Source organism: Phyllobates terribilis, unplaced genomic scaffold, assembly GCF_046119375.1.
Source record: "Phyllobates terribilis strain yellow unplaced genomic scaffold, ASM4611937v1 Scaffold_1__5_contigs__length_1240528914, whole genome shotgun sequence".
NCBI classification, from domain to species: Eukaryota; Metazoa; Chordata; class Amphibia; order Anura; family Dendrobatidae; genus Phyllobates; species Phyllobates terribilis.
This window is the reverse complement of record NW_027362761.1, coordinates 260,984,699-261,128,877: the sequence shown is the minus strand read 5'-3', so window position 1 is coordinate 261,128,877 and position 144,179 is coordinate 260,984,699. Positions and strand designations below refer to the sequence as shown.

The 144,179-nt window shown below is 45.1% G+C and overlaps 2 protein-coding genes across 3 annotated transcripts; both read right to left on the bottom strand.

Moving 5' to 3' along the window:
• Positions 1 to 934: 934 nt before the first annotated feature.
• Positions 935 to 2,847, bottom strand: LOC141259206 (speriolin-like). The gene is made up of 5 exons (XM_073674840.1): positions 2,649 to 2,847; positions 2,389 to 2,430; positions 1,958 to 2,002; positions 1,730 to 1,872; positions 935 to 1,291 (listed from the first exon to the last, which is right to left on the bottom strand). Exons 1-5 carry the CDS (start codon positions 2,845 to 2,847, stop codon positions 935 to 937), a joined length of 786 nt encoding a protein of 261 aa, XP_073530941.1.
• A 65,199-nt stretch (positions 2,848 to 68,046) lies between these two features.
• TBC1D10A (TBC1 domain family member 10A) lies at positions 68,047 to 128,971 on the bottom strand. Of its 2 annotated transcripts, XM_073671476.1 has the most exons (10): positions 128,636 to 128,730; positions 106,438 to 106,490; positions 98,398 to 98,497; positions 95,232 to 95,339; positions 94,575 to 94,681; positions 93,636 to 93,754; positions 93,493 to 93,554; positions 86,259 to 86,448; positions 75,492 to 75,646; positions 68,047 to 69,356 (listed from the first exon to the last, which is right to left on the bottom strand). In XM_073671476.1, exons 2-10 carry the CDS (start codon positions 106,482 to 106,484, stop codon positions 68,850 to 68,852), a joined length of 1,395 nt encoding a protein of 464 aa, XP_073527577.1. In that variant the 5' UTR covers positions 106,485 to 106,490; positions 128,636 to 128,730; the 3' UTR covers positions 68,047 to 68,849. The 2 variants fall into 2 exon arrangements, with proteins under 2 accessions (XP_073527577.1, XP_073527567.1); XM_073671466.1 differs by lacking the exon at positions 106,438 to 106,490 and having other exon boundaries at positions 128,636 to 128,971.
• Between the last annotated feature and the right edge of the window lie 15,208 nt (positions 128,972 to 144,179).

Sequence of the window (144,179 nt, the reverse complement as noted above, 5' to 3'; positions counted from 1 at the left end):
AAAAAAAACTGGGAGAAGAAAGGAGCGCTATCTGAGCGCAGTAAATAACATCACATATAGAAGTTTGATAAGGTAACGGGAGAGGCTCACCTTTGTGGGTTGTGCAGATCCAGGCACAACTCTAGTAGAGATTTAATAAAATGTTTTACAGGGTCTCCACCAATGGTCTGCCACTCATCCGAAAGCCGTGTTTGCACACCTTGTCCTGGCCCGACAGGTTGCCTCCACGTGGGTTTGTGAAAGAGATTACCGGAGGCGCTCCCGTGGATAATGATAGAGACTCCACTGTAAGTTTAGTTGAAACGTTCTAATAGGCTCGCAAGTGACTGCTCAAAAGCGCATAGGTTCAAGATATAAAAATTTATTTGGAATTAAAAACCTCTCAAGAGATGAGTGATTGACATATAATAGCATATAATGGCACTACGCGTTTCTGCTCTCAAGGAGCCTTCATCAGGTGCACATGAAGGCTCCTTGAGAGCAGAAACGTGGTGCCATTATATGCTATTATATGTCAATCACTCATCTCTTGAGAGGTTTTTAATTCCAAATAAATTTTTATATCTTGAACCTATGCGCTTTTGAGCAGTCACCTGCGAACCTATTGGGACATTTCCACTAAACTTACAGTGGAGTCTCTATCATTATCCACGGGAGCGCCTCCGGTAATCTCTTTTATATGCGCATGTGGGCAGAGACTGGCTGGGATAGTACAGCCACTGGCTGATGCATGCTGCGGTTTGGGCAGCAAGTATCAGCTGACAGGTTCCTTTTAAGCACAATATGGCAGCAATCTAAGTAAGATTTCCATGTGCTAGTGGGGCACAAACCTTGAGGGTAATTTTCTATAATTGTCTTTATTAAACAGGATCCATTTGTGATCATTTTATTAATTTACATCAGACACTTTTTTATTCTCAGATGGGAGCATTTATTATTTGTGATTTGGTGATGAATGGCTGCTCCATCTGAAAAGAGATTTTCCATCCTGTCTCGTGAAATATACCAGACACTGGAGGATTATTGTGATGTCCTTCACTTCGTCACATGGCATGCATTCTGCTATCATCTTGTTTAGGTATTGTGGGTCTTTACAGCAGGATAAATCTTCAGGTATTGCATTTCTATCCTTCGTGATCCCATAGGTGTTGATCAAGTGCTCTGCAAAGTGAGGGTGCACTGCAGGATTATAGCCCATCATCTTCAGCTGATCCATGGTGTGGTGGTAGCGCTGGAACAGCTCGGATCTTAAGTTCTCCTCTACTTTTCCGGTTAATGGATTCGTGGTCACCTGTAATCATAAAATGGACATTTAATTTACTGGGGTAATCACAATATGGCTAGTCTTTGGAAACTGTTGGCCAGCATGCTGACAGACATTTGTGTCTAGATAAATGTTTATAATGCAAAGGGATAGCTTGTTTTTCTTCATCAATTTATTGTAAAGTGCTTGATGGAAAGACTACACTTCCAAAAATGCAATCCATCACAAGATCTGTACAGAAACTGAATAAGAAAGGAATGATGGGAGATTTCAGCTCTGTGAGTTGCAAAATTAATACATCTCTAAATTATTGGACAGGCTCTGACTCTGGACCAATACAATCAAATCATGGGATTTCATTGCAAAATTATCTTTTTGTAGAATAATTCTATAACTTGTAAAATGTGCTCCCTTGTGGACTTGGACTTTAAATATCTATTTTAATAATAATTTTAGGTTTCTCACCTGTAAAATCTTCTCTTTTATATCAGCTACTCTGTATCCGTACAGTCGTTGCTGTTCTAGGAAGATGGCACAGAGTATACAGCGGTCCAGCTGAAAGGCGATCTCGCCAACAATACGCTGACATGTCTTAACTTTTTCAGGGTCTGTAAAAGTTCAATAATAATAATTAGGCTTATATCAAATCCCTACATTGGCTTATATTGAGACTAATGGTATAGGATTTGTCACCTGGAAGTGGGAGTGAATTGACCACTTGTTCTTCTTCTTTGGGGTCTAGAAGATATAAATAATAAAATTAGTTGTCTGTAATAAACATAAATGATAAAATCCCCATGATTGTAACCATACACCCGGGATAAGATAAACAGGTAAAAGTCATACTCAGGGCTTGAAGCCTGAGGGTGCCCGACAGGTTTACCTGCCACAAAATTAGACCCCCAAATCATGTATGTTACATTGTAGATAGAAACCCCGTTACAGTTACTTCATGATAAACCCTGAATTATAAGATCTACCTAAAAAAGTCAGGTTCTACCTAAACAATGTAGGGTAATTGTAATAATGATCCTGGCCAGATGCAATTTTCAAAAATTGTATCTTAACTATAGAGTAATATACAAAATATCAGGTATCAAGAAAACAATTTATATATTACTCACATCGATGTTGCAACACGTCTGTTTTTTTCTTGTCTTTCATGCCTAGAATACAAAAAATGGCTTCCTATGACTAATACAAGATAACCTTAGAAATTCACATTTACTGATGAGAATGAATAAAAGGTAAAAGTGTCCACTAATCTAAACCATGCTAGACATTATTGACCAAGATTCCACCAATCACTTTAGGAAACTTCAAACATCCGCCCATTGCAATTTTTGATTTGAGGGAAATCCGCTTTGTGTTATCCCAATCTTACCCTTGTGGTCTTTCTTATGTTTTCCTGGCGGTGTCAGGATTTGAGCTTTTCTCTCATGTTCTTTTAAAGTACAGCGCAGCTCCACGTTTTCCTGCATTAACCCCATCAGTTGTCGCAGTTGAGCATTCTCTGATAATAGACGCCTGCTCTCGGTGTTGAAGGCTTCTTCATCACAAGAACTTATACTAGTATTGTCCATGTTGTAATATGCAGAAGCTCCTGAAGACGTCTTCACAGATTTTCTTCACCAGGCTAATGTATGTGATGGAACACTCGGGAAGCTAATATTTTAAGTTCTGTGATGTCATCAGCCATGTCATTGGAACCTGGTTATGAGCTCATCGTTCATTGCAGCCAATAGGAATTCACAACATTGGAACACTAAGGCTGTGTGCCCACGTAGCATTTTTCAAGCGTATATGCTGCGGAATTTCCGCAGCGTAAACGCTTGAAAAACGCATGTATATCCGCACCCCATGGTCCCCAATGGGATTCCGCAAGTTCTATGCACATGCTGCGGATTTTTCCGCAGCGTTTATGCCGCGTTCAAAAATCCGCAGCATGTCATTTAATTTTGCGTTTCCGCAAGCGGAATTGCCTTTGTCCAATGCATAAAAAACGCAAGGCAATTCCGCATGTGGAAAACGCGTGATAAACGCGCGAAAAATGCGCGATAAACGCGTGCGGAATTCCGCATGCGTTTTTCCGGGAGAGGACTTGCATTTATGCAGCAGAAATTTTCTGCTTCATAAATGCAACGTGGGCACATAGCCTAAGTCTATGACTTGCATTATGTGTGACCACAGGAATAACATCTTAACAGTATTAATTGTAGAAAGTTTAGAATCCAATGCAATTATATATTTTGTTTTGTAACTTCTAATGTTTTTTTTTCTTTTTTTTTTACATCTGCCATATGGTTTTAAAGAAAAGGAACTTTTTATTCAGTGTGCACTGGTATGCTTTATTTTTTGATTTTCACCAAAAGGGTGTTTCTAACCGTAATTCCAGGGATTCCTATGAGCAATACCCCCTTGATTAAGACTATAAAAATTAGCATAATTGACGCGCCCCTGGGCCTGTGTCGCGCTGCGTTGCGCACGCGGGAGCTTACCCGGAGCCGGATCTCTTGAGGGTTGTAGTCTCGTGGCGGTGACCCGGTCCGTGCCCAGGGAGTCAAACTGAGCGGCGATGTAACAGCGGTAGATGTAGGACGACTACGCCACCCGTTGAATGCAGCTATGGAGCTGCCGCTGCAGGACAGTCCGCTGAGGCCGGTGGATGGATGGTGCAGCGTAGATGGTATAACCCCCAACGGGAGGGGTATGGCCTCAGGGCAGCAGATGTGGATGATGGGGGTAGCAGGAACCACTCAGAGACGGTGCGGTGTAATTCAGGGTCTTTACTGGTAACAACGATAGACCCTCCCGGAGTACTTGCTAGTGAACGGGGCCTGGTCAGTCCTTGAGCAGATGGGATCTCCCCTGGCCAGGCGGAGTTGTAGGCCTCCCAAACTGACTGTACTCTTCTGGCTACCTTGCTAGAAGCGGATATAAGTAGCCCACGTCCCTGAGTGTACCGTGTGGTGCTCACCCGTATGGCCGGTGACTCGGGGCCTTCTAATGGCTTCCGCTCCACGATGGCGGTGCTGGTCCCACGCGTGTGACCATGCCTTCGGGTTTCTGGGCCTGAGGACCTGAGATCCCCTGCCGGTCGGCTTCTGCTGCTGAGTAAGAGTTAGTCCCCACAGCCTCGGACGCCGGGTCCGGTAAGAAAGCTTCTCAGTCAGGGCGAGCTCTGCAGCTGCCAGCCCCTGACTCGTAGTAGTATTGCTTCTGCTGTTTCTTGTCTCTACTCTCCTTGACTCCAGGCTCAGGCCCCTGGACAGGGCCTGCCTGTGGAGCAGAGCCCATAGAGCAGCTCTGCTCCCTGTCTTCTCCTCTCAGAACTCCCTACCCTGCCTCAGCCCCAGGTTTATATAGGGGAAGTCCTTCCCCTCCCAAGACTGGGCAGGAGGTGTGGCATGCACAGGATCCCTGACCAAAGGACCTCCCACCTGCTCTCAGACGTAATATCTCTATCACTGTGGCAACCAGACCCCTGGGGTGTCACATTCCCCCCTAGTGAAATTTAGTACTGCGGGACTAAACATATTTTTGTAACATAACAAAGTATAAACAATAACATTACAATAAGGAAACGCATAAAGCTGGTCACGGCGTGTCCGTAACCGGGTGCAGTCTTTGAAGAAAGCAAGGTGTCCATTTCACCAAAACAGGGAGACGTAACCAGGTAGGGGTCTGTCCTACCCCGAGTCCTTAACAGTCTTTTAGTCCATCCTGGGTTACGCTCCACTAACTGTACAAAGGATTCCCGGTAAATCCACCAAGGACTCCTATAAATAACTGGAAACACATAATATTTACAAGATATGGCCGCTCTCAGTCCTCGGCCAGTGGGGATAAGGATTGGCTGCTCACAGTCCTCAGCCTGTGGGGAGATGGGATGGCTGCTCACAGTCCTCAGCCTGGTTAAGGATAGGGGACACACGGGAACAGTTCACACTTGTCCCAACGGGGACCATATTTTAATTAGCAACACAAGTACCCCTACGGGTAACTATGTACAGTTCCACTTTACCGTACTTCAGTAACGGCATCCTCCTGCTCCTTCTTGTGTGTAGGCTTCAGACCCGTCCGGGTCCTCTTGGCTTTCCTCGTATTGGTAGTACTGCAGCTCCTCCTTGGTTAACGTGGAGGGCGTACAGTCCTTTTGCACCTGGGGAGTTCAGGCCTTGCGACCAGGCGTGGAGAGGGTCGCCGTTGATGACGCCCGGGGTCAGAGGGTGCAACTTTGGGCCTGGGCGCGGGCTGGTGGTGGTAGTGCCCAGGGCTGGAGGGCTTGGCCGCAGGGCTTGTTGCGGGGGCTGGAGCAGGTCGGTGTCTGCAGCGCCCGGAATCGGCGGCTCCACCAGGGGGCCCGGGAGCAGGCTGACGCTGGCAGCGTCCGGGACAGGGAGACTCCTCTTACCTGCTCCCGCGACCGCTCCTGCGTCACGCGTCTTCTCCCGGCGCTGGTCGGGGCCGGCGACGACTGGGGCACTGCCGATGCTGGGCAGCTTAGTCTGCTGCCGGTCCGCCATCTTGCTGTCCGTTCCTGGTGTCCTCCTCCCCCCTAGTGGACCGTGGCCTACCTTCCGGAGATCCTCTTCCGTAGGCCGCGGCTCCGCAGTCAATCGTCGGGGTAGAGGACCTGGCGTCGCGCTCCTGTGACGTCGGCGTCTGCTGGGCTCCTTCCAGGACCTTACGCAACGTCCGGACGTGAGGCGGGGCTTCAGTTCTCGCGCGCTTTCGGAGTCCACGCCCCTCTTCTTCCCGCGCGGCGTCCTCAAGATGGTGTCCAATGGCGGGAAAACTCCACGGATGGCGGGAAGAAGGCAGAAGATGGCGCCGGATGGCGGGAAACTTCACCGATGGCGGGAAGAAGGCTGAAGATGGCGCCGGATGGCGGGAATCTTCACCACAGGTAAGTTTGAAAAGTCTCTTTTTCAGGCACGCAGTACCCGGTGGTTGCGGGCACGAAATCCTGCCGACTACGCCAAAGTTGACGCGCCCCTGGGCCTGTGTCGCGCTGCGTTGCGCACGCGGGAGCTTACCCGGAGCCGGATCTCTTGAGGGTTGTAGTCTCGTGGCGGTGACCCGGTCCGTGCCCAGGGAGTCAAACTGAGCGGCGATGTAACAGCGGTAGATGTAGGACGACTACGCCACCCGTTTAATGCAGCTATGGAGCTGCCGCTGCAGGACAGTCCGCTGAGGCCGGTGGATGGATGGTGCAGCGTAGATGGTATAACCCCCAACGGGAGGGGTATGGCCTCAGGGCAGCAGATGTGGATGATGGGGGTAGCAGGAACCACTCAGAGACGGTGCGGTGTAATTCAGGGTCTTTACTGGTAACAACGATAGACCCTCCCGGAGTACTTGCTAGTGAACGGGGCCTGGTCAGTCCTTGAGCAGATGGGATCTCCCCTGGCCAGGCGGAGTTGTAGGCCTCCCAAACTGACTGTACTCTTCTGGCTACCTTGCTAGAAGCGGATATAAGTAGCCCACGTCCCTGAGTGTACCGTGTGGTGCTCACCCGTATGGCCGGTGACTCGGGGCCTTCTAATGGCTTCCGCTCCACGATGGCGGTGCTGGTCCCACGCGTGTGACCGTGCCTTCGGGTTTCTGGGCCTGAGGACCTGAGATCCCCTGCCGGTCGGCTTCTGCTGCTGGGTAAGAGTTAGTCCCCACAGCCTCGGACGCCGGGTCCGGTAAGAAAGCTTCTCAGTCAGGGCGAGCTCTGCAGCTGCCAGCCCCTGACTCGTAGTAGTATTGCTTCTGCTGTTTCTTGTCTCTACTCTCCTTGACTCCAGGCTCAGGCCCCTGGACAGGGCCTGCCTGTGGAGCAGAGCCCATAGAGCAGCTCTGCTCCCTGTCTTCTCCTCTCAGAACTCCCTACCCTGCCTCAGCCCCAGGTTTATATAGGGGAAGTCCTTCCCCTCCCAAGACTGGGCAGGAGGTGTGGCATGCACAGGATCCCTGACCAAAGGACCTCCCACCTGCTCTCAGACGTAATATCTCTATCACTGTGGCAACCAGACCCCTGGGGTGTCACATAATGAACACACCAAATAAAAAGGCCGATATCTCTGGAACCGTATGTCAGATTAAAAAATAAAAATCAACAAAATACTCACGAGAGCAGCAAGCCAGCAGGGGGTTGCAGTCGGGCCGCCTAATGTGGCGGTCCGAGGTGTCTCACCCAGCGGCTGGGTTCTGCCGCCCCCCGAACCAGGATTTGGCCGTTCTCTGACCAGGGTGTCAAGCTGACACCCAGGTCAGAGAAGCTGCAGTGCGCCGGCGCTCAATGATTGCAATTGCATCTCTCAGACCAAGTACAATTGAAGCTCTGACCAGTACGGGTCAGAGCGATGCCAGCAGCGTGACCAGGTCATGTTATCACGCTACTGACGTCACTCACCGGCACCCAGCGCGAAGAGAATCGGTGGTGGTAAGTGCTTCACACTGGAGCTGAAGACACCGAAGATTACAAGGAGGGGGGTAGAGAGATTTACTATGTGTGTGTGTATGTGTATATATTTACTGTGGGGGTATATACTGTGTGCAGGGGCGTACATAGGAATCATGGGGCCCCATAGCAGAAGCTCTAATTGGGCCCCCCCCCCAAAAAAAAATGTAAATAATTGTCGGGGTCACCAAAGATCAGATCTCACAACTTTCCATCCTTTACATAGTAATTTTCCTCCTGCTGACGTCCTAGATCTCTCTTTCATTGCCCCATAAAGTGTGATGCCAATAAAAGGGCCCCCCAAACACAGTATGAAACCCCCATGGTGAATTCCTCCACATGCACAGTATAATGACCCTACTGTACCCCACCTCAACTCCCAGGGTAAAGAATGCTGACCCCAACACAGTATGATCCCCCAACTGTGAGCCGCTAGAGAGGATGGTACAAAATAAGGGACGGCGCTATACATAATAAAAGAGGAAACTATATAACTAAGGATGGCGCTATACATAATAAGTGAGTACACTATATACTAAGGGACTGTGCTATACATAATAAGGCTACATTCCTGCATCTGTGTGCAGTGTCGGTGTGCTGCCCGGTTTTACCGACGCATTGAGCATGTCCTATTCTAATCCTCAAAATCGGATCAGAACAGGACATTCTCTGACCCTCTTAGATCTCATTCTCAGATCCGTGATTTTCATGGATGTGTGAATGGATCTATAAAACTGTACGAGTCCGTGGACCATCCGATAAAAAGATCTGGCAGCACACGGACATTTCACACAAATGTGAGAATGCAGCCTAAGGGATTTTACAGATAACATTATCACTTCAAGTCACACAGTGCAGATACAGAATAATATTTACATCCAGGCACTTACCGCTGACGTTTCATCTGATCAGAGTCGGTTTCTGCTGCTTCTTCTCCATCTGGTCAGACCTTCATGTCGACATCTCCCAGCCACGACTCGTCTTGTCACGATGATCTCCAGCCTAGAAAATAACAAGGTCATATATTGTATGCATACATGTGTCTCCCCCGCTCTGTGTCCTCGAATATAGATATGTAACCCCCCCCATTAATATACTATTAGCCACTTAGTAATCAAAATATAAAGTGATAAGCAGCACTGTGCCCCCCATTAACTATAATCTGCACCGGCCAATAATATAAATTATTCAGTCTCTGTGACTCACCCCAATTAACTGTAAGGCTATGTGCACACGGAAAACATACAAGGCTTCACAGTACAAGCAAAGTGAAACCCCCATAATTGCTCTCTCCCAGCACCCCCATCATTGCTCTCTCCCAGCACCCTCGTCATTGCTCTCTCCCAGCACCCCCGTCATTGCTCTCTCCCACCACCTCCATCATTGCTCTCTCTCAGCACCCCCATCATTACTTTCTCCCAGCACCACCGTCATTGCTCTGTCCCAGCACCCCCGTCATTGCTCTGTCCCAGCACCCTTATCGTTGCTCTCTCTCAGCACCCGCATCATTGCTTTGTCCCAGCACCCCCGTCATTGCTCTGTACCAGCACCCTCATCGTTGCTCTCTTCCAGCACCCCCATCATTGCTCTCTCCCAGCACCCCCATCATTGCTCTCTCAGCACCCGCATCATTGCTCTGTCCCACCACCCCCATCATTACTCTCTCCCAGCCCCCATCATTGCTCTGTCCCAGCACCCCCATCATTGCTCTGTCCCAGCACCTCCATCAATGCTCTCTCCCAGCCCTCCCATCATTGCTCTCTCCCAGCACCCCCATCATTGCGTTCTCCTAGCACCCCCATCATTTCCTCTCAACACCCCATCATTACTCTGTCCCAGCACCTCCATCATTGCTCTCTCCCAGCCCCACATAATTGCTCTCTCCCAGCCCCCCACCATTGCTTTGTCCCAGCACCGCCATCATTGCTCGCTCCCAGCACCCCCATCATTGCTCTCTCCCAGCAACACGTCATTGCTCTCCCCTTCCCCACTATCCCCATCATTGCTCTCCCCAGCCCTATCAGACCCATTATTGCTCTTCCCAGCCCCATCATTCCTCTCCCCAGCCCCATCAGACCCATTATTGCTCTTCCCAGCACCATCAGCCCCATTATTGCACTTCCCAGCCCCATCATTCCTCTCCCCAGCCCCATCAGCCCCATTATTGCTCTCCCCAGCCCCATCATTCCTCTTTCCAGCCCCATCAATTCCATTATTCCTCTCCCCAGCCCCATCAGCCCCATTATTGCTCACCCCAGCCCCACCATCCCATTATTGCTCTCCCCAGCCCCACCATCCCATTATTGCTCTCCCCAGCCCCATCATTTCTCTCCCCAGCCCCATCATTGCTCCCCCTAGCCCCACCATACCATTATTCCTCTCCCCAGCCCCATCAACCCCATCATTCCTCTCCCCAGCCCCATTATTGCTCTTCCCAGCCCCATTAGTCCCATTATTCCTATCCCAAGCCCCATCAGTCCTCTCCCCAGCCCCATTATTGCTCTCCCCAGCCCCATCAACCCCATTATTCCTCTCCCCAGCCCCATCAGCCCTCTCCCCAGCCCCAATATTTCTCTCCCCAGTCCCATCAGCCCCATTATTGCTCTTCCCAGCCCCATCATTCCTCTCCCCAGCCCCACCATCCCACCATTGCTCTCCCCCCACCTCCCCTCCCCAGAATTTCAGTAAAAAAAAAACCAAAAAAAAACAACAACTTACCTCAGCTCGCTCCCCTGCAGCAGCATCCTCCTGGTTTCCGGCAGCTTTCTTCCTGACCCAGGCGCGCGCTGCATGATGACGTCATCAAGCTGCGCGCACCTGGGTCATGGAGGAAGCAGAGGATGAACCCTCCAGCTCCGCTGCTATTCTCCTCCTGACAGCAGCGGAGCTGCAGGGATTGCTCCCTGACCGCCGCGTGCAGGGAGCAGCTGCACCTTGCGGGCCCCTTGGTGCAGCTGCATGGTGGGGACCCGGCGCAGCTGAACCGGCGGCGGTATGTCCACCCCTGGACTGCTATGGGCCCCCCCCGGCTCACGGGCCCCATAGCAGTCGCGTGGTCTGCCGCCATTGGCGGTACACGACACTGACGGAAGGCCAAGTCCATGTTCCAAAGCCTAATGAACAAAATGTACCACTTCCCGAGTGGGTTAAGGGGGTTATTAGCTGCAGTTCAATTGTACCAGATTCCTCCTAGACACTAGGCTTATCTGACCCTGAGATTACTGGAGGGCGAGTTCCTCAATGCATTGATTTTTTTTTTTACATAAAATCAATAGAGGGTATCGTCCAGCACATGGAAACCCTGTATGATGACATCTCCCGTAGACCTCTGCAAGAAGTTTCACATGCAAAGCCAGGAGGGAAAAACCCCATTTGTAGTGGAGCTCCTGAGTTCCTGGGAAAGACTCACCCAAAAGGACAGAAATTAATCTGATGAAGCATCAGAGCCTGATGCTGAGTAGGATTCGTGGTGAGGCACACACCACTCGTCTGGCACTCCTGATTCATGTACCGGCGTACACCTCTGACTCCAGCATGCCCTCTCAAGTCCGCTGTGAACAACTTGATGAATCAGGCTTAATGAATTTGTTGAAACAGCCTTTTAGGTTTTTGGTTGCTTTTATCCTTTTAAAGGGACTCTTATCACCATAGAATAACAGTTCAAATGAAGTACATGCGTTTGGTACATCATGGTGTGGCCAAACATTTAAGCACACCTTCTCACCTGAACATTTTCCTTCTATTTTCAATACCTCCCCCCTTTTTGTTAATTGACAGTTCTGGTTTCATAGAGCCAGAGAGGGGAGGCGATAGATGGAAAACAAGCAGGTGGGAAGGTGCGATGAACTGTTTGGCCAGGCCTCGATGCACCAAACGGCTGTGTGAACATTCTGTAATGACAGAGTCCCTTTAAAGGAGTTCTCAATCCCCACATTTCCCCCAGTAAAATAATATCGGCTATATGTACGATCCCTGCAGCCAATCAACGGTGGCTTCACTTTCCCCTCCTTCAGAGAAATCAGACTTCCGGAGAAAGTGAGACTGCGACTGTGGTCTCACTTCCTCCAGATGTCAATTATGTTGGCAGGAGGGGAGAGTGAAGTCAGCACTGATTAGCCACAGGGATTGCGCAACATAACAATGTTACACAAGCCCCAGGAGAGCCAGTGCTGACACCGCTGGAACAGCACTGAAGGTGAGTATGGCTATGTTAACACATCATGGTTTTTTCAGCGTTCATTTTCTGCAGCAAAACCTGATCTCTTCCTGTCAGGTTGTTCAGGATTTTTGTTGCCGTTTTCTTGCTTTCTTGCTTTTTTTTGCTGCGTTTTTTTCAGCGTTTTTCTCACTGTCCTTTTGTCTCTGTTATGTATGTACAAAAATTCAGTGAAAAAAAAAACAACTCATTCTGGTTTAGGTACAAAAAACACTGAAAAAAACATGATGTGTGAACACATAGCCAAAGTTCAGCTTTGCTTCCACCACAGAAGCATGAACACAGGTCACCAATGCAAGACATACACTGTGTGCAGAATTATTAGGCAAGTTGTATTTTAGAGGATTATTTTATTGATGAACAACTATGTTCTCAATCAACCCAAAAGACTCATAAATATCCAAGCTTAATATTTTTGGAAGTTGGAGTGGTTTTTTTTTAGATTTGGCTATCTTAGGAGGATATCTGTTTGTGCAGGTAACTATTACTGTGCCGAAATATTAGGCAACTTAATAAAAAACAAATATAATCCCATCTCACTTGTTTATTTTCACCAGGTAAACCAATATCAGTGCACAAAATTTAGAAATAAACATTTCTGACATGCAAAAACCAAAACCAAAAAAATTAGTGATCAATATAGCCACCTTTCTTTATGATGACACTCAACAGCCTTCCATCCATAGATTCTGTCAGTTGCTTGATCTGTTTTCCATCAACATTGTGTGCAGCAGCCACCACAGCCTCCCAGACATTGTTCCGAGAGGTGTACTGTTTTCCATCCCTGTAGATCTCACATTTTATGATGGACTACAGGTTCTCTATGGGGTTCAGATCAGGTGAACAAGGGGGCCATGTCATTATTTTTTCTTCTTTTAGACCTTTACTGGCCAGCCATGCTGTGGAGTAGTTGGATGTGTAACGGGTCTGGGAGGCGGAACCTCTGGGCTACTATACAAGGGAGCGGTCCTTGTAAGGGAGCGGTGGCGACCAGGCAGGCAGTCACAGCAGGTGACCGGGACAGTCTCTGGGTGTACGGGCAGGAGGTCACGGCAAGTGATCAGGGCAGTCTCTGGAAGAACGGGCTGGAGGTCACGGCAAGTGACCGGGGCAGTCTCTGGAAGAACGGGCTGGAGGTCACGGCAAGTGACCGGGGCAGTCTCTAGGTAAGGGGTAGGTACGACCTGTGATGGCTGAACCTCCAGGTAGGCTAGCAAGGCAGATGGAGGATGTGTGCTCCCAGGTGAGCAAGCGAGAGTCTCTGGAATAGCAGGTGGTCACAGCACGTGACGGCGGAGCCTCCAGGTAGGCAAGCAGGCAGGTAGCGGAGAAGCGCTCCCAGGTGAGCGGGCAAGAGTCTGGAATAGCTGGTGGTCACAGCACGTGACAGCGGAGCCTCCGGGCAGGCAAGCAGGCAGGTAGCGGAGAAGCGCTCCCAGGTGAGCGGGCAAGCTGGTCCATAGACAGACTGACCGGAGTTGTAAGGCAGACCGTCGGACCTCAGGCAAGCAGGCAGGTAGCTGATGTGCGCTCCCAGGTGAGCGGGCAAGTTGGTCCTTAGACAGACTGACCGGAGTTGTAAGGCAGACCGTCGGACCTCAGGCAGGCAGGCAGGTAACAGGAAATCAGGCAGGATTAGGACAGCAAGCTGGCAGGAATCTGGCAGGTAACTGGCAACGGGACCTGAGGGCTGAAGCAGAGTAGAACGGTGCAACAACATTGCTCGGGCACCTCCATTTTGGAGGAGGTGCCTTATATATGGTAAAGTCCTCCGGCCATTGGCCGGGGACTCCTTAGGACGGCGCGCGCGGCCCCTTTAAGAGGGAGGGAGGGCGCGCGCGCGCGCCCTAAGCACAGTGGCCGGGAAGGAGCGCGCGCTGCCAGCAGAGCGGGAGAGGGACGCCGGGCACGGAGCAGAGCGGTGAGGGGAACAGCGTCCCTGCCTAGCAGAGGGCAGGGACGCCGGCACTACAGTACCCCCCCCTTTAGGCCCCCCCTTTTTTAGGCCAGATAGAAATTTAGCTAGGATGAGAGGGGCATGGATGTTCTCCCGGGGCTCCCACGTTCTCTCCTCAGGACCAAACCCCTTCCAATCTACCAGAAAAAAGGTCTTTCCTCTTACCCTTTTGGTGGCAAGAATGTTCTCTACCTCAAACTCGTCCTCAGCAGAAACCGGAGCAGGAGGCGTACCTGTAGACTTGGAAAAAGAGTTAAGCACCACGGGTTTGAGGAGAGATACATGGAAGGAGTTAGGGATCCGTAAGTTGGCCGGGAGTTTCAATTTATAGGCCACCGGGTTGATCTGACTGATGACCTCCAGAGGACCGATGAACCGAGGCCCTAACTTGCAAGAAGGTATCTTGAGTCGAACATATTTAGATGAGAGCCAGACTTTATCTCCTGGACGAAATTGTGGAGGATCCAGGCGTTTTTTGTCAGCGTGTCTTTTCATACGCTCGGATGACAGAAGGAGTGCGGACCGGGTACTCTCCCATATGGCGGAAAATTTGCTAACGAGAGATTCCGCAGCCGGGTTGTCCACAGAGGTGGAGACAGGAAAAGGAATCCGAGGATGCTGACCAAAGACTACAAAAAACGGGGATTTGGAGGAGGATTCGCTCTCGTGATTATTATAAGAGAACTCGGCCCATGGTAGGAGATCCACCCAGTCAGAATGGTGGGCATTAACGAAGTGCCGGAGGTAACTGGTCAGGTTCTGATTGATCCGCTCCACTTGACCATTGGACTGTGGGTGGTAAGCGGAAGAGAAGTCCAGGGTGACGTCTAGTAGTTTACAAGTGGCTCTCCAGAAACGTGAGGTGAACTGTACCCCACGATCCGACACGATGTGGAGGGGCAGGCCATGAAGACGGAAGATGTGGCGGATAAAGTCTTTAGCCAGCTCGGGTGCAGACGGAAGGCCTGGCAGGGGAATAAAGTGAGCCATCTTGGAAAAGCGGTCAGCGACCACCCAAATGACCGTACAAAAGGGCAGAGACGGGGAGATCAGTTATAAAGTCCATTGCTATATGCTGCCAGGGGGCAGCAGGTACAGGAAGCGGAAGGAGGCGTCCGGCTGGCAGATGTCTCGGGACTTTGTTGCGGGCGCAGGACACACAGGCAGAAACAAAGTCTATTATGTCCTTGTGCAGGGTAGGCCACCAATAGTGCCGGGCAATAAGCTGGAGGGTCTTTTTCTGACCGGCGTGGCCAGCTAGTTTAGACGAATGGCCCCAGTGTAGGATCTTCTCCCGATCAGGTACTGAAACAAACGTCTTACCGGGAGGGAGACGATTTAGACTCACGGGAGCCACCTGCATTACTCTGGCGGGATCGATGATATGTTTAGGTTCTTCCTCGAGATCGGACACCAGAAAGGATCGGGACAAGGCGTCTGCTTTGACGTTTTTGTCAGCCGGGCGAAAATGAAGAACAAAATCAAAGCGAGCAAAAAACAAGGACCACCGGGCTTGGCGCGGGTTAAGTCTCTGGGCATGCTGGAGGTAAGCCAAGTTCTTGTGGTCAGTGTAAATTATTACCGGATGAAGAGCCCCCTCGAGTAGGTAACGCCACTCCTCCAACGCCAGCTTGATGGCCAATAACTCTCGGTCTCCTATGGAATAGTTGCGCTCAGAAGAGGAGAAGAGTTTGGAGAAGAAGCCACAAGTTACCATTCTCCCGGAAGATGATTTTTGAGTAAGTACCGCTCCGGCTCCAGAGGAGGAGGCGTCAACTTCCAGGAAGAACTGCTTGTTGCCGTCCGGGCGATGCAGCACCGGGGCGGAAGAGAAGGCCTGTTTTAGGGAAAGAAAGGCCTCCTCTGCTTCGGGCGGCCACTCTTTGGGATTAGTACCCTTACGGGTGAGCGCGGAAATTGGGGCAGTCCAGGAAGAGAAGTGCGGGATGAAGAGGCGGTAATAGTTGGCGAAGCCCAGGAACCGTTGAATAGCCTTCAACCCCTCTGGTCGGGGCCATTTCTCGATGGCAGACAGTTTCTCAGGATCCATTTGTAGGCCGGTCTGAGAGATAATGTAGCCCAGAAACGGAAGCGAGGTCTGCTCAAAGAGGCACTTCTCATATTTAGCGTAGAGATGGTTCTGCCTGAGCCTGAGCAGGACCTGACGAACATCCCTCCGGTGAGTCTGGAGATCCGGAGAGAAGACCAAGATGTCGTCCAGGTACACCACTACGCAGGAGTAGAGAAGGTCCCGGAAGATGTCATTGACCAACTCTTGAAAGACGGCAGGAGCGTTACAGAGGCCAAAGGGCATTACCAGATATTCATAGTGGCCGTCCCGGGTGTTGAATGCCGTCTTCCATTCATCCCCCTGACGGATACGAACCAGGTTGTACGCCCCACGGAGGTCCAGTTTGGTGAAGATTCTAGCCCCCCTCAGACGATCAAATAACTCCGGAATGAGCGGAAGGGGGTACTTATTCTTCACCGTGATCTGGTTAAGGCCTCTATAGTCTATACAGGGACGGAGAGAGCCGTCCTTCTTTTTGACGAAAAAGAAGCCTGCTCCCGCTGGGGAGGTAGATTTCCGGATGAATCCCCTGGCCAGATTCTCCTCAATATATTCGGACATCGACCGGGTCTCAGCAGCGGATAATGGATAAATACGCCCACGGGGAGGAGAAGTACCAGGTAACAGGTCGATAGGGCAGTCGTATGGTCTATGAGGGGGTAGTGTCTCTGCCTCCTTTTTATTAAAGACATCAGCATAAGACCAATAAGGAATCGGAAGTCCAGGTAGATTAGCTGGGGTAGGAGAAGGACGGACGGGATGAACGGGAACCAGACAGGTCTTATGGCAGCCCTGTCCCCAGCGAAGGACTTCTTCGGTCTGCCAGTCAAGAACGGGTGCATGTTTCTGGAGCCAAGGTAGGCCTAGCAAGAGGGCGTGAGAGAGTCCAGGCAGAACATGGAAGGAGATACTTTCAGAATGCAGCATTCCCACCTGCAGAGTAATGGATTCGGTGATGAGTTGGATGGGGCGTGGTAAGAGCCCCCCATCCACGGCAGCAACAGACAAGGGTACAGCCAGAGGTTTGGTGGGGATGCGGTATTTCTCTACCAGGGACTGTGAAATAAGATTCCCGGCTGCTCCAGAGTCCAGTTGGGCTAGTTCGAAATAACGGTTCTCCCCGTAGACGATTGAAACTGACAACAGCAGGGATGGAGAGGATTTATTCTTGTCTAGGTGGACCTCTCTGAGCGAACCTAGACACAGGCGTTTCCCGACCTCTCCGGGCAGGCACGGATCCGGTGCTCCTTACTGCCACAGTAGAAGCAGGTCCCCTCGGCACGGCGTAAGTCCTGACGGGTCTTGACCATCTTGGTCTGGTCGACCTGCATAGGCTCAGGAGGGTGTACCTGGTTAGAGACAGAAGGAGTGACGGGTTTCTGAAAAGTAGGAGCTAGACGTGGTAACCTCCTCTCACGGGTGACCTCTCTGGCACGCTCCTGGAACCGTAGGTCAATCCGGGTGGCAAGAGTTATTAAGTCATCGAGAGTGGTAGGAATGTCCCGACCGGCAAGTTCATCTTTAATACGGCCGGACAGACCCTCCCAGAAGACGGAAACCAGAGCGTCGTTATCCCAGGCCAGCTCCGAGGCAAGGGTACGGAACCGTATGGCATATTGGCCCACGATGAGACTTTCCTGATGGAGGCGTAGCAACGATGATGCGGATGGGGTCTTCCGTCCGGGTTCGTCGAAGACTTTCCGGAAAGCCGTGAGAAAAGCAGGCAAGTTGGACACCAGGGGGTCTCCTCTCTCCCATAGAGGATTTAGCCAGGCCAGGGCCTCCCCGGTGAGATGGGACATGATGAATGCAATTTTGGCTCAGTCGGAGTTAAACTGGTGGGACAATAGTTCAAAGTGCAGGGTGCACTGATTTATGAAGCCCCGAGCCTGGGCTGAGTCGCCTCCGAAGCGAGGAGGTGCAGAAAGCCGAGGTCCGGGGTAGGATATCATGGTGTTAGTGGACAGCGGAGCTGCCGGATTGCGAGACATGGCACTGGCGGAGGTTGTTGGTGGAACAGTCAGAGTGTCCAGGCGAGTATTGACATTCCGCAGGTGACCCAGGATGGACTCCTGTTGGGACCTTTGACGGGACAGTTCATGACACAGGTCCGAGAGCGAGGGAGCTTGGGTGCCACCGGGTTCCATGGCCCGAGCAAACTGTAACGGGTCTGGGAGGCGGAACCTCTGGGCTACTATACAAGGGAGCGGTCCTTGTAAGGGAGCGGGTGGCGACCAGGCAGGCAGTCACAGCAGGTGACCGGGACAGTCTCTGGGTGTACGGGCAGGAGGTCACGGCAAGTGATCAGGGCAGTCTCTGGAAGAACGGGCTGGAGGTCACGGCAAGTGACCGGGGCAGTCTCTAGGTAAGGGGTAGGTACGACCTGTGATGGCTGAACCTCCAGGTAGGCTAGCAAGGCAGATGGAGGATGTGTGCTCCCAGGTGAGCAAGCGAGAGTCTCTGGAATAGCAGGTGGTCACAGCACGTGACGGCGGAGCCTCCAGGTAGGCAAGCAGGCAGGTAGCGGAGAAGCGCTCCCAGGTGAGCGGGCAAGAGTCTGGAATAGCTGGTGGTCACAGCACGTGACAGCGGAGCCTCCGGGCAGGCAAGCAGGCAGGTAGCGGAGAAGCGCTCCCAGGTGAGCGGGCAAGCTGGTCCATAGACAGACTGACCGGAGTTGTAAGGCAGACCGTCGGACCTCAGGCAAGCAGGCAGGTAGCTGATGTGCGCTCCCAGGTGAGCGGGCAAGTTGGTCCTTAGACAGACTGACCGGAGTTGTAAGGCAGACCGTCGGACCTCAGGCAGGCAGGCAGGTAACAGGAAATCAGGCAGGATTAGGACAGCAAGCTGGCAGGAATCTGGCAGGTAACTGGCAACGGGACCTGAGGGCTGAAGCAGAGTAGAACGGTGCAACAACATTGCTCGGGCACCTCCATTTTGGAGGAGGTGCCTTATATATGGTAAAGTCCTCCGGCCATTGGCCGGGGACTCCTTAGGACGGCGCGCGCGGCCCCTTTAAGAGGGAGGGAGGGCACGCGCGCGCGCCCTAAGCACAGTGGCCGGGAAGGAGCGCGCGCTGCCAGCAGAGCGGGAGAGGGACGCCGGGCACGGAGCAGAGCGGTGAGGGGAACAGCGTCCCTGCCTAGCAGAGGGCAGGGACGCCGGCACTACAGGATGCATGTGATGGAGCATTGTCCTGCATGAAAATCATGTTTTTCTTGACGATACCGACTTTTTCCTGTACCACTGCTTGAAGAAACTGGCAGTAGGTCTGGGAGTTGAGCTTCACTCCATCCTCAACCCGAAAAGGTCCCACAAGTTCATCTTTCATGATACCAGCCCATACCAGTACCCCACCTCCACCTTGCTGGCGTCTGAGTCTTAGTGGAGCTCTCTGCCCTTTACTGATCCAGCCTCTGGCCCATCCATTTGGCCCATCAAGAGTCACTCTCATTTCATAAAACCTTTGAAAAATCAGTCTTAAGATATTTCTTGGCCCATTCTTGACGTTGTATCTTATGTTTCTTGTTCAAAGGTGGTCGTTTTCAAGCCTTCCTTACCTTGGCCATGTCCCTGAGTATCGCACACCTTGTGCTTTTTGATACTCCAGTAACGTTGCAGCTCTGAAATATGGTAAAACTTGTGGCAAATGGCATCTTGGCAGCTTCACGCTTGATTTTCCTCAATTCATGGGCAGTTATTTTGCGCCTTTTTTGGCCAACACGCTTCTTGCGACCCTGTTGGCTATTTGCCATGAAACGCTTGATTGTTTGGTGATCACGCTTCAAAAGTTTGGAAATTTCAAGATTGCTGCATCCCTCTGCAAGACATCTCACAATTTTGGACTTTTCAGAGCCCTTCAAATCTCTCTTCTGACCCATTTTGCCAAAGGAAAGGAAGTTGCCTAATAATTAAGCACACCTTATATAGGGTGTTGATGTCATTAGTCAACACCCCTCCTCATTACAGAGATGCACATCACCAGATTTACTTAATTGGGAGTTGGCTCTCAAGCCTATGCAGCTTGGAGTAGGACAACATGTATAAAAAGTATCATGTGATCAAAATACGCATTTGCCTAATAATTCGGCACACAGTGTATATAAAACCATATTAACCAGAATTTCAAATGTACAGTGGGGGAGGTGAATTGTTCTGGAATAGTTTACCTAAGACACTGGCAGTGCATTGAGTTTGTATGACGCTATTTACTTTTTACACTATGGGGTCTGCCATTGAGTTGCTAAGGGCATTGTTCAGTTTTTACACATGACTAATTTAACCCCTTTACCCCTGAGGGTGGTTTGCACGTTAATGACCGGACCAATTTTTACAATTCTGACCACTGTCACTTTATGAGGTAATTACTCTGGAACGCTTCAACGGATCCCCCTGATTCTGAGACTGTTTTTTTCATGACATATTGTACTTCATGATAGTGGTAAAATTTATTCGATAACGCTTGCGTTTATTTGTGAAAAAAATGGAAATTTGGCAAAAATTTAGCAATTTTCAAAATTTGAATTTTTATGCCCTTAAATCAGAGAAATATGTCACACAAAAGAGTTAATAAATAACATTTCCCACAGGTCTACTTTACATCAGCACAGTTTTGGAACCAACATTTTTTTTTTGATAGGGAGTTATAAGGGTTAAAAGTTGACCAGCGATTTCTAAATTTTCCAGCAAAATTTACAAAACAATTCTTTTAGGGACCACATCACATTTGAAGTGACTTTGAGGGTCCTTTATGACAGAAAATACCCAAAAGTGACACCATTCTAAAAACTGCAACCCTCAAGGTGCTCAAAACCACATTCAAGAAGTTTATTAACCCTTCAGGTGCTTCACAGGAATTTTTGGAATGTTGAATAAAAAAAAAATAACATTTAACTTTTTTTCACAAAAATGTTAATTTAGACCCCAATTTTTTTATTTTTGCAAGGGTAACAGGAAAAAATGGACCCCAAAATTTGTTGAGCAATGTCTCCTGAGCACGCCAATACCCCATATGTGGGGGCAAACCACTGTTTGGGCGCATGGCAGGGCTCGGAAGGGAAGGAGCGCTATTTGACTTTTTGATTGTAAAATTTGCTTGAATAATTAGTGGATGCCATGTTGCGTTTGGAGAGCCCCTGATGTGCCTAAACAGTGGAAACCCCGCACAAGTGACACCATTTTGGAAACTAGACCCCTAAGGGGACTTATCTAAATATGTGGTGAGCACCTTGAACCCCCAGGTGCTTCACAGAAGTTTAGAACATTGAGCCGTAAAAATAAAATTTTCACATTTTTGCAACAAAAATGTTTTTTTCAGCCTCCGATTTTGCATTTTCATAAGGGTAACAGGAGAAATTGCACCATACAATTTGTTGTGCAATTCCTCCTGAGCATACCGATACCCCATATTGGAAGTGCATTGAGCTGTAGGTTGGATTGCTGCTAAAGGGGAAAAAAAAACTCTTTAAATCTTCTTCCTTAGCGAGTGTGAATGAGCTGAGTGTGACCGGAGCGTAAGTTCAAACGGAAGTAAATGTGTGACTTGTTTTTCAGTGACTTGGCTTCAGGGAGTTTGGAAGGGAGGAATTTGGACTTAATTGCTGTCTGTCAACTCCTATAAATATGACATAAGAACTATGGTATTATAAAACATAGCATTTATTATCAGAATCAAATAAAATCACATAAAATGTCTTTAAAGGGAAGAGAACCACAGAAGAAAAAAAGTCAGACTAGGGGATATAGGCACATAAGCATGATTATTCATTCCAGAAATGCCACTCAAATGTTGACATCTAATGAGTGCTATGCATTAAGATATTACAATACCCAATAAATAAATCATTTCATAAATAAATAAATTAATGAATAGTAAGATATGTGTAGAGTACATATAAAGTGCTTAGTGCATGATACCCTACCCTGCACTATCCTTAATGTAATCAATACTATGAAATGTGGTATTTGTTAGAACTCTCCTGTTAGGTTTTCTCTATCTTGCTGGTCACGTGACCTTGTTTGCCTATTTAATCCTGCTCCGCCCTCCTGGCCATGCTGGACTTCATTGTAATTTCTACTCTTAAGTTAGCCTGGTGCTTAGCTACCTCATCTCAGTCAGTTTAGCTTGGTCTTCGGACCTTTATGTTCTATGTTGTGTGTTTGTCTTTTACTGCTACAATTTCTGCTAGGAGGTGCCCAACTTTATCCCAGTCCCTAGTTCTTGTAGGGATTCTTCCCTTGCATCTATAGGTCTTCGTACAGACTAGCCGAGGACTTTAGCGGGTCTGATCGCAGGATCAGGTTCCCCGTTACATCGTAGGGATCTAGCTTAGTTCTATTGTAGGGACAGATCTCCTTTCTTTCCTTAGTGCCTGTAGCAGATCATAACAGTAAGTCCAGCCCAAAAATATCTCTAAGGAAAGACTTCCAGTTTCCATCATGGTGTCGGTTCAGGATTTGGCTCAACGCCTGCAGGGACTCTCTCTGGAGGTGGCTGAGCTCCAACAACACGTGAGTAGCTGTTCTGGAGCACATTTTGTGGAGCCTAAGGTACGTTTGCCTGATTTATTCTTTGGTGATCAACTGGAATTTTTTTCCTTTAAAAATGCTTGTTTATTGTATTTTCGTTTGAGACCCAGATCCTCTGGTGATGAATCACAGCGCATAGGGTTCATAATGTCACTTTTGCGCAAAGAACCTCAGGGATGGGCCTTTTCTCTCCAACCTAGTGATCCATGCTTTAGATCAGTGGATAGTTTTTTTTCTGCTTTGGGTTTGTTGTATGATGATCCTGATCGTGTCTCATCAGCTGAGACTGAATTAAGACATTTGAGGCAGGGATCAGGTAATGTGGAAAAATATTGTTCTCACTTCCGTCGGTGGTCTGCCCAGGTGGGGTGGAACGATTCAGCTTTGAAAAGTTTGTTTCTTGCGGGGCTAGGTGAAAGGGTTAAGGATTTGCTGATTGCTTATCCCACACCTGGAAACTTGCAGGAGGCTATGCAATTAGCTATACGGGTGGACAGGAGACTGCGTGCAAGGGTTAATGAAAGTAAATCCTCTGCCATGTCAGCTCCGAGTCTTGAGAGGGTCTGTACTGACATTGGAGAGCCGATGGAGATTGAGGCGATGGCACCCCGCTCTCAGGAAAAAGACCGCAGATCTTCTGAAGGTTATATAGTTTATAAGGCCGAAAAAGACAAGTGTCCATCCAATTCAGCCTATTTCTTGTGCACTGCAGCTATTCCGCAGCGTTGATCCAGGGGAAGGCAACAAAAAACCATGCGGTATAGGCCAATTTACATCATTGAGGAAAAATTCACTTCCCGACACCAATCTGGCAGTCAGATTAAATCCCTGGATTAATTAACTAAGCATAAGATGTAATTTTATTGTTCTCAAGAAAGGTGTCCAGGCCTCTCTTGAACTCATTAAGTGAGTTGGACATCACCACTTCCTCTCCCAGAGAGTTCCAGAGTCTCACGGCTCTGACCGTAAAGAATCCCCTTCTATGCTGGTGCAGGAACCTCCTTTCCTCCAGACGCATAGTGTGCCCCCTCGTCTTTGTCACCATCCTTGGTATAAACAGGTCATGGGAGAGATCTCTGTACTGCCCCCTGATGTATTTATACATGTTTATGAGGTCTCCCCTAAGCCTTCTCTTTTCCAACGTAAATAGGCCTAATTTTGATAACCTCTCTGGGTATTCTAGTCCCTCCATTCCCTTTATTACCTTAGTCGCCCTCCTTTGTACCCTCTCTAGCTCCAATATGTCTTTCCTGAGCACCGGAGCCCAGAACTGTGCACAATATTCTAAGTGCGGCCTTACCAGCGCTTTATACAGAGGAAGAACAATGTTCTCATCATATGCCCCTATTCCTCTTCTGATGCATGCCATGTCTCTATTTGCCTTCGCAGCTGCTGCCTGACACTGGGCACTCCAATTTAATTTGCTATTAACCAAGACGCCCAGGTCCTTCTCCATGTCAGATTTCCCCAACGGTTTCCCATTTAATATGTATGGGTGACTGCTGTTTTTCTTTCCCATGTGCATGACCTTACATTTATCGGCATTGAACCCCATTTGCCATTTTTTGGCCCAATTCCCCAATTTATCTAAATCCTCCTGTAGCTGTGCCCTATCCTCATCTGTATTAACTACTTTACAAAGTTTAGTATCATCTGCAAATATTGCTATTTTACTATGCAACCCTTCCACTAGATCATTAATAAATATATTAAACAATATAGGGCCCAAGACAGACCCTTGAGGCACCCCGCTAGTAATCCTGACACACCTTGAGCTTACTCCATTGATAACCACCCTCTGCTTTCTATCACTCAGCCAGCTATTTACCCACTTGCACACATTATCCCCCAGACCAAGCATTCTCATTTTATATACCAACCTTTTGTGTGGCACGGTATCAAACGCTTTGGAGAAGTCAAGGTATACAACATCCACTGACTCTCCCCGGTCCAGCTGTGAGCTCACCTCCTCGTAGAAGGCGATCAGGTTTGTTTGGCAGGAGCGATCCCTCATGAATCCATGTTGATATGGAGTTAGACAGTTATTATCATTAAGATATTCTACAATGGCATCTCTAAGAAATCCTTCAAACAATTTACCCACAACAGACGTTAAGCTGACTGGTCTATAGTTCCCAGGGTCACTTTTAGACCCCTTTTTGAATATTGGTACCACATTTGCTTGGCGCCAGTCTAGTGGGACAGTCCCTGTCCATAAAGAGTGCTTGAATATAAGATACAGCGGCCTGTCTATCACATTACTTAATTCTTTTAGTACCCGGGGGTGTATGTCATCTGGGCCTGGTGACTTGTCTATTTTGATATTATTTAGGCGTTTCTGAACTTCCTCCTGGGTTAGGTGGGTGATATTTAGCGGAGGGTTTACTTTATCACTCTGCATTTCCTCCGATAAATTGTTTTCTTTTGTGAAAACAGTGGAGAAGAAGCTATTGAGTAGGTTTGCTTTACCCTCATCGCCCTCTATGATTTTACCCAGGTTATTTTTCAATGGGCCAACTCCATCAGTTTTAATCCTTTTACCGTTTATATAGTTAAAGAACAGTATGGGATTCGTTTTACTTTCCTTGGCAATTAGTCTCTCGGTCTCCTCTTTTGCTATTCTTATTTGTTTCTTACAGATTTTGTTTTTTTCCCTATAAGATATTAGCGCATCCTTGCTGCCTTCTTGTTTAAGTTTACCGAAAGCCCTTTTTTTGTTTTTCATTGCCCTCTTGACTTCCTTATTTAGCCACATTGGCTTCCTCCTATTCCTAGCCCTTTTATTCCCATAAGGTATGTACCTTCTACAGTGACTATGTAGGACTGTTTTGAAAATTTCCCATTTTCTATCCGTGCTCCTATTACTAAAGATACTATCCCAGTCTATAAGGTGAAGGGCATCTCTTAGCTGATCAAACTTTGCCCTCCTGAAGTTCAGTGTTTTTGTGACTCCCTTGCTGGGCACCCTACTGAAGCACATGTGGAATTGTATAATGTTGTGGTCACTATTTCCCAGGTGCCCCCCGACCTGCACCTCAGTTATTCTGTCTGGCCTGTTAGTTAATATTAAGTCTAAAAGGGCCGTCCCTCTAGTTGGTTCCTGCACAAGTTGTGACAAATAATTGTCTTTGATAATTGACAGAAACCTGTTTCCTTTCTGAGATCTACAGCTTTCGGTTTCCCAGTCCATATCGGGGTAGTTGAAGTCCCCCATAATAATCACCTCGTAATTTTTTGCTACTTCGTCTATTTGTCTCATAAATAGACTTTCCGTGGCTTCTGCTATATTTGGTGGTTTATAACAGACTCCTATGATAATTTTATTATTGTTTTTTGCCCCATGTATCTCCACCCATAAGGACTCGACCTCCTCATTTCCCTCCCATACATCCTCCCGTATTGTAGGCTTTAGACACGTCTTTACATATAGACAGACTCCACCCCCTTTCCGACTTCTTCGATCCCTTCTAAACAGACTGTAACCCTGTAAGTTAACCGCCCAGTCATAGCTTTCATCTAACCATGTCTCGGTTATTCCCACTATGTCATAGTTACCTGTAGATATTTCTGCTTCCAGTTCATCCATCTTGTTTGTCAGGCTCCTGGCATTTGCTAGCACGCAGTTTACACGATTTTGTTTTGTTCCAATCTTCTCCCTGTGGATTGTATTAGAAATTTTCTTACCTCCCTTCCATGTATCTTGTCTTGGACCTTCTTTGTCGCACTTCATATCTTTCATTAGTATGTTCTCTGGTTGCATGTTCGTGTCCGGCGTTTTTCTTCCCATCCCCTCTTCTTCTAGTTTAACGCCCTCCTGATGAGTGTTGCGAGTCTCCTGGCGAATGTGTATTTCCCGGGTTTGTTGAGGTGTACTCCGTCTCTGGCAAGGAGTCCGTCATAGAGGTAATTCACACCGTGGTCCAGGAATCCAAATCCTTGTTGTCTGCACCATCGTCTCAGCCAGTTGTTCACATCAAGGATCCTGTTCCATCTCCTGACGCCATGCCCGTCTACTGGAAGGATAGAAGAAAAAACTACCTGCGCATCCAGTTCTTTTACTTTCTTCCCCAATGCTTCAAAGTCCTCGCAGATTGTCGGTAGGTCCTTCTTTGCCGTGTCATTGGTGCCAACATGTATCAGAAGAAATGGGTGGACATCCTTGGAACTGATGAGCTTCGGTATCCTATCGGTAACATCCTTGATCTTCGCCCCTGGGAGGCAGCATACTTCTCTTGCGGTTATGTCCGGTCTGCAGATAGCTGCTTCTGTTCCTCTCAGTAGTGAGTCTCCCACCACCACCACTCTTCTTCTCTTCTTGGCTGTCCTTTTTCTTGTCGCTTCTGGGTGTTCCTGGGTGCTCTTTTCTTTTTTGCTTGCTGGTAGTTCCTCATCCTTAGGTGTGCCATCTTCGTCCTCCACAAGTCCTTGGAATCTGTTTCTCAGTTGTGTGGTTGGTGGTGTCTCCATGGTCTTCTTGTTTCTTTTGGTCACTTGCCTCCACTTGTCTGCCTCTGGAGGTTCTCTGACGCTTCCTTCACTTTCCGTGACCAGTAGTGACGCTTCTGTTCTTTCCAGGAAGTCTTCATTTTCCTTGATGAGTTTTAATGTCGCAATTCTTTCTTCCAGTCCCCGCACCTTTTCTTCTAAAAGAGCCAGTAGTCTACACTTCTGGCAGGTGAAGTTGGTTTCAGCTTCTGGTCGATCTGTGAACATGTAGCACATGTTGCAGCTCACCATGTAGGTTGTCACATCTGCCATGCTGCTCCTTGTCCCTGCTGACTTGATGTCTGTCTTCTTTCTTGTGATACCCTAGGATAAACAAATTAAACAAATTTTGGTGATGCTTTCCAAGCAGCTGGTCCCGGCTGTACCCAACGATCTTCTAGCTGAAGGAGACTCTTCGCTTTTCCCAGAAGGCACCTGGAATATGCAAATTGTCCTCTTCAAGCTTCAATCCCTGGTTTGTGCTTTTATTGCGGGAAATCTGACCATTTTATTAAGAACTGTGTGCTTCGTATGAACAAAGAAAAAAAAAAGGTCAGTTACGCCCGTATTGCCTGTTTAAATTCTAAGGGGGTATTCCTATCTGCCACTACTGCTGCTCAGGAAGAATTAATTGAATTTCGGATATTTGTGGATTGTGGTTCTACTCTGAATGTGATTGATGGGGGATTCTTGGAAAAACTTAAATTAAAACCCAAACCTTTGTCATCCCCTATTTCTGTGGTTTCTGTCGATGGCTCCCCCTTGAAGAGTGTTACTCACAAGGTCTGTGAATTTTCCCTCACCATTAATGGTATTCACCAAGAAAATTTGGATTTGGTGGTATTAAATAATTTGCCTTCTTCAGTAATTTTGGGGTTACCCTGGTTAAAATTGCACAATCCTGTACTGGATTGGTCTACTAATGAAATTAAGTCCTGGAGCCCTAAGTGTTATGACAAGTGTTGTAATGGACGTATTGCTGCTGTGGATAAAGGGGAATTACCTGTACCTATTCAGGATTTTTGGAAAGTTTTTTCTGAGGAGGAGTCACAAATATTGCCTCCCCATAGAGACTATGATTGTACCATTGAATTTGTCTCTGGAGCGACTCTTCCTAAAAGTCGTTTATTTAATCTTACTAATCCTGAGAGAAAGGCTTTGGAGGAATACATACAGACGAGCTTGGCCGCCGGTCACATTAGGCCTTCCAAGTCTCCTGTGGCTGTTGGATTTTTTTTTGTTAAAAAAAAGGACGCCGGTTTACGTCCTTGTCTGGATTTTCGTGAGATTAATAAAATTACTGTACGCAATCCTTACCCACTGCCATTGATTCCTGATTTGTTTAACCAGTTAGTGGGGGCCAAGTGGTTCTCTAAAGTTGATCTCCGGGGGGCATACAATTTGTTGCGCATGAAGGAGGGTGATGAATGGAAGACTGCTTTTAACACTCCTGTGGGTCATTTTGAAAACCTGGTTATACCTTTTGGTCTTACCAATGCTCCAGCATTTTTTCAGAATCTTATTAATGACATCCTTAGACCTTTGATGGGCAAAAAAGTGGTTGTGTATTTGGATGACATTTTGATTTATTCGCCGGATCTGGAGTCTCATTGGCGGAGCGTACGTGAGGTATTACAGTTATTAATTGACAATTCGCTTTTTGCTAAGCTGGAGAAATGTGAGTTTGCTGTACAGAGAATTAGTTTTTTGGGCTACATTATCTCCAGCGAGGGCTTTGAGATGGACCCTGTGAAGGTTCAGGCGGTTCAGGAATGGCCTAGGCCTATTGGTTTGAAATCGATACAGAGGTTTTTGGGTTTCGCCAATTATTACAGAAAATTCATTAAAAATGTTTCTATTATTGTCAAACCACTGACCGATCTCACCAGGAAAGGTGCTAATGCGGTTCAGTGGACTACTGAGGCCATTGAAGCTTTTGTGTTTCTAAAGGAGAGGTTCAGCTCTGCTCCCATCCTTATGCAGCCTGATGTGACTAAGCCGTTTTTGGTTGAGGTTGATGCTTCTTCGGTGGGGGTCGGTGCGGTGTTGTCTCAGAAAAACAAGGATGGAGTACATCCCTGTGCTTTTTTTTCAAAACAATTTTCTGAGACTGAACTTAATTATGATATTGGTAATCGGGAATTGCTGGCTATTAAACTCGCAACACTGGCGTCATTTCTTGGAAGGTGCTGAATTTCCCATTCAGGTTTTCACTGATCATAAAAATCTGATCTATCTTGATGCTGCCAAGCGCTTGAACGCCCGTCAGGCTAGGTGGGCACTTTTTTTTCTCGCGGTTTAATTTTTCCGTTACTTACATCCCGGGTACCAAGAATGTTAAAGCTGATGCTTTGTCTCGCTGCTTTTCTCCCATGGTCGGTGCTGAGGAGGAGGGGAGCATTTTACAAGAAGGTGTTGTGATTGCTGCATTGGACTCCGTTTTGGAAGATGAGATTCTTAAAGCACAGGAGAATGCCCCATCTAACACTCCCCATGGGAGGTTGTTTGTGCCTAGGACCTTTAGGAGAGATTTGTTTGTTGAGTGTCATGAGTCTCGGTTGGCAGGTCATCCAGGAATTTCTGAGACCAAGAGACTTGTGGGTCGCAGTTTTTGGTGGCCTGGATGGCAGAAGGAAGTCATTAAGTGGGTGCGTCAATATACGGTGTGTGCTAGATCTAAGTCTTCACATACTCCTGCAGCGGGGTTGCTTTGCCCTCTGGAGGTTCCTAGTGCACCTTGGACACATCTGGCTATGGACTTTATTACTGACCTTCCCCCCTCTGAGGGTTTCACAGTCATCTGGGTGGTTGTGGACCGTTTTAGCAAGATGTGTCACTTGGTTCCTTTCATCAAACTGCCCTGCGCTAAGACACTCGCTACGGCCTTTGTCAAGGAAATTGTCAGACTACATGGCGTTCCTACTGACATTGTTTCGGATAGGGGACCTCAGTTCGTGGCTCATTTTTGGAGTGCTTTTTGTGACAGGTTGGGAGTTCATTTGTCATTTTCATCCGGATGTCATCCTGAGTCTAATGGCCAGACAGAAAGGAAGAATCAGGATGTTGAGCAGCTCTTGCGTTGTTTTGTGGCAGACAATCAGAAGGGGTGGTCTGAGTTTCTGCCACTGGCTGAGTTTGCTCTTAACAACCATACATCCTCTTCTGCTGGTTGTTCGCCTTTTTTTTGTTGTTCTGGGAGACATCCGTCTTTTGGGTCATTCTCCAAATTGGTATCGGCTGTGCCTGAGGAGGAGAGTTTTTCCGGTGACTTGGAGAGAGTTTGGACGGATGTGCGTGGTAATCTTCAGGAGGCTAACAAAAAATCTAAGAGGTACTTTGATAGGAAACGGCAAGAGGTTTTGTTTGCTATTGGTGACATGGTTTGGTTGTCCTCTAAGAATCTGCGGTTGAGGATTCCTTCTAAAAAATTGGGTCCCAAGTTTGTAGGGCCCTTTAAGGTGCTTCAGGTAGTTAACCAATCTGCTGTTAGGTTGGAGGTTCCTACCTCCTGGAAGATTAATCCGGTGTTTCATGTTTCTCTGTTGAAAAGAGCTTATGTGTCGGATGGAGACGTCTCTGCCACTGTTCCTCCGGTGGTGGAGGACGGGGAATACGAAATTTCCCGCATCCTAAATTCTAGACGGTATAGAGGGAGTTTGCAGTATCTCGTCGCTTGGAAAGGTTTCGGACCCGAGGATAACTCATGGGTGAGGGCGGATGATGTTTCTGCTTCCAGACTTGTCAGAGCGTTTCACAAGAGGTTTCCTGATAAGCCTGGACCTAGGGGATCCGGAGGATCCTCATAGAAGAGGGGGTACTGTTAGAACTCTCCTGTTAGGTTTTTTCTATCTTGCTGGTCACGTGACCTTGTTTGCCTATTTAATCCTGCTCCGCCCTACTGGCCTTGCTGGACTTCATTGTAATTTCTACTCTTAAATTAGCCTGGTGCTTAGTTACCTCATCTCAGTCAGTTTAGCTTGGTCTTCGGACCTTTATGTTCTATGTTGTGTGTTTGTCTTTTACGGCTACAATTTCTGCTAGGAGGTGCCCAACTTTATCCCAGTCCCTAGTTCTTGTAGGGATCCCTCCCTTGCATCTATAGGTCTTTGTACAGACTAGCCGAGGACTTTAGCGGGTCTGATCGCAAGATCAGGTTCCCCGTTACATCGTAGGGATCTAGCTTAGTTCTATTGTAGGGACAGATCTCCTTTCTTTCCTTAGTGCCTGTAGCAGATCATAACAGTATTGTGGACACCAACAGTGATGTCACTGATACTCAGACCAAATTAAATGCTAGAAGTCATGACAGCAGATAGAAAGGTGGCAAAAAATTGTACAATGATAATAGAGATTACTAACCCCTGGGTACTGACCGGATCCAACGCGCGTTTCGCCACTGGCTTTGGCATATCCTCGTCAAAGCCAGTGGCGAAAAGCGCGTTGGATCTAGTCTAACTTTTTTTCTTCTGTGGTTCTCTTCCCTTTAACCTCTTTACCCCCGAGGGTGGTTTGCACTTTAATGACCAGGCCAATTTTTACAATTCTGACCACCGTCAATTTATGAGGTAATTACTCTGGAACGCTTCAACGGATCCCCCTGATTCTGAGAATGTTTTTTCGTGACATATTGTACTTCATGATTGTGGTAAAATTTCTTCGATATCACTTGCGTTTATTTGTGAAAAAATCGGAAATTTGGCGAAAATGTTGAAAATTTTGCAATTTTCTAAATTTTAATTTTTATGCCCTTAAATCAGAGAGATATGTTACACAAAATAGTTAACAGATAACATTTCCCACGTGTCTACTTTACATCAGCACAATTTTGGAACCAAATTTTTTTTTAGAAGGGAGTAGTGTTGAGCGAGCACTAAAATGCTCGGGTGCTCGAAGCTCGGGCCGAGCTCACTGTGATACTCGGGTGCTCGACCCGAGCAACGAGCCCAATGTTAGTCTATGGGAGACCTGAACATTTTTGCGGCGGCTCCCCTGGCAGTCTGTAGAAAGCTTAAAAAGTGCCAAAAACGATAGTGACAGTGCTCAAATGACATGGGGACAGCATGGGGATCGCCCCTGGAAGCATTTCTGACCCCCAGGTCACTGCTGTCAACAATGTGGTCAGAGGTATTAAGCCACTTTCACAGGCTCACAATAAAACGTTAAAAAACGAAAGTGAAAGTGCTTTCCTGTGAAATATGTTAACCCCTTAACGACCATGGGTCTTTCTGTTTTTGTGTTTTCCTTTTTTGCTCCCCTTCTCCCCAGAGCCAGAACTTTTTTAATTTTCGTTCAATATGGCCATGTGAGGGCTTATTTTTTGCGGGACGAGTTGTACTTTTAAACACCATCACTGGTTTTACCATATCGTGTGCTGGAAAATGGGAAAAAAATTCCAAGTGCAGTGAAACTGCAAAAAAAATGCAATTCCACAGTTGTTTTTTGGGTCCTTTTTTTACCACGTTCACAGATTGCTAAAACTGACCTGCCATCATTATTTTCCAGGTCGTTACGAGTTCATAGACACCAAGCATGTATAGGTTCTTTTTCATTTAAGTGGTGAAAAAAAAATCCAAAGCTTGCTAAAAAAAAACAAAAAAAATGACGCCATTTTCCGAGACCCTTAGCTTCTCCATTTTCGGGATCTGGGGCCCTTCTTTTATATTGATAGATCGGGCGATTCTGAATGCGGCAATACCAAATATGTGTATGTGTTTTTTTTTTATATATATATATATTTTATTTTGAATGGGGCGAAAGGGGGGTGACTTAAACTTTTATATATATATATATATTTTTTTTTTTTTTAACTTTTTTTTACACTTTCTGCTTGCTTTTATAGTCTCCAGAGGAGACTAGAAGCAGCAGTTGTCTGATTGCTTCTACTGCATACAAGCGATGAGCAGATCTCTTGTATGCAGGAGAAATGCTCACTTGCTATGAGCGCTGACCACTAGGTGGCGCTCATAGCAATTGAGACATGACAACCACAGGCGTCTGCTGCAGACCCTGAGTTGTCATGCCCACCCATTGGTGACCCGCGATCACGTGACGGGGTCACTGATGGGCGGGGCTTAGGACTCCCGGAAGCGCGAGTTAAATGCCACTGTCAGAGATTTAACATGTTAACAGCCGCGGGTGGATTGCGATTCCAATAATCAGCTGACATGTGCTCGCTTCAGTGCGGGCTCACCGCCGGAGCCCCCGCTGAACCGGCCTTCCCGACCTGGTGCGTACTATTACTGACCAGGTCGGAAAGGGGTTAAGGAACATCCTTTCCAGGGTAAAGACTTGTGTATAAGGTAAAATAAATAACCAAAAACAAAAATACTCCTCCACACCTTGGGCTATGTTCACAAGTAGCATTTTTTATGCGTTTTTGCATGTTTGTATTGCTTTCAACCGTGACAAATGCATTCACCGGGAAATGTCATTTTAACATTTTACAACCTTATCTGGCCATGTGCTGTGTGACACATGCATACAGTGCTAAAAAGACATGGGAACAGCATGGGGAAGACCCCTGGAAGCATCTCTGACACCCAGGTCACTGCCTAAAAGTGTGCCCATCAGAAGTGATCCTTGCCGCATCAGAAGATGCAGACTTGCAACTATCCCCGTGCAAGTCCTTGTCCCAGGGCAGTGTTCAATTGTACCTCCCCCATAACTTGCAATACAAGCGCAAGTATGCAGCCTGCCACCCACCCACCCCCAGGCTGCAATACCATACTGCTAGCTTGCTTGCACTTGAAATTGGGCCTTTTAGGCATGTGGAGGTGGAATCTGGCCACCACGTCATGGCTGCGTTGGTAGCCTGGTATTCATACTCAGTCCCCAGCTGCCCGGCGGCCGGGTGTCCACGCTTGGTCCCCAGCCGCCAGGGGGCGGCCGGGTGTCCATACTCAGTCCCCAGCCGCCCCGCGGCCGGGAGCCCACACACAGTCCCCAGACGCGTGGGGGTGGCCGGGTGTCCATAAACGGTGCAAAGCCGCCCCTATTTGTCCCAGTGCGCCTTATACACAAGCGCGCATACCAAAACATTACCTGTGCCCTCCCCAGTGCATTTAGTGGGAAGGACAGCCTAACCACAAACACGTGGACAAGTGAATGTGGCCAGGAATGGTCCATCTCACTGACGCCTTCACACTGGGTTAATATTGTGGAAGCCGGGACACAGTTGTACACTGGGATGCAACACGTCCTCCAGACATAGAGGATTGCGGGTCCTGGGTCAATCAGGCTTCAACACAAACTTCAGAAGGTAGACAGCAGCAGTGGTCGGCCTCCTACACAACGAGTAAATTATTCATGATCATGAGGCCATCCACCTCCTTAGCTTTCTGTTCCTTGGAATGCAAGCGCATGTATGTAGTAGCAGCTAGGCCTGAGGTGGTCAGCGTTTTGGCGCATATTCTACCTCCTTCGAGGATTGCTGGATGTTTTCCTGCTACTATCCCAGTTCTATGACTCCCGTTAAAACAAAGCTTCAGGTGATGAATGATGGATGAGGTGGTGGCAAAGGAGAAAGAGCAGGAGGAACAGGGACCATTCACATCAATATCAGGCCAGCCAACCACACATGTCTTGTAGGATATGTTTCTGTACCAAAAGGAGCGGTTCAGCTACACAGTTATAAGGCATACACTGAATGCAGTGCCTACCAAAAATTTCGAGGCACTCCAATGCCCCTTGGAAGTGACATGGAGGTCAGAGGGCCTTAACTAAACCGTTTTTTCCATTTATAGCAACTGGGTCTCCTGTACACTGTTGGCCTAAGCAGGGAATGGAAGGCTTTCCAAAAATTATTAGGCACTGCAATGCCCCTTGAAACAGACGTGGATTACAGCGTATTAAAAACCTTCTACCCATTATTGGGGAGTGGGTCTCCCTTAGTGTTCGCCTATGCATTGAAAATCAAAAGATGACAAAAATTAGGAGGAAATGCAATGCCCGTTGCAAGAGTCGTGGAGGTTAGAGGTAATTAAAAACAACATGTCAATGCCCCTTGGAAGAGCTGTGGAGTTCAGAGTGGTTTAACAAGACGGTTTTAATGCCCCTTAGAAGAGACGTGGAGTTCAGAGTGGTTTAACAAGACAGTTTTAATGCCCCTTGGAAGAGATGTGGAGGTCACAGTAGCTTAACGAGATGGTTTTAATGCCTCTTGGAAGAGACGTGGAGTTCAGAGTGGTTTAACAAGACAGTTTTAATGCCCCTTGGAAGAGTGGTGGAGGTTACAGTGGAATAAAAAGACAATATCAATGCCCCGTGGAAGAGACGTGGAGGTCACAGTAGCTTAACAAGACGGTTTTAATGCCCCTTGGAAGAGTGGTGGAGGTCGCAGTGGAATAAAAGACAATATCAATGCCCCTTGGAAGAGTGGTGGAGGTTACAGTGGAATAAAAAGACAATATGAACGCCCTGTGGAAGAGACGTGGAGGTCACAGTAGCTTAACAAGACGCTTTTAATGCCCCTTGGAAGAGTGGTGGAGGTCGCAGTAGAATAAAAAGACAATATTAACGACCCTTGGAAGAGACGTGGAGGTCACAGTAGCTTAACAAGACGATTTTAATGCCCCTTACAAGAGCCATGCAGTACAGCATATTAAAAACATTATTCCCATTATTGGGGAGTGGGTCTCCCATAGTCTTTGCCTATGCCTTCCAAGCAAAAGCTGCCAAAAATTAGGAAGGGGGAACTTGCAATGTCCCTTACAAGAGCCATGCAGTACAGCATATTAAAAACATTATTCCCATTATTGGGGAGTGGGTCTCCCATAGTCTTTGCCTATGCCTTCCAAGCTAAAGCTGCCAAAAATTAGGACAGAGGAACTTGCAATGCTGGCAACATGGACCACGGTCACCCTGGTGGTATAGTGGTCGTGGAGGCTGAGGATAAGGAGAAGAGCAAAAAACAGCTGAAATGAGGAAGCATATACCCATGTGTGGGTGTGAAGCGATGCATGGGAATACACCTCCCAAAATAACACAGTGGATTTGACTTTATGTTACTCTGTTGTCATTTGGTGGTGATGAGAAGTCTGGCCCAATCCAGCCCTTGTTCATTTTGATAAGGGTCAGCTTGTCAGCATTGTCAGTTGACAGGCGAGTGCGCTTATCAGTTATAATTCCCCCAGCGGCACTAAAAACACGCTCTGATAACACGCTAGCGGCAGGGCAGGCCAGGACCTCCAAGGCATACAGAGTGAGTTCATTCCAAGTGTCCAGCTTGGATACCCAATAATTAAAAGGCACAGAGGAATCACGGAGGACGCTGGTACTCCCTCACCATCTTTTGAAACTTTCCACTCCTTGTGAGAGTACCCTGCGCCTCAGGGCCTGTAAGCTTGGCAGGTCTCAGAAAACTGTCCTAGAACATTGACAGTGTTCCCCTGCCTCTGCTGGATTGGAGTTGCGTCTCTCTCGCCTGTATGCCTTAGTTGGGCAGCGAACTGTGACCTCTGCCGCTACCGTGTTCAGATGGGAATTTTTTTAATAGTTCTGCAGCAAGGGCCTTCTGGTACTGCCCCATTTTTGTAGACCTCTCCAACTCAGGAATAAGAGAGTGAAAGTTCTCCTTGTAGAGGGGGTCTAAAAGTGTCATCAACCAGTAATGACTGTCACCCAACATTTTGACAATGCGAGGGTCACGGTTAAGGCAGCGTAACATAAAGTCAGCCATGGGTGCCAGACTGGCAAAACTTCCGTGTCCTCACCAAGATGACGACTGATAGTGTTGAGCGATCACTAAAATGCTCGGGTGCTCGAAGCTCGGGCCGAGCTTACCGTGATACTCGGGTGCTCGACCCGAGCAACGAGCCCAATGTTAGCCTATGAGAGACCCGAGCATTTTTGCGGCAGCACCCCCGGCAGTCTGTAGAAAGCCTAAAAAGTGCCCAAAACGATAGTGACTGTGCTCAAAAGACATGGGGGCAGCATGGGGATCGCCCCTGGAAGCATTTCTGACCTCCAGGTCACTGCTGTCAACAACGTGGTCAGAGGTATTAAGCCACTTTTGCGGGCTCACAATAAAACGTTCAAAAACGAAACTGAAACGGTTTTCCTGTGAAATATGTTAAGGAATTTCCTTTCCAGGGTAAAAACTTGTGTATAAGGTAAAATAAATAACCAAAAACAAAAATACTCCTCCACACCTTGGGCTATGTTCACAAGTAGCATTTTTCATGCGTTTTTGCACTTTTGTATTGCTTTCAACCGTGACAAATGCGTTCACCGGGAAATGTCATTTTAACATTTTACAACCTTATCTGGCCATGTGCTGTGTGACACATGCATACAGTGCTGAAAAGACAAGGGATCAGCATGGGGAAGACCCCTGGAAGCATCTCTGACCCCCAGGTCACTGTCTAAAAGTGTGCCCATCAGAAGTGATCCTTGCCGCATCAGAAGATGCAGACTTGCAACTATCCCCGTGCAAGTCCTTGTCCCAGGGCAGTGTTCAATTGTACCTCCTCCATTCCTTGCAATGCAAGAGAAAATATGCAGCCAACCACCCACCCACCCACAGGCTGCAATACCATACTGCTAGTTTTCACTTGAAATGTGTGAAGCGAGGAGGCCGAAGCTGGCCACTACCTCATGGCCGCTTCGGCAGCGAGGTATCCATACTCTGTCCCCAGCCGCCCGGCGGCCGGGTGTCCACGCTCGGTCCCCAGCCGCCAGGTGGCGGCCAGGTGTCCATACTCGGTCCCCAGCATCCCTGATTTCTCCTGTCACCTTCCCCCACACTTTTCTTAGCCTGGCCTGCTTTAGGGCAGCATTGGACGAGCCCACCAGAGAACCAGACTCCTCCGGTGGGCCCTGGCTTCTCCATCAGGGGAGTTGAGAGTGCCTAGGTGAGGAGCATGATGATGATGATAGAAGTTAGCATCTGCTTTGTTTTCTTGGAATGCAAGCGCATGTATGTAGTAGCGGCTAGGCCTGAGGTGGTCCGCGTTTTGGCGCATATCCTACCTCCTCCGAGGATTGCTGGATGTTTTCCTGCTACTATCCCAGTTCTATGACTCCCGTTAAAACAAAGCTTCAGGTGATAAATGATGGATGAGGTGGTGGCAAAGGAGAAAGAGCAGGAGGAACAGGGACCATTCACATCAATATCAGGCCAGTCAACCAGATATGTCTTGTAGGATATGTTTCTGTAACAAAAGGAGCGGTTCGGCTACACAGTTATAGGGCATACAGTGAGTGCAATGCCTACCAAAAATTTCGAGCCACTCCAATGCCCCTTGGAAATGACATGGAGGTCAGAGGGCGTTAATTAAACCTTTTTTTCGATTTATAGCAACTGGGTCTCCCGTGCACTGTTGGCCTAAGCAGTGAATGGAAGGCTTTCCAAAAATTATGAGGAACTGCAATGCCCCTTACAAGAGCCATGTGTGGCACCCCAGGGGTCTGGTCAACACAGTAATAGAGATATTACGTCGGAGAGCAAGTGGGAGGTTTCCTGGTCAGGATCCCTTAAACATGCAACATCCTCCTGCCCCAGTCCTGGGAGGGGAGAATTCTGCCCTTATAAACTGGATCTGGGGCGGGGTTGAGTGAGTCAGAGAACAGTCAGAGTCAGAGTGAGAGCAAGGGAAAGTAACAGCAAGGAGCTCTGTAGGAGCTAGGAGCTAAAGACCAGGGGCTGGAAGCTGAGCAGAGCTCGTCCTGGCAGAAGACAATAGGAACCGGACACAGGAGTCCGAAGCTGTGAGGACTTATATATCCAGCAGCAGAAACCAGCCGGCAGGGGATTTCAGGTCCTCTGACCATAGAAGCCCGGAGGCTCATTCACAAGCAAGGGACCAGCACCGCCGTCGTGGAGCGGAGGCTAACAGAAGGCCCCAAGTCACCAGCCATACGGGTGAGCACTACACGGTACACTCAGGGACGTGGGCTACTTCTACCCGCTTACAGCAAGGTAGCCAGGAAGAGTGCAGACAGACGGGGAGGCCTACAACTCCACCTGGCCAGGGGAACTCCTGCTTGCTCACAGACTGACCAGGCCTCTTATGCTAGCCAGTACTCCCGGGAGGGTCTACCTTATAATCATCAGTAAAGACCCTGAACTGCACTGCAAAGACTCTGAGTCATTCCTGCTGCGCTCGTGCACCATCACCCCCATCATCCACACTCACGGCCCTGAGGCTATACTCCTCCCGAGGGGAGTTATCCCATTCTATGCTGCGCACACAACACCAGCCTCAGCGGTCTGCCTCGCAGCGGTGGTACTCCCTGACTGCAATCCACGGGTGGCGCAGTCGGACAATTAACCTCAAAACTTAAGAAAGATTGCCACTGGTTTGACCAGCCTGAGCCACGGGACCGGGTCACCGCCACGGAGACTACAGACCCCAGAGACCCGGCACCGGGTATCCCACACATGTGTACACACGGCCCAGGGGGCGCGTCACATGCAGTACAGCATATTACAAACATAAGTCCCATTATTGGGGAGTGGGTGTCCCATAGTATTTGCTTATGCCTTGCAAGCAAAAGCTGCCAAAAATTAGGACGGAGCAACTTGCAATGCCCCTTAAAAGAGCCATGCAGTACAGCATATTACAAACATAAGTCCCATTATTGGGGAGTGGGTCTCCCATAGTATTTGCTTATGCTTTCCCAGCAAAAGCTGCCAAAAATTAGGACGGAGCAACTTGCAATGCCCCTTACAAGAGCCATGCAGTACAGCATATTACAAACATAAGTCCCATTATTGGGGAGTGGGTCTCCCATAGTATTTGCTTATGCTTTCCCAGCAAAAGCTGCCAAAAATTAGGACAGAGGAACTTGCAATGCTGGCACCCTGGTGGTATAGTGGTGGTGGAGGCTGAGGATAAGGAAAAGAAGATTAAACAGCCGAAACGAGGAAGCGTATACCCATGTGTGGGTGTGAAGCGGTGCATGTGAATACACCTCCCGAAATAACACAGTGGATTTGACTTTATGTTACTCTGCTGTCATTTGGTGGTGATGAGAAGTCTGGCCCAATCCAGCCCTTGTTCATTTTGATAAGGGTCAGCTTGTCAGCATTGTCAGTTGACAGGCGAGTGCGCTTATCAGTTATAATTACCCCAGCGGCACTAAAAATACGCTCCGATAACACGCTAGCAGCAGGGCAGGCCAGGACCTCCGAGGCGTACAGAGCGAGTTCATTCCAAGTGTCCAGCTTGGATACCCAATAATTAAAAGGCACAGAGGAATCACGGAGGACGCTGGTACGATCGGCAAGGTACTCCCTCACCATCTTTTGAAACTTTCCACTCCTTGTGAGAGTACCCCACGCCTCAGGGCCTGTAAGCTGGGTGGGTGTCAGAAAACTGTCCCAGAACGTTGACAGTGTTCCCCTGCCTCTGCTGGATTGGAGTTGCATCTCTCTCGCCTGTACGCCTTGGTTGGGCAACGAACTGTGACCTCTGCCGCTAGCGTGTTCAGATGGGAATTTTTATAAGAGTTCTGCAGCAAGGGCCTTCTGGTATTGCCCCATTTTTGTAGACCTCTCCACCTCAGGAATAAGAGAGTGAAAGTTCTCCTTGTAGCGGGGATCTACAAGTGTCACCAACCAGTAATGACTGTCACCCAACATTTTGACAATGCGAGGGTCACGGTTAAGGCAGCGTAACATAAAGTCAGCCATGCGTGCCAGACTGGTAACGGGCAAGATTTCCGTGTCCTCACCAAGATGACGACTGACCATGCTCTCCTCCTCCTCCTCTTCCTCCTTCCCCCTGTCCTCAGGCCACCCACGCTGAGCCGACGGTATGACACTTGTACAGGTACTACCGTCTACAACGCATGATAGCAGCTCCTGTTCTTCCTCCTCCTCCTCTCCCTCATTGTCCCCCAATGCACGTTGGGATGAGATGAGGCTGGGCTGTGTGTAATCGCCCGCTACGGCTTCTTGATCCATCTCATCATACTCTGGCTGCAATGCCTCCTCTTTAATTCTCTGCAGAGAGCGTTGCAAAAGACAGACAAGTGGGATGCTGACACTAATGATGGCGTCATCACCACTCACCATCTTGGTGGCCTCCTCAAAGTTTGTCAGGATGGTACATATGTCAGACATCCAGGTCCACTCCTGAGGTCTTATGTGTGGAGTCTGACCTGAATATCGACGGCCTTGTTGCAGCTGGTACTCCACAACTGCTCTCTTCTGCTCACAAATCCTTTGCAACATGTGGAGGGTAGAGTTCCAACGTGTGGGGACATCACACACCAGTCGGTGTGCCGGAAGCTGCAAACGCTGCTGCAACACAGCAAGGGCGGCGGAAGCTGTAGCCGACTTGCGAAAATGAGCTGACAGGCGGCGTACTTTCACGAGCAGATCTGGCAACTCGGGGTACGATTTAAGAAACCGCTGAACCACGAGGTTAAGCACATGAGCCAGGCATGGTACATGTGTGATCTCACCTCGCCTCAGAGCCGCCACCAGGTTACGGCCATTGTCACACACGACCATGCCGGGATGTAGGTTCAGCGGTCTCAGCAACAGATCTGCCTGCTCTTTCACAGCTGTCCACAACTCACAAGCAGTGTGAGGTTTATCACCTAAGCTTATGAGTTTCAGCACAGCCTGTTGCCGCTTGGCGGAGGCAGTACTGCAATGCTTCCAGCTTGTAACTGATGTGGTGATATCTGAGATGGAGGCTGAACATGAGGAGGAGGAGGAGAAGGAGGATGCGCAGGAGCTGTACACTGTAGATGCAACTCTGACTGACATAGGGCCCGCAATCCTCGGTGTGGGGAGGATGTGTTCCGTCCCAAGGTCCGACTGGGTCCCGGCTTCCACTATGTTTACCCAGTGTGCCGTCAGAGAGATGTACCGTCCCTGGCCACAAGCACTTGTCCACGTGTCCGTTGTCAGGTGGACTCTCCCAGTAACTGCGTTGTTGAGGGCACGGCAGATGCTTTTTGACACGTGCTTGTGTAGTGCGGGGATGGCACACCGGGCAAAATAGTGTCGGCTGGGGACCGAGTACCGAGGGACGGCCACCGCCATAAGATTGCGGAAGGATTCCGTCTCCACTAGCCTAAAAGGCAGCATTTCCAATGCAAGCAGTCGTGAAATGTGCGAATTTAGGACTGTGGCCTGTGGGGCGTTAGCTGCGAATTTCCGCTTTCGTTCAAAGGTCTGGGATATGGACAATTGAACGCTGCGGTGGGACGTGGACGTGGACGTTGATGCTGTTTCTTGAGAAACTGCCATAACAAGTGAAGACTGAGAGGAGGGGGCATCTTTACATGCAGTATGGACAGGGGATTGCCTTGCACACACAACAGGGGGTTCTATTGCACGCACAACAGTGGAAGAAGCAGTGGTGACACCCGCTGACACTGGTCGTGGACCCTGGGTTTCGCCCCACAAAGTCGGGTGCTTTGCTGCCATGTGCCTGATCATGCTGGTGGTGGTCAGGCTGGTAGTTTTGTCACCCCTGCTGATGCTGGCATGGCAGGTGGAACATATGGCCTTTTTGGGGTTATCAGCAGAGTCTTTAAAAAAATTCCAGACTCTGGAAGACCTACCGCTTGTACTGGCAACGTCCCTCGTGTTGGTGTTACGGGGAACGGTTGCCTGCCTTCTGTCTGCGGCCACCACACTGCTTCTTCCTGCCTGTTGGGGTACTCTGCATCCCTCCCCCTGTGTGCTGCTGGCCTCACTCTGCATGTCCTCCTTCCACGTTGGGTCAGTTACTAAATCATCCACCACCTCCTCCTCTTCCACTTGCGCACCACGATCCTCCTCCTCACTTCCTGGCAATTGTGTCTCGTCATCGTCCATCTCTTGTGACAGATTGCCAACGTCGACTTCTTGTGGTCGTGGCTGTTCAAATATTTGGGCATCGCAACATGGGATCTCCTCTTCCACCACTTCAAGCGTATCAGGCGGGGGGCCCAAATATGGAAATGGACCAGTGAACAGCTCTTCAGAGTGTCCAAGTGTGGGATCACTTGCTGTCTGACGACACTCGGCATGGTGGGAGGAAGGAGCATCAGGGTGAGGAGGAGTATGCGGTCGAGACTCACGACTACTAAGAGTTGACCGTGTGGAAGACAGACCGGAGGTGGTGGTGCCCAGGTAACTGGAAGTATTGTCTGCTATCCAATTAATAACCTGTTCACACTGATCAGTTCTCAATACTGGTGTTGTTCTGTGCTTCCCTAGTAATTCGGTCAAGAAGTGGGAGCGAGAAGATGTGGCTGTTGGTTGTGGCACATTTTCACCTTGGCCACGGCCCCGTCCTCTGCATGAACCATCACCAGAACGTCCACTTCCACGTCCCTTGCCACGCGCCTTGCCCATTGTAAATGAAGTAAAATAGCTTACACTTGCACTATCAATGGAAAAAGGGTAATAAAGAGTAGATTAGAACCGTGGAAGAGGAAAACCACAGTTATTGTTTACTGGGGTATACCACACGTTTTTAAATAGAGATATTTGCGGCTGAACATTGAGCGACACACTCAAACTGCTTTTTTTTTAGATACCAAAGGCCCAAAACTAGATAGTACAGCGATTTGACCCGTGGAACTGCGAAACCACACTGGGATGTCGGGCCTACACAAGACTATTTTCAACAGATATATTTTTGTGTCACAACAGTCAGGAGACACTACTGTTTTTCTTTACGGAAAAAAACTACCAAAACCTGAATAATAGAGATTTTTTACCGTGGGATGGCAAAACCACAGTTATTGTTTACTGGGGTATACCACACTTTTTTAAATAGAGATATTTGCGGCTGAACAGTGAGCGACACACTCAAACTGCTTTTTTTTTAGATACCAAAGGCCCAGAACTGGATAGTACAGCGATTTGACCCGTGGAACTGCGAAACCACACTGGGATGTCGGGCCTACACAAGACTATTTTCAACAGATATATTTTTGTGTCACAACAGTCAGGAGACACTACTGTTTTTCTTTAAGGAAAAAACTACCAAAACCTGAATAATAGAGATTTTTTAACGTGGGATGGCAAAACCACAGTTATTGTTTACTGGGGTATACCACACTTTTTTAAATAGAGATATTTGCGGCTGAACAGTGAGCGACACACTCAAACTGTTCTTTTTAGATACAAATGGCCCAAAAGTGGATAATACAGAGGTTTGAACCGTGAAACTGCAAAGCCACACTTGTATTTCTCGGGCCTACACCAGACTATTTTCAACAGATATATTTGTGTCTGAACAATCAGGAGACACTATTTATTTTTTACGGCAAAAAATGCCAAAAGCAGGATAATAGAGATGTTTTACCGTGGAACAGCAAAACCACAGTTATAATTTACTGGTGTATACCAGACTTTTTTAATATATATATATTTGCGGCTGAACAGTGAGCGACACACTCAAACTGATTTTTTTAGATACAAATGGCCCAAAAGTGGATAATATAGAGGTTTGAACCGTGGAACTGCAAAACCACACTTGTATTTCTCGGGCCTACACCAGACTATTTTCAACAGATATATTTGTGTCTGAACAATCAGGAGACACTATTTATTTTTTACGGCAAAAAATGCCAAAAGCAGGATAATAGAGATTTTTTACCGTGGAACAGCAAAACCACAGTTATAATTTACTGGTGTATACCAGGCTTTTTAAAATATATATATATTTGCAGCTGAACAGTGAGCGACACACTCAAACTGTTTTTTTTTTAGATACAAATGGCCCAAAAGTGGATAATACAGAGGTTTGAACCGTGAAACTGCAAAGCCACACTTGTATTTCTCGGGCCTACACCAGACTATTTCCAACAGATATATTTGTGTCTGAACAATCAGGAGACACTATTTATTTTTTACGGCAAAAAATGCCAAAAGCAGGATAATAGAGATGTTTTACCGTGGATCAGCAAAACCACAGTTATAATTTACTGGTGTATACCAGACTTTTTTGAATATATATATATTTGCGGCTGAACAGTGAGCGACACACTAAAACTGTTTTTTTTTAGATACAAATGGCCCAAAAGTGGATCATACAGAGGTTTGAACCGTGGAACTGCAAAACCACACTTGTATTTCTCGGGCCTACACCAGACTATTTTCAACAGATATATTTGTGTCTGAACAATCAGGAGACACTATTTATTTTTTACGGCAAAAAATGCCAAAAGCAGGATAATAGATATGTTTTACCGTGGAACAGCAAAACCACAGTTATAATTTACTGGTGTATACCAGACTTTTTTGAATATATATATATTTGCGGCTGAACAGTGAGCGACACACTCAAACTGTTTTTTTTAGATACAAATGGCCCAAAAGTGGATAATACAGAGGTTTGAACCGTGGAACTGCAAAACCACACTTGTATTTCTCGGGCCTACACCAGACTATTTTCAACAGATATATTTGTGTCTGAACAATCAGGAGACACTATTTATTTTTTACGGCAAAAAATGCCAAAAGCAGGATAATAGAGATTTTTTACTGTGGAACAGCAAAACCACAGTTATAATTTACTGGTGTATACCAGGCTTTTTAAAATATATATATATTTGCGGCTGAACAGTGAGCGACACACTCAAACTGTTTTTTTTAGATACAAATGGCCCAAAAGTGGATAATACAGAGGTTTGTACCGTGGAACTGCAAAACCACACTTGTATTTCTCGGGCCTACACCAGACTATTTTCAACAGATATATTTGTGTCTGAAAAATCAGGGAGACACTATTATTTTTTTTTTTTTACAGCAAAAAATGCAAAAAGCAGGATAATAGAGATTTTTTACCGTGGAACAGCAAAAGCACACTTCTGTCTCTCTGGCCTACACCATACTATTTTCAACAGATATATTTGTGTCTGAAAAATCAGGGAGACACTATTATTATTTTTATACAGCAAAAAATGCCAAAAACAGGATAATAGAGAGGTTTTACCGTGGAACATCAAAACCACAGTAATAATTTACTGGTGTATACCAGACTTTTTTAAATATATATATTTGCAGCTGAACAGTGAGCGACACACTCAAACTGTTTTTTTTAGATACAAATGGCCCATAGAACTGCAAAACCACACTTCTATTTCTCTGGCCTACACCAGACTATTTTCAACAGATATATTTGTGTCTGAAAAATCAGAGGCACACTTTTTTTTTTTGGGGGGGGGGGACACCAAAAGGTTAATAAGATGGGTATTTGTACATTGTGAAGGAGGGAAAAAAAAGAGGATTTAGATAAAAAAAAAGGATTTTTCCTGGCCCCCGGGACCTGGAGCTAAGTCCAGCAATTTCAGCAACAGGAGCAGCACACAGGACTGTAATGCAGCGTTTGCTGGTATAACCACTGCGTCTCCTATACAGCCTGCCTGCCTGCCTGATATACCTGGGATGGATATTAGTCCTGAGAAGGACTGTTTGTTTGATCTGGCAGCCTTTACAGACCCTACACTAACTATTTTGCAGGATATATCTCTCCCTAAATCAGCAGCGCTGTCCCTACACTGTCTGATCCGGAGCGACTGTGTCCAAGATGGCGGCGCCCGGTTTTAAATACTCGAGGTGACGCTGTGCGGCCAGCCAATCACTGTAATGCCCACAAACAACATGGCTGCGGCATTACAGTGACTGGCTGGCAATCCCTGCATGTTCATTGGCTCTGTAAAGAGCGCCAAACATGCAGGGCGGAGACCGAGCTCCCGCCCGAGTAACCCGGAAATGCTCGGTGCTCGCCGAACATCCCGAGTAGCGAGATGCTCGGGCGAGTACCGAGCAGTGTCAAGCATGTTCGCTCAACACTAGTAGGGAGCTATAAGGGTTAAAAGTTGACCAGCGATTTCTCATTTTTACAACAAAATTGACAAAACCATTTTTTTAGGGACCACATCACATTTGAAGTGACTTTGAAGAGCCTTTATGACAGAAAATACCCAAAAGTGACACCATTCTAAAACCTGCACCCCTCAAGGTGCTCAAAACCACATTCAAGAAGTTTATTAACCCTTCAGGTTCTTCACAGGAATTTTTGAAATGTGGAAGAAAAAAATTAACATTTAACTTTTTTCACAAAAATGTTACTTTAGACCCAAACTTTTTTATTTTCGCAGGGGTAACAGGAAAAAATGGACCCCACAATTTGTTGAGCAATTTCTCCTGAGTAAGCCGATACCCCATATGTGCGGGAAAACCACTGTTTGGGCGCACGGCAGGGTTCGGAAGGGAAGGAGCGCTATTTGACTTTTTGAATGTAAAATTTGCTTGAATAATTATCAGACGCCATTTTGCGTTTGGAGAGCCCCTGATGTGCCTAAACAGTGGAAAACCCCCACAAATGACCCAATTTTGAAAACTAGACCCCTTAGGGAACTTATCTAGATGTGTGGTGAGCACCCTGAACCCCCAGGTGCTTCACAGAAGTTTATAACATTGAGCTGTAAAAATAAAATTTTCACATTTTTCCCACAAAAATGTTTTTCAGCCCCCAATTTTGCATTTTCATAAGGGTAACAGGAGAAATTGCACCATGCAGTTTGTTGTGCAATTTCTCCTGAGTAAGCCGATACCCCATATGTGCGGGAAAACCACTGTTTGGGCACATGGCAGGGTTCGGAAGGGAAGGAGCGCTATTTGACTTTTTGAATGTAAAATTTGATTGAGTAATTAGTGGATGCCATGTTGCGTTTGGAGAGCCCCTGATGTGCCTAAACAGTGGAAACCCCCCACAAGTGACCCCATTTTGGAAACTAGACCCCTTAGGGAACTTATCTAGATGTGTGGTGAGCACCCTGAACCCCCAAGTGCTTCACAGAAGTTTATAACATTGAGCCATAAAAATACCATTTTTACATTTTTCCCACAAAAATGTTTTTCAGCCCCCAATTTTGCATTTTCATAAGGGTAACAGGAGAAATTGCACCATGCAGTTTGTTGTGCAATTTCTCCTGAGTAGGCAGATACCCCATATGTGGGGGAAAACTACTGCTTGGGCATACGGCAGGGTTCGGAAGGGAAGGAGCACCATTTGACTTTTTGAATGTAAAATTTGCTTGAATAATTAGCGGATGCGCCCCTGATGTGCCTAAACAGTAGAAACCCCCCACAAGTGACACCATTTTGGAAACTAGACCCCTCAGGGAACTTATCTAGATGTGTGGTAAGCACCCTGAACCCCCAAGTGTTTTACAGAAGTTTATAACATGGAGCCGTGAAAATAAAAAAATCTAACTTTTTCCACAAAAATTATCTTTTAGCCCCAATTTTTTTATTTTCACAAGGGTAGGAGGAGAAAATGGACCCCAAAAACTGTTGTGCATTTTTTCCTGAGTACGCCAATACCCCATATGTGGGGAAAATACAGTGTTTGGGCGCACGGCAGAGTTCAGAAGGGAAGGAGCACTGTGTGACTTTTTGAACGCAAAATTGGCTGGAATCAAGAGCGGATGCCATGTTGCCTTTGGAGAGCCCCTGATGTGCCTAAATAGTGGAAACCCCCCACAAGTGACCCCATTTTGGAAACTACACCCCTCAAGGTTTTTATCAAGGGGTATAGTGAACATTTTGAACCCAGAGGTACGACACAGAATTTGATAACATTAGGTCATCATATTGAATAAGTTGTCATTAGTCTTGAGTGCAAGTGCTCGCTATTTGAGTTTGCACTGGGTGCTCAGGTATGCACCAAGTATCACGGTTATTAGACACCCAAAAAAAAACATGCGGGGATCGCTCGTGCATGGCAGGCAATCCCCGCAAGTTTTTTTGGGCTGTATAACAGCTGCAAAACATTTGGGGCGGAGACTCGAGCATGTCACTCGAGCACCCACTATACTCGCTACATACCCGAGCACCCAATGCAAACTCAAGTAGCGAGGACTTGCGCTCAACATTAGTCGCCATATCGTCGTCATTTTTTTTTTTACTTCTGAAAAAATCCCAACCCCAACCCTAACCTTAGCCCAACCCTAACCCTAGCCCAACCGTTGTCCAACTCTAACCCTAGCCTAACCCTAACCTTAGCCTAACCCTAACCCTAGCCTAACCCTTGCACAACCCTAACCCTAGGCCAACCCTAACCCTAGCCCAACCCTAACACTAGCCCAGCTCTAACCCTAGCCCAACCCCAACCCCGACCCTAGCACAACCCTAACCCTAGCACAACCCTAACCCTAGCACAACCCTAACCCTAGCCCAACCCTAGCCCAACCCCAACCCTAACCCTAGCACAACCCTAACCCTAGCACAACCCTAACCCTAAAGTTAATTTTTTACGCTGTTCCTCGTGCGGTATAAGTGATTAGACGTTTTTATTCTTCAGGTCGGTGTGATTACAGCGATGCCAGATTCATATCGGATTTTTATGATTGACAGCTGTCACACACTAAAAGACGCATTTTTTTGCAGACTAGTTTTTACATCGCCATATTTTGAGAGCTATAATTTTTCCATATTTCAGCCGACAGAGTCATGTGGCAGCCTGTTTTTTGCGGGACAAGTTGTCGTTTTTATTGGTACCATTTTCGGGCACGTGACATTTTTTGATCGCTTTCTATTCTGATTTTTAGAAGGCAGAATAAACAAAAAGCAACAATTCAGGAATTGTTTTTTTGAGTTTTTTTTATATCGTTCTGCGTGTGGTAAAATTGATAAGGTAGCTTTATTCTTTGGGGCAGTACGTTTATAGCAGTACTACATTTATATTTTTTTATATATTTTGGCGCTTTTACACAATAAAAACTATTTTATAGAAAAAATAATTGTTTTTGCATCGCTTTGTTTTGAGAGCTATAACTTTTTTATTTTTCGGCCGTTGGAGCTACATGGTGGCTTTTCTTTTGCGGGACAAGATGACGTTTTCAGTGGTACCATTTTTATTTACATTCGTCTTTTTGATCGCGTTTTATTCCATTTTTTGTTAGGCGATATGATGACAAAACATAGTTTTATGTTTCGTTTTTTATTTTTATTTTTTATCGTGTTTACTAAAGGGGTTAACTAGCCGGACAGTTTTATAGGTCAGGTCATTCCGGACGCGTCAATACCAAATATGTGTACTTTTATTGTTTGTTTTTTTTTTTTTTTTTCTTCATAAGATTATTTATTTATGGGTACAATATACTTTTATTTTATTTTATTTTTATTTTTTTATTTTTTTTTTATATTGTTACAATTTTTTTTTTTTACTTTTTTTTTTCACTTTCTACCACTATGGGACTTTCACTTTTTGCAGCCTAATCGGCTGCATGGCATGGAGAGCAGCAGCTCCCTATGCCATGCAGCCTGTCAGCGCTGCACAGGGAGCAGTTGCTTTGGTCGTGCACTGCGCATGACCAAAGCAACTTCCTGCCTCCTAGTGTCCCGGATGTTGTCATGATGACGTCAGGTCACCATGGCAACATCCGGGACCGGACTCAGACGCCGCTGGACGCCGGCAGAGAAGGTAAGTATAGCGCTTACCTCCTCTTGTCACCGGAATGCTGCGATCGATTTCGATCGCAGCATTTCGGGGGTTAATGTGCCGGGAGCGGTGCGGGACCGCTCCCTGCACATAGCACCGTGTGTCAGCTGTGACAACCAGCTGACACCCGGCGGCGATCTCGCCCGCACCGCTTGTGTGCGGGCGAAATCGCCAGGGTGTATTAATACGTATGAGGCCCATAAGGCCCAGGGCACAGATACGTACTAATACGCCCTGGGTCGGAAAGGGGTTAAAGACATTTTATGTGATTTTATTCGATTCTGATAATAAATGTTATGTTTTATAATACCATAGTTCTTATGTCACATTTATAGGAGTTGACTTAATATGGTGGACATATGAACACTGCAATTTTCTCTCTCTCTCTATTGATATTGGTTTCCTTAATTGCTGTCTGTATTTTAAAGGGTTGATTGTGACTTGTAGGATTGCTGCTTCCAATAGGTGGCGCTGTAGAGTACAAGTCCTCTTTTTCTCTGAAGAGGCAATTTGCATATGTCTGTATTTTATTAATTATTTACATTTCTTTTTACTTAACATTTCTGTCTAGTGCAATCCCCATTAGGAAATGAGCTCCATTATTGACAATGCTATCCAGTGTACATCTTGCCACATGTATGCAATCCTTGAACAGCCGGTCGTGGGTGCATACTGCTGTGCGAGATGTGAGCATGTTGTGCGTTTGGAAGCCCAGGTACTGGATCTAAATGAGCAGCTGGCAACACTGAGATCCATTGACAATATGGAAAGGAGTCTGCTGCTCACTGGGGTAGATGTGGGGGAGGGTGGTAGTAGGGAGCTGCAGGACAGTGAGGCGGCTAGCTGGGTGACAATTAGAAGGGGGGGGCTAGAGGGAAGAGTGCCAGGGAATCTAGTCCTGATCTGGCACACCCCAATAAGTTGGCAGATGAGGGGGGTATCGGTACAAGGGTAGCACTGCTGCAGCAAGGCATGTCCTCTGAAAGCCAGAGGAGTGTCAGCTCCAGTAAGGGGGGAATAGGAGAGCAGGGCAGGCCAGGCTGGTGCTGGTAGTTGGGGACTCAATTATTAGGGGAACAGATAGGGCAATCTGTCACAAAGACAGGGATCGTCGAATGGTGTGCTGCCTACCTGGCACTCAAGTCCGGCACATCGCTGATCAGGTTGACAGATTACTGGGAGGGGCTGGTGAGGACCCAGCGGTCATGGTGCACATTGGCACAAATGACAAAGTTAGAGGTAGGTGGAAGGTCCTTAAAGATGATTTCAGGGAACTAGGCTGCAAGCTTAAAGCAAGGACCTCCAAGGTGGTATTCTCTGAAATACTGCCTGTATCACGTGCTACGCCAGAGAGGCAACGGGAGATTAGGGAGATAAATAAGTGGCTCAGGAATTGGTGTAGGAAGGAGGGGTTTGGGTTCCTGGAGAACTGGACCGACTTCTCAGTTGGCTACAGGTTCTACTCTAGGGATGGGCTGCACCTCAATGGGGAGGGTGCAGCTGTGCTGGGGGAGAAAATGGCTAAAAGGTTGGAGGAGTGTTTAAACTAGGGATTGGGGGGAGGGTATTCATTTTATAAGTGGGGAAGATAGTGCAGAGAGTGACCTGGGCACAAATAAAGAAATTGGGGGTGGGTTTAGAACAGTCAATATAATAAGAAGGAATAGGGGTATAGAGAGATATATAAAATGCATGTACACTAATGCCAGAAGCCTCACCAACAAAATGGAGGAATTAGAATTAATTTTTTTGGAAAATAATTATGACATGTTGGGGATATCTGAGACATGGTTGGCCGAGAGCCATGACTGGGCAGTTATTTTATAGGGCTGTAGTCTGTTCAGAAATGACCGTACAAACAAGCGAGGGGGTGTGTGTTTATATGTAAAATCATCCTTAAAACCTTTCTTGAGTGAGAATATATGTGAATCTAATGAAAATGTAGAGTTCCTGTGGGTGGAGATAAGGGGAGGGGGGAAAAATAATTAATTACTGATAGGGGTTTGTTATAAGTCTCCAAAAATAATGGAAGCAGCGGAGAATATCCTCATAAAGCAAATAGATGAAGCAGCAACTCAAGGAGAAGTCATTATTATGGGGGACTTTAACTACCCTGAAATACATTGGGGAACAGAAACCTGTAGTTCCAGCAAAGGTAATAGGTTTTTGACAGCTACGAGAGACAATTACCTTTCACAACTAGTTCAGGACCCAACAAGAAGGGGGGCACTGCTAGACCTAATATTAACCAACAGGCCAGACCGCATATCAAATATACGAGTTGGGGGTCACTTGGGTAATAGTGATCACAAAATGATAAGTTTTCATGTATCCTTTAATAAGATGTGTAATAGAGGGGTTTCAAGGACACTAAACTTCAGGAAGGCAAATTTCCAACGGTTGAGAGATGATCTTGGTGCAATAAACTGGGACGATATCCTGAGACATAAAACTACACAAAGCAAATGGGAGACATTTATTACCATCCTGATTAGGACCTGTGCACAATATATACCGTATGGGAATAAACATGCTAGAAATAGGAGGAAACCACTATGGCTAAATAGAGCTGTAAGGGGCGCAAGAAGTGACAAAAAGAAAGCATTTAGAGAACTGAAGCAAGTAGGTAGTGATGAGGCATTAAATAAATATAGAAAATTAAATAAATTCTGTAAAAACCAAATCAAGGCGGCAAAGATTGAGACAGAGAGACTCATTTCCAGAGAAAGTAAAAATAATCCAAAAATATTCTTTAACTACATAAATAGTAAGAAACTAAAAAATGATAGTGTTGGCCCCCTTAAAAATAGTCTGTATGAAATGGTGGATGTGGAAAAAGCCAATATGCTAAATGATTTTTTTTCAACAGCATTTATACAAGAAAACCACATGACAGAAAACATGATCAGTGATGACAAAAATTCTCCATTAAATGTCACTTGCTTAACCCAGCCAGAAGTACGGCGGCGTCTAAAAATCACTAAAGTTGACAAATCCCCAGGGCCGGATGGGTACACCCGCGAGTATTGCAGGAATTAAGTAACGTCATAGATAGACCATTATTTTTAATCTTTAAAGATTCCATAATAACAGGGTCTGTACCACAGGACTGGCGTATAGCAAATGTGGTGCCAATATTCAAAAAGGGGACAAAAACTGAACTTGGAAATTATAGTCCAGTAAGCTTAACCTCTACTGTGGGTAAAATCCTGGAGGGTTTCCTAAGAGATGCTATACTAGAGTATCTGAAGAAGAATAACCTCATGACCCAATATCAACATGGGTTTACGAGGGACCGTTCCTGTCAAACTAACCTGATCAGCTTTTATGAAGAGGTAAGTTTCGGACTGGACCAAGGAAAAGCAGTGGATGTTGTGTATATGGACTTTTCAAAAGCTTTTGATACGGTTCCACACAAAAGGTTGATACATAAGATGAGAACAATGGGGATAGGGGGAAATATAAGTAAGTGGGTTAAGAACTGGCTCAGTGATAGGAAACAAAGGGTGGTTATTAATGGAAAACATTCAGACTGGGTCTCAGTTTACAGTGGGGTACCACAGGGGTCAGTATTGGGCCTGCTTCTTTTTAACATATTTATTAATGACCTTGTAGGGGGCATACAGAGTAGTATTTCAATATTTGAAGATGACACTAAACTCTGCAGGGTAATCAATACAGAGGAGGACAATTTTATATTACAGGAGGATTTATGTAAACTAGAAGCTTGGGCTGATAAATGGCAAATGAGCTTTAACGGGGATAAATGTAAGGTAATGCACTTGGGCAAAGGAAATAAAATGTATAATTATATGCTTAATTGTAAAACACTGGGAAAAACTGTAACTGAAAAAGACCTGGGTGTATTGGTGGACGACAAGGTCACTTTTGGTGGCCAGTGTCAGGCAGCTGCTGCAAAGGCAAATAAAATAGTGGGATGCATTAAAAGAGGCATAGATGCCGCATGTTTCACGGTTATTAGACACCTAAAAGAAACAATATGCAGGGATCGCTCGTGCATGGCAGGCAATCCCCGCGAGTTTTTTTTTTTATAACAGCTGCAAAACATATGGGGAGGAGACTCGAGCATGTCACTCCAGCACCCGCGATACTCGGTGCATACCCGAGCACCCGATGCAAACTCAAGTAGCGAGCACATGCGCTCAACATTAGTCGCCATATCGGCGTCATTTTTTTTCTTTACTTTTGAAACAATCCCAACCCTAACCCTAGCACAACCCTCACCCTAGAGTTTATTTTTTTACACCGTTCCTCTTACGGTATAAGTGATTAGACTGCTTTATTCTTTGGGTCGGTGCGATTACAAAGATACCAGATTCATATCGGGTTTTTATTATTGACAGCTGTCACACACTAAAAGACGCTTTTTTTTTTCACAAAGACTAGTTTTTGCATCGCCATATTTTGAGAGCTATAATTTTTCCGTATTTCGGCCGACAGTCATGTGACAGCTTGTTTTTTGCGGGACGAGTTGACGTTTTTATTGGTACCATTTTTGGCCATGCAACAATTTTTGATCGCTTTCTATTCCGATTTTTGGGAGGGAGAATAAACAAAAACCAACAATTCAGGAATTGTTTTTTTGTGTGTTTTTTTTATATTGTTCTGCGTGTGGTAAAATTGATAAGGCAGCTTTATTCTTCGGGTCAGTATGATTACAGCGGTACCACATTTATATAGTTTTTTTATGTTTTGGCGCTTTTACACAATAAAAACTATTTTATAGAAAAAATATTTTTTTTGTATCGCTTTATTCTGAGAGCTATAACTTTTTTATTTTTCAGCCGATGGAGTTGTATGACGGCTTGTTTTTTTACGGGACAAGATGACGATTTCAGCGGTACCATATTTATTTGCATTCGTCTTTTTTATCGCGTTTTATTGCATTTTTTGTTTGGCGGTATGATGATAAAGCATGTTTTTTTGCTTTGTTTTTTTTTTTTTACTGTGTTCACTAAAGAGGTTAACTAGTGGGACAGTTTTATAGGACAGGTCGTTCCGGACGCGGCGATACCATATATGGGTACTTTTATTTATTTATTTTTTTCCACAATAATATTTATTTATGGGTACAATATATTTTTATTTTTTTGGATTTTTTGCTATGGGGGCAGTCTAGAGGGCAGCTAGGACGTGACAGGTTCTTTTTAATTACACTGTACTAATACAAACTACTACATATCAGTGACCAAGACAAGATGGTAAAATCACAAAAATAAATGTGTTTCATATACTGCTGTACTTGCTTATTTTCACTAAAAACGCAGCAAAAACTGATCGCTACGTTCACACTAGGCGTTATTTCAGCGATTTTTCACTACCTATTACTTCCAATGGATAAAAAACGCAGAAAAAACGCTGAAAGAAGTGACATGCTCTATTTTGCAAAAAAACATGCAAGGCACAAAAGCGTACTTAAAAAAAAAACATGATGTGTGAACTAAGAATTCTGGAATCTCATAGACTTTGCTGGTACTGCAAAACGCAGCTGAAAATCTGCATGAAAAACTGCATAAAAAAACATGATGTGTGAACATAGCCTATAGGTGTTATTAGTTTACTGAGGGGGGGACATAGGGATTGAAAAGGGGTTGTCCAATTAGTGGACAACCCCTTTAAGGCCACAGCCCCACAATCAGTATTTGGTCAGTATTTTTTCTCAGGAGTGGGAGCTAAAACCAGGTGAGGAACAATCAGAGAAAAGGTATAATAGAAACAAGTCACCAATTCTGCATTTATCACCCACTCCTGGTTTTGGCTCCCACTCCTGAGAAAAAATACTGACCCAATACTGATAGTGGGGCCGTGGCCTAAGGCTATTTATTGAAGGCATTCATTTTACTCATGTATGTGTTTGTGAGGCTTATACTGTAGGAGGCTGCATACCTCCCAACTTTTGAAGAAGAGAGAGGGACAGATCAAAATTTGGCCACGCCTCTGGCCACACCCCAATCCACGCCCATTTACCATTTTTCTCCCCTGGCAGGAGGAGTTGTCAGGGGGGCACTGGTAATGAGGGGCAATCAGCAGACGGCCCTCATCCCCATTCCTGGTATGCATGGCCCCCTCATCTCCAATCCTGGTTTGCATGGCTCCCTCATCCCCAATCCTGGTTTGCATGACCCCTCATCACCAATTCTGGTATGCATGGCCCCCTCAGATGCAATTCTGGTATGCATGGCCCCCTCAGATGCAATCCTGGTATGCATGGCCCCCTCAGACGCAATCCTGGTATGCATGGCCCCCTCAGACGCAATCCTGGTATGCATGGCCCCCTCAGACCCTATCCTGATATACATGGCCCCCAATCACTGTGTCCTGTCTGCCAGCAGTTAATGTCAGCATCTGAGCAGCGCATGACATCACTGCCATGTGCCCTCAGATGCTGAGGTGAGCTGCAGGGATATTCACTCCTTTCCACGCCGGGACTATGTGCGTGGAGAGGAGTGACTAGTTATTCTCCTTAATAGCGCGCATTGTCAGCTCGGCCGCAGCTCCTGCTGTGGCTCCGAATTCTTGTGTGCCCGCTACTAAAGGGAATGAATATTCACTCCTCTCCATGCCCATGGGAGTGGAGAAGAGTGAATATTCATTCTCTCTAATAGCGGGCACACAGTATCGTGGACCCGAAGCAGGAAGCCGGCGGCTGCGATTGACACTGTGCGCTATTAAAAATAATGAATATTCACTCCTCTCCACTCCCATGGGTGTGGAGAGGAGTGAATATTTATTTTCTTTAGCAGTGGGCACACGTAGTAGCTGCAGCTGCCGGCTACTGCCTGTGCCCACTGCTCCACCGCCGCAACCCGCCCCAACACCCTCCACAGCCGGGAGAACAGCTGAGCCATGACGGGACACGGGACTAAGCCCTCAAAGCGGGACAGTCCCGCAGAAACCGGGACGGTTGGGAGCTATGGGGCTGTGTGCAGGCAAAAACTGTATATGGGGGTGTTAGCATACTTACTTCTGCTCAATATTAAGTGATACAATGTAAAAATTAATATGTTAATATTAATATTGAGCAGAATTAATGTCAGCTAATTGGTTCTGCCCTACACAACAATCACGGTCTCTCATGTGGCAGAGGAAGCCAGCATATGGTATTTTTAATGTATGTTTCTTTCCTGCCTTCGTGTATCTGGACTACAATTGTAATTTGCAGGCTAAGCTCGGTCAACTCTCCAATCCGTCCTTAACGCAGCAGCAAGGATCATATTCCTCGCCAACCGCTACACCGATGCCTCTTCCCTGTGCCAGTCATTGCATAGGTTGCCCATCCAATATAGAGTTCAATTTAAACTTATCACGCTTACCCACAAAGCGCTCCATGCTTTAGTACCCCCCTACATCTCCTCCCTTGTCTCAGTCTACCACCCTACACGTGCCCTCCGTTCTGCCAATGACTTAAAACTAAAATCCTCCATAATCCGAACTTCCCACTCCCGTCTCCAAGATTTCTCGCGTGTTGCGCCAATTCTTTGGAATGCACTACCCAGGACAGTTCGATTAGTTCCCACTACCCAGTTTCAAGCGGACCCTAAAAACCCATTTCTTTAGACTGGCGTATCGCCTCAGCACACTATCTGTCCGTCCCTGTTTTCCCCCATATTAAAATCTTCAATTTCAGGTTCATACCATCCATGTACTTAATAGCCTCGGTCAGGACTGTACACATACTGGCAGGCGACCAGTCCATGCATTATTTATCCTATTTAGTATATCAATGCTGCATTATACAATATATGTACATTCTACCTTTTGTGTCTCCCCCACTTCCTCATAGACTGTAAGCTTGCGAGCAGGGCCCTCACTCCTTCTGATTTGAGAAATGCTTATTCTGTATTGTTTGTATAAGTCCTCCCTAAAATTGTAAAGTGCTGCGGAATATGTTGGCGCTATAAAAATAAAAATTATTATTAGATGATACAGACACAGTACTTGAGTGCAGAGCATAATATTTGGGAGAGCGCTGTGATACTCTGCTGAGCACTGCCTTGCCGAGAGAGACTGATGTGGAATAAATCTATTTATCAAAGCACGAGTATGGTTTCCACCTAGGATCACTCAATTCCTGATCATCAGCCATTTAAACAGACCCCTAATAACCTCATCAACTAATAAATAGTTTATTCATCAGCTGCAATGATCTTTAGGTTTGCACATGATGTGCTACCAAGACAAAATGATATTCTATGCACATGGAACGATTACGATCATATTAACAATCGATATGTGAGCATGGAAGTGCGTCGGCTGAACAAAGTATTAAACTACAACTGATTGACTGTTTATCCACCGCAGTCACCTAGTGTACATGCACCCTTCATTTAGCACTGTGCTTCACTTAAGTTCAGACCAAAATAAGAATTGTTTTAGATATAATTGTGTTTGCTATTAAATGTGCCAGAATTTAGAGTAATTTGTACTATGCACATCAGGCTTTAGTAAAACTGGCCATGGCTTGTTACTGGCCTAAGATTTAGCGAGATTAAGTACAACTTTTTTTTATTTTTTATTTTTTTTAAACTTTCTAGCCACCATGTGACATTATTATGAATTTGTTACAAAGACATTTCATGAAACTAAACAGCCTTAAAAATACTGTACATGATATATTATGCATTCATATATAACGTGGTGCTAATACATGAACTTTAAAGGGGTATTCCCATTTCCAAGATCCTATCCCATTATGTAGTAGGTGTAATAATAATATTAACAAATACTTCCAATTAGAAATGTAGTATAGTTTTTCTGATTTGCGATGTCTCTTTCCTCATGTGCAGGACCTTAGGTATCCATGGTTACGACCACTAGCAACTAGCTAACTAACTGTTACTATATACAGGTGCATCTCACTAAATTAGAATATCTTCAAAAAGTTAAATTTCAGTTCTTCAATACAAAAAGTGAAACTCATATTATAGAGTCATTACAAACAGAGTGATCTATTTCAAGAGTTTATTTCTGTTAATGTTGATGATTATGGCTTACAGCCAATGAAAACACAAAAGTCATTAACTCCGTAAATTAGATTAATTAACAAAAAACACATGCAAAGGCTTCCTACGCGTTTAAAAAGGTCCCTTAGTCTGTTTCAGTAGGCTCCACAATCATGGGGAAGACTGCTGACTTCAATTCAAAGAGAAACTCCGCCACTCCAATGTGGATGCAAAGAATATTTATTTAGATAAACCCCACATAGGAAAAGTAGGCCAACGTTTCGACCTTTATTGTCTTTGTCAGAGCCTTTACTGTAAGGGCGGGGGTGCTTATAGGAAAGTGGTAGCGGTAGATAATGCAGTATCATACAGCCTACTTTTCCGATGTGAGGTTTATCTAAATAAATTTTCTTTGCATCCACATTGGAGCGCCAGAGTTTCTCTTTGAGCTGAATTTAGTATAATTTACTCCAGAGCACCAACCATTAGCAGTGAGCGACCCCTCACTCGACGCTACGAAGACTGCAGACTTGACAGATGTCCAGAAGGCAGTCATTGACACTAAGTAAATGCAAAGTAAATTTTGCATTTCATTTGGAAATCAAGGTACCAGAGTCTGTATTTTACATGTTTCTTTTGGAGTAATGGCTTCTTCCTGGCAGAGTGGCCTTTCAGCCCACGTTGATACAGTACTCGTTTCACTGTGGATATTGACACAATCTTACCAGCTTTCTCATCATCTTCACAAGGTCTTTTGCTTTTGTCCTTGGGTTGATGTGCACATATCGGACCAAAGCACGTTCATCTCTGGCACACAGAACCCGTCTCCTTCCTGAGCGGTATGATGGCTGGACATTCCCATCTTGTTTGTACTAGTGTATAATTGTTTGTATAGATGAACGAGGCACTTTCAGGTATCTTGGAATTGTACCCAAGGATGAGCCAGACTTCTGCAAGTCCACAATTCTGATTATTTAGACTTCCCCATGATGCTACACAAAGTAGTGTGTTTCAGGTGTGCATTAAAATACATATACAGGTGTGTCTTTAATTAACTCAGATGTTGCAAAAAATAAAACTAGCAGAAGCTTCCAAACACATGACATCATCATATGGGCAGTCCAGAATTGTTTAAAGGCATAGTAATCTTAGTGTATCTTTTGACTTTGCAGTAAACGGCTTAAAACGCGCTCTCTCTCTCATTATTCTGGCATTTGGCAAATATTAAAAAATTATGGTAATCCTAATTGACCTAAAACGGGCAAGGTTTATTCTGATTTCATGTCAGATATTGAGAAAAACTGTGTGTCTTTATATAGTGTATGTAAACTTCTGGTTTCAACTGTATTTATTGTTTGAATGTCAAGAGTGCAGTCAAATGGAAAGCCTGCGGTATACCCCCATACATGGGATTGGGGGGGGGGGGGGGTATATGAATGTGTTAAACATATGATCTGGATAAACATACTCTGCCGACTCCATGTACAAGAAGTCTAAGCTGTCAAAGTGTTTAGTTGAAAAAATAAATAAAATGCAGATTGCAATGGTGTTTTCTTATTAAAACATTAAACCAATTAGCTTTTTCAGTCTTTGTACATATCACAACACAGAGCAGAACAATGGATCCATCAGTGGGCTACTTTTGGATGTAGAGGTTATAACCCTCATCTTTCTTACATTGATCTGTCTTCTAAACGGATTTAAGATCACATCAAAGTTCAGAAATAAGATATTTAGTGACAGAATGAGCTCAGTGACGGGTTCACTTATCGGTTACAAAATGAAAGTAAATTAAAATTAATTTAAACAAGCAAGTTCAAGACGGAATTACAAGGTTTAACTAGATAATTGCAGTTAATTACATTTTCTGATATATTACATCCCCAGACGTTATAAGTGTAATCAGTTGTCCACCATAGGTTTATTCCAAAATGTCCTTGCACTGGTTTCTCAATTAGGAAAGGCCCTTGTACACAGAAGTGTCATCAAAACTAGAGTTGATGCAAATCTATTTGTAGGAATCGATCCAATGACCACAGCACTGATTTGTGGCTGTTAGATGGTATGAGAACAAGACTGAATCTGCAGCTCTTTTGATTACCCAGTCTGATGCAGCATCATCGTTGTTTCAGGACGCACCAGAGGTCGCGCCAAGCCGGCTAATCAAAAGAAGAGCCGTTCATGCCAAGAAAGATGTGGTTTTCAGGGCTCTCGTCTACTGGAAATGGGTCTTGCATATTGTTTCTCACGAACCCTGGTTAAAACCCATGGATTTTTAGCAAAACCGTCCTGCCATCGATTGTATGTGGGGCACACCCAAAATATTGCTGACAAATTACGTTGCGGTCAGCTTTAGTTCCTAAAATAGAAGCCTATGACTGCCGTTTACTCTCCGAAGTAAAAAAAAAAAAAAAAAAAAAAAAAAAAACCACCACCACATACCTACTCAGCTGTGTATGTTGAAGTCAGGAGATCTAGCATTCAGCCAACCACTATTAAAGGGTGCATTGGCCCCTTCAGTGATCTTTTTTTTTCCTGCAGCACCCTCATATGTCAAATAAAGCTTTACACAGTGACCATTAAAGTCAGTAATAGCTTAATAGGCAGCCATCATCAAAAAATGTCCTATTGATTAAATCCAGTTGTATTTAAAAAAGTATGTATTTTTTTAAACATTTTTTGGCCTTTTTTTTTTTTACATAGCACAACGCATATTGAAAATAAAAATTTGAAATCTTGCAATTTTCACACAGTGGCCACAATCTTGAGTTGAAGTGTTTAAGGAGCCTGTGCAATGGTTACTTAAAGGGGTTGTACCACAAACAAAAGTATATTTTAATCAACCGATCTTGGAATGAAAATTAAAACACATCCAATTGTGGAGTTTAATATAATGTTCCTGTGCTGAGTTAATCTTATAAATGTGCCCCTGCTGTGTACTGTGTAATGGCTGTGTCTCACCATACAACATCTCCTGGGCAGGGGAGGAAGGAAAAAAGAATATACAGACATTACAGCAGGGATCACAGCTGATTCTGTGTTTAAAAACAGGCAGGGAAATGTTTTACTAACAAAAAGAATCAGCTGGGATCCTGTGCTGTCCTGTCTGTATACTTTTTTGCTTCCTCCCCTGCCCAGGAGCTGTGGTATATCAGACCTGTTCCTGCACGGTCAGACACAGCCATTGCACAGTAGGTACGCATTAATCTAATCCTATCAGCACAGGAACACTTTTTTTTAACCCCTTACTGACGAGGGGCGTAATAATACGCACCTGCGCCCTGGGTCTTATTGACCAGGTACATATTATTACGCCTTGGTGATCGCGCCTGCACAGAAGTTGTGTGGGTATGATTGCCGCCGGGTGTCAGCTGATTTTGACAGCTGACACCCGGTAATATGTGCCAGGAGTGGTCCCGCACCGCTCCCGGCACATAAACCCCCGAAATGCTGCGATCGAAGTCGATCGCAGCATTGTGGGAGCAGGCAAAGGTAAGAGCACCCCTCTTGCCTTGGATCAGAGACCCCGCAGGGTCCCGATCGTTGCCATGGTGATCTGATGTCATCATGACGACATCCGGGTCATCAGGAAGTTACATAGATCGTGCACAGTGCACGATCTAAGTTGTGCCAGTGCAGAGCTGACAGCCTGCATAGCATAAGTATGCTGCTACATCTCTATGCTATACAAGTGATCAGCCTGGAAAAAATGAAAGTCCCATAGTGGGACAAAGTGACAAAGTGTAAGTGTCAGTGGGGGGGAAAAAAAAAAAAGGTAAAAAAAACAACAAAAAACTGTACCCTTAATAATGAAAAAAAAAAAAAAAAAACTGTACCCTTAATAATGAAAAAAAAAACAAACAAAAAAAACCACACCCAATAAAAGTACACATTTTTGGTATCGCCGCATCCGGAACGACCTGACCTATAAAATAGTTAACCCCTTTACTTTTTACTGCCGAACACAAAGTGGAATAAAACGCGATCAAAAAGACGAATGTAAATAAAAATGGTACCGCTGAAAACGTCACCTTGTCTGGAAAAAAAACAAGCTGCCATACAGCTCCATCACCCAAAAATAAAAAAAAAGTTATAGCTCTCAGAATAAAGAGATATAGAAAAAAATATTTTTTTTGCAACATTTTTATTGTTTAAAAGCGCTAAAACATAAAAAAAATATATAAATGTAGTATCGCTGTAATTGTACTGACCCGAAGAATAAAGCTGCCTTATCAATTTTACCACACGCAGAACGGCATAAAAAAATAAATCCTGAATTGTTGGCGTTTTGTTTATTCTGCCTCCCAAAAATCAGATAGAAAGCAATCAAAAAATGTCACATGCTAGAAAATGGTACCAATAAAAACGTCAACTTGTCCCACAAAAAACAAGCCTCACGTGACTGTCGGCCGAAATATGGAAAAATTATTGCAAAAACTAGTCTTTCCAAAAAAAATAAATAAATGCGTTTTTTAGTGTGTGACAGCTGTCAAACATAAAAACCCCATATAAATCTGGTATCGCACCAACCCAAAGAATAAAGTCATCTAATCACTTATACTGCACAAGGAAAGGCGTAAAAAATAAGCGCTAGGATTGGGGGGTTTGGATTTTTTCAAAAGTAAAGAAAAAAAAATGATGACGATATGGCGACTCAAGTAGTGAGCACTTACGCTCAACACTTGTGCTCTGGTATGCACTGAGTATAGCGGGTGCTAGAGTGACATGCTCGAGTCTCTGCCCCATATGTTTCGCGGCTGTTATACAGCCAAAAAAAAAACAGGCGGATTGCCTGCCATGCACGAGCCATCCCTGCATGTTTTTTTTTTTTTTTGGGTGTCTAACCGTGAAACATGCGGGACGGGGACTCGAGCATGTCACTCGAGCACCCGCGATACATGGTGCATACCTGAGTACCTGATGCAAACTCAAGTAGCGAGTACTTGCGCTCAAGACTAATGACAACTTATTCAAGATGATGAGCTAATGTTATCAAATGTTGTGTCGTACCTCTGGGTTCAAAATGTGCACTATACCCCTTGATAAAATCCTTGAGGGGTGTAGTTTACAAAATGGTGTCACTTGTGGGGGGGTTTCCACTGTTTAGGGACATCAGGGGCTCTCCAAACGCGACATGGCATCCGCTAATTATTCAACCAAATTTTACATTCAAAAAGTCTAATGGCGCTCCTTCCCTTCCGAGCCCTGCCGTGCGCCCAAACAGTGGTTTTCCCTCACATATGAGGTATCCACTTACTCAGGAAAAATTGCACAACAAATTTTGGGGTCCATTTTTTCCTGTTACCCTTATGAAAATAAAAAAAATTGGGTCTAAAGTAACATTGTTGTGAAAAAAGTTAAAATGTTGTTTTCTTCCACATTCCAAAAATTCCTGTGAAGCACGTGAGGGGTTAATAAACTTCTTGAATGTGGTTTTGAGCACCTTGAGGGGTGCAGTTTTTAAAATGGTGTCACTTTTGGGTATTTTCTGTCATAAAGGCCACTCAAAGTCACTTCAAATGTGATGTGGTCCCCAAAAAAATGGTTTTGTAAATTTTGTTGGAAAAATGAGAAATTGCTGGTCAACTTTTAACCCTTATAACTTCCTAACAAAAAAAAATTGTGCTAATGTAAAGTAGACATGTGGGAAATGTTATTGATTAACTTTTTTGTGTGACATATCTCTCTGATTTAAGGGCATGAAAATTCAAAGTTTGAAAATTGCTAAATTTTCAAAATTTCCGATTTTTTCACAAAGTAATGCAAGTCATATCAGAGAAATGTTACCACTATCATGAAGTACAATATGTCACGAAAAAACTCAGAATCAGGGGGATCCGTTGAAGCGTTCCAGAGTTATTACCTCATAAAGTGACAGTGGTAAGTGAAAAAATTGGCCCGGTCATTAACGCGCAAAATGAAAGGGGTAAAGGGGTTAAAACACATCCAATTGTGGAAATTATTATTATTACAAGATCTATTGATAAAAAAAAAAAAATGCTATTATTCATGGCATAACCCCTTTAAGGAAAGAGAGCAGTCAGCTGAAAAGATAGGAAGTAAGAGTCTAAAAAAGCCCTAATGGCTAATGTAAAAATTTTAAGATTTGTTTTTTAATAACACATAAAAATAAACAAAAAACAAACATTGGCGACATTTAAAAAAAATAAAAAATAAAAATACATGAAACACTAAAACTGGATTTAAACTGTTACTGAAGAATGTTTCCCTTTAACCTCTTCACACCAGGGCGATTTTCTGTTCTCCTCCCACCCCCTTTTTCCAAGAGCCATAACCTTTGTGTTTTTCCATCAATATGGCCTTATGAAGGCTTGGTTTTTTGCAGGAAGAGTTGTACTTTTTGAATGACACCATATATTCTGCCACAGTGTACTGGAAAATTTGAAAAAATTCCAAGTGTGGTGAAATTGCAAAAAAAAAAGCAATGCCACAATGGTTGTTTTTTTTTTAATTATTTGTATTTGGTTTGAACAGTCATTCTGTGCTGACAGAGTCCCTTTAAGGAAAAATTATCACTTTCTAAAAAAAAAAATAAAAAATTATGTGAGTTCAATACCTAGTAAAAATCCCTGAGCTCCCCTGATTCTGCTGCTCGTTTCCATTTTTTTTTTTGCTGTGCCACTCTTCTGCAGAAATATTTACATTTATTTTCTCTGGAGCGCACACTGTGAAATCTCTGCCTTGTAGTCCAACTGGGAGTTTCTTCAGTCTTCTATGAAGGGGGTATGTTTTCACCCCTCCCAGATGCTGCCAATCACAGCTCATTAGCTGATCTAGCAGTCTAATCAGGAGGGGGTGAAAGTGCACCTTTTAGGTATTTAACTTTTTTTTTTTATTTAACAAGACAGGTCTTCTTTAAGAGATACTCTATGCTGGTTGAGAGATTAAGATCCTTAACAATGAACCCCCCCCCTTCTATAAATTAAAGGGATTGCCAGTTAAAATATGAAAATTTCTTGAATGGTGGGGGTCTGACCGATTAGACCCCCTCTGATCAGCAGAATGGGATAACTACTGCTTCATTCATTCATTCCCTATGGGGCTGCTAAGTATTATGCTTGGCTTTTTCTGGCAGCCCCATAGGATGGAGTGGAGGTTGTGCATGTAAACTGCTCTAAAAGGGGAAAAAAAGTATCACATTCTGCCAATCAGTGGGTACTAGTGATGAGCGAGCATGCTTGGGTGTTTCCCGAGTATCTTCATCGTGCTCGGGTGATATGTTTGCATCTCTCCGTGTGCATGATTTTAGACTGTTTGACAGCTTTAATACAGGTGAGGAATGCCTGTTTCTTAGGCATTCCTCACATGTATTAAAGCTGTCAGTCGCATATCATGCGCACAGCGTGACTCAAACATATCACCCGAGCACGCTGAAGATACTCGGCGAGCACCCGAACATGCTTGCCGAAAGGGTTAACAGAACATACTCGCTCATCATTAGTGGGGACCAATCAATAAGTGATCAACTAGTGTGAGGATAGGTGTTAACCTATTTTCAGTGGACAACCCCCTTTTAGAATTCCCCAAGAGAGTATAATATATAAATATATATATTTTAACGTTAAAGAATTTCATAGCGGAAACAGGAATAACTTCGTCCAAGCTCCGGCTACTGGAGATATGAAAAAAGCGGCTGAGCTATGCAGTTTCCTTTACTCCCATGAATATTAATGGGAATTACAAAAATTGCATAGCCCAGCCAGCTTTACGGTTTCTGTAACTCCTGAAGAACAGGTATTGTGATAATTATTTCAACTTTACCACTTGGGTTACGTGCACACAACATCTTTTCAGGTGGACTGCACCAGAAATCTGTCTGAATAAGTGATTAAAAGATGCTAAAATAAACTAACATATGCACTATAATGCCAAAACGACTTGCCGTTCATATCTTCAGTCTTTTTGAGCTTCGAAAGCCATGAAGCCATTAAAAGAAGTGACCGATTCATTCTTCAGTTGGAAGCCACTCACCAGTTTATATATACAGAAAAGAAAAAAAGGAAGCCGGCGGCAAAGATGCCGCAAAACCGTCCAGAAAGACGCTTCAAGAACAAAACTGCCGGTATGGTAAAGAAAAACTCAGCGGGTGTGCCATTTGCCCATACATGTCAATGTTGCCATAATTATTATATGATGATTGATAACCCCTCTAATACATTAGTATTAAAGCATATCTGAGACTTTTATTTTTTGGTTATGGATTTAAGAATTAACAGGCTGATAATGCCTAGCTGCCTTTTCACCCCGGCGATGACTTCTGCTGGCTCAGAGCAGTCACAAATCACTCCTCTGAAGATGTCACGTCGACAGAGAAGGGTCTTCTCTTCTGCTCTGTTGACGTCATGGTGATAGTCAGCCGGCTTCCTGCTGCCTAACTGCGGGGAGCCAGCTGTCAATCAGCATGACCTCGGCAGTGAGGTCCCATTAATAGAGCAGACCAGAAGAGCTGTTGTGTTGACACGAGGTGAAATGAAGCAGCAGAATCGCAGGCAATTACCTGCCTGTCAGTTCTTTCCCCCATACACAAAAATAATAAGTCCTGCATAACCCCTTTAATGTAATATTCATCTTGTAGTCAGCCTTACATTGCATATGGTAGTTTTATCAATGCAAAGATAGTTGCCTTAGAAAATGAGCAATACGAGTATGGCAAAAAGGAATACAACAATTTTAATGAACTCTAAATATTGGCAAGCATCTTTATTTTTATTTTTTGCAAGAGCTAATACCATAGATAAATAAATATTCCTGCTTGGCTGTGTTTAGTGTAACTATAATACACTGTGGAATACGGGCCCTTCCCTGTAGCATCAGGAGGGTGGTGGAATAGTGTTGGTTGGTCATATATTTTTAGGGTATATACTGCATTCCTAGAAGCTCTTATAAAGACCCAAGATGCAAATTTCCATTTCCTCTTGTTGTACAAGACCTAATAAGACGATGAAGGGACTGAACAGGCACTCTATTGTGTGACGATATAGAGCAAAATTCATTCTTTTTTAATCTGTTTATTGGTACAAAGAGCGTCTGTGGATGGAGGAAGGGGCCTATCTGTTTCATTTCTCTGGTTGGTCCCATGTAGTTTGGAAACAATAAACTCGTTGTGCATAACAGAAGACGTTCCACTTTCAGCAGCAAAACATCTGGAATGGAATAGACAGCAGGGTGCAGAGTCTGCACCCATTTTCCCATCATCAGTCAAAATAGAGAAATGATCCCCTTGCAGCAAATACTGGATGGTATTCCCAGCTAGTCCAGTCTGTTACCAGCATAAAGAACCCAACACCATACATAATGTGTTCCCTGGGAAATGATGACTTTTTGTACTTCCAAAGAATTTAGGACCTGGAGACAATTCCACAATTATTTTTTTACAACTTTTAATGCTGGTTTTAGTATTTTGTCCCGCTTTACTGTCTCTAATGACTAGAATGCTGCTTCTGCAGTGAAGGGTAGAATTTTTAGTGAGCATTTTACACAAGTGGAGATTATAAATAGGTGTCTTCACTCTCCTTGGAGCACAAGCTCTCATTGGACTGGTGCACTTTCAAAGAGTCTTTTTGGGTTACTTTGGCCAACAAAGGTGGTACCGGTTCCTGCCGGTGATCTCTGGTCCCATCACCACCATTCTCCTCTTTCATAGCTCCATTAGATTGGTCACCTTTGCCTTTGCTCTTTTTCTTTTCTAGCTTCTTTTTCTCCTTATCCATCTTTTCCATTTCTTTTAACTCCTTAGCCCTTTGCTTTTCAAGTTCCTTTTCTTCCTGTTTCTGCTCCTTGGTTTTCTTTCCAGAGCTTAAACTGGATGGAAGAATAATGGATGGGGAGTGAACGAGAGGCTTGTGACCAACTGGGTCAGCGTCGCTGATGGCTTTGGCCCCATGCAAACGAGTGGGTGATTTGCACTGCAATTCTCCGTACTCTTCCTTCCACTTCTTCAGCTGAATTAAATGCTCACGTTCCACATCTCGTTCGGTAATTGGCAATTCCACAATCTCAAGAGAAAAAGAAATAAAGGGTTACAAACCATGAACTATAAGCAGACAGTTTGTAGGAGTAGAAATTTCACCTTCTAATCTACAGTTTATTGAAAGTCAAGAGCGTTGTAAGCCAGCACTGATGTAGATAAAATTACGATTTATTTCTAAATTGTTAAAAAAGTATACAAGAGGATAAAATGAAAAACCATTTGCCTACGCGTTTCTAACCCATTATGGGTGAATAACATTTCATACTTACAGATGAGAGAAGAGGTACAAAGGGAGTTCCACGTCTCAGACACAGATGGTGCAACGTCAATTTAAGAAACAGAAAAATGAATGGCACCACTCACCAAGTCCTTTGGCTAAAAAGTCCTTTATTTCATAGTATTCTGGACAATCAGATGCAGCGGTCTGAAGTACAGGGGAGACAGGAGGACGACGGCCGTTTCGCGTCTTACATGTCCCCTCATGTCTCCTCTGCATCTGATTGTCCAGAATACTATGAAATAAAGGACTTTTTAGCCAGAGGACTTGGTGAGTGGTGCCATTCATTTGTCTACTTGTTGCATAGATGCCATACTTTAGCCTTTGCACCACCATTATTGTCCGTCACCCCTGCTGCTGTTCAACAATATAAAGATCACACAGTGGTGCCTGAAGATTTTTTCCATTCTCCTGTTGCAACATCAATTTAACCCCATCAGTAACAAGGCAGGACAATGCGTTTCCTTTTATCATCTTGTATACTTGAACAAATAAAAAATAAATTGTAATTCTATCCCCAGATCAGTGCTGGTTTACAACACTTAACTTTCAGCTTGTAATTTACTGCCTTCACCTGGGAGCTGTCTACTAAACAGCGCACGACTCCATACTCCGGACTGAATGGTGAGCTGATGTCTTTTTACATTTCAATAAACTGTATTTTTATTGCTGAACTAAATAAAAGCAAACATTTTGACTGCAAGTAGGAGTTTACGTCCCCCCATATTACCACTCATTTCAATAACAGAACATATGCTGCCAATGCAGAAGGAAATGCGACCGATTGTGTTAGAGAATTGGTTCACTCCACTTCTTTACTCCTCATTTTGGGAAAGATTCATGTAATACAGGTAAATTAGTGCACTTTCCTCTGTGCGGTAGATTGGGCACGGTCACAGGTGCCCAACATCAGCTTATTCCCTTTGACGTAACAAACATGTAGGCACAGCCCATCATTGAGCCAGCAGACATTGCTGTCACCATGTCACCTAAATCCTGATGGCTGACACTATATCTACATGTTTGGGAGTTTTTCTGAATTTCATAAAGGAATTCCTTAGTCCTTTTCCAACATGTGATGTATATGTAAGTCACACATTTGGTGCTGTTGCATGAGACCAGCTCAAGAGCTGATGAGCTTCCATAACAGCAGCAGCCAGAGCTGGCACCGATCACTGCTGCTTACCCATTTAAATGCCACCATCACTGACAAAAAAAGAGAAAAATACACATTCAAATCATCCACCTCCCCTTCCCTTTCTTTAAAAAGAAACTAATAATCAGGTAGCTAAAACTATCTGGAAATTCATGCTATACTTTTCTGCAGCTAGGTCAATTCATCACATGGCAATGCCCCTTCATGTTCTCTGAAGGCGAACACCATCATAGTTAGGCTATGGCCCCACTATCAGTATTTGGTCAGTATTTTTTCCCAGGAGTGGGAGCCAAAACCAGGAGTGGGTGATAGAAACAAGTCACCAATTCTGAATTTATTATTCCTTTTCTCTGATTGTTCCTCACCTGGTTTTGGCTCCCACTCCTGAGAAAAAATACTGACCGAATATTGATAAAATTTTTATAGTGGGGCCGTATAACGTGCAAAAACTAAGAATCGCCCTGATAGGAAGGGGTTACTCTACAAATCTGCTGACAGTGCTGGATAACAGACCTGAATTTTTTTTTATTTTTTTTTAACTAAAAAAAAAACAAACACCCCACAAACCCTTTCTATAAGGTTTAATAGGCAGAATGAATGAGAAAGGAGTTTTAATATGGCATGCACTGCTACTGCAAGTACTTAATGGGTACTTAATGGGTATTACAGGGTAATAATGAATTCCCTAACAATGAAATGTCCTCAGTTCTCTGTAGAAAGCAAACCACAAGCCCTGGCCTTTACTTGAGTGGCGGCTGGAGCATCCATGCAGGAACCCCCCAGAGATGTCACACTAAACAGCAAAGTGGAGGTTGTGAACCACCACTGCAGAGAGTCATTGGTACTTTGGTAATAGGCCAAAATATCCTGGTCCTTATGAGGCTAAAGCACCACTCCAGCATTTTTTTTTTTATTTTATTTCACCACTAGAGTGGTGCTTAAAATCCAAGTCCCCTACCCCCTGTCTGATACTCACCTTCCGGCATTTTCATCTGTTTTCGCTGCCGCTCCAGTCTGTCTCATGCAGTTTGTGACCTGCCAGCTGCTCTAGTGTTTAGTGACCTCCGACTTGCTCCATGAATCAATGCAAGTCTATGAGAGCCTTGTTCTGACTCAGTCTTGCATTGAGAGCTTGTGATGTAGCTTCTGAGTTCCAGTCACTCAGAAGCTGCACTCACAAGATGGCGCTGCAGGACTGGACCGGCGCCGAAGGATAAGTATATGACTGGGGCAGGGGACATATACTTAAAGCACGACTCCAGTGCTGAAGAAAAAAAAAAAAACAAGACACTGGAGTGGTGTGTTAATCTAATACACACACACACACACACACACACACACAGTAAAATAAACATGTCACCTATTTTCTAAGTAAATATATTTCTAAAAGGTGCTACTGACATGAAATTCTCACCAGACATCCGTAACAACCCATCCAATCCACACAAGCAAAGAAATCAAACCATAGATGTCCATAAGTTAAGTTATGTCTATAAATGACACAGGGAAAAAGTATTGAACACACGAAGGAAGATAGGTACAAAAAGCCATGGAAAGTCATGTCACCAGCTGAAATCCATCAGTAATTAGAAAGCAATCCTGCCACTTACTGAAAAATAATGTCAGCTGGTTCAACTGATGGCATATAAAAAGGAGTCTCATTACCAAGGTGCCATACAAGAAACATCTCATGATGGGTAAAACCAGTGAGTGGTCTCAAGACCTAAGCAACCTTATTGTTGCAAAATATACTAACATTGGTTACAGAAGAATTACTAAATTCCTGAAGGTTCCAGTGAGCACTGTTTGGGCCATAACCCTGAAGTGGAAAGAACATCATTTCATTGTAAACAGGCCACAACCAGGTGCTCCCCGCAAGATTTCAGACAGGGGAGTGAAAAGAATTATCAGAAGGGTTGCCCAAGAGTCAAAGACCACCTGTGGAGAGCTACAGAAAGTCCTGGAATCAGTAGGTACAATTGTTTCAAAGAAAACTAAGTAATGCACTCAACCTCCATGACCAAAATGCATGCTCACCACGTAAGACTCCATAGCTGAACACAAAGCATGTTGAAGCACATTTAGTTTGCTCAACATTTAGATAAGCCTGTGAAATACTGGAAGAATATAGTCTGGTCAGATGAGACCAAAACTGAACTCTTTGGATGCCATAATACACCCCATGTTTGGAGGCCAAAAGGCACAACACATCACTGCCAAAACACCATACCAACAGTGAAGTTTGGAGGTGAGAACATCATGGTGTGGGGCTGTTTTTCAGCATACGGCACTGGCAAGCGTCATAATTGAAGGAAGGATGAATGGACAAATGTACCAAGACATTCTTGACAAATATCGGCTGCCATCTACCAGGATGATGAAGGTGAAACGAGGGTGGACATTTCAGCAAGACAATGATCCCAAACACACAACCAAGGAAACTCAAATGGTTTCAGAGAAAGAAAATAAAGCTGCTAGAATGGCCCAGCCAATCACCTGACCTGAACCCCAACAGAAAATTTAAGGAAGGAACCAAAGCTCAGTTCATAGAATGAGCCCACGGAACAGTCAGGATTTGAAGAGCGTTTGTGCGGAAGAATGGGCCAAAATCACACCTGAGCAATGCATGCGACTAGTTTCTCCATACTGGAGGCGCCTTAAAGCGCTCATCACCAACAAAGGCTTTTGTACAAAGTATGAAATAAATTTCTGTTAAGTGTGTGTGTTATCCATCTCAATCACACTATAAATGTGTGTGTGTGTGTGTGTGTGTGTGTGTGTGTGTGTGTGTGTGTGTGTGTGTGTGTGTGTGTGTGTGTGTATGGATGTATTTGCAAAAACAGCCCCACACCATATATATTTGCAAAATGATGTGCAACGCCAGTCTTGGTTGACCCCAAGGTTTCTAAGAGTGCTTAACAGTTTTAGTGCCATTTAAAGGGAACCTGCCAGCTGATTCATGCTGTCCAAACCACAGACAGCATAAATCAGACAGACTATAAACACAAATCTGTTCAATAACAAAATCGGTCTCCGATTTGCCCGTGGATGGATTCATACACAGCAATTTTTTTTTCCTAAAAACAACGCAGTCAAACGTTACATGAAAGTCCATACATTTTTTAAGAAATGTGCTACAAATAATGCTACTTGAAGTTTTGATTTTTTTTTAACCATTTTCAAAACGTCCGTGGTTTTGAAATTTTGAAAAAGAAATGAAAGTTTGTGGTTCTCCATAATGGCAGCGCGGTTTTTCAGATGAAACACTAAAAAGACCGCAGCGGCAAAGGGCTGCTGTGGTTAAAAGGAGCCTTAATTATTTTAATTGTTTGATTACAATTGATTACTTGCATGTTTTATACAGTTGTGGTTTTCTCCTACAAAAGGTTCATGGTATTAACAAGAAAAAAACAAACACCACACAACACAAACCATAAAAACCTTGTCGTATTCACAGGCAAATCATATGACCTACACTTGGTCAAAACTAGTGATGGGCGAGTGCGCTCCGGAAAAATGCTCGAGTTTGCCATTCACTTCCATTATGCTCGCTACTCGAACACATTCGAGCACCAAGCACTCGAGCATTTCACTGCTTGATCAACACTAGTCACGAGCGGCCGGTATCTGCAGATCTTGAAGGGTGGTGCTGTTAATGTCACATCTACAATATCGTCATACTAAGCAGTGTACTCAAAAAGAAGGGAACGGCGCTGCACATGGTCGGACATTAACAAAATGGAGACTTGAGTATAGAGGAGGGGTCTCAAACACGCAGCCCCTCCGGCTGCTTCATGCGGCCTGCAGACACCATATACCCCGATCGCGGCCCGGACTAGGAGCCGCCGACATCAGCGCTGTAGTGCAGTGTATTACCGCGCAGAGACCGACTCTCTGCACAGCAATACCAATGCCAGCCGCTGGCCTATCAGAGGCCAGAAGCTGACATCTGCGTCTCAGCGCGACGCAGAGGCATATGACGTCACTGACGCATGTCAGCAGCTGGCCTCTGATAGGCCGGCGGCTGGCATTGGTATTGCTGTGCAGAGAGCCGGTCTCGGCGCGGTAATACACTGCACTACAGCGCTGATGTCGGCGGCTCCTAGACTGGGCCGCGATTGTCAAGGGGTCTATGGTGCCTGCATGCTGCATGTGCAGAAGAACACAGAGGGAACGGAGGACAGGTGAGAAGAATCTTCTTTTTTTTTTTCTCTGTTACGTGCACTATGAGCACCTAGATGGGGACCAGGATGGGCACACACATTACTACAAGATGGGGACCAGGATGGGCACACACATTACTACAAGATGGGGACCAGGATGGGCACACATTACTACAAGATGGGGACCAGGATGGGCACACATTACTACAAGATGGGGACCAGGATGGGCACACATTACTACAAGATGGGGACCAGGATGGGCACACATTGCTACAAGATGGGGACCAGGATGGGCACACATTGCTACAAGATGGGGACCAGGATGGGCACACATTGCTACAAGATGGGGACCAGTTCAAAAGGTGTATAGAAAAAAAATGGTATCACTAAATATGTCACTTTGTCCTGCAAAGAATGCGGCCTCCCAAATTCAATTTTTTTCCGTGTGCGGCCCATATGCCCAGCTGAGTTTGAGACCCCTGGTATAGAGTAACAAGAGTGTAAATTTCAATCCACCATTGTTTATATCTACATACATCAATGTCTGGAGTTTTATATGCTCACCTCTGGGATAAGAAAACCTTCTTGCATATATTTTGGATCTATTGCTCTTAGTTTCTCCATGGTTTCATATTGACCTTGACATGACTTGAGCTTTTCAGAGGAACCAAGTGAATACTTCAGTAGAATAAGAGCCACGCGGAATATAATTTTGACACCTGTAACAAAAGGTCTCACTTATTAACAGGCCATTTATATATACTTTATTCTTAGTTTTTGGCAACTTTTTTTTCAATAATCACAATTTGTATTAAGCCCCTGCAGCAACACAGATTGACTCAGGCCCCAACTATTGTAGTGAAGCATCTAATGAGAGTGTGCAAAGGTCATTGTGAAGGAAGGAGGAGCAGGGTCAGCTGTGACATTGCCTATTGTGATTGATGGATCCTGTGTTATCTACTGTGTATAGAGGTGTTACCTGTCATTATCATCCTGCCTCTGCTGATAACAAGCCTGCTGAAAAGGCTCATTGAAAGGACAGGAAGTATGAATCTTAAAGCCCTAATTGCCAGTGTGAAAAATGCAAGATTACACATTTTTTAACCCCTTGCAGAACACTTTTTTGTTGCTTTAGATTTTTCCTCCCATTCTTCCAAGAGCCATAACACTGACCACCACTCCCAATGTCAAAATAGCCGTTTGAGGGTTTGGCATCATTCATTACTACAGCTGCTAACAAAAAAAAAAAAAAAAGTTCTGGAAAACAGGAGAAAAATTCCAACTATGGAAAAAACGCATTCCTTCCATTACTTTGTGGATTTTGTTCAAACAGCTATTGTTCTGCAGTAAAAATGACCTGCTGACATGTTTCTACAGGAGTAGTACAATTACAGTGATAACAGGTTTGAAAAGTTGGGATATCATTTTAGGGTAGATACGAAGTTTGTATCGCTTCTTATTTAATTTTTGACGGCATTATTGCAAACACAAAACAGCAATTCTTAAGTTCAAGTTGTTTTTTTTTCGCTTTAAGGCTTTTACTGTACAGGTTATTTGGATAGATCAGACTTTACGGACTCAGATATCATATAAAGTTATTTTTTTAAATTTTCTTTATTTTTTTGATGGGGCAAAAGAAGTTTTATGCAAACTTTTATATATTGTTTTTTTTTTTTCCTTTTGGGGGATTTGAAACAGAAATTGTCTAATTCCTTGTCATATAAACTGCAATACCACAGTATTGTTGTACACAGTGAAAATCATGGTCTGCTATGTAGACCATCCAAAGGCTAGGCTTGCTTTCACAGGAACACAGTCATGGCATGCACAGGGGCTTTTAAACCATCGGCACTCCGCGATCACATGGCTGGGAGCCGATGGTGCATAGAAGGCCGCGCCACCAGTACTGTCCAATTGAAATGCTACAAGCTGACAGGGCCATGAAATGCGAGCTGCAGGAGTGTTTGTAATGAGACACAACTCTGCTCTCTACTCCCCTCTCCCGCTTGTAGGTGTCGACAGTAAGACCAATGAGGAGAGCAGTGCCGTGTGTCATTACAAGTCTCACATTTCTCTGGGCGAGTGTTTTTATTTTCCCTTGCGCGACACATCCTGCTTATGATGGGTCAATATCATGCAGGGGAAAAAAGTAACTGTCACCAGAGACAAATCTGTTACCACCCCCTTTGTTGAAGCGGAGCGTAAAATCTTTAGTTTACAAGTCAATAACTGAGGTGAGAAATTAAAAAATATGTTTTATTAATCTCTACAGCCACTGATAAATGATGAGGCTAGTTTAACATGTTAAAAACTGGTGAAAGGTGTTCTTTAAAGGGGTATTCCCATCTCAGAGATCCTATCCCAATATGTAGTAGGTGTAATAATAATATTAGAAAATACCTCCAATTAGAAATGTAGTATAGTTCTTCTGATAGCTATGTCACTTACCCCATGTGCAGGGCATTGCAGTAGCTTAGGTATCCATGGTTACAACTAGTGATGAGCAAGTATGTTCAGTTAACCCTTTCGACAAGTATGCTCGGGCGAGTACCGAGTATCTTCAGCGTACTCGGTGATATATGTTTGAATCACTCCCGTGTGCATGATTTGAAACTATTTGACAGCTTTAATACATGTGAGAAATGTTTAAGAAACAGGCATTCCTCACATGTACTAAAGCTGTCAAACAGTCGCAAATCATGCACATGGGAGTGATTCAAACATATCACCGAGTATGCTGAAGATACTCAGTAGTCGCCAAAAGGGTTAACCGATACTCACTCACTCATCACTAGTTCCGACCACTCAGTGACAGTTAGTGGTTGTAACCATAAATACCTGAGCTGCTTCAGTGTCCTGCACATGGGGTAAGCAACACAGCTAATCAGAAGAACTCTGCTACAATTTTAATTGGAGGTATTTGTTAATTATTACACCTACTACATATTGGGATAAGATATTGGAGATGGGATTACCTCTTTAAGAGGTGCGTGGAGCACTGCTGTTGGAGGCAATTGCTGGCTATGTAACACAGCAAGCATCTGCCAGGCATGATACAGGTTCAGTTTCTAAGCTAACATGATACAGTGGAGTCTGACATTTGACATACCAGTATGTTTTGGGAAAGGGTTAATAAACAACATGCTGTGGGAAAAAAAAATGGCAAAAAATAAAAAAAATACACGCAACACAAAAACCTAATTTACACATTGTCACGCTCGGAGGATAGCTTCTCCATAAAGGCTGTGGACACATTTGACAGAGGAAAAAAGTTGTCAGATCTGGGCAGGAACTTTGATGGATTTGTCACATTTTTGCAAAAACACTCAGATATAGAAAGTGGTACAAACGCTCTGCAGCAAAATGGTAGAATTCTGTGCAAACGTGTACACAACCTTCAAATGGCAACTCAGGAGAGCGGGTCTTGAGCCACGTCATGCAGACTTTCTGGCGGATCCCTCCTGGAGCATGCTCCGCAAACCTGCCGCAAAAGAATGAACATCGTGCAAAGCACTGTAAAAACAACATTGCTGTGCACATCATGTTCAGCCTTTTGTCACTTAACTGCTTCATGGTTTTCAAACCCTAGAGCAGTTAAAAAAATACTAACATGTTCATTCTTGCTAGTTCTAGCTTAAATTATAAAGAAAAAAGACACCTGTAGTAGAGCTGCCACAAGAACAGCGGCAAAGCTGTCAGCGAATCACATTCAGGAAAAAGATCACCAATTTAAACTTTTTTCTGAAGCAAGTTCACCTAGCTAAATCTAGTGGTGTGCGCCGGTATCTTAGGGTACGTGCACACGATCAGTAATGGCTGCGGATTGGAAGCAGAACACTAACGTTGCGCGCAATCCGCAGCAGCCAGATGTTGCAGCATAATGGATGGGATTTGTAGGAATCTCATGCCCACTATGCGTCTCCGTGCATCTGCGGATCACCTGCGGACACGGATATGTGGCGCGTCTTCCAGGGCTGTGGAGTCCGAGTCGGTGCCCATTTTGGTGGAGTTGGTAAAAAAGGGCCGACTCCAACTCCTAAAATATATAATTGGGTACAGTAGTTCAATGCAGTTTGTGGGGAATATCTTTTCATAAGAATTTGGGAAAGTTCTGAAATGTCCTATAAATGTCTGTCCTATTCCTGATCTAAGGGTCTAGACTTTTAGCTGAGATGAATCTGTGCTACAGTAAATTTATCACTTAAACATGAGCCATGTATGAGGGAGTCGGTGTCATGGAAATTGAGGAGTCGGATTTGAAGGTTTGGCTTACCGACTCCACAACCCTGGCGTCTTTCCAGACCGCAGCATGTCTATTCCTTTTGCAGAGTCACTAGTCGACCCAAGAGAAATTAGATCAGTGCAATGAATTGAATGTGGTATGCTGCATTCAAAGCGCTGCCAATACCGACCATGTGCACATACCCTTAAAGCCTATTTTACACTCACTCCTGGTTTTGGCTTACAAATACTGAGGTAAAATACTGAATGTGTGAATGTGGCCTAAGGAAGAGAAGGTTTATTTCAGTCTGCTAGGAGCATTACCACTCCTTCATGGTCAACATATAGCTATCATTATGGTCACTACACAGTTTTTCAAACGATTTAAAATCTAGTTTTCTCCTTGAATCTTCTTTGATAATGTGCTAAAAAGACATCCTGCAAACCACCTTAGTTAAAAAATTATCTTGTTTTTCCCCTGGGAAAAAAACCAAGTACATTCATTTAAAGTGAAAGATTCATTAAGAGTGGTGTTGTGCACTTAATGAATCGGGCGGCTGTAGTACGATGCGCCTAACTCATTCAAGAGCCATGCTCCTCTGGCAGAAAATGTCCTCCAGTCAGGGACCGGAGTACATTCTTGAGCAAGTTACACCACTAAAGTGTAGAAAAATCCAGTCCATATTGGCATTGTTGGCCGGGACAGGCAAGAAAACCCACAATATTTAAACACAACTTGTGAGGTGTTTAATGCCAGAATTCTTTCTAATGAACAGCCCACTGGTGCCTCCCTTTTGTCTAACTTGCGGTCCACTGCCTGTTGTCAAGTGTAATCCGTCACTTGCAGAGACAGACAGATTACATGAAGCGGGGGCGGGGAAGGGTCTTTATTTTTCGGCTCTGAGAATGCATACAGGAACAACAGAGGTGCAGGTTTTCAGTTTGGGGCAGGCAAGTCATTGGACAATGGCAGGAGATATAGCACCACCATTTCTCTACAACAGAGGCTGTGAGAACACACATACTTGAGCATGCAGAGCTGGTTAAAGTGAGAAAAACTAAAATAAGTTGTGTGTGTATGAAACGGACTTAAAAAAGGAGTGGTGAACACAGACAACACATGCTGACATACTGTAACCAAAACAGACAGCTCGTCACTGCTCCTGGCAGGACATGTAGAGGCAGGCTGCACCGCGCTCACACCCTGGGATGAGTAACTGCTCCCTGCAGCAGAACCTGCCTGATTAATAAGGGCACAGCACACCTCACACTGAGCTGCCACCTCACTGGGAATGCCCTTTGAAACCCTCCTAAGTAGGTGAGATGAGTTCATGCCCCAATCTTGAGTCATAAGAAGAGGGTTACCATTCATCAAGTACACAACATTGCCATCACACATCATATTATATTGAGCACAGTACATCCAAGACCTGTAATACTGGTTATTAATTAACTGTACAACTTCAACCAAAACCATGTAATTTAAAGGTTTCTTCCACAATGTTTCTTCGCCCGACAGCTTCCTATGGGTTAAAAATAATTAAAAAAACAGCCGTTATTTACCCTCTGCTGCTCCAGTGATACATTTCTGCCAATGCCTTGGTCTTCATTCATAGGCTGCAGTGGTAACACGTCTACAGTGCACATCACTGCTGCAGCCAATCACTGAGCTCACCCAATGTAGAAAGCATGAACCGCCAAGTTCAGTGATTGGCTGCAGCAGTGACGTGCACTATACTCATGACATAACCCCTGCAGCACGTGAAAGACCAGAGCAGCGGCCGAGAGGCATACTTGGAGAAGTGGAGGGCAACTGACGGCTCTTTTTATTATATTAGCCTATTGCTAGCCGGTAGGCTAAAGAAACTTGTCTGGAAAACCTCAATTATAGTTTTTGACCGTAATTCTCACAGCTATGGAGGAATGGAGTCATTTATGTCAATTAGCACACAGACACACAGAGGAAAATGGTTTGCATATTGTTTATCAAATTATTCTTCACCAGGGTGGACGACCAACTCTGCCAGACAATCACTTGTAACGCTGATGATCATTTGTACGTGGCAAACATTCCCCCTGCCCTCAGAGGTCTCCTACTAAGCCTTCTCCAAAAGAAAAAAGTGCCATGGAGTCTTCTCGTTTCTTCTACCACTTTATTTTAGCAATTGGTGGTTTTCACTATAGTCAGATCCCCGCTGATATTGTGGAGTTCTCAATAAGGTCTTATGTCCTCCATGTCTGTAATCCTTTAATCTGAGGTGTATGTCCACTTTAAGGCTAACCGTCAATTAAAGCCCGATGAGTAGGGACGTGGTAAGGCCATCTGTACACACCCTGGATGGTAGCAGAGAGCAGCATTTGGATTATATGAGGCCACACTATCCAGATGCTGTATTACAGATGTGTACAACTCTGATCCATGACACGGCCATGTGTATGAAGTCATTCCCGTCTCCAATATCAGATGCGTTCCACAGCGTTACAATATGACCACCATCAGGGCCAAAATTACCTTCCATCATTGTCCACCATCACAACTATTATCTCCCACAGGGCTTGTTTGCGTTAAGTAATAACAGGCCAGGAACGCAGCCCCCGCTACAATACGTGCTCAGCGATGATCTGTATCACAGCGATGCTCATAAAGTTCAACTATTCTATCTTCTTAATCTCTTACCTTTGATGCCATCATCTCCACCTTATACTATTAGGACCGCTCATAAAAGTACAGCATCATCCCCCTACCCACTTCTGAGTAATGGCAAGCACTGTACCAGAAGCCATCATCCATAATTCTATTCCACACCAACTATCTACCCACACAGCCAATGATCTATCACGTCCCCTTTCCATCGCAGCCACGCACCGGCAATGCGCGCTTCAACCCCTCACCCCTATTGAGGTCAACCGTATACAACACAGCAACAATTCCAGCCAGTATAAGCTGCAGATTAGCACAAACCTTTATTCTCCTTTTCTGTAATCTGGAAGGCAGAATGATTATTACAATTGAGGAAAATCATTCGACATCTGCTGAGTGTAACCACTAGCTTTATTTCACAAAGATGGGACATGGTGTTATCAGATGACTTCCCAGCTATGTTAATGTACACAAGCCACCACCATCACAAAGAGTTAAAAGGTCTTAAGTGTAATGTAACATGAGATCTACATGCAATAGATTATTATATATGATATACAGTACAGACCAAAAGTTTGGACACACCTCATTTAACCCCTTAAGCCCCGAGGGTGGTTTGCACGTTAATGACCAGTCCAATTTTTACAATTCTGACCACTGTCACTTTATGAGGTAATTACTCTGGAACGCTTCAACGGATCCCCCTGATTCGGAGACTGTTTTTTCGTGACATATTGTACTTCATGATTGTGGTAAAATTTCTTCGATATCACTTGCGTTTATTTGTGGAAAAAACGGAAATTTGGCGAAAATTTTGAAAATTTTGCAATTTTCAAACTTTGAATTTTTATGCCCTTAAATCAGAGAGATATGTCACACAAAAGAGTTAATAAATAACATTTCCCGCATGTCTACTTTACATCAGCACAATTTTGGAACCAAAATTTTTTTTTGTTAGGGAGCTATAAGGGTTAAAAGTTGACCAGCAATTTCTCATTTTTACAACAAAATTTACAAAACCATTTTTTTAGGGACCACATCACATTTGAAGTCACTTTGAGAGGTCTTTATGACAGAAAATACCCAAAAGTGACACCATTCTAAAAACTGCACCCCTCAAGGTGCTCAAAACCACATTCAAGAACTTTATTAACCCTTCAGGTGCTTCACAGGAATTTTTTGAATGTGGAAGAAAAAAATGAACATTTAACTTTTTTCACAAAAATGTTACTTTAGACCCAATTTTTTTTATTTTCACAGAGGTAACAAGAAAAAATGGACCCCAAAATTTGTTGTGCAATTTCCCCTGGGCACGCAGATACCCAATATGTGGGGAAAAAACACTGTTTGGGCGCACGGCAGGGCTCGGAAGGGAAGGAGCGCCATTTGACTTTTTGATTGTAAAATTTGCTTGAATAATTAGCGGACGCCATGTTGTGTTTGGAGAGCCCCTGTGTGCCCAAACATTGGAGCTCCCCCACAAGTGACCCCATTTTGGAAACTAGACCCCCCAAGGCACCTATCTAGATGCGTAGTAAGCACTTGGAACCGCCAGGTGCTTCACAAATTGATTCGTAAAAATTAAAAAGTGAAAAAAAAAAAACACTTTTCATTTTTATGAATCAATTTGTGAAGCACCTGGGGGTTCCAAGTGCTCACTATGCATCTAGATAGGTGCCTTGGGGGGGGTCTAGTTTCCAAAATGGGGTCACTTGTGGGAGAGCTCCAATGTTTGGGCACACAGGGGCTCTCCAAATGCAACATGATGTCCGCTAACAATTTGAGCCGACAATTTGTTAGCGGATACCATGTCGCGTTTGGAGAGCCCGTGATGTGCCTAAACAGTGGAGCTCCCCCACAAGTGACCCCATTTTGGAAACTATACCCCTCAAGGATTTTATTAAGGTGTATAGTGAACATTTTGAACCCAGAGGTACGACACAGAATTTGTTTACATTAGGTCATCATATTGAATAAGTTGTCATTAGTCTTGAGCGCAAGTGCTCGCTACTTGAGTTTGCATCGGGTACTCAGGTATCCACCATGTACAGCGTGTGCTCGAGTGACATGCTCGAGTCCCTGCTCCGCATGTTTCACGGTTATTAGACACCCAAAAAAAAACATGCGGGGATCGCTCGTGCATGGCAGGCAATCCCCGTAAAGTTTATTTGGCCGCGAAGCATATGGGGCAGACTGTCGAGCATGTCACTCAAATACCCACGATACTCAATGCATACCAGAGCACCCGATGCAAACTCAAGTAGCGAGCACTTGCTCTCAACACTAGTCGCCATATCGTCATCTTTTTTCTTACTTTTGAAAAAAATCCCAACCCCAGCCCTAACCCTAGCACAACCCTAACCCTAGCACAACCCTAACCCTAGCACAACCCTAACCCTAGCACAACCCTAACCCTAGCACAACCCTAACCCAGCCCTAACCCAAGAGTTTATTTTTGACGCCGTTCCTCGTGCAGTATAAGTGATTAGACGACTTTATTCTTCGGGTCGGTGTGATTACAGCAATACCAGAATCATATGGGGTTTTTATGACTGACAGCTGTCACACACAAAAAGATGCATTTTTTGTAAAATCTAGTTTTTGCATCGCCATATTTTGAGAGCTATAATTTTTCCAGATTTTGGCAGACAGTCATGTGACGGCTCGTTTTTTACGGGATGAGTTGACGTTGTTATTGGTGCCATTTTCAGGCACGTGACATTTTTTGATCGCTTTCTATTCCGATTTTTGGGAGGCAGAATAAACAAAAACCAACAATTCAGGAATTGTTTTTTTTTTTTATTCTGTTCCGCGTGTGGTAAAAGTGATAAGGCAGCTTTATTCTTCGGGTCAGTACGTTTACAGCGGTACCACATTTATATCGTTTTTCTATGTTTTGCACTTTTACATAATAAAAGCAATTTTATAGAAAAAAAATATTTTTTAGCATAGCTTTATTCTGAGAGCTATAACTTTTTTATTTTTCGGCTGATGGAGCTGTATGTCAGCTTGTTTTTTTGCGGGACGAGATGACGTTTTCAGCGGTACCATTTTTATTTATATTCGTCTTTTTGATCGCGTGTTATTCCATTTTTTATTTGGCGGTATGGTGATAAAGCATTGTTTTTTGCTTCGTTTTTTTTTTTTACCGTGTTCACTGAAGGGGTTAACTAGTGGGACAGTTTTATAGGTCAGGTTGTTCCGGACGCGGCGATACCAAATATGTGTACTTTTATTGTTTTTTTTATAATAATATTTATTGATGGGTACATTATATTTTTATTTTTGGTGGATTATTTTATTTTATTTTTTTTTTATATTTTTGCAATTTTTTTTTTTTTTCCACTTACTGACAGTTTTTATATTTTATTACTTTGTCCCACTATGGGACTTTCACTTTTTTTTCTCTGATCGCCTGCATGGCACAGGAATGCAGCACCATCCCTGTGTCATACAGGCTATCAGCGCTGCACAGTGAGAAGATTGTTTGGAGATGCACTGCGCATGTCCAAACAATCTTCCTGCTGTCTGGTGACCCGGATGTTGTCATGATGACATCGGGTCGTCATGGCAACACCCGGGAAGCCTTTGCAGACAGCGCTGGAAGCCGGAAGAGGAGGTGAGTATCTGCGATCACCTCCCCTTGTCCCCGCAATGCTGCGATTGACTTCGATCGCAGCATCGCAGGGGTTAATGTGCTGGGAGCGGTGCAGGACCGCTCCCTGCACATAGTACCGGGTGTCAGCTGTGACAATCAGCTGACACCCGGCGGCGATCGCGCCCGCACAACCTGTGTGCGCGCGCGATCGCGATGACGTACTAATACGGGTCTGGCTCTTAAGTCCCAGGGCACAGACGCGTATTAGTACGTCAGATGTTATTAAGGGGTTAAAGATTTTTCTGTATTTTCATGACTTTGAAAATTGTACATTCTTTGGAAGATCCAATTAATACCTAGCCCTCACATTTTTAAGTGAGCTTTAAAAAAAACAAAAAACAAAACAAAACAAAAACACCTCTTTAGAGAGGATTATCACCTCACTGCACCAATCTAACACCCCCCTCCCCACCGCCTTGATTTTCCTCAGAATCTGATCCCTCCACCTCATCTGTCTCCACATCATCCATGCACCCAATAGCACTTGGTAACTGTACTTATTCAGATACTGGCTGGTGACCGGATCATGCAGCTTTATATCATAACCCCCATTTATTATAGTGATGCCTGAACCATACATGACGAGCACTTTTACCTATTGTGTCCCCTCCCTCCCCCATTTCCATATAGATTGTAAGCAGGACCCTAACTCATCTAACTGGTGAACTGTGTGTACATGTCCCAGCTTAATTGTAAAGTTCTGCGCAGTATGTTGGCGCTATAGAAAAAAAAATCATCATCATTCAATCGGTTATGGACTGGTCAACCAAGGGAAGAACAAACAAATTCTTGGGTAATAAAACCTATTTACCTTCACAAAAGAACATGTCCCACACACGCAAGACCGAGCTCCAGGGAAGAGTCCGTGAGAACGCACACATGAACCATTCAGTCATGTATAAGATCGGGTCAATCTTCTGCTTACTCAGATGCTTGTAGGCCACAGGGGACACCTTCCGGAGCAGTGAGAACAGGATCCGTCCATCCAACTGGATTGCTTCCTGCAAATATTAAATCCAAGATGCTATTTAACAAACCATTTTATTTTCATGCGAACACAGACATTAGATTGGTATACTTGCAGTATTGTTAGGTTATGGGCTAACTCATTCATACTCTGATGGTTTCAAAAGGTGGGGTAAAGTCTGATGGGTTAGGGGAGCGAGTTCTCAGGGCCACATATAAACCCACCTCTTTCGGAAAACCTACAATGACAATAACCATGCTGCCGCCATACTGCCATATCAGCAGTTTCTACTCTCACCTACAGTACTGTCTCCTTCCCACTCCCTGTAGCCCTCGCTGGAAGGGCCTTCTACACAATTATACCAGTCTGTCACTTATCAAGGTGCCAACGAAATCAACTAAACCTGGCAATGTATTATTAATAAAGTTGAGCAAAAAGATTTACAAGATCACCGAACCGGAGCTCTGCAAACATCTACCTTGTACCTCTTATGATTAGTAGATCCTTCTTCATATTGTCCTATAGATTACTCAGCCTAGACAAACATGGACGTGGTGAAACACCTATAGCTTGTAGATATTAAAAGTACATCAGTAACACTTCTGCTAAAAATCATTCTTCTGGGGGGGAACTCCGCACTCAACTCTAGACTGGCACTTATATCCTATTAAGTATCACTTCTCTCAGAAGCCTATATGCCCTCAATAGCGGCTAGCTAAAAGCTCACGTTTTCCACAGGGAGATGGCAGTAAGCTGCTGCCAGACACATAAGATGACTGATACATTACAGTAAAATCGGCTGAACTTAACTTTAAAAGGAACAGGTCATCAAAAAATTACCCATGGTTTAAAATTAGGCTTTTCAATTTTATAGGTTTTTTTGTTTGATTTTTAAATGCTGACTTTTTTGATTTTCCAGATCACCATCTACATTAAAAAAAATATATGGGCGACTAAGCGCAATAATAGCCTCATAATTAAAGTTCTTTTCAGCAGTCGTATGGAGATAAGCAGCAGTAGACTACATCCGATCTTATTCTATTCTATAGATTTTCTTGTCATGCTCTGATCCAGGTAAAAGTCATTGTTAGGGGAAAGGGAGAAGGTGAGAGGTGACATCACCTATTGGGAATGGAAGATACTCTGTTACGTCTTCAGTACAGAACATGAAGTGTTACAGTCTAATATAAGGCTTAGCAGCCACTGTGAAAATTGCAAGATTTCATTTTTTTAACATAGTGATATGAAAAATTTTATCAAAAGTTAAAAATAAAAACATTTAACGAGAAAAAAAATAAAATAAACACTTTCCCTTTAAGAATGGAATCTCGGTTAAGTCAGTTATGAATTGTATTTATATGAGACTGTAGATCAGGGATGTCAAACTCAAACACACAGAGGGCCAAAATGAAAAACTTGGACAAAGTCACGGCCCCACGCAGCCCTCCATACGGAACAATGGGCCCCACACAGAACAATGGGCCCCACACAGAACAATGGGCCCCACACAGAACAATGGGCCCCACACAGAACAATGGGCCCCACACAGAACAATGGGCCCCACACAGAACAATGGGCCCCACACAGAACAATGGGCCCCACACAGAACAATGGGCCCCACACAGAACAATGGGCCCCACACAGAACAATGGGCCCCACACAGAACAATGGGCCCCACACAGAACAATGGGCCCCACACAGAACAATGGGCCCCACACAGAACAATGGGCCCCACACAGAACAATGGGCCCCACACAGAACAATGGGCCCCACACAGAACAATGGGCCCCACACAGAACAATGGGCCCCACACAGAACAATGGGCCCCACACAGAACAATGGGCCCCACACAGAACAATGGGCCCCACACAGAACAATGGGCCCCACACAGAACAATGGGCCCCACACAGAACAATGGGCCCCACACAGAACAATGGGCCCCACACAGAACAATGGGCCCCACACAGAACAATGGGCCCCACACAGAACAATGGGCCCCACACAGAACAATGGGCCCCACACAGAACAATGGGCCCCACACAGAACAATGGGCCCCACACAGAACAATGGGCCCCACACAGAACAATGGGCCCCACACAGAACAATGGGCCCCACACAGAACAATGGGCCCCACACAGAACAATGGGCCCCACACAGAACAATGGGCCCCACACAGAACAATGGGCCCCACACAGAACAATGGGCCCCACACAGAACAATGGGCCCCACACAGAACAATGGGCCCCACACAGAACAATGGGCCCCACACAGAACAATGGGCCCCACACAGAACAATGGGCCCCACACAGAACAATGGGCCCCACACAGAACAATGGGCCCCACACAGAACAATGGGCCCCACACAGAACAATGGGCCCCACACAGAACAATGGGCCCCACACAGAACAATGGGCCCCACACAGAACAATGGGCCCCACACAGAACAATGGGCCCCACACAGAACAATGGGCCCCACACAGAACAATGGGCCCCACACAGAACAATGGGCCCCACACAGAACAATGGGCCCCACACAGAACAATGGGCCCCACACAGAACAATGGGCCCCACACAGAACAATGGGCCCCACACAGAACAATGGGCCCCACACAGAACAATGGGCCCCACACAGAACAATGGGCCCCACACAGAACAATGGGCCCCACACAGAACAATGGGCCCCACACAGAACAATGGGCCCCACACAGAACAATGGGCCCCACACAGAACAATGGGCCCCACACAGAACAATGGGCCCCACACAGAACAATGGGCCCCACACAGAACAATGGGCCCCACACAGAACAATGGGCCCCACACAGAACAATGGGCCCCACACAGAACAATGGGCCCCACACAGAACAATGGGCCCCACACAGAACAATGGGCCCCACACAGAACAATGGGCCCCACACAGAACAATGGGCCCCACACAGAACAATGGGCCCCACACAGAACAATGGGCCCCACACAGAACAATGGGCCCCACACAGAACAATGGGCCCCACACAGAACAATGGGCCCCACACAGAACAATGGGCCCCACACAGAACAATGGGCCCCACACAGAACAATGGGCCCCACACAGAACAATGGGCCCCACACAGAACAATGGGCCCCACACAGAACAATGGGCCCCACACAGAACAATGGGCCCCACACAGAACAATGGGCCCCACACAGAACAATGGGCCCCACACAGAACAATGGGCCCCACACAGAACAATGGGCCCCACACAGAACAATGGGCCCCACACAGAACAATGGGCCCCACACAGAACAATGGGCCCCACACAGAACAATGGGCCCCACACAGAACAATGGGCCCCACACAGAACAATGGGCCCCACACAGAACAATGGGCCCCACACAGAACAATGGGCCCCACACAGAACAATGGGCCCCACACAGAACAATGGGCCCCACACAGAACAATGGGCCCCACACAGAACAATGGGCCCCACACAGAACAATGGGCCCCACACAGAACAATGGGCCCCACACAGAACAATGGGCCCCACACAGAACAATGGGCCCCACACAGAACAATGGGCCCCACACAGAACAATGGGCCCCACACAGAACAATGGGCCCCACACAGAACAATGGGCCCCACACAGAACAATGGGCCCCACACAGAACAATGGGCCCCACACAGAACAATGGGCCCCACACAGAACAATGGGCCCCACACAGAACAATGGGCCCCACACAGAACAATGGGCCCCACACAGAACAATGGGCCCCACACAGAACAATGGGCCCCACACAGAACAATGGGCCCCACACAGAACAATGGGCCCCACACAGAACAATGGGCCCCACACAGAACAATGGGCCCCACACAGAACAATGGGCCCCACACAGCAATGGGCCCCACACAGAACAATGGGCCCCACACAGAACCCCCAGGCCCCACCTACAGAACAATGGGCCCCACACAGCCCCACACAGCCCTCCATACAGAAAATGGGCCACACACCACACAGAACAATGGGCCCCACAACCCTGCCCCTCCACTACAGAACAATGGGCCCCACACAGCCCTCCATACAGAACAATGGGCCCCACACAGCCCTCCATACAGAACAATGGGCCCCACACAGCCCTCCATACAGAACAATGGGCCCCACACAGCCCTCCATACAGAACAATGGGCCCCACACAGCCCTCCATACAGAACAATGGGCCCCACACAGCCCTCCATACAGAACAATGGGCCCCACACAGCCCTCCATACAGAACAATGGGCCCCACACAGCCCTCCATACAGAACAATGGGCCCCACACAGCCCTCCATACAGAACAATGGGCCCCACACAGCCCTCCATACAGAACAATGGGCCCCACACAGCCCTCCATACAGAACAATGGGCCCCACACAGCCCTCCATACAGAACAATGGGCCCCACACAGCCCTCCATACAGAACAATGGGCCCCACACAGCCCTCCATACAGAACAATGGGCCCCACACAGCCCTCCATACAGAACAATGGGCCCCACACAGCCCTCCATACAGAACAATGGGCCCCACACAGCCCTCCATACAGAACAATGGGCCCCACACAGCCCTCCATACAGAACAATGGGCCCCACACAGCCCTCCATACAGAACAATGGGCCCCACACAGCCCTCCATACAGAACAATGGGCCCCACACAGCCCTCCATACAGAACAATGGGCCCCACACAGCCCTCCATACAGAACAATGGGCCCCACACAGCCCTCCATACAGAACAATGGGCCCCACACAGCCCTCCATACGGAACAATGGGCCCCACACAGCCCTCCATACAGAACAATGGGCCCCACACAGCCCTCCATACAGAACAATGGGCCCCACACAGCCCTCCATACAGAACAATGGGCCCCACACAGCCCTCCATACAGAACAATGGGCCCCACACAGCCCTCCATACAGAACAATGGGCCCCACACAGCCCTCCATGCAGAACAATGGGCCCAACATGGGGTTGGTGGTTCTGGTCTTGTAGGCAAAATATAAATCATCCTGCGGGCCAGGTTTAGCCCACGGGCCAGAGTTTGGCACGTATGCTCTAGGTGCTGTATGATCAATAGTACTGTACATTTTAGTGTCCAGGCAATTGAGACTCATGTGGAAGATTGTCAGCTATGTAAAGTAAAACAAATACATTATCAATAGTTTCCTAGTAAATGCTTATTAAAAGATTGAGGAGCGGTTTAATAATAGGCAGGAAGGTCTTGGCAGCCTGTATTCATGATAAATGAAAGTATATTAAATATTAATTCCAATAGTAAACGATTAACCGCAGAATATTTCCATCTCTGCCCAATAAAGCTCAAAATTTGATTTAAGACACTTGAGGGTTAGCTGCATGAATAAGACCAATATTTTAATAAACAAACATTGTGATTTTATGATGAAAAGCTCTGATTATTATATATTAGCTATTAATGGGTTCGCTGCTCAGGAGTGCGTCGCTCCCCTGCCACCTGGCTTGCTGCTTGATAAGACCATTTGGACCACTGGCATAGTTGTGGTGCTGGCCCAAACTGTGCGCTCACCAATGCGGCTATATGGAGGCAGCTTTGTCTCTGCAGAATCATAGAGGAAAGTCAGATGATCGGGAGCTAAAAGTACGCTTGAGCAATCCGGCCAGCTTCCGAGTGGCACTTGCAAGTGCTATTAAAAGGAGCCTGGAAGCACTTGGTTTACTGGTCGTTACCCTAGGTTACCGGCCACCAGTGCAGCTAGATCGCAGCGGCCAGTAACCTAGGCAAAGAGCAATACACAATTCAAAATCCATCTGTTCTTGCCAAAGTTTTTTTTTTTTTTTTTTTTTAGTAACAAGCAAATCCCAAAGTTGCTTGTTTTTAGGATGTGATTAACCCTTTAATACATCATTCTTCTGTGTCAATACTGACACTATCGGGGCTATAGAATTGTTGGGAGTTAGAATAAGAAGGCCCTGTATGTAATCACTTAGTGCTTTCTAAACTAGCATTTACCAAGTACAATTGTTCTACAGGACCAGACTATTCCAGGGCTAATAAATGGAAAATAAGGAAACCACTGAATGTGAGCATGATCCCTGGATTACTGGTCCCCATTCAGAAAACATTTATGGCATATCAAATTATCTATAATAGGAAAGAACCTTCAATAGTTGCGGACATCAAGCCCCAAACCACCCAAGCTTTGTTTTCTCCACCAAGTGGAATGTCTCTGCTGTACCCCTCGCTCATCCCTCTCAGCAGGGACTGACCAGGGAGCGCTTCCCTCATGAATACAGATGACTTATGACTACGCTCGCTCGGCTTCCTGGCCTGCACTGGAATAGAAGTTACTCTGTATGCAGGAAGGAAAGTATGAAGAAGTGACGATTAAACAGCAGAACCTTACGTGAGGTCTGAACCCCTAGCTGCTCTCTGGTTTTGTACCTGGAGTAAAGTATGACAGCATCCCTCCTAGCCTACAGACTGGAGAATAGTAGACTAAAGTGGACTGTATACTGGTGACCATTTATATGTGTAACCTTCTAAGTGTTCTCACTGCCCCTCACACAGGGCAAGATATAAAGTGCATTTATAAAGAGAAGAAAAAACAAAAAAGCTACAGGCTCCCCTCACCTAACCTACAGAAGAAGCTTGAGTCTCTGTGCCAGCCACAGGACTATTCTACACTACCCTCCTTTCTCCAGGCTGATCTCCTACCGTGGGTCTCTCCATGGTTGTGTCTGAAGGACGATTACTGCAGCTTTCAAAATCTTGTCATTTGGTAGGAATGGAGCCAGGACCCAAGGGTGGACACGTGTGTGGTGCAGGTGGCCTACTAGTTGGCCACCACTGTCCTACATTAGCCTCCATAAAGTCAATTTAGATAGAAAGGAAAAAATTGAATAGCTTGTGACCTTCTTCTAGACTTCTTAGATAGATCTGATATACTGAGAAATAGTCGAACCTGATGAAGGCAACAATGTAGGTTGCATCAAACTTGTGAACTCTGAACTACATTTACTTAGGTCAAGAAAAAAAATAAAATCTGTAAAGCGCCTGTGAAACAAACCAGCTCAAAAGTTCCTTCTGTTCTTACCAGTTTCTCACTGTAATAACCCGGCAGGTATTTCTCACAGATCTGCACCAAACACCAGAATGCTTGCTGTAGAGGAAAGGAAATCTGTAAGACTGTGGAATCCAAGGTAATGAATAGCATTGCTGCAGGCCATGTTACTCTACTTGCCTCTGCTGGCATATGCATAAGCAGGACAGCTGCAATAGGGGCCTGGGCTTGACAGTATCCTTCATCTGGCCGGTACAGAGTGTATGCTTTCAGTACCCTAAAAAGATCTTGTTGACTGTGAAGACAAAACTTCATCAGATTACATTGCTCCAGCCCATGTCTATCTGATTTACACTGATAAAATTATTTTTGTTGCCGCATTCTAAATAATATTGACCTCTCAATACAACTAGATCCAATGGGCAGCATAGAAAAAATGTTTTATGCTATATAAAACCAAAAGCTACAACAATAAACCAATATAATAAAATACGTCATAGGAAAGCATTTCCAAGTTCTGTTCTTCTGAGAAGTCAGTGGAACACATATGATCATCTCACTAATAAAGTGATCCTAGACAACGCTTATTTAGGACTGTCAAATGATATTCAGACTTCTTACACTTCTTCTGACAAGACAGAGAAGTATTCTTTAAGTTAAGTGGAGAAGAATCATAGAAATATTAGGAAAAGTTATGAATATGTCTCCCCTCCCCAGGGGAAAAAAAAAATAAAATTGTAAAATATTTCAGTAACCAATTTAACATAAACCGGCTAGTGTCAATGAATGGGTTACATTTTGGAAGTATGCAGGTCTCTACACAGTTGGCAAAGAGGTATTGTAATTATGCAGCACTTAAAGCTCAGTTCTAAAATAAATGTGGCATCAGGCCATTACATGATTTCAGAAGTTTGCTGTCCTCCGGCTCTCAGACCTAAATCAATAACCTGAGCAAAATGTGGTTACATAGCCAGGAAAATCCTGAATAATGCACAACGGACAGCTGCCAATAATACAATATAAGAAGCCACGTTGTTAACTTCAGCATTCCAAATGGCAGTTATCTACAGTAAACATCCGCTTACGAATGGAAACCAGATCCAAGAAGAACTTACCCGTGACCACCTCGAGCAACAAACATTTCATGGAAAGGAAACTGCCTGTGAAGGTCTCTTTCTATGATGTCCAGCCATTTAGGATCACCTGCCATTGAGTCCAGCTCCTGAAAGAACTGGAAAGTTTTAGTGTTGGCTCTAAATGGCTTCATAGAACTCTTAAAAGGGGTTCTCCGAACATGTGATAAAAATGGCCTCCGTTACAGATTTCAAGCTACAACCTGTCCTAGTCACGTGTAATGACAGGTTGCAGTCTGAAACACTGCTTGAGACTTGTCAATAGTTAGAGGAGTAGCATCATGAGCAAATTTACCTGATCTCACAACTCAGCCGTGGACCATGGCTGACAGGGAAGTTGGGGGGGGGGAAGAACAACAACACTCCTCTGTTCTCATTTGTAATCCCACTCTGCCAAGTCAGTCTGACAGCTTTACAGCAGGACAAGGAGACTGGCTAAGCACAGTACAAATCTGAAACAAAGTGGGTGGTGGTGGTGGTGGTGGTGGTGGTGGGGAGGGGGAGCTTGTTGTGCTCAGTCCTCAGTCAGAAGTTGTGTTTTTTCAGTCAAGGATGGGATGCAGCTTGAAATATGTGACAGCAGCCACTCTTATCACATTCTTGAAGAAACGCTTTAATATTATTTCCAGTCAGACTTACAGTAAATTTGTTGGAGTTCTGGTCCATCTTTACCCTGCTTCCTGAAAGGTACTGCCAGGCACGGCCACGAAGCGCAGGTGGTATGCCCTTCTGACATCTCAGCTTTATCTGCCCAAAAAAATAAGAAATTCCAAACTGGCAAAAACTTTAAAGGGAACCTGCCACCCGATTCATGCTGCCCAAAATGTAGGCAACATAAATCAGAGCCTGGCTGCATGACTGCAACCAGGTTATAGTTCTCTCTCCATTTCAGAGAAAAATATAGTTAAAAGATCTATCCAGGGACCATATCTGAAGAGGACTGACCGGCCAGCTCTTCCCAGCGCTGCGGCAGGTGATTTAAAAGGTCTTTCCCTCATGTGTACATAAGAGGAGACTTATCAATCACCTGAAACAACACAGGGAAGAGAGCCAGGGGCAGCACCAGACTCCAGAGAAGAATATACAATCGTGCAGCTAGTCTCTGATGAACGCTGCCTGTGGTTTGGCAGATGACCAGTTCCTTTTAAGAAATTCTAAGCATAGTAAGAAACATTACCCAATGCTTCCATTGACTAGTCATATTACTTACAGGTGCATCTCACTAAATTAGATCATCAAAAAGTTAATTTATTTCAGTTCTTCAATACAAAAAGTGAAACTCATTATATAGAGTCATTACAAACAGAGTGATCTATTTCAAGTTTTTATTTCTGTTAATGTTGATGATTATGGCTTACAGTCAATGAAAACACAAAAGTCATTATCTCAGTAAATTAGAATACTTTATAACAGCTTGAAAAAGGTTTTTTAAAATCCAAAATAATGGCCTACTGAAATGTATGTTCAGTAAATGGCGTGGCATGGAGGCGATCAGCCTGTGGCACTGCTGAGGTGTTATGGAAGCCCAAGTTGCTTTGATAGCAGCCTTCAGCTCATCTGCATTGTTGGGTCTGGTCTCATCTTCCTCTTGACAATTAACCCCATAGATTCTCTATGGGGTTAAAGTAAGCAGAGTTTGCTGGCCAATCAAGTACAGTGATACTGTTGTTTATAAATCAGGTATTGGTACTTTTGGCAGTGTGGACAGATGCCAAGTCCTGCTGGAGAATGAAATTATCTCCAAAAAGCTTGTCGGCAGAGGGAAGAATGAAGTGCTCTAAAATTTCCTGGTAGACGGCTGCACTGATTTTGATCTTGATAAAACAGAGTGGACCTACACCAGCAGATGACATGGCTCCCCAAACCATCACCGATTGTGGAAACTTCACACTAGACCTCAAGCAGCTTGGATTGTGTGCCTCTTCACTCTTCCTCCAGACTCAGACATAGATTTCCAAATGAAAATTGGAACTCTGGGACCTTGTGGAGTGTGTCAATGACTGCCTTCTGGACATCTGTAAAGTCAGCAGTCTTTCCCATGATTGTGGAGCCTACTGAAACAGACTAAGGCAGTGGTTCTCAACTCCAGTCCTCAGGACCCACCAACAGATCATGTTTTCAGGATTTCCTTAGTATTACACAGGTGATGCAATTATCAGCTGTGAAATCCTGAAAACATGACCTGTTGGTGGGTCTTGAGGACTGGAGTTGAGAACCACTGGACTAAGGGATCTTTTTAAACGATTAGGAAGCTTTTGCAGGTGTTTTTTTTTATAAATTATTCTAATTTACTGAGATAATGACTTGTGTTTTTATTGGCTGTAAGCCATAATCATCAACATTAACAGAAATAAACACTTGAAATAGATTACTCTGTTTGTAATGACTATATAATATAGGAGTTCCACTTTTTGTATTGAAGAACTGAAATAAATTAACTTTTTGATGATATTCTAATTTTGTGAGATGCACCTGTAGCTGGGAGCACTGGGGAACGCTGCCTGCCCACCCCACTGTGGACAGGTAATTGAAGCAGATTATCTGATGAAGAGCAGACATGGCGTCTGCAAAAGTTTTAGTAGCTGGCAACACACAGGAGCGCAATATCTCCCTGAATTATGGATATATCCTATTTATGTGTGGCATGTATAGAAGGCTAGTGGATGTTTGGCAAGATGACGTCCATGTAGTTTCTCTAGGATGTTCCTGGGGGAAAATCAATGACCCACAGCAAAAATGAAGGCTAAAACGGAATTAGAATCGAATCTAATCAGCCGTCCCCCTCCTACCTCAGCTGAGGGATGAGTGAGGGGGTCTGGAAAAACCCTGCATAATATCCCATCTACCGAATATCAGAGTTGGAGCCGGAAGAACCACATGTTCGTTCTGTAACACAACTGTTTCTGAGAAGTCTTCCCTGCAAAAAAGTCTTGCAATCCAATTGTGTAAGGTTTGTTTATCTTAAGCACTATATTTCTTGTACATTAAATATAATATTTAATAAGTTTTTAGTCACTGCTCTAATGTACCCACCATCTCTGTGATAAAAGCGGAAAAACACAACATTTACTCTACGTGGGAACATGGCATGTTCCCAATGCTCAACATTCCCAAAGCTTTTATCTTTTACGAACTGTGAATTTCCCCCCATAACCATCTTCTAATATCAGCCATAAAACCAATAAACCTGATCAGAGACAATAATGGCCTCATGAAGGTGATGCCTAGACAAAGTGCTGCACTGTCAGATCCCAAGCAAACTTCTGAGTCACAAGGTGCAAGAATGAACTTGTTCAAAGTCTACAAGAGAACGTCCCATCCCCAACAATAAGTGTCACAGCCCACCACGGTATGTTACTGTGGTCCATACTATGTACCATTGGCTTATGTAGGCTCGGCAGTGGAACTTAATTGCTATGGATTATTAGAATAGTCATTAATAGCCTCCTACATGAGAGAAACCTCAGCGTTTACTAGGCTACATACAGCCTTTGTAGTGCTGCAGTGGATGACCTACTTTATTTTGTTGGTGTATGCCTTGTAAATAGCTGAACCAGTTTGTATACAATGCAGGACTCCTTCTCCTGTGCACGTGCCTCAGATTATACCCGTCCACGTGAAGATGGTTACTGGAGCAGACAGGAAACTTCAGCTAAACAAAAAGATGGCCCAAAACACCCAAGGGTGCTCTGTGCACACCCATCCTAGCTGCACCCAGATGACAGGGTGGCGGTGTTACTGAATGATGACATTAGCAGGGCACACGCACAGCTAAATCATTGCCAGGCACATAATATCAGAATACCTTCTTGTGCCGCTTTGCCATCCATTTGTCCCAATTTGACAGCATGTCCAGCCATTTTGCTTCCCTCTGTCGTAACACGTCAACGGGCAATTCTGCTTCCCTGTGAAGAAAACAGGACAATGCATTAGCCGTGTAACCCACGTGTGGTTGGCATGGTGGGACGTAACATAGTAACAGTTTGTAAGGTTGAAGGAAGACTAAAGCCCCCGTCTCACATAGCGAGATCGCTAGCGTGTCACGGTTTTGGTGACGCAACAGCGACCTCACCAGCGATGTCGCTATGTGTGACACTTTGCAGCGATCAGGCCCCTGCTGTGAGGTCGCTGATCGCTGTGTCCTGGACCATTTTTTGGTCGTTGCCCTCCCGCTGGTCAGCACACATCGCTGTGTGTGACCAGCGGAAGCAGCGATCAGGCTGGTAACCATGATAAACAGCGGGTTACTAGGGGCACACGCACACCTAGTAACCCGTTTATCATGGTTACGAGCCTGCTAAAGTGAGCGGTAACCTCCCGCTCACCGTAGCAGAGTGGTAACCATGATAAACAACGGGTTACTAGGTGCGCGTGTGCCCCTAGTAACCCGATGTTTACCATGGTTACCAGCCTGCTCCTGCTTCAGCAGGCTGGTAACCAGGAGCAGGACATCGTGGAAAGATTCTTTCCACGAGGTCGCTGCTCCCCCTGATCGTTGGTGAGCCTGCCTGTTTGACAGCTCACCAGCGACCACATAGCGACGCAGCAACGATCCCTGACAGGTCGTATCGTTGTCGGGATCGTTGCAGCGTCGCTAAGTGTGACGGGGCCTTAAGTCCATCTAGTTCTGGTAGCTCTACAGCTTACCAGAAAACACAGTAAGAAAGGAGAACTGCTGTCACCATAGATGATTATGCCCCTGATGATGTTAGTTTAGGTTTGGGCCAGGAATTGCAGCCGTTACAAACGGACAGTAATGAACGGCTGTGTGAATGCACACCAACTGCAGCCAACTTTATGGCTGATTACAAGGGCTAAGAAGATTGTGCATTTTGGACAAACCCATTGAGTTAGAAAAGTCCCCTGACGAGGGTGATCATAGGGACACTATTAGCTGTACGTAGTTCTATGCCCTGCAGGGGAAATACCGCATTGAAGTCAATAGAAGGAATTGGGGAGAAGGTTAGAGCTGTTCACGCTGGTAACATGGATGAATCCGTTGTGGTGATTAGAAACCAGTGGGTGCTGTACCTGCTGGTAATTGCAGCTGACAGAGAAAAAAAAATACAAGAGTTTCCGGCGCAACTGACTAAATAAATTTTTTTTACAAGTTTATTGAGCAAGTTAAAAGTCCATTAAAAGTTAAAAACCTCAACACCTGCCACGTTTCCGGTGTACTAAGACGCCCCTAGTCATAGGAATAGAAGTCAATAGGTCGTTAAAGTGCTGGTCCACAGACAAAGATCCTTCCATGACGCTGATACAAAGCAGGTGAACGGAGCTGTACTACGACCCGCTTGGTATCACAACCGTGAGAAACAAGTCTGAACCATTGTGACCCGTTTGTCGCCTTTACTATGTGACCCCATTTACAAGCGGCATAGAGCGATCTTAGGCTACGCAAACCGTGCCACCAGCCAAAGTCACCGATATCCAAAACTAAACAGATACACGGGATTGGTGATAAATGCATAGGTACCACTGGAACCCGCACCGATCCTGAGAACGGGTCATGTGTCCTTAGTTTGAATAAAGCACTACCAGCATGCACACTGCCATACCATCCAAAGTCTATGGGGCTGACCAGGTACAGCACTCACTAGTCAGCCCCGGAGGCTTTGTACTGTGCCAAATGGGAGACACTGGAGCCCTAATTTTGGTAACGTGCGGTGACACGTCTCTATTCCGTCGATAGGTGATACATTTAGATTGTGGGAATATATCTTTAAGCTGATCATAGACAGCTATTATGCCCAAGACCTTCATTTAATTGGACCCTTGAATAATATTTTTCTAAATATAGTGATATGCTTAATTACCGTCGCTTGGGTTGAAATTTGCTCCACTTTTTTTACAGCGTTAATAAATACCTCTAGATAATGGTGCTTATCCTGTATTGTGCTTTTTAGAACAGCATGATGGGGTCATATTTATCATTATGAAAACATACATATGCATATAACATTTCATATACTGTCACGATTTTTAATGAGGCTGTTTTCTTTTGTCCCCAATTTTCTTCCACAGTAATGTACAATGGGAAAAAACATACAAATACTGGCTGATTACAGAGTATAGTATTTCCATGCAAAGTATGTATAGTATATATTAATAAAGGAGAAACAATAGTACGCGTGCCATGGCCACAATATATATGTAGCTATGGAACGTGGCAGTCACAGAAATGTGTAGTTGGCATCATTGGTTGAAATTCACTCAAACATGAATTGAACACAATTAGATCACTGCTCCACTAGAAACAATCATGCAAAATGGCTATTACTCCACTAACTGTATCAAGCTTTCAGCTGGACTTTGGTATAGAGGCACTTGTCATATCAGTCAGCACAATCTTACAGGGCTATTCCTCCCAAGGCATCTCTGGCCACACTGGACATGCTGTGTCTGATCGGTAATGGCCCTGTAGAGACAAAACATGGGTCCCCTGACCCTCAATCATTACAAGGCAGCTGCTGGCGGACGGTAAAGCCTGCGCTACACTGCGACTTTCCGTAGCGCTACGGATTAATTTTAACTATTCAAGTGGCAGCTGCAGTCCACCCAATTGCATACAACTTAATGTATAGCTTTGGACTGCAGCTAAATAGTTAAAATCCATCCAGTAGCGCTACAATGAGTCGCAGGGTAGCCAAGGCCTAAAGCTGGCTATACCAAAGATGGCCGTCAGCTGAAGACTATTGAATATTAAGTTATAGTAATGGAGGAACATTGAAAAATTGCTGTCATTAGATTGATGTTACCCGAATCCCGGACAGAATCAGCAAGGTATGCTGTATGCCGAAACGTTGTGGCGCTTCAGAGAAAATGATATGATAAGCCAATCAGGGAATAGTCTGGTGTGTTCCCTGGTCAACCTCTCATCGCCCCAATCCAGCTGATTGACAGGACTCCCTATGGCTTTTCAAACCATGTGCTCTCTTAAAGGCCGCAATCTCGCAGTTGGGCTCTGTGACGATATAGCCTATAATCTTAATAAGCCAGACGATTAGATTTGTTTATCCAAAAGAAATACACTAATGTTTATGCCGACGTTTAAATGTATATTGTGAAAGGTCATACTATTTGTATAACCCAGAATATTGACTTCTATTCGTTTGGAAACAAAGGTTTACTATGCTGATGACATTGTACTAAAAATCAGCTAGTAGTTTATTTACAAGAGCCCCTGTGATACCAACTATGTAAATTGATTAGCTCAAACAATGAGACCTGAGTAAGCCCTGCACCATTACCTCTTTACTTCTGACTGATGACCTTTGACCTACGGATGTGTACTTAAAATGGGACATGTGTTTCTGTAGCAGTCAGACTTGGGAGAGAGAATCAAAGAGAAGCAAGAGGACACTCAGACTCTCTGAGAACAGTATCTTGGAAGTATGGCTTTACCCAAAGAGAGACACATTTGGATTCTACATGATTCTAGTCTAAGGGTATATAACCCTGACTGGAAAGATACAGATCTGCTCCATTGACCATCAGAGAGACATGGATACATTTGGGGAGACCAGGTTGGAACGATGAAGTCGCCTGGCCCCATGGATATGTTTGATGTTGCCAGGAGGGACCCACCGGTCGCCTGGAACTCCTGGAGACATTCGGAGAAGCCAGATTGGAAGCCGCTGGTCATGTGGCCCCATGGAAACTCTCGGATAGGCCAGGTTGGGACCCTCAGGTCTCCTGGCCTTGTACCTCGATGGACTATCAACTTCCTAAGCTTGCAACTACCTTCTCTCTGTGGGGGTCTGCCAGAAGCGGGGGCACCACTGGTTGAGGTAGTTGGCCCTGGAAGTCCCAAAATCGCAGCTTTTCTATCCTAGGGGGGGCGGAGAAGGAAGGGTGAGACTGTGTAATGTTGTACCATCTTGAGTATTTGCTGAGACTGTTTTATGTGTTTATTGTCCGCTTTCTGGTTCAATAAAGTATTGCCACGCTGTTTTACCCTCACCCTGTGTTGTCTGAGTAATGTTACGCCTACGGAAGACCCCGTGTCTTCACAGGCTTTGATTCATGCTGCCTCTAATTCTTGCAGCACAAATGTAAATGACAAATGGTTTATTTAACGGGTCATTCCTGCTCCACTCCATTCTCCATAGGGAAGCAAGCGAGCCGCTGACCTTACCTCTACTAATATTTGCTGAGACGCAGGTGCGATCGGCTGGGGCGGTGCAGCTGTGCTATTCCCATAAAGCAGGGGTCTCAAACACGCGGCCCGGCCCTGAGGCTGCTTTATGCGGCCCGCAGGCACAGACCCCTTGATGATCCCGACCTGGTCCAGGAGGAGCCGCCGACAGCAGCGCTGAATTGCCACACAGAGACTGTTTCCCAGCACTGCATTTCCAATGTCAGCCGCCGGCCAATCAGAGGCCAGCAGCTGATATCTGCGTGTCGGCGCAGCGAGTATGACGTCATTGCCATATGCAGATGTCAGCTGCTGGCCTCTGATTGGCCGGCGGCTGACATTGGAAATGCAGTGCTGGGAGACGGTCTCTGTGCGGCAATGCAGCGCTGCTGTCGGCGGCTCCTCCTGGACCAGGTCGGGATCGTCAAGGGGTCTGACTCTGTGGTGCCTGCGGGCCACATCTGCAGGAAGGACGCCGAGGGAACGGAGGACAGGTGAGAATCATCTTTTTTTTTTTCTATTTTATGTGTGTGAAGAACAGCACAGGGGGCACATAGCCACAAGAGGGGACCTGGATGGGGCACATAGCCACAAGAGGGGACCTGGATGGGGCACATAGCCACAGGACGGGGACCTGGATGGGGCACATAGCCACAGGACGGGGACCTGGATGGGGCACATAGCCACAGGACGGGGACCTGGATGGGGCACATAGCCACAGGACGGGGACCTGGATGGGGCACATAGCCACAGGACGGGGACCTGGATGGGGCACATAGCCACAGGACGGGGACCTGGATGGGGCACAAAGCCACAGGACGGGGACCTGGATGGGGCACATAGCCACAGGACGGGGACCTGGATGGGGCACATAGCCACAGGACGGGGACCTGGATGGGGCACATAGCCACAGGACGGGGACCTGGATGGGGCACATAGCCACAGGACGGGGACCTGGATGGGGCACATAGCCACAGGACGGGGACCTGGATGGGGCACATAGCCACAGGACGGGGACCTGGATGGGGCACATAGCCACAGGACGGGGACCTGGATGGGGCACATAGCCACAGGACGGGGACCTGGATGGGGCACATAGCCACAGGACGGGGACCTGGATGGGGCACATAGCCACAGGACGGGGACCTGGATGGGGCACATAGCCACAGGACGGGGACCTGGATGGGGCACATAGCCACAGGACGGGGACCTGGATGGGGCACATAGCCACAGGACGGGGACCTGGATGGGGCACATAGCCACAGGACGGGGACCTGGATGGGGCACATAGCCACAGGACGGGGACCTGGATGGGGCACATAGCCACAGGACGGGGACCTGGATGGGGCACATAGCCACAGGACGGGGACCTGGATGGGGCACATAGCCACAGGACGGGGACCTGGATGGGGCACATAGCCACAGGACGGGGACCTGGATGGGGCACATAGCCACAGGACGGGGACCTGGATGGGGCACAGAGCCTCAAGATGTGGACCTGGATGGGGCACATAGCCTCAAGATGGGGACCTGGATGGGGCACAGAGCCACAAGATGGGGACCAGAGCCACAAGATGGGGACCAGAGCCACAAGATGGGGACCAGAGCCACAAGATGGGGACCAGAGCCACAAGATGGGGACCTGGATGGGGCACATAGCCACAAGATGGGGACCTGGATGGGGCACATAGCCACAAGATGGGGACCTGGATGGGGCACATAGCCACAAGATGGGGACCTGGATGGGGCACATAGCCACAAGATGGGGACCTGGATGGGGAACATTGCCACAGGATGGGGACCTGGATGAGGCACATTAGTACAAGATGGGCGCCAGGATGGGGAACGTTGCCACAAGATGGGGACCTGGATGGGGCACATTAGTAGAAGATGGGGACTTGGATGGGGAACATTACTACAAGATGTTTTCCATTATTACTATATGATGCTAATTGTAAGACAATATTACTGTATGTGGCCAATTGGGGGAAATAAAATTGTAAAAAAAATAAAAAATAAAATAAAGCATGAAAAAATATTGGGCACTAAAAATGCTGTTTTATATGTAAACTAAAGTAAACACAAAAAAGTGCACGTTTATTATTGCCACATCCATAACGACCCAAGCCATAAAAAAATAAACACGGCAAAAATGTTCAAAAGGTGTATACAAAAAAAATGGTATCACTAAAAATGTCACATTGAACAAAGAATGCGGCCCCCCAAATTCAAATTTTTTCCATGTGCGGCCCATATACCCAGCCGAGTTTGAGACCCCTGCCATAAAGGATACAGCTGCCTGTTACCTACTGATCACCACACACGTGCCAGCAGGAATCAATAGATATTAGATCACGGACTGCTCATCACCCAACATGGAAGTAAGTATAGCCAGAATAACCCTTTAAGTGACAGCAACTTAGTTATTGTGACCATGTTGAAACCTACCTGCCATGTTTTAAACAACTTAGTCAGAAAAAAAAAAGCACATTTTTTAAGTGATCATTTTCATAAGCTTCGTTTAGTTTATTTTCGATGTTACATTGACCCCTTACTGACCACCAATATGACTTAAAACTGACCTGAGATAAGTAAATAGCATCCCCCCAATGGGTATCGGCTGTACACTATAGCCGACACCCTGCTGCATTAGTCACGCTCGGTGTTGCCACACAATATGGCCATTTAACCTAGATGCTACTGTCAATAGTAACTATGGCATCTAGTTGGTTAACAGTGTGGGGGCTCCCTCTTTAACCCCATCGGCACAGAGATAGTGATCTTGTGGCCCTGATAATTCCCATTGACTGGAGGTTCTCAAGGGCGTTAAGATTTGGGGAATTTCCTGGTCATTGACCCAAAATGTCAATATTTTTTCACGGAGTCAGTTATCATTTTTGCCTTGTGACATGGTGTGCCATCATTCTGGCAAAAGCACTGTTAACCCTGCGCCGGGCGCAATAGGCCTGACAGGCACAGCTCACACGTTTTTGTTTCCCCCTTCTCTCCAAGGTGGCATGGGACATCGCCCCTCCCAGTACCGTCCTATCTTTAGGTGCTGCTTGAAATCCCCCCCACTCAGTTTTACCACTGTCCCTGCGGAGAGCAGGTTCGCCCTCCATGGCCTCGCAGGCTCATTGCACATGAAAAATTCTCATTTTCGATGACGGTTCGTACTTTGTTTTATTTTTTTCAATCACAACTGTTTATTTTGCTAATTTTATAAATGAAGAGTGCAACGTTTGTGGATATTTCGTAGAAATAAGTAGGGTTTTCTCAGAAATGGCCTCTCAGGCACAATATTATTGTTTATTTTTATAGCACCATTAATTCCATGGTGCTGAACATGAGTAGGGGATACATACAAAACACAAGTCGAAATTACATTGAACAAAAGTAATCGTGACAATGAAGTACAGAGGGGAGAGGACCCTTACAGGACACGTAATAGCAATCTCTGATATAGGATGGAATGATCGGCCAACCTCGCTTTTTCTCTCTGACAAAGTGTTTCTTCTGCTGCGTCTGAATATGACTCCAGTAGCATCTAAGTGCCTTACAATTCATTTTTTTACCTAATTTTAATGTTTTTTTTTCACTGTCCTATGTCTTTATACATGTACATAAAGTGCAGTGAAAAAAACCCAAAACATTTTATTTTGGAATACAAAAAAACGCTGAAAAAAAAAAAAAAAAAAAAGTTACCTGCATTTTTGGTAAGTTTTTTTCAGCATTTTTTTTTCACCATCCATTACTTCCTGGGTGAAAAAAAAAGAAAGAAGTGACATGCTCCATTTTCCAAAAAAACAAAAAACAAACATGCAAGGTACAGAATCCTGAACAAAAAACCCATAATGTGTGAACAGAGAATTCTGGAATCTCAGACTTTGCTGGTACTGCAAAAAGCAGCTGAAAATTAGCATAAAAAAAAAAAAAAAAAATACAGAAAAAAACCATGATGTTATTAAATGAGTTTTTTGCATCTGATTTTGTGTACTCTCTCTCTTAATACATCCCTATGAAGGTCATAGGTCACTGATTACTTTTAGAGCCCAGAAATTGAGATAATTCGATATTATAGGCGATTTTCTAACCTGGGCCTGTCAGGCGCACTGCGCACAAACTCGTTCAACAGAAATGCGCCTGACCCAGGGTTAAAGCAACAAATTGCTCCTGGATTATTGGGGGAAGTTGCTCTTGGAGGATGTTTAGAGATCATTCTTTATTCATGGCAGGGTTCTTGGGTAAAATGGTGACTGAGCCCACTCTCTTGGATGAAAAGCATCCAGTGTGTCATGCCAACAGTAAGACATCCTGAGACCATTCATTTGTGGGCCTGCTTTTCATCCAAGAGAGTGGGCTCAGTGACAGTTTTACCTAAGAACCCTGCCATGAATAAAGAATGATCTCTAAACATCCTCCAAGAGCAACTTCTCACAATAATCCAGGAGCAATTTGGTGATGACCACCTGATGAGATCACTTTTGCCTTGTGGCATGGTGCTCTAACACAGAACATAAATTGTGATCAACTCCAAGCACTTATTAGGTAATAATGGGTAGTCATCGGTCAGGATTTGGCCCAGAAGAGGATTTCAATTCGACCTGACGGCTGGATGTCTTGAAAAATAAGGGTCAACACTGTAAATAATGATTCCTTGCATAAACTAGACATATTTGTCAGTAAAAGAGTGAAACTTATGAAATGCTTATAATTGGACTTCTGTAACCATAGAAAACATCTGATTGACAGATCTAAAAACAACGTGGCTGAAAACTTTGTGAAAACTTTTGGTGATGACTGTACATAAATGGAACAGAGAAGTAACAGGCGGACACAAATCTGAGCTGGAAATATCTACCCTTGTTCTGGAGAGGTTACAAGTTTTGCTAAATTAAAATCATCCTAATTACCGTATTTAACTTCATTATTGCCGGCCACTTAGCACATAATTACATGCAAGATGTTTATCATTGCCTTTTAATGCCAACTCCTGCCAGCAAGTAGTTCAGAATGAAGTCTTGGGACTGTGAAGTTATGCATATATATGGTAAATATAGCTCGGCATGTATTCTGTATACCAGGTGGCCCGGTATATATAGAATATAGAATAATATATTATATTGTATATCACACATACCTATATTCATTATATACTGTATAGTTGCACAGCTTTATTCATTATATACACCATTTTTATTTCTAATGTACACCTATAGACAAACACATTATGTACAGTGTATAGAATATATATATATATATTTATATTTATTTACACACACACACACACACACACACACACAGATACATACTTCGGGTCAAATAGAAAATTGGTGACGTGTTCAATACTTAAGTATAGTTCTAAAGGTGCTATTGGCATGAAATTCTCACCACATTTCAGTAACAACCCATCCAATCCACACATGAAAATAAATCAAACCATAGATGTCCATAAATTGTGTAATAATGAGAAATGAACTCGTCAGTGCAAAGTGTGTGACGCCTCTCACCCAGCTAAACTAGAACTCACACTTTGCACTGATGAGGGGCAGTATCGAGAAACAGTGTCTGCAAATTGAGTTTTTTGGTTCTGGCTTATATCCTAAGTCATGTGATAAGGCTTGTTAAAGGGTCTCTATTGACTTTTAGGATTGCTACTTCCTGTAGGTGGCACTAGAGTTCTGGTCCTCTTCCTCTCTGAAGAGACAATTTGCACATTTCCCAGAGGAGCATTGTAGCTTTAAAAGTCTCCTCACCGTGACATGCTTAACATGTCGCTCTCTGCATTCAGATACTTTATTATACCATGCCTGAGGAAGAGACCCAAGATGTCTCGAAAGTTTGCCTTGTAACATTTTTTTTTTTGTGAGCCATTAAAAAGGTATAACTACAAGATTATCTTGTTTTTCCCACTGACCGCAATGTGTGTTTATAGTAACTGAGGCTGTACATATATAATAAAGCCATGCATTTGATTTGAAGGATGAAGCCAAGCCATGTATATACACACACATATCTAAGCTATGAATCTACCGTATATACACTGTATGACGCTGTGCACATATAGACAGGGTCAAGCTCCGCTGTGCATCTGATAATAATCACATTGTTCAGAACAGTGGTATTTATCAATGACTTCCTGTTCTGATTCTGCAATGAATGGGATGGGGGCTGACGGCCCCTTCTGTAACAGCCATGACCTTAGGAAGGAAAGTAAACTCATCCAGAGGAAGTGGAGGCCGTGATACTGTATAACATGAGTTAGTGAAACAAATGAACGCCCTACTGTCTCATCACATCACCCCTGCACAAGACTGAGGTGTTACAGCAACAAGGTCTTCTTAACCCAAAAACAGACATAGTATTAACCCAACACTGACTCGCATGGCTACTATCAATTGCACAGTGCAGAGGCTTTCCTCTATTTGGTCATGTGTTGAGTTGCAATTAAGGGAATCGGTCACCAGGTTTTTGCTGCCCCCACCTAGAAGCAACATGCTGTAGGGGCAGAGACTCTGATTCTCGTAATGCATCACTTACTGGGTGCTGCAGTTTTGATAAAATCACTGTTTTATCTGCTGCAGATCTAGCAGTTCTCTGAATGCTGAGATCTGTATAACCCTGTCCACACCACAGATTGACAGTGGTGAAAAGATGTATACAGTGCATAGGCAGAAAGCTGCCAGTCAGTGAGGGTAGGCAGGGTTATACAGAGCTCAGTAATATTATTCTATAGGTTAACTAGTACTAGTGATAAAGTAATTTTTCAGAACTATAGAAAGCAGTTCAGTAAGTGATACATTGTAGGAATAGGGGGTCTGTGCCCCTACATCATGCTGCTCTCACACAAGGTAGCACAAACCTGATGGCAGTCTCTTTAAATATACTAAAGCCAGGTAAGCCCTCTTCTTCTTGGCTGCTACAGTTCTGGAAAAGGCTAAACTCGAAATAAAAAACCTGTATATAAAATCCACAATCAGAAGATTGCATCAGTTGGCAAATCAATAGGGTAGCGCATTTTCTCATGCCAACCTGTGTCCAAACAATACGCTTTTATATTCCACTGACGGGCAGCTTTGCGGGCACGCTTGTACTGCAGTCATTAAATAAAAGGTATTTTTTATTCTTTTCATTCCCTGTCAGCCCATTGGATGCAAAAGCACGACACTGAAGATACCCGAGGATAGCCAAAAGCTGCACTTGGCCATCTTAGTCAGTGTCATAGATTTGAAGGGAGCACAATACCAATACTCCTGGCCATCCCATAAAGGCCGGGGAACCAAAGTTCTAAGGTCTAGCGATCAGTACCGATACCAGCAATGGGACCCATACCAATCTAAAAGCCATCACCTATCCAGTGAATAGGCTGCAAAGTGTTTAGGCTAGATTACTCCTTTAACTTCACTTTTGGGTGTTTTTCAGTTTTTCCTCCCCTTCTTCCCAGAGCCATAACTTTTTTATTTTTCCTTCAATATAGCCGTATGATGATTTTTTTTTTTTTTTGTGGGTCGTGTTGTACTTTTGAACGACACCATTGATTTTACCACATAGTGTACCGGAAAGCGGGGGAAAAATTCCAAGTGCGGTAAAATTACATAAAAAAAGTGAAATTCCATAATAATTGTTTTGTTTGTTTTTTTAATTTTTTTATCTACAATGTTTACTATATTGTAAAACTGACCTGCCATTATGATTCCCCAGGTCAGTACGAGTACACAGATACCAAACATGTATAGGTTCTTTTTTATTTAAAGTGGTGAAAAAAAATTACGAAATTTGTATGAAAAAAAAGAGGTTTTGCGTTTGTCGTAGCGTCTCCATTTTTCGAGATCTGGGGCTCGGTGAGGGCTTATTTTTTTGCGCCTCGAAATAACATTTTTATTGATACCATTTTGGGATAGATAAGATGTTCTGATCACCTGTACTGCACTTTACCGCAATGTTGCAGCAGCCAAAAAACTTAATTCTGGAGGTTTGTTTTTCTTGTTACGCAGTTAACTGATCGGATAGATCGGACATTTCTGAACACAGCGTTACCAAATGTGTGTATTTTTTATTGCTTTATTTTTAAAGGGGCAAAAGGGGGGTGATTTGAAATTGTGTTTTTTTTTTATTTAATATTTAAAACTTATTTAACTTTCTACTTTAATAGTCTTCTTAGGACACTTGAAGCAGGAATCATCCGATCGCCTGTGCTATACATAACAATGCTTCAGCCCTGCTATGTATAGCAAAAATCACGATCTCCTTTGAACGCCAGCCAGAAGGCGGAGTTCACAGGAGTATTGTGGTGACCGGTACGGGAGTCTTCTGCAGAACCCCAGCTGTGATGACAACCCGTCGTCGCCCCGTGATCATGTGACAGGGGCGCCTGGGTTTGTTAAATGAGTGTTAAATGCCGCCATCAGTGACTGACGGGGACATTTAACTGGCTAACAGCTGCAGGTGGATTTCGAGTGCCGCTTTTTAACGGCGCCGATGAATAATAGTGTAGCGCCACCCCGTGGCTGAAATTCACGCTGGTATCGGCCCTGGCCAGTTATGATGCGGATGAGGGCCGATTAACCCCTTAAATACCTTTGTTAATAGCGACAGCGGCATTTAAGTTGCTACAAGGGGGGGGGGGGGGCGCAAGAACCCCTTAGTAACCATCGGACCCTCACGATTAGCATCACGGGTCCCAATGGTTACCATGGTACCCTGAGGTCATGTGATGACCCCAGGGTACAGTAGCCTGTGAGATCCAGCTAGAAGTACGAGTACTGCAGTGTATGAGACCAGTGATCAAAACAGAAATTACACATGTCCCACAGTGGGACTTTATGAAAAAGTAAAAAAAAAAAAACAACAACACGCACACAAATCACTAAAATCCATTTCGCTACACAAAACACAGCGTTTGTGATAAAACAAAAAAGGTACACAGTTGGTATCGCCCCGGAACGACCTGCTTTATAAAACTGCCAGGTTATCTATTCCTTATGGCAAATGCCGTAAAAAATTAAAAGCACACCAAAAATGTCGCTTTTTCATCATCCTGCCTCACAAAAAAAAAGCGATCAAAAAGTCGTATGTACCGTGGATGTTCCGTTTGAATCACGTATTTGTGGGATTTACACGGAAACCCAGACGCAAGTTCTCAGAGTAGAACAGAAAGTGATCCAACCTTGTACTAAAAGTGATTAAAAAAAACAAAAAACAACTAAATTTATGTACCCCAAAATGTTACCAGTAAAATCCTTAATTTATCCCGCACAAAACCAGCCCCCTCTCAGGTCCGTCATCTGTCAGTATTAATATAGGGCGGTTCCCACATAACTGGTAGAACAAAGACTCTGGAAAAGTGACATGGCTGCCACCCCCTCAAATAAAATCCAGCAAATTCTGCGCTTACAAATCCATATGCCCCCTCCTTCTGCGTCCCACTGTGCCTAAACCACAGTAAGCGGCCACATGTTTGTCATTATTGTGTTGGGGAGAGAGCACTTAATTTACAGGGTGCGTATCACCAGAAGTACAAGCAGGGCACAATGTATGGGGGCCCTATAATATATGGGGGCACCAGACTGGCATATTTGCAATTCTCCAGAAAAAATGCCTGGCATGGATGTTATAAAACGGTAATTCATTGAGAGGTGCAATTTCTACAATGAGGTCACTTTGGGGTTTTTCTGCTGTTCTGGCACCTTCGGGGCTAATGTCACCCACAAACTATTCTACCAAAATCTGTTCTCCAAAACCCAAATAGCGCTCCTTCCTTTTCCAGCCCTGACGTTTTGCGATTCCACAAAATTAATCGTTGTGCTACTGATTTTTCCGCAATGATAATCCGCAGCGGAAATTTCCGCAGAACGTGCACAGCACATGCGGATCATTGGGGAACATTACAGACCTTGTACCAAACGGTTTTTAAGCGTTTATGCGGTGGAAATAATGCAGCGGAAACACTTAAAAACCGCATTGTGGGCACACAGCCTTACTGGTGTAAACACTATGATGAATCGGCTCCATAATCTGAAAGATTTTCGGCATGTTCCGCAGTCTTGTAGAAATCCTCAGGAGATCACAGGAGTTAATTATCTGCAGATCTCTTCCGTTTTGGCGGGTTAAGATCTGACGGGGCACGACAATCATTGTGTCCTACTGGAAGCAGAGCAAAGAGGAGAAGCTTCTGCTGCAATCGTAATAAAGTCATTCAACCTCTTCCAAAAAAGAAAAAACAGCTTTCCCAGAAGTATTTTGCAATTGGAGGAGGCTGAGGTCAGCAACACGTGAAAATTAAGATAAAAAGCAGCCAAGCCCTTTAAATACCCCTTATGCTTCATCCAATGCTAGCAGATTGGGCCTCGCTTGGGCTGCAGGTCTCCACATACTATAGAGGCCTACTCAAACCCATCTCCAAGATGGTGCCTGGGGCCATATCTCCTGTCATGATTCGGAGCTCATGGGGGGACCAAGCAGACCACCATGATGCAGAAAACAGACAAACATACAATCACATGCAGATTATACAAAAATTACAATATACAGGGAAAAAACAAACAAAAAAAACACGAGAATCCTATAAAAACAGCAACAATCTCTTACAAGGGACATGACACCCCCCATTTTCAGATGATTCATAATCCTAATACGCAGGAGGCCATACATTTACACTAATATAGTCCATGACTGCTGGAACAGAGGAATAAAAAAAATAAAAAAAAAATTTGCAGAACGTTTAAGGTTTTCTCAAATTATAATGTAGTAGAACATTATAAAAAAAAACAAAAAACAAAAAAAACACTTATTCCTACATATTGCCAGACAAATCCAATCTAAGGGTGCCTAGATGTACATATTATAGGGTCCCTAAAGAAGGTCTGGGACATCTACAGCATCATGCCCATACGCGTTCATATTTCGCCAGTGCTCGCCCTCCTATGGATAAATGCAAGATCGGAAGCGTTTGTTTTATCACCTAGGAGAGCAGCGCTCCAGAACAATTGGCACTCACCGTACAGAGACGAGTTCTCTGCCACAAACAAAACATGTCAGGTATTTGGACACTTTAATCACGGCCTAGCACCAGTACACAAGGATGAGGCTCTTCATCCAGACGTTTCCTCTCGGCTTCCTTCTTGATGACCCAGCTCTCAGACCTACGTACTGTATACGGTATATACATGCATGTAGTCACTGAACCACAGCAGACTGCTACCTGTATCACAAAGCATGGCGGCGTTGTAGAACACACCTCGTACTGAAGTCTGTGGGGAAAATCATTCACCTCCCTCAGTATAGAACAGCAATGGATTACATTAAAGGGATTGTTCCATATTCAAACTTTATCCTAATCTCAGGATAGGTGATGAGTGCCGGACCACTTGGACTCTCATTGGTCACAAGGACCGGTGTCCTACATTTTAATGGGGGAAGTCATGCAGGTGCGCTGCCGTTCTAGTCATTATTTATAGGTCTGATGAAAATCGTTGAGCGCTGTACTCCGCTACCTCAGACAGTCTCAAGCAGTGGATGCAAAAGAGGTAACGCATGGACATTACCGCTCAATTCACACCGGCGACTTGGGGAACTCGTTCCGCTCAGACACTTAGGACCGATCCCGTAGGTAGGTGGCAAGCTCGGAAAACCCCTATAGGGTACAATGGGCTGTAGAAGGCATACTTGGCCATTTGTTCCTTACAATGCACAGTCAGGATATTTCCTTCTACCATAAAGCCAACAGTGGCATCACTACAGAAGCAGTCAAGTAACCGCCTTCTAAGGGTATGTGCACACAGCAGCTTTTTCAGGCGCATTCCACCTGAAAAAGTGTCGAAACGTTAAAAATAACTAACATATGGACTACAATATCAGATGTTCCTTCTAACTTTTTAACCAGTACAGTCTCAAAAGCCATGAAGTGGCTAAAAGAATTGACTGGTCCACTCTTCGGGGCAAACGTCGATTTTGTTTAAACCACTCCAAGTACAATAGGGCAGAATTTCACTTTTGCACCAATTAAAACAGTTTGTATTGGAAGGTTGAAACATGAGCTCGTTGCATTGCGATCACACGAGATGGAAATGCTGCGGAGGGGTGTGGATCTGCAATGGAATATACATTAGGAGGCAAGCGCTGAGATTTCAATGACTCATCCACACGCTGTGGAATTTTTACGCACAAAAATTTACTTCAGTCACGTACGTGCACACATTGAGTATTTGGTGAGTTTTTTACCTCAGTATTAATAAGGGTGCTTTCACATTGCGTTTTGGCACCCGTTCAGTGGCCCTGTCGGGGCTTACGTCTTAACTCCCTGCAAGACGGGGACGTATGCACCGACGGGGCCATAGACTGTAATGGTGCTGACACAGCAAACGTGCTCTCTGCCGTGCATCATTCGAGCATGTATGTCTACACCCATTATAGTCTATGGCCCCGTCGGCGCCTACGCCCGAATCCTGCTTTGCGGGGGGGGGGGGGGGGGGGTGATCGGACGTACGCCCCGACGGGACCCATGAAAGTGTACCTAAATGCAATGTGAAAGCCCCCCTATAGTCTGAATTTTTAATAATTTTTTTGGGCTGAAAGAGCAAGGATTTCTTGTGGATTTTCCATAGCAACTTCAATGAGGGAAGTAAAAATCGGAAATCAAGTTAAAGCGTTGAGGATTTTTATGCAATATACTCTTTATCTACTGGCTTCCAGCAAGAAGACGGGACTAGTGAGGAACAAGGGAAGCAACAGAAATTTGGAAAGAGTATACAGGTTTTTTTTATTTTTGTAGGTCATAGCTTTAGTACATTGTAGAAGACTTTTGACTTGTTGCATGCTGACATAGAGGTACATATCTTCCATACTTGCTAGAACATTTCAGACAGAATATTGGAATTAAAAAAAGCCGTGTCCTAAACATAACAATTTTTATCTCTCCATTAGCACCAGGAACTACTACATTTGTGTTCTGGAAAAATAAACCCAAGCATGGGACAAAAAGTCTAACACACTGATAGATTGGGGTAGGAAGGAATCACTGATAAGTTGGAAAATACCAGGAACCCACCCAAATGTTTGTCTAGCAGTCTGGACGTCCCTGATGACATGAATGGAAAATTCTACGTAGAATGAAAAGCTTTAACCATGAAGTAGAAAAGCAATGAAGGACCTGGCGTAGCTCAGCCATTATATACAGCAGAGCAATACCAGTACTTAGCAGAACCATCTGCAATGCTGGAGTCCTCAGTACACGTAGGAAGGACAGAAGCCGAGATGGGTAATGATACATAACCAGTTATGGGGTGCACATCCCCTGGTCAACCCTCGGGACAATAATCAATACATCAAGGCTAAATACAGTATTCAGTGTCACAGATTGAAGCCACACGATGACTGACAGAACCAACATAGCAAAACGTCTCTCATTCAAGGAATAATCCATGAACATCCATGTCTGTCATCTGCGGCCAGTATCATGCAGGAGGCAATGAATCCAACATTCCAATTAGGTTTCATTCACACATCAGAATTTCAAAGCCAAAACCAGGAGCGTCTCCAAAACACAGAGCAGCTGTCAATCTAAAGAAGCACTCCTCCTATCAAAACTTTTATCCTCTTAATATATTACAATCATATTACATAGCACTGTGTACTTACAATTGCTCATTTTGCCTTTCTACCCAGCTAATTTTTCTCTTTTCCATTAGGTCTATGACATCATGTGATAAAAAAAACTGACTAGCTGAATCCTATGTAGAAAAAGAAGGTCAATTTTCCCTGAATGACTCATATGTCACTGCAAAAGTTGAAAAGGGGAATGATTTCTGCGGGGACAAGATACTTCCTGTTTCTACATAAAACAGATAAGAGAAGAATTAGCTGGGTAAAATGAGCAATTGTAAGTACACAGTGCTATATAATATGATGACTGCAATATATTAAGAGGATAAAAACTTTAATGGGAGGAGTGCTTCTTTAAATTATATCTGTCAGTTCCACTTCTGGTTTTCTGTTTGAAAACGCCCTTACAATAATCCAGCCACAAAGAAAAGATGGTACTGTGATGTAAATGGATGTTATACCATTATGGAACTAGTTAGGCCACTTTCATATACACTTTTGGTCCGGTTCATTATTGCATTTGTGCCATATATTGTCATGTGAGCCTTTTTTTTAAAGCCCCTTTTTAATGCGTTTAGTCTGTTTTCTTGTTTTTCAGTTCGCCACTATGGCTGGCGATTAGTTTCCAGGTGTTTTCCCATGAGTCATCATTTGCAACTTTTTGAAAAGTTGCTAAATTTATTTCATGTACGCCACAAATTTTGTTTGCGAAATATGACCTTTTTTTTTGTGCCTTTAGGGAAAAAAAGTCTAGGTCTATGTGCGCACGATCAGGATTTGCTTGCAGAAATTTCTGCTGCGTTTCTGCACCTCTTGGCAGCAAAAACGCTGTGGAAAATCTGCAGCGTTTTCATGAGTTTTTGCCATGTGCTTTTTTTTTTTTAATGCATTGTATAGGAAAAACGCAGGCCAAAACGCACAAAGAATGGACATGATGCTTCTTTTCCTGCACATGAAATTCAGTCATGAAAAATCTTGATCATGTGCACAGATCTTGCAAAATGTCATAGGAAATCGTGGGATAAAGTTTGCAATGTGTTTTTAGCCCATTTCGGAGGAGAAAAAAAAACAAAACACCAAAAATGCACCGTGTGCACATAGACTTATTAGAAGACAAAAAATAAAAAAGACCACTTGTGATGTTGTGCAAAAGTCAAACTGCCTAAGCTATTTTGAAAAATTTGGCATAAAAACAGCAATGAATAGAACAAGACAAAAAAGAAAAGGGACTTAAACCCCCAGCCCTCCCCCACAAATGATGACGGGCCCTTTGGGGTTTGAATTCTTCCTTATTATCAAGAGCTGTCAGTGAAAGGAAACATTCACATTTCATCGAGAGACTGAAGCCCTGCATATGCCCTTTCCATCACAGATACAAGCATTAAAAGAGGTTGTCCACTACTTTGACACTGATGCCTTATCCAACGGACAGGGCATCAATGTATGATCGGCCGGGGTCCCGCACGCGGCACCCCCGCTGATCAGCTATTATCGGTGGCAGCGGCCGCCGGCCAGAAGTCCATACCTGTGGTGCTTGACCGTCAAGTTGTAGTGCCCGCCGCGGGGTACTGCAGATCCACCTCCCATTCAATTGAATAGGAGGCGGATGTGCAGTTACAAGCGGCGGCCACTACAGCTTGACGGCCAGCACCGCAGGTAAGGACTTCCGGCCGCTGCCACCGATAACAGCTGATCGGCGGGGGTGCCACGTGCGGGACCCCGACCGATCATACAGATAGGGCATCAATTCAAAGTAGTGGACAACTTCTTTAAACATGTTGCTTTCCAAGGGGCAGGGATTTTTTTTTTTTAAAACTAAAATGTAAACTCCGTTGTGGTGGTCTCGTTTCCTGCAGCTCCCCCTTTATTTATACTATTTGGTTGAATTGGAAGACAACTAGTTACATATATCCCTAATTGCCGTTCCCTTGTTATGAATGTGAAGGCTGCCAATGTACACCGAGTCGGTGCCAGGCTGCACTCAATAACGCAATGGCCTCGCCGACTTTGCTCACAAATACATGCTCTCCTAGGTTACTTTCCAGAAGAAAGCTACAGAATATAGGGCTGAACATGGCCTCTCTTCCACTTGCTGTTCTGTATTTTAGAGTGGAAACAGGATGTTTGCTAAAGAGGAACTAAAGGGAAAAGTTATTATGTACAAACAGTATTTGTTTGGATGGTACAAAAGTTCAGATAAGAGGGTAAAAAATAATAAAGAGAGGCATATGTTTAAAGGAACATGAGAAGAATTCCCCCGACAGTGTACGTATCACTAGTATATGCCATCACTTCCTAATCTGAAGTCCGACAGCTGGAAAGGCGACTAATCCCAAGAGAGAAGAGACCTCACAACTAGCTCACATCAGCCGGGCTGTGATAGAGTTCCCCCATGTCAAATGGCTGGGAGCAGCGATGAGCAGGACAACTGTCGAAGAGACCTCACGCTCTACTGTTGGGATGAGATCTTGAAATTCAGAGCCCACCAATCAATGTGGTGGCATGTCCGTGCAAGATGCCATATTGTCTCAGAGAGAACAATGTGATCGTCAGTACGAAATCAGACATGCCCAATCAACATCTCTTCTGAAAATCAGTCGGCCGGCACCTCCATACATATTAGACCATCGGTCAAACCCTTCGATATTGGCGGATTTAGCCGACTTTTGTCCAATGTCTATGATGGCCTTTAGTATCATAATTAGTGTTGAGCATTCCGATACTGTAATATCGGGTATCGGCCGATATTCGCGGTATCGGAATTCCGATACTTTTACAATATCGGATACCGGAATCGGAAGTTCCCATAATGCCTGCGCTCTGCAGTGTCTGTGAAGGATGACAAGTTGGATGGCAGCGCTCAGCTGAGATCCAGCCTGTCATCAGAATGCCATCCCAGCGGGGGAGAATTCTCCTGATTGTTTAAAAGCCGGCACGCGGTAAAAAGCCGCCGGCTTTTAAACAATCACACAGCCCCATACTGCTTCCCCGCAGCCTCCCACCCCGATCCTCCGCTCCCCTCGCCACCTCCCATCCCGATCGTAAATTAGGACCGGGCGGGGAGCGCAGCACCAAGGAGCGAAGGACCCGGGCGGGGAAGCCGGCAGTGAAAAGACTTCACCGCCGGCTTTCCCGTTCTGTGCTGCGCTTTCCCGCCGGTTATTTCAAATGAACAGCTGAGGTATCAGGTGATGCCGATCAGCTGTTCATTTGAAGTCGCCGCGGTGCCCTCAGAGGGTTTATGTGAGTTCATGCTTGACTGCATGAACTTTCCCACGGCCGCACAGGTCAGCCTCACCTCCCAGACCCGTCATGATTAGGGTGTGCGCGCGCGGGTGTGTGCGCGGTGTCTGTGCATGCAGGCAGACATAGGCCGATGTGACACTACTACTCCCATCGGCCTATGTCTGTCCCCCGTCCACTCCTGCCAGCAGGATCAGCTCGATGGGAGCAGTAGTTCCCATCAGCCTGATCCTGCTATTTAAATTGCCCTACTGTGTCCCCAATAAATGTTAAATACATGTCATTGGTGGCCATTGGTTACCTAAAAGAAATTAGTTTATACATTACCTGTCCCCGCTGATCGCCACCTAAAATAAAGTAAAAAATAAAAAACTACACCTATACTCACCTAGACACCTAATTCCCCGAAGCCATCGATCTCCTGTAATAAAATATAAAATAATAAACCACAACCTTATCCTTACCCCTCCGGAGTAGTCCACGAGTGTCCCACGAAGATCTCCAGTTCAGAGCAGCCACATAGAATGTGACCGCTCTGAACCGCTGCCGCCGCTAGAATGACGGGGCCGTAAGGGTTCACCGGAGTTCAGGCAGCGCTGCTCCGGTTAGCTCCTTTACGGCCCTGCTGTATCGTGAGAAATTCCCACGGTACAGCAGTGCCGTAAAGGAGGTCTCCGGAGCTGCGCTGCCTGAATGCACTCTGGTGACCTCAGTCAGTGGCTCCCGCTGCCGGGAGCGGACGTGTTCCCGGCAGTGTGAGCTTACAGCAGCCATGCACAGCTGTCACCATCTCCAGATGTGACAGCTGTGCATGGGAGATCAGCGCAGGAACGTGGACAGGTAACTATTATTTTTAGTAAACTAAGAATTAAATAAAATTGTGTGTTTTATTTCAAATAAATTATTTTTTTCTGGGTGTAGTGTGTGTTTTTTCTTTTTAACACTTTGTAGGTTAGTAATGGGGGTGTCTTATAGACGCCCATCATTACTAACCTGGGCTTCATGGCAGCTGGCGCTGACATGAACCCCACCACTATTACCCCCTGCCACCGCACCAGGGCAGCGTGGAAGAGCGAGGCTAAGTGCCAGAATTGGCGCATCCTATGGATGCGCCATTTCTGGGGCGGCTGACGGCTGGTGTTTCTAGCCTGGGAGGGGGCCATTATTCATGGCACCCTTCCTGGGCTATTAATATCAGCCCCCAGCTGTCTGCCTAGCCTTTGCTAGCTATTAAAATAGGGGGGACCCCACGTCATTTTTTTTTTTTAAATAAATCCTTTATTTTAACACTAAATGACATTTGAGGAGTTAATAAAGATGCAGTCCCTAAATTATTATTTATTTTTTAATTAATTTTTCCCAAAACTTTTGACGTGGGCTTCGCCATATTTTTGTATGCCAGCCAGGTACAGCATCCAGCTTCTATGAACGCGCCATTTTCCGGGGCGGCTGCAGACTGCAATTTTCAGCGGGGGGCAGAAAGCTTGGGCCTCCCTGCGCTGCAGATTCCAGCCCCCAGCTGTCTAGTTGTACCTGGCTGGACACAAATATAGGGCGAAGCCCCACGTCAATTTTTTTTTTAAATTATTTCAGGAAATTCATGGAATAATTAAGAAAAAAAGGGCTTCCCTATATTGTTGTGTCCAGCCAGGTACAGCAGGCAGGAACAGGCTGCCCCCAACCACCAGCTGCCTATTTGTACCTAGCCGGACACAACAATATAGGGAAGCCCTTTTTTTCTTAATTATTCCATGAATTTCATGAAATAATAAAAAAAAAAAATGCGTGGGGCTTCGCCCTATTTTTGTGTCCAGCCAGATACAACTAGGCAGCTGGGGGCTGGAATCCGCAGCGCAGGGAGACCCAAGCTTTCTGGGCCACCCCCGCTGCAAATTGCAGTCCGCAGCCGCCCCAGAAAATGGCGCGTTCATAGAAGCGCCATCTTCTGGCGCTGTACCCAACTCATCCAGGGCCCTGGTACGGTGGCTCACTGGGTAATAAAGGGGTTAAGGCCAGCTTGGCATTATCAGCTGGCCCTAAGCCCGAAATTCATGGGGTCGCGCCAATATTAGACATGACCACCATGAATTTCTAGTAAAGTATTTAAAAAAACACAACACCCAGAATAAAGTCCTTTAATTGAAATAAACACACAATTCTTTATTGTTCTAAATTAAACCATACTTACCATCACGCCCATTCCAGCTGAAGCCAACGATCTCCTGCAATAAAAGAAAAATAATAAAGCAACCTCATCCTTACCTTTCCATGGCTCCCACGACAGCTTCAGCTCTGCTACATCGAGATGACAGGCTGGACCGCAGCAGAACGCTGCCATCCATCCTGTCATCCCGCAGACACTGAGAAGCGCAGGCATACTTCCACTCCTCAGTGTCTGGCTGTGACGGCATCCAGATGAGCCGAGGTCATGTCCAATGAACTCAGCTCACCTCATGTACGTCACTGACAGCGTGGGAAAATTCTCCTGCACTCAGCACTTCAGCGTGAGAATTTTCCCACGCTGTCAGTGACGTGCATGAGGTGAGCTGAGTTCATTGGACATGACCTCACCTCATGTATGTCACTGACAGCGTGGGAGAATTCTCACGCTGAAGCGCTGAGTGCAGGAGAATTTTCCCACGCTGTCAGTGACGTACATGAGGTGAGCTGAGTTCATTGGACATGACCTCGGCTCATCTGGATGACGTCACAGAGAGACACTGAGGAGCGCAAGCATGCCTGCGCTTCTCAGTGTCTGCGGGATGACAGGCTGGATGGCAGCGTTCTGCTGCGGTCCAGCCTGTCATCTCGATGTAGCAGAGCTGGAGCTGTCCTGGGAACCATTGAAAGGTAAGGATGATGTTGCTTTATTATTTTTCTTTTATTGCAGGAGATCGTTGGCTTCAGCTGGAATGGGCGTGATGGTAAGTATGGTTTAATTTAGAACAATAAAGAATTGTGTGTTTATTTCAATTAAAGGACTTTATTCTGGGTGTTTGTGTTTTTCTTTAACTTTGACTATGGGGTTAGTAATGGGGGTGTCTTATAGACGCCTCTCCATTACTAACCTGGGCTTGATGTCATCTGGCATTATAAGCTGACATCAACCCCAGCCCTATTACCCCACTGCCACCGCTACAGGGCAGTGGGAAGAGCGAGGCTAAGTGCCAGAATTGGCGCATCCTATGGATGCGCCATTTCTGGGGCGGCTGACGGCTGGTGTTTCTAGCCTGGGAGGGGGCCAATATTCATGGCACCCTTCCTGGGCTATTAATATCAGCCCCCAGCTGTCTGCCTAGCCTGTGCTAGCTATTAAATTAGGGGGGACCCCACGTTATTTTTTTTGGGGGGTTTCCCCATTTTAACAGCTAGTAAAGGCTAGGTATTCAGCTGGGGGCTGATATTAGTAGCCTGGGAAGCTCCGTGGGTATTACCCCCTTCCCAGGCTTCAAACATTTGCCCCAGCTGTCTGCTTAACCTCCGCTAGAGCCTAAAATTAAGAGGAACCCCACGCCATTTTTTTTTAAAATAAATCCTTTATTTTAACACTAAATGACAAGTACAGTAATCAACACTATTACTGTACTTCATATATATGTGACTGACATGTTTCTATCTATCTAATCTATGTGTGAAGCTCTATTCTGTCTATTATAAATTGTCGGGTACAGATGCTGAATTGCCGGCCGGCTTTCTTAAAGAGACGGTGCATGAAAACACTATTATTTTTTTTGATAAATCCTTTACGCTAAATGACAAGTACAGTAAGCAACACTGTCACAGTACTTCATATATATGTGACTGACATGGTTCTATCTACCTAATCTACGTGTGAAGCTCTATTCTTTCTGTTGTAAATTGTCGGGTACCGGTGTATGCCGCTGATGAATTGCCGGCTTTTCATGTCATTCTACATTATTCTTAGTTGTTTTACTTCATGTAGAATTAACCTACAAGGAAAGAAAGGGTTTATTTTCATTCCGATATTTGTGTCCCATTGACTTGCATTGGTTTCCGGTATCGGAATCGGCGATATCCGATACCCAAAAAGTATCGGCCCGATCCAATCCGATACGATATTTCCTGATATCGGAAGGTATCGCTCAACACTAATCATAATGCACAACAGAAAGTGGGAGGTGAACATCATTTACATGACTTATTCCTGACTAATAAACCCATAACTGGAAACCGCAGAGGAACACAACTAATAACCTGACCTAGAAAAAAAAAAACATACCTAGAGTGTCTGAAGGAAGGGAATCACTACAGCACTTTATTCTCAGCCCTATTTTCTGAACGGTCAGCCTAGTAGCTTACATGCCAATGATTAAATGTTATTTTCTATAGAGACAATTATATAGAGAACCTGTCAGCATGATCTTGACTCATCATTGAGCAGCGCTCTCAATCAGCGCATGCGCCGTCACCATTTTACTGAAGACAGTCCGGAGAGCAATCTGTGAAAGCGCAGCTCGCGGCAGGGACGGCACAAGCTTTCAAATAGGAGGCAGAACCAGACACCCTACCCACAGTCCTGCCCCTCTGCACCAGAAGCTTATTACACCCAAATTTCAAATGCTGAATAAAGAACAACCACCAAGCAGATTTCTTCCCTAAAGGTATCTATTTAATCTGTATGACAGAGCCATTATGGCCATGCTTTTACTTTAACATGCAAAATCAAGCTGACAGATTCGCTTTAAAGTTTGTAAGGAACGATACTGGGGCTGAGTAACAGTGGAATTAGGGATGAGCGGACTCGTGGAAGTTTAAGTTCTGGTACCTGACCCAATCTTTATTCCAAAGTTCAGTTCTGGTACCAGAAATTGAACCAGAACCCCCACTGAAAAAAAATGGGGACCTGAACTTTTGAGATGGAAAATTTTTTCTCTCTCTGCAACAGACTTTCCCGGAACTCCAAACTTTGCAATTGACTTCCGGGAGAAGTCAGTGTTTGGTGTATAGCACTGGACACTAACGGTCCGGTACCAACCCCCAACTTTTTTAGTTTGGGTTCACTCATCTCTAATTAGGATCATAAAAATAGAGGTGGCTCACAACACTCCGACATTGGACAATTATAAAGAGCACATCGTCCCAAGAAGGACGGACAGTCAAAAAAAAGTCTCAAGGAGTCCACTTGGAAAAAATCCAATAGAACAAACGGACGCTGTTTCTTTCTTCTATTAGTATCACAAAGGTCAAGATCGTGCACATGGCCGTGCAAAAATCCAGCATGGTTTGATTTCTACCATGTGCGGGTGGCTAGGCGTTTACAATCACAATGTAGTAGCGTAGTCTTTTCTAGCATTAGTTTGTACAGACCATCACAGCAAAATTACTTATCCGACGTAACTGGACATGCCATTTCAGACTCCTGGCGAAGGTCTGATCACTGGGCCTGCACTGATCTGCAGAACAAAAAAAAGTGTCCGGTTCCCAGTGGGGAGGTAGGACACCTGTGTGCTCCTGACCTCCTGGTCTGCATGGTGACGTAGTTCGGTACCTGTACCAGTATACCACTCAGCCTTAAGGAAAGAAGTGGATGCATCACATCCATGTCTTCAGATTACCGTGCGGTATAGGCAGGCATTTTATGGTAACTGGCTACCTGATAGCTGCCAAGCTCTGTCACACAAAAGATCTAAAAAGCAGGATGACTACATATTGAATGGCTAGGATGAATCACTGTATTTGTCATTTCTAAATCTATTTTGCAGAAGAAGTTTTTGATTAATTTTAAGAAACCTAAACTGAGAAAAAAAAAAAAAAAAAAAGTACTTTGGATTTCTGATTTAGAGTTTAACCTCTCTGGCATTACATAATAAGAGGACTTCTAAGGAGATCAATCAATAGGTTCAGAGCCGTATGGGTATGGCCATAGTCCCAAATTATCTGGTCACATCTCTGTCACACTTATTTAGCACCTTCCTCCTCACCAGAGCACAGATCAGAGCTGATGAAGAAATATGGGGACATTTGCCATCGATCCCGCTCATGGCAGATCTCACATAATGTAAATACAAATCCTTGCAGGACATCCTAATCTACTGGAGGGGGAAACATAACTCGCCAATATTTATATTCACTGCTGAAAACTTAGATTTTGTCCTATTTACTAAAGGCACAGAAGCTGGGGGTGAAATGTAACACAATTCACTTATTACTGTACGCTGCACGTATCACACGGGTCACTGGTATTGTATGGAGACATGAAATGCACAGCAAGGACCGGCTGATGAGAGCAGACGTTACGGCACAGACAGGGTTAATGGCTTCAGGCCAGTAGCAAATAAGTTTGGTATTGCACTCTCAGTCACATGACCCCTAAACTGCATGATGCGCCTTTTAAAGTATGCGAGTCGCACAACCTACATAAAGAGGACCAGTCATGTCTCTGGAGACGTCCGTGTAGGAAGTATCTGCCAAATATAATAAGCCTGGATCATCTTCCGTGATGTGCCGTTCCTGTTATTCCTCCTACAAATGTATGGACAAATTGACAACTGGGAGTTACCCGCTCGGGGTGTTTCTCTAACGTCCAATATCAGACTGTGTAGGTAGACACCTAGGTGTTACCATTCCCCTTCTCAATCTATTAAAGGGGCATTTACATTGAAAATTAATCATGAATGAGCTCATTTGTCTATCATCTTGCTGTATAAACAGGCTGCCAATCACCTGATGAATGAGCAAAACACTTATTGATCAGGTGATATCTTTTACGTATCAGGAAAAAAATAAATAAATCATTGTTCTTGGTGGTGCATTGTCCTGTGTAAACAGCACTCGCCCCGCCGAGAGCTATGGCAGCCTCTAGTGTAGGTGTGCATCGCTTGCTTTGCTCTGCCTGTGTAAAAAGGCATTCAAATGACTACAGATCTGTAAAAGTTTACCGATCGGCGGTTGTATCATGCCACCAGTTGGTCGGTGTAAGCAGACCTTTAGAAGCAAAGTCTGCAATCACAGTAACAGTGTGCACAGATTCCCCCATGCAGTTGGTCGCCCACCTGACATATACATATTATATATATATATATATATATATATATATATATATATATATATATATATATATATATATGTGATTTGCATACTGCGGTCATGTTCCAACTAGACTCCTGAGCTTCTCTTGGTTCTCTTTTATTAAGAGAAGCTGGATCAGACTAGTCGGAATGTGATGGGATGCACATCGCATACATGTGGTCAGAAGAATCTGCGCACACTGCCACGATTCTGCAGTCACATAGAGCGACTGCAGACTTTTCAGTCTAGCCAGGACAACCCCTTTAATGAATCTAGGAGGAATAACTGAGGAACGGTACGAAGCAGAATTATAGGAGTGTTGCTCCAGACTTATGACTTCATGTAGTGCATAGATTACAGGACAGCCGAGGGGCTGTGTCATTTATAACTATAAAAGGAACACGTGCCTGACCACATTACCGCATTTATTCCATTATCTACAAGCAATGCTTGCTCTGTAGCTACTGCTGTGTCAGGATAGTCCTGCGCTTATACAGAGACAGTGTGCAGATCCTCTCCCGGGATGTACTAGCCGCCTTTCATACTTACACATTGCCAGACCCAAACCCTGCAATTGTGAAGAACAGCGAATATCAGGCACTGAACTTTATTAGAGATCCAGCAGACCCAAGACAACATGCTCAGCGATCCTGCAGATATTTCATGGAGCCGCCTGGGCACAAGCTCCACTACTGGAATGCTGCCCGGCACACCAAAGTGGCAAAGAAACTTTCTGCGGCTGGATCTGTTCCTTAGCTGATGGCCGCCTAGTTCACTCGATGGCATAATGACCTCTCTGATAGGACACAGCATTCACCATCCTACACCCTTTTATGGTGTTTCTTCCATTGACTACAAAGAGGTAAAAACTGAATAAAATCCACATTAAATGGTAGAGTGGGAAAACTATTGCAGTGTTGATTCTCACAAGTCAAAGCGCTGAAAATCAGATAATGAGCTCTCTATACTTCCCATGAAAGACTTATTCTGTGGGATCAGTATAGCATTAGCCCCTGGGGGAGAAGACCTCTGCCCACCGAGCACCCTATAGAGCCTGAAAGTAGGATGGGGGCTCTGCACCAGTTACATAAGCTGAGCATAGAATGATGTCGTTCTTGGCATAACGCAAGTTGAGAGTCTGGACTCATTTGTGGCCAGTGATCTGTATCTACCGGAGTCTGAACACAGCTGTACCTGAGTGTCAGCGTCTACGACAATCTGGCTGTCCCTTTAAATTCCAGCTAAAACACCTGGCTGTTAGTTCATAGGATTCGAGATCAGTTTAGGGCTGTCAATCACTTGTGGACTGAAGAAGCCGCCTGGACACAGAGGGCTCGAAAGGCTTCTGATCTGCCAAATATGGGAAGGGGCACAATAGGTAATAGAAGAGGATTGGAATTTGTGTATAAAAAGAATGACATGACAACACTGGGGATTCTGTCCGACCACTGCCAAGCAATGTAAGGAGGAAACCATGGTGGTCAGAGCTACGGCTAGACCTTCTCTGAAAAGTAATGATGAATAAGACATTTCCAAGACTTTCAGGGAGGAAAAAAAAAAAAGCAGTTAATTTAAAAAAAAAAAAAAAAAAAAAAAAAAAAAAAATCGCACATAAATCCCAGCAGGTAAAGTGAAAAAAGCACAAGCAAATTTCCAATAAAAAGTCTGGTGTAACAGCCGAGCATGTACCGCACAGTCTTCATAGACCTGTATGGCTCCAGACCAATACATCCCATAGAAGTCTATGGTATGATCGCCTACGATGAGCAGTCAGCGCAGCCCACCTGTCCTGGACACTATCCGGCGGAGAGCACAGCCTGACCTTCCCCAGAGGCTGCAGGTATCTCCGGATCGGACGATGTTCCGCAGCAGATCGCCGCCTTATTAATGGCCTCTGATGATCCGCGGCCAGATTGCACGGACTGCTCCAGTAATCGCACGGATGGTCGGCGCCGACCACAGCACAGCGATCAGCAGTGACACGCCCCCAGCCCCGGAGTAGCACGAGCTCCAGAAGTTTAACGACACTCACCGGCCGCCGTTCTCCTCGGTCTTGATTAGGAAGCCGTACTTGTCAGTCTTTCTCTCCGCGGTAAAGCCGTTCACTTCAGAGTCCGATCCTAGAGACTCCAGTTCCGGGTCACTGAGGGTCTCCCTGGTTCCACGTAGACTAGCAGACGGTGAGACGCTGCCCTCCCCGGGGCTCCGCGCCATCCCGGCTCCCCTCCAGCTCTTCACCAGCACGGAGCCATCACCTCGCCCCGGCCCCCGCCGCACCTCTCACTCTGCTCTCCGTACAGCAGCAGACACCTCCCAGGGCCTCTCCGACTATCCCCGCCCCGCTAATCCACTAGCCAATTACTTGTCAGGGAGCAACACAGCCAGCCAATAGATGCGCGCAGCCTGTCTTAGCCAGCCAATCAACACACAGAACAGCTTGTCGGTTAAGTAAATCTCCCGCAATACATCTGCTAGCCAGGTTTTCCCTCCAGCCAATCGGCGAGCACCTTTATCGACCGAAGCCAATCACAGCCTCCAGATTCCTGGTGTCCATCTGCGTGACGTCTCCATGCCCGATACTAGCGCCGGCGCGTCCTGTAAACACTCTCATCCTGTCACTCACTGACAGGCACGCGGGACTCCACCCAGCAGTGTCCCCACCGGCCCCTCCCAGGGAAAGGTGGTACATGCCATATGTTACAAGGCGAGAGCCACGGCAACAAGCCTGACAGGACAACCCTGACAGCTGGGAGAAGTGAGGGGGCGGGGCATGACACGGGGCACTAAAAGGAGAAGGCTTGCCATGCACTATGTACCTGCCTGGGATGCTCCTATAAGCAGGACGTGTAGATAAGTGTGTAATATACACGCTGTTAGGATGCCACGTGTTTCCCCAATTCCAGCAGTCGTTATACTTGCGGTCTTGTGCTCCCAATTCTCTTTTGTAGTGAGAAGACTAGTCTGCATGTGACCACAAGTATGTACATCATGTGACCGCCTGCTCGCAACAGCATGCCTACCACACACTGTCAGGATTCAGTCACATAGAATGACTGCAGACTTTTGTACCAAGACTGGACAACCCCTTTAAGGCCATGTTCACATGCAATGTAAACGCTGCATTTTTTGCGCAGGAAATCATTTGCGTTTAACAGTCCAGACAAAGTGGATGTGATTTCATGAAAACCCGTGTCCGCTGTGCATTTAAAGACGCAGGTCAACTGTGTTTTTTTTGGAGGTGCAGTTTTTTCCTTATAACTTTTATTGGTGAGCATAAGAAACGCAGTTATGGTTTTAAATGCAGAATTCCAAAGTTATTGCATCAAAAAATACATTAAGTGACGCGGCTTCAAAACTACACAGCAAAAAAGGGGAAAAATGCAGTAAAAATCGCAACAATCAGAGCAGATTGCTATTGTGTTTTGGTGCAGAAAACATACAGCAGAGAAAAGGCAGCATTTATTTGCACATGGGAACATGGTCTGAAAAGAAGGTAAAAATATAATTTGTGCAAGTGCTGGACGGATTTGTAAGTGGGGACAGCCGAGGAGGCAGCCATATTGTACCGTCACGATGGCCAGCATCTCATCACACGGCTTTTATTGGCAAAATGAGGGTGTAACATTAAAGTAGTTAAGCTCTTCTCAATATAAGGTCCCAGTTTAAAGGGGTTGTCTGGTCTAAAACTACAAGTCTGCAGTCACTATGTGAATCCTCACTTCGCGCACTGTAAAGATTCTCCTGTGTCAGCGCCGTGAACAGTGGTCCTGTGACTGCAAGTATGCAATATGCACATTCCCAGCCACAATCCAACTAGACTGTTTCCGGCCTCAATCAATACACTTGCATTGAGCGACACCGCGCTCATCTAGTTGGAATGTGGCGAGGAGTGTGAATATCATATACTTGCAGTCACAGGACCGCTGTTCCCGGCACTGACACTGGAGAATCCTCACAACATGCAGTGCTCACGATGTGAGGATTCACAAGTCTGCAGTCACATCGAGTGACTGCAAACTTGTAGTTTTAGACCGGACAACTCCTTTAAGGCATTTGATAATTTTTTTCTGGTCTGGTCTCGGCGCCTTCTCTGTCCCCGCAATCACCGTTTCTCCTGTATTGACTGACATATCCTATTTCATCCAGTCTGTTCAAGTCTGCACAGTAGAGAAAAGGAGCTGCGCAGGTGGAACAGACTCTGTGGTTGACGTAAAATACATCATCCAAATCAACCAAGGCAGGATAGCCGGATAGCACACACCCATCGGACCTCGCTGATTAGCATACTGTGCGGTTGGATCATAAAAAGTTCTCTCTTTGATAAACGGGGGAGCTGGGCACTTATGAACAGGTTGCTGGAGTGACGTCCAAGACAACTTAAAGGTGGTAGATTTTGTTTATGTAGGTAAAACCTGCTGACAGGTTCCCTTTAAGTTGATGTCAAAAGGGCCCTAAGTACAGTAAACTTGGACTGTGCCAATCAAGGGGGTAGGATTGTGATATGGTGGGCAAGTTTTCAGTAGTAGTCAGCACCCTCATCACTGTTCCCCCCTGATCAGTAACACTCCTGCATATGCTGAAGAAGACATGGATCCATCCTGAGCATTTTAAAGATGGAGGAAGCGTACTAAATCTCAGCTCAGCTCTAGTAATACATGTAGATTGAAAAATACCACCGTGGCATGCAGACCCTGACAAATTCTGAACACATTATCCAGAGCAAGCCGAGCAATGCCCCAAGCAGCTAAAGAATACCCGAGAGCCATCTTGCCAACAGCCTTATGGTGCCCACATTGTTGTACGGTTGAAGACACAGCAATATTGTGCTCAGCAAGTGTCAAACACCCAAAGGTAGACAAACATTGCCCACAGTCAACCAGTTTTATGGCCACATAATACTTAAAGGGGTATTCCCATCTCCTAGATGCTTTCCAAACAAGTAGAAGGTGTAATAATAATAATATTAGCGAATACCTCCAATGAGAAATGTAGTATAGTTCTTCTGATAGCTATGTCACTTTCCTCGTGCAGGGCTTTGCTGTAGCTGAGGTATCCATGGTTATGACCACTCAAAGTGACAGTTAGTTGCTAGTGGTCGTAACCATGGATACCTAAGCTACAGCAATGCCTGCACGTGAGGTAAACAACATAATGAATCGGAAGAACTACACTACTTTTCTAATTGGAGGTATTTTCTATTATTACACCTACTACATATTGGGATAATATCTTGGAGATGGGAATACCTCTTTGAAGATGCAAAAAGCCATTCAAAGCATGGACCACAAAACAATTACCACCTTCTCCTACAGTAACTCCCACATAGCCATAACTTTGCTGTACTGTGGTGATTGATGCTGCCCTCTGCTGGATGCACCAGCTAAAGCCAGTAATGTCTGTACCAGTTAGTGCATGTAGGATCACTTGGTGGGAAACTTTGAGGCATCAGGGGTTAGGGTTGGAGACTTTCTTGTGTATGCCTTTGTTAACACAAACACAGAAGCTGCTTGTTATACTCTAGGAGAGGGAAAAGAAAAAAAGCACTGACTGGGCAAAATGACAGAATTTCACATGGAGTAGACGGTAAAAGCCCACCATATATGGCCTCATTTATCTGCCTGATCCGACCACTGGGCCAACATCTACTCCATGTAGGGAGCTGCTAATAGTGAGACATGCTCAATCTGACGGAGAGGGAAGGAGGACACCGCTGGTCCATGAGGGTTGTGAGGGCAGGAGGGGGTCAGATTGCGAACGTATAGACAGGCTGTCTACACTCAGATATGCTTTCTAAGGCCACGGTCCCACTATCAGTATTTGGTCAGTATTTGGTCAGTATTTTTTCTCAGGAATGGGAGCCAAAACCAGGTGAGGAACAATCAGAGAAAAGGTATAATAGAAACAAGTCACCAATTCTGCATTTATCACCCACTCCTGGTTTTAGCTCCCACTCCTGAGAAAAAATACTGACCGAATACTGATAAATTAATCAGATTCCAATGTCTGGCGTCCATAGGAACCAAACTGCACAAACATCAAGTTATTGGCATTTGCCATGTCTTAATCGTCAAATAAAAATAAAAAAACAGACAAAACAATAGAAGATTTTTTTTTTTTTTGCTAAAACACAATTTTGAGATTAGGTTTAACCCCTTGCATCTGTTTTTCGCACTGTCATTTTTTCCTCCTCCTCTTCCAAGAGCTATAACTTACTTATTTTTCGGTTGAGAGCTGTATGAGGGCTTGTTTTTTTGTGGGACTAGGTGTAGTTTTGTATGACATCATTCAATTTACCATATCATGTAATGAAAAAGAAAAAAAAAATTCCAAGGTGGATGAAATGGTTAAAAAAATAAACAATAATATATACATTGCTCAAAAAATAAAGGGAACACTCAATTAACACATCCTAGATCTGAATGAATGAAATATTCTCATTGAATACTTTGTTCTGTACAAAGTTGAATGTGCTGACAACAAAATCACACAAAAATCATCAATGGAAATCAAATTTATTAACCAATGGAGGCCTGGATTTGGAGTCACCCCCAAAATTGAAGTGGAAAAACACACTACAGGCTGATCCAACTTTGATGTAATGTCCTTAAAACAAGTCAAAATGAGGCTCAGTATTGTGTGTGGCCTCCACGTGCCTGTATGACCTCCCTACAACGCCTGGGCATGCTCCTGATGAGGTTGCGGATGGTCTCCTGTGGGATCTCCTCCCAGACCTGGACTAAAGCATCCACCAACTCCTGGACAGCCTGTGGTGTAACGTGACGTTGGTGGATGAAGCGAGACATGATGTCCCCGATGTGCTCAATCGGATTCAGGTCTGGGGAACGGGCAGGCCAGTCCATAGCTTCAATGCCTTCATCTTGCAGGAACTGCTGACACACTCCAGCCACATGAGGTCTGGCATTGTCCTGAATTAGGAGGAACCCAGGGCCAACCGCACCAGCATATGATCTCACAAGGGGTCTGAGGATCTCATCTCGGTACCTAATGGCAGTCAGGCTACATCTGGCGAGCACATGGAGGGCTGTGCGGCAAATGCCAAGCGTCTTGCATGGAGTTGGGCTGTGAGCACAACACCCATCTGTGGACGTCGGACCCTCATACCACCCTCATGGAGTCTGTTTCTAACCGTTTGTGCAGACACATGCACATTTGTGGCCTGCTGGGGGACATTTTGCAGGGCTCTGGCAGTGCTCCTCCTGTTCCTCCTTGCACAAAGGCAGAGGTAGCGGTCCTGATGCTGGGTTGTTGCCCTCCTATGGCCCCCTCCACATCTCCTGGTGTACTGGCCTGTCTCCTGGTAGTGCCTCCAGCCTCTGGACACTACGCTGACAGACACAGCAAACCTTCTTGCCGCAGCTTGCATTGATGTGCCATCCTGGATGAGCTGCACTACCTGAGCAACTTCTGTGGGTTGTAGAGTCCGTCTCATGCTACCACGAGTGTGAAAGCACCACCAACATTCAAAAGTGACCAAAACATCAGCCAGAAAGCATTGGTACTGAGATGTGGTCTGTGGTCCCCACCTGCACAACCACTCTTTTATTGAGTGTGTCTTGATAATTGCCAATAATTTCCATCTATTGTCTATTCCATTTGCACAACAGCATGTGAAATTGATTGTCAATCAGTGTCGCTTCCTAAGTGGACAGTTTGATTTCACAGAAGTTTGATTTACTTGGAGTTATATTCTGTTGTTTAAGTGTTCCCTTTATTTTTTTGAGCAGTGTACCCAAAGGTGACACCATTTGAAAAACTGCACCCCTTAAGGTGCTCAAAACCACATTCAAGGAATTTATTAACCCTTCAAGTGCTTCACAGGAATTTTTGGGATGTGGAAGAACACAAAAATTTTACTTTAGACCCAAATTTTTTTATTTTGGCAAGGGTACCAGGAAAAAATGGACCCCAAAATTTGTTGAGCATGTTCTCCTGAGCACGCCAATACCCCATAAGTTGGAGAAAAACACTGTTTGTGCGCACGGCCGGGCTCAGAAGGGAAGGAGCACCATTTGACTTTTTGAATGCAAAGATTTCTGGAATAATTAGCGGACGCCATGTTGCATTTGGAGAGTCCCTGACGTGCCTAAACAGTGGAAACCCCCCATAAGTGACACCATTTTCGAAAATATACCTCTCAGGGAACTTATCTAGATGTGTGGTGGGCACCTTGAACCCCCAGGTGCTTCACAGACGTTTACAACTTGAGCCGTGAAAATAAAAATTTCACATTTTTCCCACAAAAATGTTCGTCTAGCACCAATTTTTTTATTTTCACAAGGTTAACAGGAGAAAATGGAACCCAAAATTTGTTGTGCAATTTCTCCTGAGTACACAGATACCCCATACGTGGGGGAAAACCACTGTTTGGGTGCACGGCAGAGCTGAGAAAAGAAGGAGTGGTGGTTTGGAATGGTCTGCGGGTGTCATGTCACGTTTAGAGAGCCCCTTGAGGTGCCTAAACAGTGAGAAAAAAAAAACACAAATGACCACATTTTGGAAACTAGACCCTGCAAAGGAATTTATCTAGATGTGTAGTAAGCACTTTGAATGCACAGGTGCTTCACAGAATTTTATAACATTGATCTGTGAAAAAAAAAAATATATATATATATTTCACACAAAAATGTTGTCTTAGCCCCCAATTTTTCCATTTTCACAAGTATAGTAGGAGAACTTGAACCCCAAAATTTGTTGTGCAATTTTACCTGAGTACGCAGATACCCCATATGTGGTCAAAAACTACTTTTGAGGCACAGTGCAAAGCTCAGAAGGGAAGAAGTGCCATATTGGAGTTCATATTTTGCTGGACTGGTTTGACAGTGCCATGTCACATTGGAAGAGCCCCTAAGGTGCCAGAACAGCAGAAACTCCCCATATGTGACCCCATTTTACAAACTACATCTCTAAATTAATTCATCTAGGGGTGTAGTGAGCATGTTGACATCACAAGTGCCTCACAGAATTTTACACCATTGGGCGGTGAAGAAAGAATAATTACATTTTTACCACCAAAGTTTTGTTTTAGCCCCAGATTTTACATTTTCACATTTGGAAATAGGTAAAAATGGGACCAAAATTTGTCACACAATTTCTGCAGAATGTAGAAATACCCCATATGTACAGTACTGTTTAGCCACACGGAGAGACTCGGGAGGGACGGAGCACTATTTGCCTCCTGGAACACAGATTTTCCTAGAATAGTATGCAGACTCCATAAACAGAGACTAAGTGCTAGAAGAGCAGAATTTCCCTTCAGTTGTCCCCATTTTGGAAATTATACCCCTTTGGAAATTTATCTACAGGTGAGGTAAGGATTTTAACTAAATGGGTGTTTTCCAGAAACCAGCAGCAGTGGATGTTGCTGAGTGAAAATTGCAAACTGCCGTTGTAGTGCCCAGTACATTGTAGTGACTAATACGTTGCGCCTAGCTCATGCTTCTGGAGACATGCACCTGTAAATTATGCGGGCTCTCATTGCTACAGAAATGCCAAACATGTGGACACTAACTGCGGTTTAGGCACATTGTGGGGCTCAGAAGGGAGGGGGCATTTGTATTTGGGAGCACAGAGTTTGCTGAATATCTTTCGGGGGGGTGGGGGGTGGGGGGTCATGGGCCATTTTGATTTTCCAGAGCCTTTGTGCTACTAGTAACGTGGAAGCCCCCTATATTTCGGTTAACAGACCTGAGTGGGGACTTGTTTTTTTTGTGGATTGAGTCAGCTTTTATTGTGATCCAAAATGTAATGTAAAATGTTCCCATTTATCCTGTGCTCTACGCTGAGCACTGATATCGGGGTTTCCATTTAAATCTCAGAGTGACGCGATTCAGATAGAAGACTGTATTCTTCGGCTCGGTGCAATTACAGCGATACCAGATTTATATCAGGTTTTTAGGTTTGGCAGCTGTCGCACACCAAAAAACGCTTTTTTTTTTTGCAAAAACTAGTTTTTGCATCACCATCTTTTGAGAGCTATAATTTTTCCATATTGCGGCTGACAGACATGTGAGGGCTTATTTTTTGAGGGACAAGATGACGTTTTTATTGGTACCATTTTCGTGCACATGACTTTTTGATCGCTTTCTATTCCGATTTTTGGGAGGCAGAACAAACAAAAACCATCAATTCAGGAATTGTTTTTTTTTTATTACGTTCCGCATATGGTAAAATTGATATGGCAACTGTATTCTTTGTGTCAGTACAATTACAGCGATACTACATTTACATAGTTTTTTATGTTTTGACGCTTTTACACAAAAACTATTTTGTAGAAAAAAATTATTATTTTCCCATCACCCATGACAGCACCTACAATGAGAGAGGGGATCCGCCCTTCCAGGACAGGAAACCTACAGAATAAAAGGGCGGCGCCTCTCCACCACCTCAGTTGGTTTCCTGTTCTTGAGGGGGAACCTTGTTAAAACAGCGGCAGAAGAAAGAAGATTATTCCCTGACCTGGGCTGGTCGGTTTCCAAGCGCCATGGTGGGTCCAAGGGGGCCTGTTCCGTCAGACGGGCGCGAGCAGCAGCAGCAGCATTACCTTATGATGGCCTGGCAGCTGCGCATCCCGGTTGCGCAGGACGCCATCCAGGAAATCGCGCACTAAGACGCTCGCCGATGAAAAAAGAAGTAGCGGAGACTCATGTCTTCTAACATGTTTTCGGCTACTGTTTTGTACCAGCCTGCGGCCCTGATGACGAGCGCACCGGAGGGTCCTTGATGGGAGAACCTTAGACAGGCTTACCTGTTGAAGATCCGGATGTGACCGAGCGGCGCCCCTGCCTGGAGTCAGCAGCTCCAGCTCCGTGAATCAGTGGAAAAGCTGCTGCGGAACTGCGCCCCTGTCTGGGGTCGGCAGCTCCAGCTCTGCACATCAGTGAGAGAGCAGCTGTGGAACTGCGCCCTTGTCTGGGGTCGGCAGCTCCAGCTCCATGCATCAGTGGAGAAGCTTCTGTGGAACTGCATCACTGTCTGGGGTCGGCAAATCCAGCTCTGTACGCCAATGAGAGAGCAGCTGTGGAACAACTGCGCCCCTGTCTGGGGTCAGCAGCTCCAGCTCTGCGCATCAATGGGGAGCACCTGTTGAGCTGCGCCACTGCCTGGGGGCAGAAGCTCCAGCTTTGATATGCGCACTATTGGAGGCACCCCTGCCTGGGATTGACCACCCCAGTATTGTTCAGGCATATCCGGATGGAGAAGAACAGGCCTGTGACTTGGTCCAGCCTCCGAATCCGTACAGCTGGTGGTGAGTGATCTTCGTGAAGGTTTACCTTGTTTATGGGGCCCTTTTCTTGTTATGGTTACTAGGAAAGGCTGAGGATGTTAGTACAAAACTGAAAAATGTGTGTGTGCTCTCTGTAAGACCTCATCTGGGCCAAGGGCCTCGTGCTTTAAATTTGGCTTCAGGACAGAAGCTGGACCTTAGACCTCTAGGCTAAAGTTAGCCACATGTCTGGGCCGCACAGAGCCTCATGATTGGCCTTCAAAATTTACCACAAAAATGAGCCTCAATCTGCTCAGTAAATGTTAAAGTAACACTCAGAGGTTTTTACTGTTGTCCTCCAGTCTGTTTACTCCATCCATAGGACGGCACATGGTGTTAATACAGCACATGGTCTCTGTGAAGGTCTGCTGTCCAGCTGCTTCTCATCAGTTGGCTCCTTCGGGTGGGGCTAGTCTGACAATTGAGATTTACCACCCAAAGGAAAGGTTTATCCTTCATTCAGATGAATTACTCTTTTAAATAAAAATATGAGCGCAGTGCCTCACATTGCCTTATAAAGCCTCTTTGCGCTTCACAAAGAGCAAATCATAGCGTTTTATATCACATCATAGTGCCTCATAGCGCCTTTGGGCACATCATAGCGCTTCATAGCACATCATAGTGCCTCATGGCACATCATAGCATAGTGCCTCATAGCATAGCGCTTCATAGCACATCATAGCATAGCGCTTTATAGCACATCATAGTGCCTCACAGCGCCTCATGGCAAATCATAGTGCGTCATAGAATAGCGCTTCATAGCACATCTTGGTACCTCATAGCATAGAGCTTCATAGCACATCATAGCATAGTGCCTCATGGCACATCAAAGCATAGTGCCTCAGGGCCTCATACCACAACACTTCATAGCACATAATAGTGCCTCATAGCGCTTCACAGTGCCTCAAAGCACATCATAGTGCTTTATAGTGCCTCATGGCATAGTGCCTCATAGCACTTCATAGCATAACATATCATAGTGACTCATAGCATATCAGTGCTTCACAGTGCCTTTTAGTACCTCATGGGGCCTCATAGTGTCTCTCGGTGCTTCAGGGTGCCCCTGTGCCTTGTAGCACCCCTGTGCCTCATAGTCCCGCTTTGTAAAGGTACTGGTTCCACAACTAAGTTATGTCTGACAAAACCAAGTTCAGCGACTGTAAACTGTTCATGGCAAGCTTACCGACTTCAGGGGGAAAAATATCCTAGCCTCTATTTTGAGACAGAGGGTGGCAGTATTACTGGCTGGTGCTCAGCTGGCTTGGTGGAAGGCCGGTGACCATAAGAGCGCTTCCTAAGTTTTGCAGGTTAATAATAAAGCTTGTAGGGTTTCACTCTTAAAGGTAGGAGGCATCATGTAGTGCTCATACAGCCATTGTGGGTTTGGTCCAATCAAGCACAGTTTTATTGCTTTTTAGAGGTTGCACAGAAGTCATAAACATTAATATTTCTGGTCTTGTCCAAGCTCTGACTAAATAGGACAGACCATGACTACTCATATACAGCTCAGCTAAACCAGCTTGATCAAATAAAACAATATTTATTCAGGGTAACCACTGATACTTGTGGAGTCTGGCCTGTGGCTCTGATTAGCTCCAAGACACATACTGTCTGCTCTGCTTTCCAGCAGTCTGACTAAGGTGAATGCCTAGCCTGCTCTGGTGCTTAGCTCTCCAGGTGCCCTAATCAAGACCCAGGCCTACCTAGGTTTGCTACACCCCGAATGGGCTGTACAGATTCCTGAGAGTTAGATCATTGGAAATAGACTCTAAGACCTGCTAATAAATCTGCAATTCCAGATTGCTATATAGTAGTATAGGCGTTTAAGGAGGTATACAATCCGGTTCCAATTTCCATGAAACATCAAATTTCCTGAGAACAGTTCTTGGCATAAAATAAGGATTTAGGCTTTCAGTTTGTCTCCTTCCATTCAGATGTTAATGAGCCTTAAGGCTTTATGGAGAATTATAGTAGTTAGGACAACTCTCATATTGAAGGAAGAAGCATTGACAATAGTTTACCTCAACTATTTCGGGATTATGGGCAGATCCATCGAGCGCTGCAGAACTCACTGGCTAGTGAGAAAGAGTTGTGGTCTCCCAAGGTAGAATAATGAGTCCTGCTATATGTCAAAATTAATTAGCAGTCTGGCCACAACTCTGAACAAGGTGATATTGCTGTTAATAACTCTAATCTCCTACATTCCAGTAGTAGCATGGCCACGGGTACACACCCGTGGGCTGCCTCTAAAGATCCAGTTCCTCTAACCTAAAGAAGCTTTAGGCAGTATAAAAGAAAGCTCCATTCATCTATGTATGGTCACAATGTAAAGGTCTTGTCATACAACAGAGTAGCTTTATCTTACATAAACCATTATGGAGGAACTCTGTCAAGAGCTCTAATGACACTTATGTCTAATCAGCTCAGATGGCGAAGTCTCACAGCACCTCATAGAAAGAGGAAGAGAATTGCAAGTGGACCTTTTTAGAAGTAGACTACTGGAACAGTGTGCAACCTGCATTGAATAAGCAAGGAGTGTGAAAGTCATAAGTTACTTACCGGTAACGGGATTTTTCGGAGACCATGACAGCACCACGAGAGAGGGGATCCGTCCACCAAGAACATGAAACCTACAGGCTTAAAAGGGGGCGGCCCTCCTCTTGCCTCAGTTTGGATTACAGAGCATTGAGAGGACAGCCAGGTTAGTAGACATAGCAAAACAATCATAAAAATAACATTTTTATACAACACCAGAAAGTGAGAAAAGGTTGTAATTAATAGATGAGGAGTGCTCCCATAAGGTGAAGGGAGGAAATATAAGGGTGCTGTCATGGTCTCCGAAAAATCCCGTTACCGGTAAGTAACTTATGACTTTATCGGTCGACCATGACAGCACCACGAGAGAATTGCAGAGATGAAAAAGTCTAGGGAGGGACCACAGCCTGGAGCACCCTTCTCCCAAATGTGAGGTTGGATGAAACACCCAAATCCAGTCTATAGTGCCTATAGAAGGTAGATGGAGAAGACCAGGTAGCAGCCTTACATATGTCTTCCATCGAGACACCAGTCTTCTCCGCCCAGGAGGTTGCCACCGCCCGGGTAGAGTGAGCCTTCAATCCCTGTGGCGCTTCCTCACCGCTGGAGACATAGGCTAGAGTAATAGCCTCCCTGATCCACTTAGCTATGGTGGATTTAGTAACCTTAAGCCCCTTCCTCACCCCTTGGAAGGAGATAAATAAGGAACTATCTTTCCTGAAGGCCTGGGTGACCGACAGGTACTTAATCACACATCTTCTAACCTCTAAGGTATGGAACTCTGCTTCTTTTTGGTTACTTGGATTAAGACAGAACGAGGGAAGTATTATTTCCTGGAGTCTATGGAAACGAGAAACTACTTTAGGGAGATATGCCGGGTCCGTTCTAAGAATTATTCTATCGTCCAGGATTTGAGTGAAAGGTGGGGCTGAAGACAGAGCCTGGATATCACTAACCCTTCTAGCTGATGTTAGAGCTATTAGAAGCACTGTTTTAAGGGAGATGGACTTTAGAGATGCCGACTCTATTGATTCAAAAGGTGAACCGGTTAATGCTTTTAGAACTAAATTTAGATCCCAGGGAACCAAATTGCTTTTGATAACAGGTGTGGATCTAAACACAACTCTGATAAAGCGAGAAATCCAGTAATTCCCTGCCAAGTCACAGTTATATAGAGCACCTAAGGCAGAGACTTGGACTTTAAGGGTGCTTGTCGCCAACCCCATCTCGAGGCCCTTCTGTAAAAATTCTAAAATTTTACTAATTGGAGCTCCCGTACCAACTGTAGAACCAGAGAAAGGTTAAAAAAAAATTTTCCCCAAGTTCTAGCGTAAATCCTGGTCGTGACAGGTTTTCTACTATGCATTAGTGTAGTCACTAGATCTCGGGAGAATCCTTTGCGTTCTAACAGGGACCTCTCAAGTTCCCCACCGTCAAGTGGAGGCCATGAGATTGAGGATGGAGTATCGGACCCTGGCTGAGGAGATCCGGGATTTCTGGTAGGACCCAAGGATCGGAGATGGACATGTTCCTCAGGCATGAGAACCAGGGCCTCCTGGGCCAAAAGAGGGCGACCAAAAGGACCCTAGCCTTGTACTCTCTGATCTTTCTTAGAACCATGGGAAGGAGATTGAATGGGGAGGGGGGGGGGGGGGGGGGGGGAGACGTAGGCCAGACTGAAATCCCAAGCTATTTGGAGAGAGTCTACTGCCAGGGGGTTTTCTCTGGGATTTAGGGAGCAAAAGGGCTTTGTCTTTCGATTTAGCCTTGTGGCAAAGAGATCTACCACCGGAAGACCCCATTTGTTTTCTTTTCCTTTGATGTAGAGGGCCATTAAGGAAAGGAGATGGCATTCCGAAATCCAGGTGGCTCAAAAGGCTGGTACCGATTTGGAGGAAGGACCCTTCTCAGCCGAGGGATCATCCCTGGAAGCTGCAGATTCGTCCATCCTGCTGGAGCCGTGATGACTGGACTTCGACGCCTAACCTCGTTTTCCTGAGGACCGGGCATTACCAGAAACACGCGGGCGATGCACCTTTTGGGGCTCCCCTCCATCAAGGACAGGAAACCAAACTGAGGCGAGAGGGAGGGCCGCCCCCTTTTAAGCCTGTAGGTTTCCTGTCCTTGGTGGGCGGATCCCCTCTCTCGTGGTGCTGTCATGGTCGACCGATAAAGTGAGTTTTCGATCTAGGCCCATTTTCAGTCCAAAGATGGCACCCTGGGATGTGAATCCAGTGCTTACGGCTGTAACAAGCCTTCGCTTGAACCCATGGATTCAGGGTCTTCACATTAAAGACCATTATCCCGATGGCCCTGACTTCAGCATGGTAAGTTAGTGACATTCAAGCTTTGTCGGTTAATCCTTTGTTTATACAGATCCTAGAAGATGGGCCGGTTCCAGAGCTACCCTATCTTCCGAAGATGGCTTCCACTTTCCATAGAAGTCAGGAAATTGTGCACCCTACTTTCTGTGCCAATCCAGGAATCCATGGCAGAACAATAAGAAAGCGGATGTCCCCATCAAGCATTATGTAAGGTTGCGATTCAGTCTTCACCTTGCACCTTCTACAGACACTATAGGCTTGATCTGGGATCCTCTGCTGTCCTTTCCTTTAGGAAAACGGTTCTACAGGCTGTGGTCCCACCCTAACTTTAAAGTTTTTTCTCTGTAAATCTCTCGTAGGTGCTGTCATGGGTGATAGGAAAACACTAAATGACTTACCGGTAATGTGATTTTCCTGAGCCCATGACAGCACCATTATATTTCCTCCCATCACTGGTAGAAGTTGATCACTTCATTTCCTTCATGGTGTTTGATTCACGCGGTGTGTAGAAGGAAAAATCATGGGATATATAACTATTAAGTAGTGTCCTCTCATGCTCTGTAAACAACTGAGGTAGTGGAGAGGTGCCGCCCTTTAATTCTGTAGGTTTCCTGTCCTGGAAGGGCGGATCCCCTCTCTCGTTGTAGGTGCTGTCATGGGCTCAGGAAAATCACATTACCAGCAAGTAATTTAGTGTTTTTGCATCGCTATATTCTGAGAGCTATAACTTTTATTTTTCGGCTGGACTGGCCATGAGGAGTTAAGTAGTAGCAGTCGTGTATCACTTACAGTCGCAAGACCCGGAAGTGATACACGACTGCTACTACTTAACTCTTCATGGCCAGTCCAGGGCTCACTGACTCCAGCTGATCCGCCGATACTGCAGACACGCCACATGAGGCCTGGGGACTGAGAGGACACGCATTATCACACTGAGAGTGTGCTACTTCTTTGGATGCATATTCCTTTAACCAGGACCTTTATGGCGGCTATCTAATTTCTTGATCAGCCGGATTCCTTAGTTCATACACGTGTTAACATGATTAATCGCTAGCGTATATTCTGAGGAAAGTCACAGAGCGAAACGTCAAAATTTATACTATACACTATTCTTCATTCAATAAAATAACACTTGATTGAGTGCCGGATTCCATAATATTTTGTACTATAAGGGTTGGGACTCTATCAGAGCACCAACTATACGAGGAGTGCCGTTTTTCTTTTTTGAATTAACTAGTGGGACAGTTTTATAGGTCGGGTCGTTACAGGCGCGGCGCTATCAAATGTGTACTTTTATTTTATAATATTTGTTTATGGGCACAATATATATATTTTTATTATTTTGAAATTTTAAAAAAAAATTTTTACAACTTTTTTTTTCACTTCTTTACTTCGTCCCACTATGGGACCTTCACTTTCTGCAGTCTGATCAC

What these genes read in the sequence shown, in the direction of transcription:
- LOC141259206 (XM_073674840.1), bottom strand. Translation starts at nt 2,847, where the DNA reads ATGGACAATACTAGTATAAGTTCTTGTGATGAAGAAGCCTTCAACACC. An exon ending in AGACGTGTTGCAACATCGAT is followed by an intron (nt 2,003 to 2,388) that starts GTGAGTAATATA and finishes TATATCTTCTAG; the next exon opens with ACCCCAAAGAAGAAGAACAA. An exon ending in TAAAAGAGAAGATTTTACAG is followed by an intron (nt 1,292 to 1,729) that starts GTGAGAAACCTA and finishes TTATGATTACAG; the next exon opens with GTGACCACGAATCCATTAAC.
- TBC1D10A (XM_073671466.1), bottom strand. Translation starts at nt 128,817, where the DNA reads ATGGCGCGGAGCCCCGGGGAGGGCAGCGTCTCACCGTCTGCTAGTCTA. An exon ending in TGGCAAAGCGGCACAAGAAG is followed by an intron (nt 95,340 to 98,397) that starts GTATTCTGATAT and finishes TTTTTTGGGCAG; the next exon opens with ATAAAGCTGAGATGTCAGAA. An exon ending in GCATATGCCAGCAGAGGCAA is followed by an intron (nt 93,555 to 93,635) that starts GTAGAGTAACAT and finishes CTCTACAGCAAG; the next exon opens with CATTCTGGTGTTTGGTGCAG.